Raw genomic sequence first — 144,179 nt, 5'->3', positions numbered from 1 at the left:
TGATGTTGCACAATGTGCACTCCCGGACTGATGTTGCACCAAGCGCACTCCCGCACTGATGTTGCACAAGTTTCACTCGTGGACTGATGTTGCACAAAGTGCCCTCTTGAACTGATGTTGCACAATGTTCACTCGTGGACTGATGTTGCATAAAGTGCCCTCTCGAATTGATGTTGCACAAAGTGCCTTCCTGACTGAAGTTGCACAAAGTGCACTCTTGGACTGATGTTGCACAAAGTGCACTCCCGGACAGATGTTGCACAAAGTGCCCTCCTGGACTGATGTTGCACAACGTTCACTCATGGACTGATGTTGTACAAGGATTGATGTTGCACAATGTTCACTCTCGGACTGATGTTGTACAAGGTTCATTCTCAGACTGATGTTGCACAAAGTGTATTCTTGGACTGATGTTGGACAAAGTGCACTCTCGGACTGATGTTGCACAAAGTGCCCTCTCGGACTGATGCTGCACAAAGTGCACTCTTGGACTGATGTTGCACAACGTTCACTCGTGGACTGATGTTACACAAAGTGTACTCCCAGTCAGATGTTGCACAAAGTGCCCTTCCGGACTGATGTTGCACAACATTCACTAGTGGACTGATGTTGCACAAGGTTCACTCTCAGACTGATGTTGCACAAAGTGTATTCTTGGACTGATGTTGGACAAAGTGCACTCTCGGACTGATGTTGCACAAAGTGCCCTCTCGGATTGATGTTACACAAAGTGCACTCCCGGACTGGTGTTGCATAAAGTGCACTCTTGGACTGGTGTTGCACAAAGTGCACTCTTGGACTGATGTTGCACAAAGTGCACTCCTGGTCTGATGTTGCACAACGTTCACTCGTGGACTGATGTAACACAAAGTGTACTCCCAGTCAGATGTTGCACAAAGTGCACTCCTAGACTGATGTTGCACAATGTTCACTTGCAGACTGATGTTGCACAAAGTGCCCTCCCAGACTGATGTTGCACAATGTTCACTCGTGGACTGATGTTGCACAAAGTGCACTCTCGGACTGATGTTGCACAATGTGCCCTCCGGGAATGATGTTGCACAATGTTCATTCTTGGACTGATGTTCCACAAAGTGCACTCCTGGACTGTTGTAGCACAAAATTCCCTCCCGGACTGATGTTGCACAACCTTTACTCGTGGACTGATGTTGCACAACGTGCCCTCCCGGACTGATGTTGCACAGTGTTCACTCATGGACTGATGTTGCACAATGTTCACTCGTGGACTAATGTTGCACAAAGTGCACTCCCGGACTGATGTTGCACAAGGTTCACTCGTGGACTGATGTTGCACAATGTTCACTCTCGGACTGATGTTGCACAAGGTGCACTCCCGGAATGATGTTGGACAAAGTGCCCTCTCGGACTGATGTGCACAAAGTGCCCTCCTGGACTGATGTTGCACAATATTCACTCGTGGACTGATGTTGCACAAGGTGCACTCCCGATCGAATGTTGCGCAAAGTGCACATCCGGACTGATGTTGCACAAGTTTCACTCGTGGACTGATGTTGCACAAAGTGCCCTCTTGAACTGATGTTGCACAATGTTCACTCGTGGACTGATGTTGCACAAAGTGCACTCCGGACTGATGTTGCACAAAGTGCACTCCTGGACTGAGGTTCCACTACGTTCACTCATGGACTGATGTTTCACAAACTGCACTCTTGGATTGATGTTGCACACAGTGCACTCCCAGTCTGATGTTGCACAAAGTGCCCACTCGGACTGATGTTGCACAACGTTCACTCGCAGACTGACGTTGCACAAAGTGCACTCTTGGATTGATGTTGCACAAAGTGCACTCCCGGTCTGATGTTGCACAATGTTCACTCGTGGACTGATCTTGTACCAAGTGCCTTCCGGAATGATGTTGCACAACATTCTCTCGTGGACTGATGTTGCACAAAGTGCTCTCCTGAACTGATGTTGCCCAATGTACCATCCCAATCTGATGTTACACAACGTGCACTCCCAGATTGATGTTCCACAAATGCACTCTCACACTGATGTTGCACAAAGTGCACTCCCACACTGATGTTGCACAAAGTTCACACTTGGACTGATGTTGCACAAAGTGCACTCTCGGACTGATGTTGCACAAAGTGCCTCCCGGACTGATGTTGCACAATGTTCACTCATGGACTAATGTTGCAAAAGGTTCACTCGTGGACTGATGTTGCACAAAGTGCTCTCTCGGACAGATGTTGCACAAGATTCACACTTGGACTGATGTTGCACAATGTTCACTCGTGGACTGATGTTGCACAAAGTGCACTCTCGGACTGATGTTGCACAATGTGCCCTCCGGGTCTGATGTTGCATAACGTTCACTCGTGGACTGATGTTGCACAATGTTCACTATCGGACTGATGTTGCACAAGGTGCACTCCCGGAATGATGTTCGACAAAGTGCCCTCTCGGACTGATATTGCACAAAGTGCCCTCTCGGATTGATGTTACACAAAGTGCCTTCCTGGACTGATGTTGCACAACATTCACTCGTGGACTGATGTTGCACAATGTGCACTCCCGGACTGATGTTGCACCAAGCGCACTCCCGGACTGATGTTGCACAAGTTTCACTCGTGGACTGATGTTGCACAAAGTGCCCTCTTGAACTGATGTTGCACAATGTTCACTCGTGGACTGATGTTGCATAAAGTGCCCTCTCGAATTGATGTTGCACAAAGTGCCTTCCTGACTGAAGTTGCACAAAGTGCACTCTTGGACTGATGTTGCACAAAGTGCACTCCCGGACAGATGTTGCACAAAGTGCCCTCCTGGACTGATGTTGCACAACGTTCACTCATGGACTGATGTTGCACAAAGTGCACTCTTGGATTGATGTTGCACAATGTTCACTCTTGGACTGATGTTGTACAAGGTTCATTCTCAGACTGATGTTGCACAAAGTGTATTCTTGGACTGATGTTGGACAAAGTGCACTCTCGGACTGATGTTACACAAAGTGTACTCCCAGTCAGATGTTGCACAAAGTGCCCTCCCGGACTGATGTTGCACAACATTCACTAGTGGACTGATGTTGCACAAGGTTCACTCTCAGACTGATGTTGCACAAAGTGTATTCTTGGACTGATGTTGGACAAAGTGCACTCTCGGACTGATGTTGCACAAAGTGCACTCCCGGACTGGTGTTGCATAAAGTGCACTCTTGGACTGGTGTTGCACAAAGTGCACTCTTGGACTGATGTTGCACAAAGTGCACTCCTGGTCTGATGTTGCACAACGTTCACTCGTGGACTGATGTAACACAAAGTGTACTCCCAGTCAGATGTTGCACAAAGTGCACTCCTAGACTGATGATGCACAACGTTCACTTGCAGACTGATGTTGCACAAAGTGCCCTCCCAGACTGATGTTGCACAATGTTCACTCGTGGACTGATGTTGCACAAAGTGCACTCTCGGACTGATGTTGCACAATGTGCCCTCCGGGAATGATGTTGCACAATGTTCATTCTTGGACTGATGTTCCACAAAGTGCACTCCTGGACTGTTGTAGCACAAAATTCCCTCCCGGACTGATGTTGCACAACCTTTACTCGTGGACTGATGTTGCACAACGTGCCCTCCCGGACTGATGTTGCACAGTGTTCACTCATGGACTGATGTTGCACAAAGTGCACTCTCGGACTGATGTTGCACAAGGTGCACTCCCTGACTGATGTTGCACAAGTTTCACTCGTGGACTGATGTTGCACAAAGTGCCCTCTTGAACTGATGTTGCCCAATGTTCACTCGTGGACTGTTGTTGCACAAAGTGCCCTCCTGGACTGATGTTGCACTACGTTCACTCATGGACTGATGTTGCACAAACTGCACTCTTGGATTGATGTTGCACACAGTCTGATGTTGCACAATGTTCACTCTCGGACTGATGTTGCACAACATTCACTCGTGGACTGATGTTGCACAAAGTTCACACTCGGACTGATGTTGCACAAAGTTCACACTCGGACTGATGTTGCACAATGTTCACTCGTGCACTGATGTTGCACAACATTCACTCTTGGACTGATGTTGCACAACGTGCACTCTCGGACTGTTGTAGCACAAAATGCCCTCCCGGACTGATGTTGCACAACCTTTACTCGTGGACTGATGTTGCACAAAGTGCCCTCCTGGACTGATGTTGCACAATGTTCATTCTTGGACTGATGTTCCACAACGTGCACTCCTGGACTGTTGTAGCACAAAATTCCCTCCCGGACTGATGTTGCACAACCTTTACTCGTGGACTGATGTTGCACAACGTGCCCTCCCGGACTGATGTTGCACAGTGTTCACTCATGGACTGATGTTGCACAAAGTGCACTCTCGGACTGATGTTGCACAAAGTGCCCTCTCGGATTGATGTTACACAAAGTGCACTCCCGGACTGATGCTGCACAAAATGTATTCTTGGACTGTTGTAGCACAAAATGCCCTCCCGGACTGATGTTGCACAACCTTTACTCGTGGACTGATGTTGCACAAAGTGCCCTCCTGGACTGATGTTGCACAATGTTCATTCTTGGGTTGATGTTCCACAACGTGCACTCCTGGACTATTGTAGCACAAAATTCCCTCCCGGACTGATGTTGCACAACCTTTACTCGTGGACTGATGTTGCACAAAGTGCCCTCCCGGACTGATGTTGCACAGTGTTCACTCATGGACTGGTGTTGCACAACATTCACACTCAGACTGATGTTGCACAAAAAGCACTCACAGACTGATGTTGCACAACATTCACTCGTGGACTGATGTTGCACAAAGTGCACTACCGGACTGATGTTGCACAAAGTGCACTCCCACACTGATGTTGCACAAAGTTCACACTCGGACTGATGTTGCACAAAGTGCACTCTCGGACTGATGGTGCACAAAGTGCCTCCCGGACCGATGTTGCACAATGTTCACTTGTGGACTAATTTTGCACAAGGTTCACTCGTGGACTGATGTTGCACCAAGCGCCCTCTTGAACTGATGTTGCACAACGGTCACTCGTGGACTGATGTTGCACAAAGTGCTCTCTCAGACAGATGTTGCACAACGTTCACTCGTGGACTGATGTTGCACAACATTCACTCTCGGACTGATGTTGCACAAGGTTCACTCTCAGACTGATGTTGCACAAAGTGTATTCTTGGACTGATGTTGGACAAAGTGCACTCTCGGACTGATGTTACACAAAGTGCACTCCCGGACTGATGCTGCATAAAGTGCACTCTTGGACTGGTGCTGCACAAAGTGCCCTCCTGGTCTGATGTTGCACAACGTTCACTCATGGACTGATGTTACACAAAGTGTACTCCCAGTCAGATGTTGCACAAAGTGCACTCCCAGACTGATGTTGCTCAATGTTCACTAGTGGACTGATGTTACATAAAGTGCAGTCCTAGACTGATGTTGCACAAAGTGCCCACTCGGACTGATGTTGCACAACGTTCACTCGCAGACTGATGTTGCAAAAAGTGCACTCTTGGATTGATGTTGCACAAAGTGCACTCCCGGTCTGATGTTGCACAACGTTCACTCTCAGACTGATGTTGCACAAAGTGCACTCCCAGACTGATGTTGCACAATGTTCACTCGTGGACTGATCTTGTACAAAGCGACTTCCGGAATGATGTTGCACAACATTCTCTCGTGGACTGATGTTGCACAAAGTGCACTCTCAGACTGATGTTGCACAAAGTGCTCTCCTGGACTGATGTTGCCCAATGTACCATCCCAATCTGATGTTACACAACGTGCACTCCCAGATTGATGTTCCACAAATGCACTCTCACACTGATGTTGCACAAAGTTCACACTTGGACTGATGTTGCACAAAGTGCACTCTCACACTGATGTTGCACAAAGTGCCTCCAGGACTGATGTTGCACAATGTTCACTCATGGACTAATGTTGCAAAAGGTTCACTCGTGGACTGATGTTGCACAAAGTGCGCTCTCGGACAGATGTTCCACAAGGTTCACTCGTGGACTGATGTTGCACAATGTTCACTCGTGGACTGATGTTGCACAAGGTGCACTCTCGGACTGATGTTGCACAATGTGCCCTCTGGGTCTGATGTTGCACAACGTTCACTCGTGGACTGATGTTGCACAATGTTCACTCTCGGACTGATGTTGCACAAGGTGCACTCCCGGAATGATGTTGGACAAAGTGCCCTCTCGGACTGATATTGCACAAGTTTCAGTAGTGGACTGATGTTGCACAACATTCACTCGTGGACTGATGTTGCACAATGTGCACTCCCGGACTGATGTTGCACCAAGCGCACTCCCGGACTGATGTTGCACAAGTTTCACTCGTGGATTGATGTTGCACAAAGTGCCCTCTTGAACTGATGTTGCACAATGTTCACTCGTGGACTGATGTTGCACAAAGTGCCCTCTCGAATTGATGCTGCACAAAGTGCCTTCATGACTGAAGTTGCACAAAGTGCACTCTTGGACTGATGTTGCACAAAGTGCACTCTCGGATTGATGTTGCACAAAGTGCCTTCCTGGACTGATGTTGCACAACGTTCACTCGTGGACTGATGTTGCACAAAGTGCACTCTTGGATTGATGTTGCACAACGTTCACTCTCGGACTGATGTTGTACAAGGTTCATTCTCAGACTGATATTGCACAAAGTGTATTCTTGGACTGATGTTGGACAAAGTGCACTCTCGGACTGATGTTGCACAAAGTGCCCTCTCGGACTGATGCTGCACAAAGTGCACTCTTGAACTGGTGTTGCACAAAGTGCACTCTTGGACTGATTTTGCACAAAATGCACTCCCGGTCTGATGTTGCACAACGTTCACTCGTGGACTGATGTTACACAAAGTGTACTCCCAGTCAGATGATGCACAAAGTGCACTCCCGGACTGATGTTGCTCAATGTTCACTTGTGGACTGATGTTGCATAAAGTGCACTCCTAGACTCATGTCGCACAAGGTGCCCACCCGGACTGATGTTGCACAACATTCACTAGTGGACTGATGTTGCACAAAGTGCACTCCTGGACTGATGTTGCACAAAGTGCCCACCCGGACTGATGTTGCACAACGTTCACTCTCAGACTGATGTTGCACAAAGTGCACTCTTGGATTGATATTGCACAAAGTGCCCACCGAGACTGATGTTGCACAACGTTCACTCGTGGTCTGATGTTGCACAAATGCCCTCTCGGAATGATGTTGTAAAAAGTGCCCTCCCGGACTGATGTTGCACAACGTTCACTCTCAAACTGATGTTGCACAAAGTGCCCTCTTGAACTGATGTTGCACAACGTTCACTCTCAAACTGATGTTGCACAAAGTGTACTCTTGGACTGATTTTCAACAAAGCCCACTCCCGCACTGATCTTGCACAAAATGCATCCTCGGACTGATGTTGGACAAAGTGCACTCCTGAACTGATGTTGCCCAATGTACCATCCCAATCTGATGTTGCACAAAGTGCACACTCACACTGATGTTGCACATAGTTCACACTCGGAATGATGTTGCACAAAGTGCACTCTCGGACTGATGATGCACAAAGTGCCTCCCGGACTGATGTTGCACAACGTTCACTCGTGGACTGATGTTGCACAAGGTTCACTCGTGGACTGATGTTGCTCAAAGTGCACTCCCGGACTGATGTTGCACAATGTTCACTCGTGGACTGATGCTGCACAAAGTGCATTCTCGGACTGATGTTGCACAAAGTTCACACTCGGACTGATGTTGCACAATGTTCACTCTCGGACTGATGTTGCACAAGGTGCACTCCCGGAATGATGTTGGACGAAGTGCCCTCTCGGACTGATATTGCACAAGTTTAACTAGTGGACTGATGTTGCACAACATTCACTCGTGGACTGATGTTGCACAATGTGCACTCCCGGACTGATGTTGCACCAAGTGCACTCCCGGACTGATGTTGCACAAGTTTCACTCGTGGACTGATGTTGCACAAAGTGCCCTCTTGAACTGATGTTGCACAATGTTCACTCGTGGACTGATGTTGCACAAAGTGCCCTCTCGAATTGATGTTGCACAAAGTGCACTCTTGGACTGATGTTGCACAAAGTGCACTCTCGGATTGATGTTGCACAAAGTGCCTTCCTGGACTGATGTTGCACAAAGTGCACTCTTGGATTGATGTTGCACAACGTTCACTCTCGGACTGATGTTGTACAAGGTTCATTCTCAGACTGATGTTGCACAAAGTGTATTCTTGGACTGATGTTGGACAAAGTGCACTCTCGGACTGATGTTGCACAAAGTGCCCTCTCAGACTGATGCTGCACAAAGTGCACTCTTGGACTGGTGTTGCACAAAGTGCACTCTTGGACTGATTTTGCACAAAATGCACTCCCGGTCTGATGTTGCACAACGTTCACTCGTGGACTGATGTTACACAAAGTGTACTCCCAGTCAGATGATGCACAAAGTGCACTCCCGGACTGATGTTGCTCAATGTTCACTTGTGGACTGATGTTGCATAAAGTGCACTCCTAGACTCATGTTGCACAAGGTGCCCACCCGGACTGATGTGGCACAACATTCACTCTCAAACTGATGTTGCACAAAGTGCCCTCTTGAACTGATGTTGCACAACGTTCACTCTCAAACTGATGTTGCAGAAAGTGTACTCTTGGACTGATTTTCAACAAAGCCCACTCCCGCACTGATTTTGCACAAAATGCATCCTAGGACTGATGTTGGACAAAGTGCACTTCTGAACTGATGTTGCCCAATGTACCATCCCAATCTGATGTTGCACAAAGTGCACTCTCACACTGATGTTGCACATAGTTCACACTCAGAATGATGTTGCACAAAGTGCACTCTCGGACTGATGATGCACAAAGTGCCTCCCGGACTGATGTTGCACAACGTTCACTCGTGGACTGATGTTGCACAAGGTTCACTCGTGGACTGATGTTGCTCAAAGTGCACTCCTGGACTGATGTTGCACAACGTTCACTCGTGGACTGATGCTGCACAAAGTGCATTCTCGGACTGATGTTGCACAAAGTTCACACTCGGACTGATGTTGCACAATGTTCACTCGTGCACTGATGTTGCACAACATTCACTCTTGGACTGATGTTGCACAACGTGCACTCCCGCACTGTTGTAGCACAAAATGCCCTCCCGGACTGATGTTGCACAACCTTTACTTGTGGACTGATGTTGCACAAAGTGCCCTCCTGGACTGATGTTGCACAACGTTCATTCTTGGACTGATGTTCCACAACGTGCACTCCTGGACTGTTGTAGCACAAAATCCCCTCCCGGACTGATGTTGCACAACCTTTACCCATGGTCTGATGTTGCACAAAGTGCCCTCTAGGAATGATGTTGTAAAAAGTGCCCTCCCGGACTGATGTTGCACAATGTTCACTCTCAAACTGATGTTGCACAAAGTGCCCTCTTGAACTGATGTTGCACAAAGTACACTCCCACACTGATATTGCACAAAGTTCACACTCGGACTGATGTTGCACAAAGTGCTCTCCCGGACTTATGTTGCGCAACATTCACTTGTGGATTGATGTTGCACAATGTTCACTCTCGGACTGATGTTGCACAACATTCACTCGTGGACTGATGTTGCACAAAGTTCACACTCGGACTGATGTTGCACAATGTTCACTCGTGCACTGATGTTGCACAACATTCACTCTTGGACTGAAGTTGCACAATGTGCACTCCCGGACTGTTGTAGCACAAAATGCCCTCCCGGACTGATGTTGCACAACCTTTACTCGTGGACTGATGTTGCACAACGTGCCCTCCCGGACTGATGTTGCACAGTGTTCAATCATGGACTGATGTTGCACAAAGTGCACTCTCGGACTGATGTTGCACAGTGTTCACTCATGGACTGATGTTGCACGAAGTGCACTCTCGGACTGATGTTGCACAAAGTGCCCTCTCGGATTGATGTTACACAAAGTGCACTCCCGGACTGACGCTGCACAAAATGTATTCTTGGACTGTTGTAGCACAAAATGTCCTCCCGGACTGATGTTGCACAACCTTTACTCGTGGACTGATGTTGCACAAAGTGCCCTCCTGGACTGATGTTGCAAAATGTTCATTCTTGGACTGATGTTCCACAACGTGCACTCCTGGACTGTTGTAGCACAAAATTCCCTCCCGGACTGATGTTGCACAACCTTTACTCGTGGACTGATGTTGCACAAAGTGCCCTCTCGGACTGATGTTGCACAGTGTTCACTCATGGACTGACGTTGCACAACATTCACACTCAGACTGATGTTGCACAAAAAGCACTCACAGACTGATATTGCACAACATTTACTCGTGGACTGATGTTGCACAAAGTGCACTACCGGACTGATGTTGCACAAAGTTCACACTCGGACTGATGTTGCACAAAGTGCACTCTCGGACTGATGTTGCACAAAGTTCACACTCGGACTGATGTTGCACAAAGTGCACTCTCGGACTGATGTTGCACAAAGTTCACACTCGGACTGATGTTGCACAAAGTGCACTCTCGGACTGATGTTGCACAAAGTGCCTCCCGGACTGATGTTGCACAATGTTCACTTGTGGACTAATTTTGCACAAGGTTCACTCGTGGACTGATGTTGCACAATGCGCCCTCTTGAACTGATGTTGCACAACGTTCACTCGTGGACTGATGTTGCACAAAGTGCACTCCCGGAATAATGTTGCACAACGTTCACTCGTGGACTGATGTTGCACAAAGTGCTCTCTCAGACAGATGTTGCACAAGGTTCACTCGTGGACTGATGTTGCACAACGTTCACTCGTGGACTGATGTTGCACAATGTTCACTCTCGGACTAATGTTGCACAAGGTGCACTCCCGGAATGGTGTTGCACAAAGTGCCCTCTCGGATTGATGTTACACAAAGTGCCCTCCTGGACTAATCTTGTACAATATTCACTCGTGGACTGATGTTGCACAATGTTCACTCTCGGACTGATGTTGCACAAGGTGCACTCCCGGAATGATGTTGGACAAAGTGCCCTCTCGGACTGATGTTGCACAAAGTGCACTCCCAGATTGATATTCCACAAATGCACTCTCACACTGATGTTGCACAAAGTGCACTCCCACACTGATGTTGCACAAAGTTCACACTTGGACTGATGTTGCACAAAGTGCACTCCCACACTGATGTTGCACAAAGTGCCTCTCGGACTGATGTTGCACAATGTTCACTCGTGGACTAATGTTGCAAAAGGTTCACTCGTGGACTGATGTTGCACAAAGTGCTCTCTCGGACAGATGTTGCACAAGGTTCACTTGTGGACTGATGTTGCACAACGTTCACTCGTGGACTGATGTTGCACAACGTTCACTCGTGGACTGATGCTGCACAAAGTGCACTCTCGGACTGATGTTGCACCATGTGCCCTCCGGGTCTGATGTTGCACAAAGTGCCCTCTCGGAGTGATGTTGCACAAAGTGCCCTCCCGGACTGATGTTGCACAAAGTGCCCTCCCGGACTGATGTTGCACGAAGTGCACTCTCGGATTGATATTGCACAAAGTGCACTCCCGGTCTGATGTTGCACAACGTTCATTCATGGACTGATGTTGCACAATGTTCACTCTCGGACTGATGTTGCACAAAGTGCACTCTTGGACTGATGATGCACAACATTCACCCGTGGACTGATGTTGCCCAAAGTGCACTCCTGGACTGATGTTGCCCAAAGTGCCCAACCGGACTGATGTTCCACAACATTCACTCGTGGACTGATGTTGCACAAAGTGCACTCCCGGACTGATGTTGCACAACGTTCACTCGTGGACTGATGTTGCACAAAGTGCACTCTCGGACTGATGTTGCACAAAGTGCACTCCTGGTCTGATATTGCACAAAGTGCACTCCCAGACTGATGTTGCACAAAGTGCCCTCCCGGACTGATGTTGCACAATGTTCACTTGTGGTCTGATGTTGCACGAAGTGCACTCTCGGATTGATATTACACAAATTGCACTCCCGGTCTGATGTTGCACAACGTTCATTCATGGACTGATGTTGCACAATGTTCACTCTCGGACTGATGTTGCACAAAGTGCACTCTTGGACTGATGATGCACAACATTCACCCGTGGACTGATGTTGCCCAAAGTGCACTCCTGGACTGATGTTGCCCAAAGTGCCCAACCGGACTGATGTTCCACAACATTCACTCGTGGACTGATGTTGCACAAAGTGCACTCCCGGACTGATGTTGCACAACGTTCACTCGTGGACTGATGTTGCACAAAGTGCACTCTCGGACTGATGTTGCACAAAGTGCACTCCTGGTCTGATATTGCACAAAGTGCACTCCCGGACTGATGTTGCACAAAGTGCCCTCCCGGACTGATGTTGCACAATGTTCACTTGTGGTCTGATGTTGCACGAAGTGCACTCTCGGATTGATATTGCACAAATTGCACTCCCGGTCTGATGTTGCACAACGTTCATTCATGGACTGATGTTGCACAAAGTGCACTCTTGGACTGATGATGCACAACGTTCACCCGTGGACTGATGTTGCCCAAAGTGCACTCTCGGATTGATGTTGCACAAAGTGCACTCCCGGTCTGATGTTGCACAACGTGCACTCATGGACTGATATTGCACAATGTTCACTCCCGCACTGATCTTGCACAAAATGCATCCTAGGACTGATGTTGGACAAAGTGCACTCCTGAACTGATGTTGCCCAATGTACCATCCCAATCTGATGTTACACCACGTGCACTCCCAGATTGATGTTCCACAAATGCACTCTCACACTGATGTTGCACAAGTTTCACTTGTGGACTGATGTTGCACGAAGTGCACTCTCGAATTGATATTGCACAAAGTGCACTCCCGGTCTGATGTTGCACAACGTTTATTCATGGACTGATGTTGCACAATGTTCACTCTCGGACTGATGTTGCACAAAGTGCACTCTTGGACTGACGATGCACAACGTTCACTCGTGGACTGATGTTGCACAACATTCACTCGTGGACTGATGTTGCCCAAAGTGCACTCTCGGATTGATGTTGCACAAAGTGCACTCCCGGTCTGATGTTGCACAACGTGCACTCATGGACTGATATTGCACAATGTTCACTGTCGGACTGATGTTGCACAAAGTGTACTCTTGGACTGATTTTGCACAAAGCCCACTCCTGCACTGATCTTGCACAAAATGCATCCTAGGACTGATGTTGGACAAAGTGCACTCCTGAACTGATGTTGCCCAATGTACCATCCCAATCTGATGTTCCACAAAGTGCACTCCCAGACTGATGTTCCACAAAGTGCACTCCCACACTGATGTTGCACAAAGTTCACACTCGGACTGATGTTGCACAAAGTGCTCTCCCGGACTGATGTTGCACAATGTTCACTTGTGGACTGATTTTGCACAAAGTGCACTCCTGGACTGATGTTGCACAACGCTCACTCGTAAACTGATGTTGCACAAAATGCCCTCTCGGATTGATGTTGCACAAAGTGCACTCCCGGACTGATGTTGCACAATGCTCACTCGTGGACTGATGTTGTACAAAATGCTCTCTCGGATTGATGTTGCACAAAGTGCCCTCCTGGACTGATGTTGCACAAAGTGCACACTTGGACTGATGTTGCAAAAAGTGCCCTCTCGGACTGATGTTGCACAAAGTGCCCGCCCGGACTGATGTTGCACAATGGTCACTCGTGGACTGATGTTGCACAAAGTGCCCTCTCGGACTGATGTTGCACAAAGTGCCCGCCCGGACTGATGTTGCACAACATTCACTCGTGGACGGATGTTGCACAAAGTGCACTCTCTGACTGATGTTGCACAAAGTGCACTCCTGGTCTGATATTACACAAAGTGCACTCCTGGTCTGATATTACACAAAGTGCACTCCCGGACTGATGTTGCACTATGTGCCCTCCGGGTCTTATGTTGCACAACGTTCACACGTGGACTGATGTTGCACCATGTTCACTCTCGGACTGATGTTGCACAAGGTGCACTCCCAGAATGATGTTGGACAAAGTGCACTCATGGACTGATGTTGCACAAAGTGCCCTCTCGGATTGATGTTACACAAAGTGCCTTCCTGTACTGATGTTCCACAGCATTCACTCGTGGACTGATGTTGCACAAAGTGCACTCTCGGATTGATGTTGCACAACGTTCACTCGTGGACAGATGTTGCACAAAGTGCCCTCTCGTATTGATGTTACACAAAGTGCCTTCCTGTACTGATGTTCCACAGCATTCACTCGTGGACTGATGTTGCACAAAGTGCACTCTCGGATGGATGTTCCACAACATTCACTCGTGGACTGATGTTGCACAAAGTGCACTCTCGGATTGATGTTGCACAAAGTGCATTCCCAGTCTGATGTTGCACAACGTTCACTCGTGGACTGATGTTGCACAACATTCACTCTCGGAGTGATGTTGCACAAAGTGCACTCTCAGACTAATGTTGCACAAAGTGCACTCCCGGACTGATGTTGCAAAAAGTGGCCACCCCGGCTGATGTTGCACAACTTTAACTCATGGACTGATGTTGCACAAAGTGCCCTCCCGGACTGATGTTGCACAAGTTTCACTCATGGACTGATGTTTGCACAAAGTGCACTCCCGGACTGATGTTGCACAAAGTGCACTCCCGGACTGATGATGCACAAGTTTCACTCGTGGACTGATATTGCACACCGTTCACTCGTGGACTGATGTTGCACACCGTTCACTCGTGGACTGATGTTGCACATCGTTCACTCTCGGACTGATGTTGCACAAAGTGTATTCTTGGACTGATATTGCACAAAGCCCACTCCCGCACTGATCTTGCACAAAATGCATCCAAGGACTGATGTTGGACAAAGTGCACTCCTGAACTGATGTTGCCCAATGTACCATCCCAATATGATGTTACACAAAGTGCACTCCCAGACTGATGTTCCACAAATGCACTCTCACACGGATGTTGCACAAAGTGCACTCCCAGTCGGATGTTGCACAACGTTCATTCTCGGACTGATGTTGCACAAAATGTACTCTTGGACTAATGTTGCACAGCATTCACTCTCGGACTGATGTTGCACAAAGTGCACTCCAGGACTGATGTTGCACAAAGTTCACACTCGGACTGATGTTGCAAAAGTGCCCTCTTGGACTGATGTTGCACAACGTTCACTCGTGGACTAACGTTGCACAAAGTGCCCGCTCGGATTGATGTTACACAAAGTGCACTCCCGGACCGATGTTGCACAACATTCACTCGTGGACTGATGTTGTACAAGGTTCACTCGTGGACTGATGTTGCACAAAGTGTACTCTTGGACTGATTTTGCACAATGCCCACTCCCGCACTGATCTTGCACAAAATGCATCCCACAACTGAAGTTGGACAAAGTGCACTCGTGAACTCATGTTGCCCAATGCACCATCCCAATCTGTTGTTACACAAAGTGCACTCCCAGATTGATGTTCCACAAATGCACTCTCACAGTGATGTTGCACAAAGTTCACACTCGAACTGCGGTTGCACAAAGTGCCTCCCGGACTTAAGTTGCAAAACGTTCACTCATGGACTGATGTTGCACAAAGTGCCCTCCCGGACTGCTGTTGCACAATGTTCACTCATGGACTGATGTTGCACAAAGTGCACTCCCAGACTAAATTTGCACAATGTTCACTTGTGGACTGATGTTGAACAAAGTGCCCTCCTGGACTGATGTTGCACAACGTTCACTCGTGGACTGATGTTGCACAAAGCGCCCACCCGGACTGATGTTCCACAACATTCACTCATGGACTGATGTTGCACAAAGAGCACTCTCGGATTGATGTTGCACAAAGTGCCCGCCCGGACTGATGTTGCATCACGTTCACTCGTGGACTGATGTTGCACAAAATGCCCTCTCGGATTGATGTTGCACAAACTGCCCTCCTGGACTGATGTTTCACAAAGTGCCCTCCTGGACTGATGTTACACAAAGTGCCCTCTCAGACTGATGTTGCACAAAGCGCACTCCTGGATGGATGCTGGAGAAAGTGCCCTCTCAGAATGATGTTGCACAACGTTCACTCATGGACTGATGTTGCACAAAGTGCACTTCCGGACTGATGTTGCACAAAGTGCATCCCGGGCTGATATTGCACAAAGTGCACTCTTGGACAGATGTTGCACAAAGTGCCTTCTCGGACTGATGTTGCACAAAGTGCACTCCCAGACTGATGTTGCACAACGTTCATTCATGGACTGATGTTGCACAAAGTGCACTTCCGGACTGAAGTTGCACAAAGTGCACTCCTGGATGGATGCTGGAGAAAGTGCCCTCTCAGACTGATGTTGCACAACGTTCACTCATGGACTGATGTTGCACAAAGTGCACTTCCGGACTGATGTTGCACAAAGTGCCCTCTCGGACTGATGTTGCACAAAGTGCCCTCTTGGACAGATGTTGCACAAAGTGCCCTCCCGGACTGATGTTGCACAACGTTCCCTCATGGACTGATGTTGCACAAGTTGCCCTCTCGGACTGATGATGCACAACGTTCACTCATGGACTGATGTTGCACAAAGTGCCCTCCCGGACTGATGGTGCACAAAGTGCATTCCCGGACTGATGTTGCACAAAGTGCCCTCTCGGACGGATGTTGCACAAAGTGCACTCTTGGACTGATGTTGCACAAAGTGCACTCTTGGACTGATGTTGCAGAAAGTGAACTCTCAGACTGATGTTGCACAAAGTGCCCTCCTGGACTGATGTTGCACAAACTGCACTCTTGCACTGATGTTTCACAAAGGGCCCTCTCGGACTGGTGTTGCATAACATTCACTCGTGGACTGATGTTGCACAAAATGCCCTCTTGGATTGATGTTGCACAAACTGCCCTCCTGGACTGATGTTACACAAAGTGCCCTCCTGGACTGATGTTGCACAATGTTCACTCATGGACTGATGTTGCACAAAGTGCACTTCCGGACTGATGTTGCACAAAGTGCACTCCCGGGCTGATATTGCACAAAGTGCGCTCTTGGACTGATGTTGCACAAACTGCCCTCTTGGACTGATGTTGCACAAAGTGCCATCTTCAACTGATGTTGCACAAAGTGCCCTCCTGAACTGATGTTGCACAAAGTTCACTCATGGACTGATGTTGCACAAAGTGCACTTCTGGACTGATGTTGCACAAAGTGCACTTCTGGACTGATGTTGCACAATGTTCACTCATGGACTGATGTTGCAGAAAGTGCACTCTTGGACTGATGTTTCACAAAGTGCCCTCTTGAACTGATGTTGCACAACGTTCACTCGTGGACTGATGTTGCACATCGTTCACTCTCGGACTGATGTTGCACAAAATATACTCTTGAACTGATGTTGCACATCGTTCACTCTTGAACTGATGTTGCACAAAGTGTACTCTTGGACTGACTTTGCACAAAGCCCACTCCCGCACTGATCTTGCACAAAATGTATCCAAGGACTGATGTTGGACAAAGTGCACTCCTGAACTGATGTTGCCCAATGTACCATCCCAATCTGATGTTGCACAAAGTGCACTCCTGAACTGATGTTGCCCAATGTACCATCCCAATATGATGTTACACAAAGTGCACTCCCAAACTGATGTTCCACAAATGCACTCTTACACGGATGTTGCACAAAGTGCACTCACTCCCATACTGATGTTGCACAAAGTTCACACTCGGAATGATCTTGCACAAAGTGCACTGTCGGACTGATGTTGCACAATGTTCAGTCGTGGACTAATTAGATTAGATTAGATTACAGTGTGGAAACAGGCCCTTCAGCCCAACAAAATCCACACCGACCCGCCGAAGCGCAATCCACCCATACCCCTACATTTACCCCTTACCTAACACTACGGGCAATTTAGCATGGCCAATTCACCTGACCTGCACATCTTTGGACTGTGGGAGGAAACCGGAGCACCCGGAGGAAACTCACGCAGACACAGGGAGAATGTACAAACTCCACACAGTCAGTCGCCTGAGGCGGGAATTGAACCCGGGTCTCTGGCGCTGTGAGGCAGCAGTGCTAACCACTGTGCCACCGTGCTGCCCACTAATGTTGCACAAAGTGCCCTCTTGGATTGATGTTACACAAAGTGCACTCCCGTACTGATGTTGCACAACATTCACTCGTGGACTGATGTTGTACAAGGTTCACTCGTGGACTGATGTTGCACAAAGTGTACTCTTGGACTGATTTTGCACAATGCCCACTCCCGCACTGATCTTGCACAAAATGCATCCCACAACTGAAGTTGCACAAAGTGCACTCCTGAACTGATGTTGCCCAATGTACCATCCCAATCTGATGTTACACAAAGTGCACTCCCAGATTGATGTTCCACAAATGCACTCTCACAGTGATGTTGCACAAAGTTCACACTCGAAATGATGTTGCACAAAGTGCACTCTCGGACTGATGTTGCACAAAGTGCCTCCCGGACTGAAGTTGCACAACGTTCACTCGTGGACTGATGTTGCACAAAGTGCACTCCCGGACTGATGTTGCACAATGTTCACTCATGGACTGATGTTGCAGAAAGTGCACTCTCGGATTGATGTTGCACAAAGTGCCCGCCCGGACTGATGTTGCATCACGTTCACTCGTGGACTGATGTTGCACAACGTTCACTCTTGGACTGATGTTGCACAAAATGCCCTCTCGGATTGATGTTGCACAAACTGCCCTCCTGGACTGATGTTGCACAAAGTGCCCTCTAAGACTGATGTTGCACAAAGTGCACTCCTGGATGGATGCTGGAGAAAGTGCCCTCTCAGAATGATGTTGCACAACGTTCACTCATGGACTGATGTTGCACAAAGTGCACTTCCGGACTGATGTTGCACAAAGTGCATCCCGGGCTGATATTGCACAAAGTGCACTCTTGGACTGATGTTGCACAAAGTGCCCTCTCGGACCGATGTTGCACAAAGTGCACTCCCGGACTGATGTTGCACAATGTTCATTCATGGACTGATGTTGCACAAAGTGCACTTCCGGACTGAAGTTGCACAAAGTGCACTCCTGGATGGATGCTGGAGAAAGTGCCCTCTCAGACTGATGTTGCACAACGTTCACTCATGGACTGATGTTGCACAAAGTGCACTTCCGGACTGATGTTGCACAAAGTGCCCTCTCGGACTGATGATGCACAACGTTCACTCATGGACTGATGTTGCACAAAGTGCCCTCCCGGACTGATGTTGCACAAAGTGTCCTCTCGGACGGATGTTGCACAAAGTGCACTCTCAGACTGATGTTGCACAAAGTGCACTCTTGGACTGATGTTGCAGAAAGTGAACTCTCAGACTGATGTTGCACAAACTGCCCTCCTGGACTGATGTTGCACAAACTGCACTCTTGGACTGATGTTTCACAAAGGGCCCTCTCGGACTGGTGCTGCACAACATTCACTCATGGACTGATGTTGCACAAAATACCCTCTTGGATTGATGTTGCACAAACTGCCCTCCTGGACTGATGTTACACAAAGTGCCCTCCTGGACTGATGTTGCACAATGTTCACTCATGGACTGATGTTGCACAAAGTGCGCTTCCGGACTGATGTTGCACAAAGTGCACTCCCGGGCTGATATTGCACAAAGTGCGCTCTTGGACTGATGTTGCACAAACTGCCCTCTCGGACTGATGTTGCACAAAGTGCCATCTTCAACTGATGTTGCACAAAGTGCCCTCCCGGACTGATGTTGCACAAAGTTCACTCATGGACTGATGTTGCACAAAGTGCACTTCTGGACTGATGTTGCACAAAGTGCACTTCTGGACTGATGTTGCACAATGTTCACTCATGGACTGATGTTGCAGAAAGTGCACTCTTGGACTGATGTTTCACAAAGTGCCCTCTTGAACTGATGTTGCACAACGTTCACTCGTGGACTGATGTTGCACATCGTTCACTCTCGGACTGATGTTGCACAAAATATACTCTTGAACTGATGTTGCACATCGTTCACTCTTGAACTGATGTTGCACAAAGTGTACTCTTGGACTGACTTTGCACAAAGCCCACTCCCGCACTGATCTTGCACAAAATGTATCCAAGGACTGATGTTGGACAAAGTGCACTCCTGAACTGATGTTGCCCAATGTACCATCCCAATCTGATGTTGCACAAAGTGCACTCCTGAACTGATGTTGCCCAATGTACCATCCCAATATGATGTTACACAAAGTGCACTCCCAAACTGATGTTCCACAAATGCACTCTTACACGGATGTTGCACAAAGTGCACTCACTCCCATACTGATGTTGCACAAAGTTCACACTCGGAATGATCTTGCACAAAGTGCACTGTCGGACTGATGTTGCACAACGTTCAGTCGTGGACTAATTAGATTAGATTAGATTACAGTGTGGAAACAGGCCCTTCAGCCCAACAAAATCCACACCGACCCGCCGAAGCGCAATCCACCCATACCCCTACATTTACCCCTTACCTAACACTACGGGCAATTTAGCATGGCCAATTCACCTGACCTGCACATCTTTGGACTGTGGGAGGAAACCGGAGCACCCGGAGGAAACTCACGCAGACACAGGGAGAATGTACAAACTCCACACAGTCAGTCGCCTGAGGCGGGAATTGAACCCGGGTCTCTGGCGCTGTGAGGCAGCAGTGCTAACCACTGTGCCACCGTGCTGCCCACTAATGTTGCACAAAGTGCCCTCTTGGATTGATGTTACACAAAGTGCACTCCCGTACTGATGTTGCACAACATTCACTCGTGGACTGATGTTGTACAAGGTTCACTCGTGGACTGATGTTGCACAAAGTGTACTCTTGGACTGATTTTGCACAATGCCCACTCCCGCACTGATCTTGCACAAAATGCATCCCACAACTGAAGTTGCACAAAGTGCACTCCTGAACTGATGTTGCCCAATGTACCATCCCAATCTGATGTTACACAAAGTGCACTCCCAGATTGATGTTCCACAAATGCACTCTCACAGTGATGTTGCACAAAGTTCACACTCGAAATGATGTTGCACAAAGTGCACTCTCGGACTGATGTTGCACAAAGTGCCTCCCGGACTGAAGTTGCACAACGTTCACTCGTGGACTGATGTTGCACAAAGTGCACTCCCGGACTGATGTTGCACAATGTTCACTCATGGACTGATGTTGCAGAAAGTGCACTCTCGGATTGATGTTGCACAAAGTGCCCGCCCGGACTGATGTTGCATCACGTTCACTCGTGGACTGATGTTGCACAACGTTCACTCTTGGACTGATGTTGCACAAAATGCCCTCTCGGATTGATGTTGCACAAACTGCCCTCCTGGACTGATGTTGCACAAAGTGCCCTCTAAGACTGATGTTGCACAAAGTGCACTCCTGGATGGATGCTGGAGAAAGTGCCCTCTCAGAATGATGTTGCACAACGTTCACTCATGGACTGATGTTGCACAAAGTGCACTTCCGGACTGATGTTGCACAAAGTGCATCCCGGGCTGATATTGCACAAAGTGCACTCTTGGACTGATGTTGCACAAAGTGCCCTCTCGGACCGATGTTGCACAAAGTGCACTCCCGGACTGATGTTGCACAATGTTCATTCATGGACTGATGTTGCACAAAGTGCACTTCCGGACTGAAGTTGCACAAAGTGCACTCCTGGATGGATGCTGGAGAAAGTGCCCTCTCAGACTGATGTTGCACAACGTTCACTCATGGACTGATGTTGCACAAAGTGCACTTCCGGACTGATGTTGCACAAAGTGCCCTCTCGGACTGATGATGCACAACGTTCACTCATGGACTGATGTTGCACAAAGTGCCCTCCCGGACTGATGTTGCACAAAGTGTCCTCTCGGACGGATGTTGCACAAAGTGCACTCTCAGACTGATGTTGCACAAAGTGCACTCTTGGACTGATGTTGCAGAAAGTGAACTCTCAGACTGATGTTGCACAAACTGCCCTCCTGGACTGATGTTGCACAAACTGCACTCTTGGACTGATGTTTCACAAAGGGCCCTCTCGGACTGGTGTTGCACAACATTCACTCATGGACTGATGTTGCACAAAATACCCTCTTGGATTGATGTTGCACAAACTGCCCTCCTGGACTGATGTTACACAAAGTGCCCTCCTGGACTGATGTTGCACAATGTTCACTCATGGACTGATGTTGCACAAAGTGCACTTCCGGACTGATGTTGCACAAAGTGCATCCTGGGCTGATATTGCACAAAGTGCACTCTTGGACTGATGTTGCACAAAGTGCCCTCTCGGACCGATGTTGCACAAAGTGCACTCCCGGACTGATGTTGCACAATGTTCATTCATGGACTGATGTTGCACAAAGTGCACTTCCGGACTGAAGTTGCACAAAGTGCACTCCTGGACTGATGTTGCACAAAGTGCACTTCCGGACTGATGTTGCACAAAGTGCCCTCTCGGTCTGATGTTGCACAAAGTGCCCTCTTGAACAGATGTTGCACAAAGTGCCCTCCCGGACTGATGTTGCACAAAGTTCCCTCATGGACTGATGTTGCACAAGTTGCCCTCTCGGACTGATGATGCACAACGTTCACTCATGGACTGATGTTGCACAAAGTGCCCTCCCGGACTGATGGTGCACAAAGTGCCCTCTCGGACGGATGTTGCACAAAGTGCACTCTCAGACTGATGTTGCACAAAGTGCACTCTTGGACTGATGTTGCAGAAAGTGAACTCTCAGACTGATGTTGCACAAACTGCCCTCCTGGACTGATGTTGCACAAACTGCACTCTTGGACTGATGTTTCACAAAGGGCCCTCTCGGACTGGTGTTGCACAACATTCACTCATGGACTGATGTTGCACAAAATACCCTCTTGGATTGATGTTGCACAAACTGCCCTCCTGGACTGATGTTACACAAAGTGCCCTCCTGGACTGATGTTGCACAATGTTCACTCATGGACTGATGTTGCACAAAGTGCACTTCCGGACTGATGTTGCACAAAGTGCACTCCCGGGCTGATATTTCACAAAGTGCGCTCTTGGACTGATGTTGCACAAACTGCCCTCTCGGACTGATGTTGCACAAAGTGCCATCTTCGACTGATGTTGCACAAAGTGCCCTCCCGGACTGATGTTGCACAAACTGCACTCTTGGACTGATGTTTCACAAAGGGCCCTCTCGGACTGGTGTTGCACAACATTCACTCATGGACTGATGTTGCACAAAATACCCTCTTGGATTGATGTTGCACAAACTGCCCTCCTGGACTGATGTTACACAAAGTGCCCTCCTGGACTGATGTTGCACAATGTTCACTCATGGACTGATGTTGCACAAAGTGCACTTCCGGACTGATGTTGCACAAAGTGCATCCTGGGCTGATATTGCACAAAGTGCACTCTTGGACTGATGTTGCACAAAGTGCCCTCTCGGACCGATGTTGCACAAAGTGCACTCCCGGACTGATGTTGCACAATGTTCATTCATGGACTGATGTTGCACAAAGTGCACTTCCGGACTGAAGTTGCACAAAGTGCACTCCTGGACTGATGCTGGAGAAAGTGCCCTCTCAGACTGATGTTGCACAATGTTCACTCATGGACTGATGTTGCACAAAGTGCACTTCCGGACTGATGTTGCACAAAGTGCCCTCTCGGTCTGATGTTGCACAAAGTGCCCTCTTGAACAGATGTTGCACAAAGTGCCCTCCCGGACTGATGTTGCACAAAGTTCCCTCATGGACTGATGTTGCACAAGTTGCCCTCTCGGACTGATGATGCACAACGTTCACTCATGGACTGATGTTGCACAAAGTGCCCTCCCGGACTGATGGTGCACAAAGTGCATTCCCGGACTGATGTTGCACAAAGTGCCCTCTCGGACTGATGTTGCACAAAGTTCCCTCATGGACTGATTTTGCACAAGTTGCCCTCTCGGACTGATGATGCACAACGTTCACTCATGGACTGATGTTGCACAAAGTGCCCTCCCGGACTGATGGTGCACAAAGTGCCCTCTCGGACGGATGTTGCACAAAGTGCACTCTCAGACTGATGTTGCACAAAGTGCACTCTTGGACTGATGTTGCAGAAAGTGAACTCTCAGACTGATGTTGCACAAACTGCCCTCCTGGACTGATGTTGCACAAACTGCACTCTTGGACTGATGTTTCACAAAGGGCCCTCTCGGACTGGTGTTGCACAACATTCACTCATGGACTGATGTTGCACAAAATACCCTCTTGGATTGATGTTGCACAAACTGCCCTCCTGGACTGATGTTACACAAAGTGCCCTCCTGGACTGATGTTGCACAATGTTCACTCATGGACTGATGTTGCACAAAGTGCACTTCCGGACTGATGTTGCACAAAGTGCACTCCCGGGCTGATATTTCACAAAGTGCGCTCTTGGACTGATGTTGCACAAACTGCCCTCTCGGACTGATGTTGCACAAAGTGCCATCTTCGACTGATGTTGCACAAAGTGCCCTCCCGGACTGATGTTGCACAAAGTTCACTCATGGACTGATGTTGCACAAAGTGCCCTCTCAGACTGATGTTGCACAAAGTGCACTCTTGGACTGATGTTGCAGAAAGTGAACTCTCAGACTGATGTTGCACAAACTGCCCTCCTGGATTGATGTTGCACAAACTGCACTCTTGGACTGATGTTTCACAAAGGGCCCTCTCGGACTGGTGTTGCACAACATTCACTCGTGGACTGATGTTGCACAAAATACCCTCTTGGATTGATGTTGCACAAACTGCCCTCCTGGACTGATGTTACACAAAGTGCTCTCCTGGACTGATGTTGCACAATGTTCACTCATGGACTGATGTTGCACAAAGTGCACTTCCGGACTGATGTTACACAAAGTGCACTCCCGGGCTGATACTGCACAAAGTGCACTCTTGGACTGATGTTGCACAAACTGCCCTCTCGGACTGATGTTGCACAAAGTGCCATCTTCAACTGATGTTGCACAAAGTGCCCTCCCGGACTGATGTTGCACAAAGTTCACTCATGGACTGATGTTGCACAAAGTGCACTTCTGGACTGATGTTGCACAAAGGTAAAAACAATGACTGCAGATGCTGGAAACCAGATTCTGGATCAGTGGTGCTGGAAGAGCACAGCAATTCAGGCAGCATCTGAGGACAGGCAAAATCGACGTTTCGGGCAAAAGCCCTTCATCAGGAATAAAGGCAGAGAGCCTGAAGCGTGGAGAGATAAGCTAGAGGAGGGTGGGGGTGGGAGAGAGTGGCATAGAGTACAATAGGTCAGTGGGGAAGGAGATGAAGGTGATAGGTCAGGGAGGAGAGGGTGGAGTGGATAGGTGGAAAAGGAGCTGGGCAGGTCGGACAAGTCCGGACAGGTCAGGGGATCGAGTTTCTGGAGGTTAGAAGCTAGGATGAGGTGGGGGAAGGGGAGATGAGGAAACTGTTAAAATCCACATTGATGCCCTGGGGTTGAAGTGTTCCGAGGCGGAAGATGAGGCGTTCTTCCTCCAGGCGTCTGGTGGTGAGGGAGCGGCGGTGGAGGAGGCCCAGCACCTCCATATCCTCGGCAGAGTGGGAGGGGGAGTTGAAATGTTGAGCCACTGGGCGATGTGGTTGATTGGTGCGGGTGTCTCGGAGATGTTCCCTAAAGCGCTCTGCTAGGAGGCGTCCAGTCTCCCCAATGTAGAGGAGACCGCATCGGGAGCAACGGATACAATAGATGATATTAGTGGATGTGCAGGTAAAACTTTGATGGATGTGGAAAGCTCCTTTGGGGCCTTGGATGGAGGTGAGAGAGGAGGTGTGGGCGCAGGTTTTACAGTTCCTGCGGTGGCAGGGGAAAGTGCCAGGATGGGAGGGTGGGTCGTAGGGGGGCGTGGACCTGACCAGGTAGTCACGGAGGGAACGGTCTTTGCGGAAGGCGGAGAGGGGTGGGGAGGGAAATATATCCCTGGTGGTGGGGTCTGTTTGGAGGTGGCGGAAATGTCGGCGGATGATTTGGTTTATGCGAAGGTTGGTAGGGTGGAAGGTGAGCACCAGGGGCGTTCTGTCCTTGTTGCGGTTGGAGGGGTTGGGTCTGAGGGCGGAGGTGCGGGATGTGGATGAGATGCGTTGGAGGGCATCTTTAACCACGTGGGAAGGGAAATTGCGGTCTCTAAAGAAGGAGGCCATCTGGTGTGTTCTATGGTGGAAACGCTCCTCCTGGGAGCAGATACGGCGGAGGCGAAGGAATTGGGAATACGGAATGGCATTTTTGCAAGAGGTAGGGTGGGAAGAGGTGTAATCCAGGTAGCTGTGGGAGTCGGTGGGTTTGTAGAAGATGTCAGTGTCAAGTCGGTCATCACTGATGGAGATGGAGAGGTCCAGGAAGGGGAGGGAGGTGTCAGAGATGGTCCAGGTAAATTTAAGGTCAGGGTGGAATGTGTTGGTGAAGTTGATGAATTGCTCAACCTCCTCGCGGGAGCACGAGGTGGCGCCAATGCAGTCATCAATGTAGCGGAGGAAGAGGTGGGGAGTGGTGCCGGTGTAATTACGGAAGATCAACTGCTCTACGTAACCAACAAAGAGACAGGCATAGCTGGGGCCCATACGTGTGCCCATGGCTACCCCTTTGGTCTGGAGGAAGTGGGAGGATTCAAAGGAGAAATTGTTAAGGGTGAGGACCAGTTCGGCCAAACGAATGAGAGTGTCGGTGGAGGGGTACTGTTGGGAATGTCTGGAGAGGAAAAAACGGAGGGCTTGGAGGCCCTGGTCATGGCGGATGGAGGTGTAGAGGGATTGGATATCCATGGTGAAGATGAGGTGTTGGAGGCCGGGGAAACGGAAGTCTTGGAGGAGGTGGAGGGCGTGGGTGGTGTCTCGAACGTATGTGGGGAGTTCCTGGACTAGGGGGGATAGGACAGTGTCGAGGTAGGTAGAGATGAGTTCAGTGGGGCAGGAGCATGCTGAGACAATGGGTCGGCCAGGGTGGTCAGGCTTGTGGATCTTGGGAAGGAAGTAGAACCGGGCAGTGCGGGGTTCCCGGACTATGAGGTTGGAAGCTGTGGGTGGGAGATCTCCTGAGGTGATGAGGTTCTGTATGGTCTGGGAGATGATGGTTTGGTGATGGGGGGTGGGGTCATGGTCAAGGGGGCGGTAGGAAGAGGTGTCCTCGAGTTGGCGTTTGGCTTCAGCGATGTAGAGGTCAGTGCGCCAGACTACCACTGCGCCCCCTTTGTCCGCTGGCTTGATGGTGAGGTCAGGATTGGAGCAGAGGGATTGGAGGGCTGCGCGTTGTGAGGGTGAGAGGTTGGAGTGGGGGAGGGGGGTCGACAGGTTGAGGCGGTTAATGTCCCGGCGGCAGTTGGAAATGAAGAGGTCGAGGGCAGGTAATAGGCCAGCGCGGGGTGTCCAGGTGGATGCAGTGTGTTGGAGGTGGGCGAAGGGGTCCTCGGAAGGTGGACGGGAGTCCTGATTGTGAAAGTAAGCTCGGAGGCGGAGGCGACGGAAGAATTGTTCGATGTCACGGCGTGTATTAAATTCATTGATGCGTGGACGGACGGGGACGAAGGTGAGTCCTTTGCTGAGGACTGATCGTTCGTCCTCAGTGAGGGGGAGGTCTGGGGGGATGGTGAAAACTCGGCAGGGCTGGGAGCTGGGAGCTGGTGTGGGTGTAGAGCTGGGAGTGGGGTCGGAGCCAGTACCTGGAGTGGGTGTGATGGTGGGGGGAATGGGGGTAGAGTCATGAGCAGGGGTAGTGTTCCCCTCGGGGTTCTGGGGGGTGGGGATAGTGACAGTGGGGTCTGTGGGGGGCGTGTCAGCAGAATGCAGGTGAGTGGCGCTGGTGGGGGCGGAAGTGGTGGCAGACACGGCAGTAGGGGTGGCGGAAGTCACTGAGCGTGTGGCATCGGCGATGATGTGAGGGCCAGAAGTGGCTGTGGGAGTGGCCATGATGGGGGCAGAAGTGACATCATCAATCAGCGTGGGGGTGGTAGCTGCATCAGCCGCATGGCTAATGGCGTTTCCGAGGCCAGGGGAATCTTCTGGAATGTTTAAGGAGCGCTGGTTATGGAGGTGGGTAGATAAAAGTTTGTTGTACTTACAGTTTTTGATGTTTGAGATGGAATTGAAATACTGTTTGTTGAGAGTATGAATTCTCCTGAGGATGGAGTACAGAGTGGGTCCTTTGCAATTCTGAGAGAGTGTGGCCCTCAGCTGAGGCAGGGCAGACTGTAGAGAGGTTAGGTACCGGCGCATTGCTGCAAGCGTGGAGCGGAGGATCTTGATGGAGAACCGTTGCTGGTGTTTTTGAATCTGTAATCTGTACTGTTTGTCCTGTTCGGGTCCGAACTCTGCTGGTTTAAAGGTGGTCCGGAGTCCGTGTGGGGTGAGTTGGTTACGGAGACAGGCACTGAGGAAGCAAATGTGGCTGTGATACCGAGTTTGTTTCAGGACATGGTTGAAGAGCTTCAGGGCTGAGGAAATGACCTGGGAGTTGCAATGAGAGAGAGACTCCCTGAGATTCTTGTAGAGAGAGGAGGAAAACTTCTTCAAGGCAGGCATCCTTGCAAGAGGATTCGCAGTAGGGCACAAAGTGCACTTCTGGACTGATGTTGCACAATGTTCACTCATGGACTGATGTTGCAGAAAGTGCACTCTTGGACTGATGTTTCACAAAGTGCCCTCTCGGACCGATGTTGCACAAAGTGCACTCCCGGACTGATGTTGCACAACGTTCGTTCATGGACTGATGTTGCACAAAGTGCACTTCCGGACTGAAGTTACACAAAGTGCACACTTGGACTGATGTTGCACAAAGTGCACTCTTGGACTGATGTTGCAGAAAGTGCCCTCTCAGACTGATGTTGCACAAACTGCCCTCCTGGACTGATGTTGCACAAACTGCACTCTTGGACTGATGTTTCACAAAGGGCCCTCTCGGACTGGTGTTGCACAACATTCACTCGTGGACTGATGTTGCACAAAATGCCCTCTTGGATTGATGTTGCACAAACTTCCCTCCTGGACTGATGTTACACAAAGTGCCCTCCTGGACTGATGTTGCACAAAGTGCACTCCCGGACTGATGTTGCACAAACTGCCCTCCTGGACTGATGTTACACAATGTGCCCTCTCGGACTGATGTTGCACAAAGTGCACTCATGGACTGATGTTGCACTTAGTGCCCTCTCGGACTGAAGTTGCACAATGTTCACTCGAGGACTGATGCTGCTCAAAGTGCACTCGCGGACTGACGTTGCATACCGTTCACTCGTGGACTGATGTTGCACAAAGTGCCCTCCCGGACTGATGTTGCATAACATTCACTCTCAGACTGATGTTGCACAAAGTGCAATCCCGGACTGATGTTGCACAATGTTCACTTGTGGACTGATGTTGCACAAAGTGCCCACTCAGACTGATGTTGCACAAAGTGCACTCCAGGACTGATGTTGCACAACGTTCACTCGTGGACTGATGTTGCACAACGTTCACTCGTGGACTGATGTTGCACAAAGTGCCCACTCGGATTGATGTTGCACAACGTTCGCTCTTGGACATGATGTTGCACAACGTTCACTCTTGGACTGATGTTGCACAAAGTGCGCTCCCGGACTGAAGTTGCACAAAGTGCACACTTGGACTGATGTTGCACGAGTGTCCTCTCGGACTGATGTTGCACAAAGTGCCCTCTCGGACTGATGTTGCACAAAGTGCCCTCTTGGACGGATGTTGCACAAAGTGCACTCCCGGACTGATGTTGCACAAAGTTCCCTCATGGACTGATGTTGCACAAGGTGCCCTCTCGGACTGATGTTGCACAACGTTCACTCATGGACTGATGTTGCACAAAGTGCCCTCCCGGACTGATGGTGCACAAAGTGCCCTCTCGGACGGATGTTGCACAAAGTGCCCTCTCGGACTGATGTTGCAGAAAGTGCCCTCCCAGACTGATGTTGCACAAAATGCCCTCTTGGATTGATGTTGCACAAACTGCCCTCCTGGATTGATGTTACACAAAGTGCCCTCCTGGACTGATGTTGCACAAAGTGCACTCCCGGACTGATGTTGCACAAAGTGCACTCCTGGATGGATGTTGCAGAAAGTGCCCTCTCAGACTGATGTTGCACAATGTTCACTCATAGACTGATGTTGCACAAAGTTCCCTCTCAGACTGATGTTGTACAAAGTGCAATCCCGGACTGATGTTGCACAAAGTGCACTCTTGGACTGATGTTGCACAAAGTGCACTCCCAGACTGAAGTTACACAATATTCACTCGTGGACTGATGTTGCACAAAGTGCACTCCCGGACTGAATTTGCACAACGTTCACTCGTGGACTGATGTTGCACAAAGTGCACTCCCGGACTGAATTTGCACAACGTTCACTCGTGGACTGATGTTGCACAAAGTGCCCACTCAGACTGATTTTGCACAAAGTGCACTCCTGAACTGATGTTGCACAAAGTGCCCTCTTGGACTGATGTTACACAAAGTGCCCTCTCAGACTGATGTTGCACAAAGTGCCCTCTCGGACTGATGTTGCACAAAGTGCACTCTTGGACAACTGTTGCAGAAAGTGCCCTCCCAGACTGAAGTTGCACAAACTGCCGTCCTGGACTGATGTTGCACAAAGTGCACACTTAGACTGATGATTCACAAAGGGCCCTCTCGGACTGATGTTGCACAATGTTCACTCGTGGAAGGATGTTGCACAAAATGCCCTCTCGGATTGATGTTGCACAAAGTGCACTCCCGGACTGATGTTGCACAATGTTCACTCATGGACTGATGTTGCACAAAGTGCACTCCCGGACTGATGTTGCACAAACTGCCCTCCTGGACTAATGTTACACAAAGTGCCCTGTCGGACTGATGTTGCACAAAGTGCACTCATGGACTGATGTTGCACTTAGTGCCCTCTCGGACTGATGTTGCACAATGTTCACTCGAGGACTGATGCTGCTCAAAGTGCCCTCGCGGACTGACGTTGCACAACGTTCACTCGTGGACTGATGTTGCACACAGTGCCCTCCCGGACTGATGTTGCATAACATTCACTCTCAGACTGATGTTGCACAAAGTGCACTCTTGGACTGATGTTACACAAAGTGCAATCCCGGACTGATGTTGCACAACTTTCACTCGTGGACTGATGTTGCACAAAGTGCACTCCTGGACTGAATTTGCACAACGTTCACTCGTGGACTGATGTTGCACAAAGTGCCCACTCAGACTGATGTTGCACAAAGTGCACTCCCAGACTGATGTTGCACAACGTTCACTCGTAGACTGATGTTGCACAAAGTGCACTCCCAGACTGATGTTGCACAACGTTCACTCGTAGACTGATGTTGCACTAAGTGCCCACTCGGATTGATGTTGCACAACGTTCACTCTTGGACATGATGTTGCACAACGTTCACTCTTGGACTGATGTATCACAAAGTGCCCTATCGGATTGATGTTGCTCAAAATGAAATCCCGGACTGATGTTGCACAATGTTCACTCGTGGACAGATGTTGAACAAAGTACATTCTCGAACTGATATTGCCCAACGTTCACTCTTGGACTGATGTTGCAGAAACTGCCCTGTCGGGCTGATGCTGCACACAGTTCTCTCCCGGACTGATGTTGCACAACGTTCACTCGTGGACTGATGTTGCACAAAGTGCCCTTGCGGACTGATGTTGCACAAAGTGCACTCCCGGACAGATGTTGCATAACATTCACTCTCAGACTGATGTTGCACAAAGTGCCCTCTCGGACAGATGTTGCACAATGTTCACTTGTGGACAGATGTTGCACAAAGTGCACTCCCAGACTGATGTTGCACAACGTTCACTCGTGGACTGATGTTGCAGAAAGTGCCCTCCCGGACTGATGTTGCACAAATTGCACTCTTGGACTGATGTTGCACAAATTGCACTACCGGACTGATGTTACACAAAGTGCACTCCCGGACTGATGTTGCACAACGTTCACTCTTGGACTGATGTTGCGCAATGTTCACTCGTGGACTGATGTTGCACAACGTTCACTCGTGGACTGATGTTGCACAAAGTGCACTCCCGGACTGATGTTGCACAATGTTCACTCTTGGACTGATGTTGCACAACGTTCACTCATGGACTGATGTATCACAAAGTGCCCTATCGGATTGATGTTGCTCAAAATGAACTCCCGGACCGATGTTGCACAATGTTCACTCGTGGACAGATTTTGAACAATGTACATTCTCGAACTGATATTGCCCAACGTTCACTCTTGGACTGATGTTGCAGAAACTGCCCTGTCGGACTGATGCTGCACAAAGTTCTCTCCCGGACTGATGTTGCACAACGTTCACTCGTGGACTGATGTTGCACAAAGTGCCCTTGCGGACTGATGTTGCACAAAGTGCACTCCCGGACAGATGTTGCATAACATTCACTCTCAGACTGATGTTGCACAAAGTGCCCTCTCAGACTGATGTTGCACAAATTGCACTACCGGACTGATGTTACACAAAGTGCAATCCCGGACTGATGTTGCACAACTTTCACTCGTGGACTGATGTTGCACAAAGTGCACTCCCAGACTGAAGTTGCACAATGTTCACTCATGGACTGATATTGCACAAAGTGCACTCCCAGACTGAATTTGCACAATGTTCACTCGTGGACTGATGTTGCACAAAGTGCCCACTCAGACTGATTTTGCACAAAGTGCACTCCCGGACTGATGTTGCACAACGTTCACTTGTGGACTGATGTTGCACAAAGTGCACTCCCAGACTGAAGTTGCACAATGTTCACTCATGGACTGATGTTGCACAAAGTGCACTCCCAGACTGAATTTGCACAATGTTCACTCGTGGACTGATGTTGCACAAAGTGCCCACTCAGACTGATTTTGCACAAAGTGCACTCCCGGACTGATGTTGCACAACGTTCACTTGTGGACTGATGTTGCACAAAGTGCACTCCCAGACCGATGTTGCACAACGTTCACTTGTGGACTGATGTTGAACAAAGTGCCCTCTTGGACTGATGTTGCACAACGTTCACTCTTGGACTGATGTTGCACAAAGTGCACTCCAGGACTGATATTGCACAACCCCGTTCACTCGTGGACTGATGTTGCACAACGTTCACTCGTGGACTGATGTTGCACAAAGTGCACTCCCAGACCGATGTTGCACAACGTTCACTTGTGGACTGATGTTGAACAAAGTGCCCTCTTGGACTGATGTTGCACAACGTTCACTCTTGGACTGATGTTGCACAAAGTGCACTCCAGGACTGATATTGCACAACCCCGTTCACTCTTGGACTCATGTTGCACAACGTTCACTCGTGGACTGATGTTGCACAAAGTGCACTCCAGGACTGATATTGCACAACCCCGTTCACTCGTGGACTGATGTTGCACAACGTTCACTCGTGGACGGATGTTGCACAACGTTCACTCGTGGACTGATGTTGCACAAAGTGCCCACTCGGACTGATGTTGCACAATGTTCACTCTTGGACTCATGTTGCACAAAGTGCACTCCAGGACTGATATTGCACTACGTTCACTCTTGAACTGATTTTGCACAAAGTGCCCTCTCGGATTGATGTTGCACAACGTTCACTCTTGGACTGATGTTGCACAAAGTGCACTCCAGGACTGATATTGCACTACGTTCACTCTTGGACTGATGTTGCAGAAAGTGCCCTCCCGGACTGATGTTGCACAACTTTCACTCGTGGACTGATGTTGCACAAAGTGCCCTCCCGGACTGATGTTGCACAATGTTCACACATGGACTGATGTTGCACAAAGTGCCCTCTCAGACTGATGTTGCACAAAGTGCACTCCCGGACTGATGTTGCACAACGTTCACTCTTGGACTGATGTTGCGCAACGTTCACTCGTGGACTGATGTTGCACAACGTTCACTCGTGGACTGATGTTGCACAAAGTGCCCACTCGGACTGATGTTGCACAATGTTCACTCTTGGACTCATGTTGCACAAAGTTCACTCCAGGACTGATATTGCACTACGTTCACTCTTGAACTGATTTTGCACAAAGTGCCCTCTCGGATTGATGTTGCAGAACGTTCACTCTTGGACTGATGTTGCACAAAGTGCACTCCAGGACTGATATTGCACTACGTTCACTCTTGGACTGATGTTGCAGAAAGTGCCCTCCCGGACTGATGTTGCACAACGTTCACTCGTGGACTGATGTTGCACAAAGTGCACTCCCAGACTAAAGTTGCACAAAGTGCACTACTGGACTGATGTTACACAAAGTGCAATCCCGGACTGATGTTGCACAACGTTCACTCTTGGACTGATGTTGCATAAAGTGCACTCCAGGACTGATGTTGCACAACGTTCACTCGTGGACTGATGTTGCACAAAGTGCACTCCCAGACTGATGTTGCACAACGTTCACTCGTGAACTGATGTTGCACAAAGTGCACTCTTGGACAGATGTTGCACAATGTTCACTCGTGGACAGATGTTGCACAAAGTGCACTCCCAGACTGATGTTGCACAACGTTCACTCGTGAACTGATGTTGCACAAAGTGCACTCTTGGACAGATGTTGCACAATGTTCACTCATGGACTGATGTTGCACAAAGTGCACTCCCAGACTGAATTTGCACAATGTTCACTCGTGGACTGATGTTGCACAAAGTGCCCACTCAGACTGATTTTGCACAAGGTGCTCTCCCGGACTGATGTTGCACAACGTTCACTCGTGGACTGATGTTGCACAAAGTGCACTCCCAGACTGATGTTGCACAACGTTCACTTGTGGACTGATGTTGAACAAAGTGCCCTCTTGGACTGATGTTGCACAACTTTCACTCTTGGACTGATGTTGCACAAAGTGCACTCGTGGACTGATATTGCACAACGTTCACTCGTGGACTGATGTTGCACAAAGTGCCCACTCGGACTGATGTTGCACAATGTTCACTCTTGGACTGATGTTGCACAACGTTCACTCATGGACTGATGTATCACAAAGTGCCCTATCGGATTGATGTTGCTCAAAATGAACTCCCGGACTGATGTTGCACAATGTTCACTCGTCGACAGATGTTGAACAAAGTACATTCTCGAACTGATATTGCCCAACGTTCACTCTTGGACTGATGTTGCAGAAACTGCCCTGTCGGGCTGATGCTGCACAAAGTTCTCTTCCGGACCGATGTTGCACAACGTTCACTCGTGGACTGATGTTGCACAAAGTGCCCTTGCGGACTGATGTTGCACAAAGTGCACTCTCGGACAGATGTTGCATAACATTCACTCTCAGACTGATGTCGCACAAAGTGCCCTCTCAGACTGATGTTGCACAAAGTGCACTCTCGGACTGATGTTGCACAAAGTGCACTCCCGGACTGATATTGCACTACGTTCACTCTTGGACTGATGTTGCAGAAAGTGCCCTCCCGGACTGATATTGCACTACGTTCACTCTTGGACTGATGTTGCAGAAAGTGCCCTCCCGGACTGATGTTGCACAACTTTCACTCGTGGACTGATGTTGCACAAAGTGCACTCCCGGACTGAGTTTGCACAACGTTCACTCGTGGACTGATGTTGCACAAAGTGCACTCCCAGACTAATGTTGCACAAAGTGCACTACTGGACTGATGTTACACAAAGTGCAATCCCGGACTGATGTTGCACAACGTTCACTCTTGGACTGATGTTGCATAAAGTGCACTCCAGGACTGATGTTGCACAACGTTCACTCGTGGACTGATGTTGCACAACGTTCACTCGTGAACTGATGTTGCACAAAGTGCTCTCTTGGACAGATGTTGCACAATGTTCACTCGTGGACAGATGTTGCACAAAGTGCACTCCCAGACTGATGTTGCACAACGTTCACTCGTGGACTGATATTGCACAAAGTGCCCACTCAGACTGATGTTGCACAACGTTCACGCGTGGACTGATGTTGCACAAAGTGCCCTCCCGGACTGATGTTGCACAACATTCACTTGTGGACTGATGTTGCCCAAAGTGCACACCCAGACTGATGTTGCACAACATTCACTGATGGACTGATGTTGCACAAAGTGCCCTCTCGGACTGATGTTGCACAAAGTGCCCTCTCGGACTGATGTTGCACAAAGTGCCCTCGCGGACTGACGTTGCACAACGTTCACTCGTGGACTGATGTTGCAGAAAGTGCCCTCCCGGACTGATGTTGCACAAATTACACTACCGGACTGATGTTACACAAAGTGCAATCCCGGACTGATGTTGCACAACTTTCACTCGTGGACTGATGTTGCACAAAGTGCACTCCCAGACTGAAGTTGCACAATGTTCACTCGTGGACTGATGTTGCACAAAGTGCCCACTCAGACTGATTTTGCACAAGGTGCTCTCCCGGACTGATGTTGCACAACGTTCACTCGTGGACTGATGTTGCACAAAGTGCACTCCCAGACTGATGTTGCACGACGTTCACTTGTGGACTGATGTTGAACAAAGTGCCCTCTTGGACTGATGTTGCACAACGTTCACTCTTGGACTGATGTTGCACAAAGTGCACTCGTGGACTGATATTGCACAACGTTCACTCGTGGACTGATGTTGCACAAAGTGCCCACTCGGACTGATGTTGCACAATGTTCACTCTTGGACTGATGTTGCACAACGTTCACTCATGGACTAATGTATCACAAAGTGCCCTATCGGATTGATGTTGCTCAAAATGAACTCCCGGACTGATGTTGCACAATGTTCACTCGTGGACAGATGTTGAACAAAGTACATTCTCGAACTGATATTGCCCAACGTTCACTCTTGGACTAATGTTGCAGAAACTGCCCTGTCGGGCTGATGCTGCACAAAGTTCTCTCCCGGACCGATGTTGCACAACGTTCACTCGTGGACTGATATTGCACAAAGTGCCCTTGCGGACTGATGTTGCACAAAGTGCACTCTCGGACAGATGTTGCATAACATTCACTCTCAGACTGATGTTGCACAAAGTGCCCTCTCAGACTGATGTTGCACAAAGTGCACTCTCGGACTGATGTTGCACAAAGTGCACTCCCGGACTGATGTTGCATAATATTCACTCTCAGACTGATGTTGCACAAAGTGCACTCTTGGACTGATGTTGCACAAAGTGCACTACAGGACTGATGTTACACAAAGTGCACTCTTGGACTGATGTTGCACAACTTTCACTCGTGGACTGATGTTGCACAAAGTGCACTCCCAGACTAATGTTGCACAACGTTCACTCGTGGACTGATGTTGACAAAGTGCCCACTCAGACTGATCTTGCTCAAAGTGCCATCCCGGACTGATTGTTGCACAATTTTCACTCGTGGACTGATGTTGCACAAAGTGCACTCCCAGACTGATGTTGCACTACGTTCACTCGTGGACTGATGTTGCACAAAGTGCCCTCTTAGACACATGTTGCACAATGTTCACTCGTGGACAGATGTTGCACAAAGTGCACTCCCAGACTGATGTTGCACAACGTTCACTCGTGGACTGATATTGCACAAAGTGCCTTCTTGGACTGATGTTGCACAACGTTCACTCGTGGACAGATGTTGCACAAAGTGCACTCCCAGACTGATGTTGCACAATGTTCACTCGTGGACTGGTAGTGCACAAAGTGCCTTCTTGGACTGATGTTGCACAACGTTCACTCATGGACTGATGTTGCACAAAGTGCCCTCCCGGACTGATGTTGCACAACATTCACTTGTGGACTGATGTTGCCCAAAGTGCACACCAAGACTGATGTTGCACAACATTCACTGATGGACTGATGTTGCACAAAGTGCCCTCTCGGACTGATGTTGCACAAAGTGCCCTCGCGGACTGACGTTGCACAACGTTCACTCGTGGACTGATGTTGCACAAAGTGCCCTCCCGGACTGATGTTGCACAACATTCACTTGTGGACAGATGTTGCACAAAGTGCACTCCCAGACTGATGTTGCACAATGTTCACTCGTGGACTGATATTGCACAAAGTGCCTTCTTGGACTGATGTTGCACAACGTTCACTCGTGGACTGATGTTGCACAAAGTGCCCTCCCGGACTGATGTTGCACAACATTCACTTGTGGACTGATGTTGCACAAAGTGCACACCCAGACTGATGTTGCACAACATTCACTGATGGACTGATGTTGCACAAAGTGCCCTCTCGGACTGATGTTGCACAAAGTGCCCTCGCGGACTGACGTTGCACAACGTTCACTCGTGGACTGATGTTGCACAAAGTGCCCTCCCGGACTGATGTTGCACAACATTCACTTTTGGACAGATGTTGCTAAAAGTGCACTCCCAGACTGATGTTGCACAATGTTCACTCGTGGACTGATATTGCACAAAGTGCCCTCCCGGACTGATGTTGCACAAATTGCACTACCGGACTGATGTTACACAAAGTGCAATCCCGGACTGATGTTGCACAACTTTCACTCGTGGACTGATGTTGCACAAAGTGCATTCCCAGACTGAAGTTGCACAATGTTCACTCATGGACTGATGTTGCACAAAGTGCACTCCCAGACTGAATTTGCACAATGTTCACTCGTGGACTGATGTTGCACAAAGTGCCCACTCAGACTGATTTTGCACAAAGTGCACTCCCGGACTGATGTTGCACAACGTTCACTTGTGGACTGATGTTGCACAAAGTGCACTCCCAGACAGATGTTGCACAACGTTCACTTGTGGACTGATGTTGAACAAAGTGCCCTCTTGGACTGATGTTGCACAACGTTCACTCTTGGACTGATGTTGCACAACGTTCACTTGTGGACTGATGTTGCACAAAGTGCCCTCTCAGACTGATGTTGCACAAAGTGCACTCCCAGACTGATGTTGCACAACTTTCACTCTTGGACTGATGTTGCGCAACGTTCACTCGTAGACTGATGTTACACAAAGTGCACTTTTGGACATAATGTTGCACAACGTTCACTCTTGGACTGATGTTGCACAACGTTCACTCATGGACTGATGTATCACAAAGTGCCCTATCGGATTGATGTTGCTCAAAATGAAATCCCGGACTGATGTTGCACAATGTTCACTCGTGGACAGATGTTGAACAAAGTACATTCTCGAACTGATATTGCCCAACGTTCACTCTTGGACTGATGTTGCAGAAACTGCCCTCTTGGACTGATGTTGCACAACGTTCACTCGTGGACTGATGTTGCACAAAGTGCCCACTCGGACTGATGTTGCACAATGTTCACTCTTGGACTCATGTTGCACAAAGTGCACTCCAGGACTGATATTGCACTACGTTCACTCTTGAACTGATTTTGCACAAAGTGCCCTCTCGGATTGATGTTGCACAACGTTCACTCTTGGACTGATGTTGCACAAAGTGCACTCCAGGACTGATATTGCACTACGTTCACTCTTGGACTGATGTTGCATAAAGTGCCCTCCCGGACTGATGTTGCACAACTTTCACTCGTGGACTGATGTTGCACAAAGTGCACTCCCGGACTGAGTTTGCACAACGTTCACTCGTGGACTGATGTTGCACAAAGTGCACTCCCAGACTAATGTTGCACAAAGTGCACTACTGGACTGATGTTACACAAAGTGCAATCCCGGACTGATGTTGCACAACGTTCACTCTTGGACTGATGTTGCATAAAGTGCACTCCAGGACTGATGTTGCACAACGTTCACTCGTGGACTGATGTTGCACAAAGTGCACTCCCAGACTGATGTTGCACAACGTTCACTCGTGAACTGATGTTGCACAAAGTGCTCTCTTGGACAGATGTTGCACAATGTTCACTCGTGGACAGATGTTGCACAAAGTGCACTCCCAGACTGATGTTGCACAACGTTCACTCGTGGACTGATATTGCACAAAGTGCCCACCCAGACTGATGTTGCACAACATTCACTGATGGACTGATGTTGCACAAAGTGCCCTCGCGGACTGACGTTGCACAACGTTCACTTGTGGACTGATGTTGCAGGAAGTGCCCTCCCGGACTGATGTTGCACAAATTGCACTCTTGGACTGATGTTGCACAAATTGCACTACCGGACTGATGTTACACAAAGTGCAATCCCGGACTGATGTTGCACAACTTTCACTCGTGGACTGATGTTGCACAAAGTGCACTCCCAGACTGAAGTTGCACAATGTTCACTCATGGACTGATGTTGCACAAAGTGCACTCCCAGACTGAATTTGCACAATGTTCACTCGTGGACTGATGTTGCACAAAGTGCCCACTCAGACTGATTTTGCACAAAGTGCACTCCCGGACTGATGTTGCACAAAGTGCCCTCGCGGACTGACGTTGCACAACGTTCACTCGTGGACTGATGTTGCACAAAGTGCACTCCCGGATTGATGTTGCACAAAGTGCCCTCGCGGACTGACGTTGCACAACTTTCACTCGTGGACTGATGTTGCACAAAGTGCCCTCTCAGACTGATGTTGCACAACGTCACTCGTGGACTGATGTTGCACAAAGTGCCCTCTTGGACTGATGTTGCACAACGTTCTCTCTTGGACTGATGTTGCACAAAGTGCACTCGTGGACTGATATTGCACAACGTTCACTCGTGGACTGATGTTGCACAACGTTCACTCGTGGACTGATGTTGCACAATGTTCACTCTTGGACTGATGTTGCACAACGTTCACTCATGGACTGATGTATCACAAAGTGCCCTATCGGATTGATGTTGCTCAAAATGAACTTCCGGACTGATGTTGCACAATGTTCACTCGTGGACAGATGTTGAACAAAGTACATTCTCGAACTGATATTGCCCAAGGTTCACTCGTGGACTGATGTTGCAGAAACTGCCCTGTCGGGCTGATGCTGCACAAAGTTCTCTCCCGGACCGATGTTGCACAACGTTGTTCACTTGTGGACTGATGTTGCACAAAGTGCACTCCCAGACTGATGTTGCACAACGTTCACTCTTGGACTGATGTTGCAGGAAGTGCCCTCCCTGACTGATGTTGCACAAAGTGCACTCCCGGACTGATGTTGCACAACTTTCACTTGTGGACTGATGTTGCACAAAGTGCACTCCCAGACTGAAGTTGCACAATGTTCACTCATGGACTGATGTTGCACAAAGTGCACTCCCAGACTGAATTTGCACAATGTTCACTCGTGGACTGATGTTGCACAAAGTGCCCACTCAGACTGATTTTGCACATAGTGCACTCCCGGAATGATGTTGCACAACGTTCACTTGTGGACTGATGTTGCACAAAGTGCCCTCTCGGACTGATGTTGCATAACATTCACTCTCAGACTGATGTTGCACAAAGTGCCCTCTCAGACTGATGTTGCACAAAGTGCACTCTCGGACTGATGTTGCACAAAGTGCACTCCCGGACTGATGTTGCATAACATTCACTCTCAGACTGATGTTGCACAAAGTGCCCTCTCGGACAGATGTTGCAAAATGTTCACTCTTGGACTGATGTTGCACAACGTTCACTCGTGGACTGATGTTGCACAAAGTGCCCTTGCGGACTGATGTTACACAAAGTGCACTCCCGGACAGATGTTGCATAACATTCACTCTCAGACTGATGTTGCACAAAGTGCCCTCTCGGACAGATGTTGCAAAATGTTCACTCTTGGACTGATGTTGCAGAAAGTGCCCTCCCAGACTGATGTTGCACAAAGTGCACTCCCGGACTGATGTTGCACAACTTTCACTCGTGGACTGATGTTGCACAAAGTGCACTCCCAGACTGAAGTTGCACAATGTTCACTCATGGACTGATGTTGCACAAAGTGCACTCCCAGACTGAATTTGCACAATGTTCACTCGTGGACTGATGTTGCACAAAGTGCCCACTCAGACTGATTTTGCACATAGTGCACTCCCGGAATGATGTTGCACAACGTTCACTTGTGGACTGATGTTGCACAAAGTGCCCTCTTGGACTGATGTTGCACAACGTTCACTCTTGGACTGATGTTGCACAAAGTGCACTCCAGGACTGATATTGCACAACCCCGTTCACTCGTGGACTGATGTTGCACAACGTTCACTCGTGGACTGATGTTGCACAAAGTGCCCACTCGGACTGATGTTGCACAATGTTCACTCTTGGACTCATGTTGCACAAAGTGCACTCCAGGACTGATATTGCACTACGTTCACTCTTGAACTGATTTTGCACAAAGTGCCCTCTCGGATTGATGTTGCACAACGTTCACTCTTGGACTGATGTTGCACAAAGTGCACTCCAGGACTGATATTGCACTACGTTCACTCTTGGACTGATGTTGCAGAAAGTGCCCTCCCGGACTGATGTTGCACAACTTTCACTCGTGGACTGATGTTGCAGAAAGTGCCCTCCCGGACTGATGTTGCACAAATTGCACTCTTGGACTGATGTTGCACAAATTGCACTACCGGACTGATGTTACACAAAGTGCAATCCCGGACTGATGTTGCACAACTTTCACTCGTGGACTGATGTTGCACAAAGTGCACTCCCAGACTGAAGTTGCACAATGTTCACTCATGGACTGATGTTGCTCAAAGTGCACTCCCAGACTGAATTTGCACAATGTTCACTCGTGGACTGATGTTGCACAAAGTGCCCGCTCAGACTGATTTTGCACAAAGTGCACTCCCGGACTGATGTTGCACAACGTTCACTTGTGGACTGATGTTGCACAAAGTGCACTTCCAGACTGATGTTGCACAACGTTCACTTGTGGACTGATGTTGAACAAAGTGCCCTCTTGGACTGATGTTGCACAACGTTCACTCTTGGACTGATGTTGCACAAAGTGCACTCCAGGACTGATATTGCACAACCCTGTTCACTCGTGGACTGATGTTGCACAACATTCACTCGTGGACTGATGTTGCACAATGTGCACTCCCAGACTGATGTTGCACAACGTTCACTTGTGGACTGATGTTGCACAAAGTGCCCTTTCGGACTGATGTTGCACAAAGTGCACTCCCGGACAGATGTTGCATAACATTCACTCTCAGACTGATGTTGCACAAAGTGCCCTCTCAGACTGATGTTGCACAACGTTCACTCGTGGACTGATGTTGCACAAAGTGCACTCCCAGACTGATGTTGCACAACGTTCACTCTTGGACTGATGTTGCAGAAAGTGCCCTCCCAGACTGATGTTGCACAAAGTGCACTCCCAGACTGAAGTTGCACAATGTTCACTCATGGACTGATGTTGCACAAAGTGCACTCCCAGACTGAATTTGCACAATGTTCACTCGTGGACTGATGTTGCACAAAGTGCCCACTCAGACTGATTTTGTACAAAGTGCACTCCCGGACTGATGTTGCACAACGTTCACTTGTGGACTGATGTTGCACAAAGTGCCCTCTTGGACTGATGTTGCACAACGTTCACTCTTGGACTGATGTTGCACAAAGTGCACTCCAGGACTGATATTGCACAACCCCGTTCACTCGTGGACTGATGTTGCACAACGTTCACTCGTGGACTGATGTTGCACAAAGTGCCCACTCGGACTGATGTTGCACAATGTTCACTCTTGGACTCCTGTTGCACAAAGTGCACTCCAGGACTGATATTGCACTACGTTCACTCTTGGACTGATTTTGCACAAAGTGCCCTCTCGGATTGATGTTGCACAACGTTCACTCTTGGACTGATGTTGCACTAAGTGCACTCCAGGACTGATATTGCACTACGTTCACTCTTGGACTGATGTTGCAGAAAGTGCCCTCCCGGACTGATGTTGCACATATTTCACTCGTGGACTGATGTTGCAGAAAGTGCCCTCCCGGACTGATGTTGCACAAATTGCACTCTTGGACTGATGTTGCACAAATTGCACTACCGGACTGATGTTACACAAAGTGCAATCCCGGACTGATGTTGCACAACTTTCACTCATGGACTGATGTTGCACAAAGTGCACTCCCAGACTGAATTTGCACAATGTTCACTCGTGGACTGATGTTGCACAAAGTGCCCACTCAGACTGATTTTGCACAAAGTGCACTCCCGGACTGATGTTGCACAACGTTCACTTGTGGACTGATGTTGCACAAAGAGCACTCCCAGACTGATATTGCACAATGTTCACTCGTGGACTGATGTTGCACAAAGTGCCCACTCAGACTGATTTTGCACAAAGTGCCCTCCCGGACTGATGTTGCACAACGTTCACTTGTGGACTGATGTTGAACAAAGTGCCCTCTTGGACTAATGTTGCACAACGTTCACTCTTGGACTGATGTTGCACAAAGTGCACTCCAGGACTGATATTGCACAACCCCGTTCACTCGTGGACTGATGTTGCACAACGTTCACTCGTGGACTGATGTTGCACAATGTGCACTCCCAGACTGATGTTGCACAACGTTCACTTGTGGACTGATGTTGCACAAAGTGCCCTCTTGGACTGATGTTGCACAACGTTCACTCGTGGACTGATGTTGCACAACGTTCACTCGTGGACTGATGTTGCACAAAGTGCCCACTCGGACTGATGTTGCACAATGTTCACTTTTGGACTCATGTTGCACAAAGTGCACTCCAGGACTGATATTGCCCAACGTTCACTCTTGAACTGATTTTGCACAAAGTGCCCTCTCGGATTGATGTTGCACAACGTTCACTCTTGGACTGATGTTGCACAAAGTGCACTCCAGGACTGATATTGCACTACGTTCACTCTTGGACTGATGTTGCAGAAAGTGCCCTCCCGGACTGATGTTGCACAACTTTCGCTCGTGGACTGATGTTGCACAAAGTGCACTCCCGGACTGAATTTGCACAACGTTCACTCGTGGACTGATGTTGCACAAAGTATACTCCCGGACTGAATTTTCACAACGTTCACTCGTGGACTGATGTTGCACAAAGTGCACTCCCAGACTAATGTTGCACAAAGTGCACTACTGGACTGATGTTACACAAAGTGCAATCCCGGACTGATGTTGCACAACGTTCACTCTTGGACTGATGTTGCACAAAGTGCACTCCCAGACTAATGTTGCACAAAGTGCACTACTGGACTGATGTTACACAAAGTGCAATCCCGGAATGATGTTGCACAACGTTCACTCTTGGACTGATGTTGCACAAAGTGCACTCCAGGACTGATGTTGCACAAAGTGCACTCCCAGACTGATGTTGCACAACGTTCACTCGTGAACTGATGTTGCACAAAGTGCTCTCTCGGATAGATGTTGCACAATGTTCACTCGTGGACAGATGTTGCACAAAGTGCACTCCCAGACTGATGTTGCACAACGTTCACTCGTGGACTGATATTGCACAAAGTGCCCTCTTGGACTGATGTTGCAAAACGTTCACTTGTGGACTGATGTTGCCCAAAGTGCACACCAAGACTGATGTTGCACAACATTCACTGATGGATTGATGTTGCACAAAGTGCCCTCTCGGACTGATGTTGCACTAAGTGCCCTCTCGGACTGATGTTGCACAACGTTCCCTCTTGGACATGATGTTGCACAACGTTCACTCTTGGACTGATGTTGCACTAAGTGCCCTCTCGGACTGATGTTGCACAACGTTCCCTCTTGGACATGATGTTGCACAACGTTCACTCTTGGACTGATGTTGCACAACGTTCACTCATGGACTGATGTATCACAAAGTGCCCTATCGGATTGATGTTGCTCAAAATGAACTCCCGGACTGATGTTGCACAATGTTCACTCGTGGACAGATGTTGAACAAAGTACATTCTCGAACTGATATTGCCCAACGTTCACTCTTGGACTGATGTTGCTGAAACTGCCCTGTCGGACTGATGCTGCACAAAGTGCTCTCCCGGACTGATGTTGCACAACGTTCACTCGTGGACTGATGTTGCACAAAGTGCCCTCTCGGACAGATGTTGCATAACATTCACTCTCAGACTGATGTTGCACAAAGTGCCCTCTCAGACTGATGTTGCACAACGTTCACTCGTGGACTGATGTTGCACAAAGTGCCCTCTCGGACAGATGTTGCACAATGTTCACTCGTGGACTGATGTTGCACAAAGTGCACTCCCAGCCTGATGTTGCACAACGTTCACTCGTGGACTGATATTGCACAAAGTGCCCTCTTGGACTGATGTTGCACAACGTTCACTCGTGGACTGATGTTGCACAAATTGCCCTCCCGGACTGATGTTGCACAACTTTGACTTGTGGACTGATATTGCACAAAGTGCCCTCTTGGACTGATGTTGCACAACGTTCACTCTTGGACTGATGTTGCATAAAGTGCACTCCAGGACTGATGTTGCACAACGTTCACTCGTGGACTGATGTTGCACAAAGTGCACTCCCAGACTGATGTTGCACAACGTTCACTCGTGAACTGATGTTGCACAAAGTGCTCTCTTGGACAGATGTTGCACAATGTTCACTCGTGGACAGATGTAGCACAAAGTGCACTCCCAGACTGATGTTGCACAACGTTCCCTCGTGTACTGATATTGCACAAAGTGCCCTCTTGGACAGATGTTGCACAATGTTCACTCGTGGACAGATGTAGCACAAAGTGCACTCCCAGACTGATGTTGCACAACGTTCCCTCGTGTACTGATATTGCACAAAGTGCCCTCCCGGACTGATGTTGCACAACTTTCACTTGTGGACTGATGTTGCCCAAAGTGCACACCCAGACTGATGTTGCACAACATTCACTGATGGACTGATGTTGCACAAAGTGCCCTCTCGGACTGATGTTGCACAAAGTGCCCTCTCGGACTGATGTTGCACAAAGTGCCCTTGCGGACTGACGTTGCACAACGTTCACTCGTGGACTGATGTTGCAGAAAGTGCCCTCCCGGACTGATGTTGCACAAATTGCACTACCGGACTGATGTTACACAAAGTGCAATCCCGGATTGATGTTGCACAACTTTTTCTCGTGGACTGATGTTGCACAAAGTGCACTCCCAGACTGAAATTGCACAATGTTCACTCATGGACTGATGTTGCACAAAGTGCACTCCCAGACTAAATTTGCACAATGTTCACTTGTGGACTGATGTTGAACAAAGTGCCCTCCTGGACTGATGTTGCACAACGTTCACTCTTGGACTGATGTTGCACAACGTTCACTCGTGGACTGATGTTGCACAAAGTGCACTCCCAGACTGATGTTGCACAACGTTCACTTGTGGACTGATGTTGCACAAAGTGCACTCCCAGACTGAAGTTGCACAATGTTCACTCATGGACTGATGTTGCACAAAGTGCACTCCCAGACGAAATTTGCACAATGTTCACTTGTGGACTGATGTTGAACAAAGTGCCCTCTTGGGCTGAATTTGCACAACGTTCACTCTTGGACTGATGTTGCACAAAGTGCACTCCAGGACTGATATTGCACAACCCCGTTCACTCGTGGACTGATGTTGCACAACGTTCACTCGTGGACTGATGTTGCACAAAGTGCACTCCCAGACTGATGTTGCACAACGTTCACTCGTGAACTGATGTTGCACAAAGTGCTCTCTCGGATAGATGTTGCACAATGTTCACTCGTGGACAGATGTTGCACAAAGTGCACTCCCAGATTGATGTTGCACAACGTTCACTCGTGGACTGATATTGCACAAAGTGCCCTCTTGGACTGATGTTGCAAAACGTTCACTTGTGGACTGATGTTGCCCAAAGTGCACACCAAGACTGATGTTGCACAACATTCACTGATGGATTGATGTTGCACAAAGTGCCCTCTCGGACTGATGTTGCACTAAGTGCCCTCTCGGACTGATGTTGCACAACGTTCCCTCTTGGACATGATGTTGCACAACGTTCACTCTTGGACTGATGTTGCACTAAGTGCCCTCTCGGACTGATGTTGCACAACGTTCCCTCTTGGACATGATGTTGCACAACGTTCACTCTTGGACTGATGTTGCACAACGTTCACTCATGGACTGATGTATCACAAAGTGCCCTATCGGATTGATGTTGCTCAAAATGAACTCCCGGACTGATGTTGCACAATGTTCACTCGTGGACAGATGTTGAACAAAGTACATTCTCGAACTGATATTGCCCAACGTTCACTCTTGGACTGATGTTGCTGAAACTGCCCTGTCGGACTGATGCTGCACAAAGTGCTCTCCCGGACTGATGTTGCACAACGTTCACTCGTGGACTGATGTTGCACAAAGTGCCCTCTCGGACAGATGTTGCATAACATTCACTCTCAGACTGATGTTGCACAAAGTGCCCTCTCAGACTGATGTTGCACAACGTTCACTCGTGGACTGATGTTGCACAAAGTGCCCTCTCGGACAGATGTTGCACAATGTTCACTCGTGGACTGATGTTGCACAAAGTGCACTCCCAGCCTGATGTTGCACAACGTTCACTCGTGGACTGATATTGCACAAAGTGCCCTCTTGGACTGATGTTGCACAACGTTCACTCGTGGACTGATGTTGCACAAATTGCCCTCCCGGACTGATGTTGCACAACTTTGACTTGTGGACTGATATTGCACAAAGTGCCCTCTTGGACTGATGTTGCACAACGTTCACTCTTGGACTGATGTTGCATAAAGTGCACTCCAGGACTGATGTTGCACAACGTTCACTCGTGGACTGATGTTGCACAAAGTGCACTCCCAGACTGATGTTGCACAACGTTCACTCGTGAACTGATGTTGCACAAAGTGCTCTCTTGGACAGATGTTGCACAATGTTCACTCGTGGACAGATGTAGCACAAAGTGCACTCCCAGACTGATGTTGCACAACGTTCCCTCGTGTACTGATATTGCACAAAGTGCCCTCTTGGACAGATGTTGCACAATGTTCACTCGTGGACAGATGTAGCACAAAGTGCACTCCCAGACTGATGTTGCACAACGTTCCCTCGTGTACTGATATTGCACAAAGTGCCCTCCCGGACTGATGTTGCACAACTTTCACTTGTGGACTGATGTTGCCCAAAGTGCACACCCAGACTGATGTTGCACAACATTCACTGATGGACTGATGTTGCACAAAGTGCCCTCTCGGACTGATGTTGCACAAAGTGCCCTTGCGGACTGACGTTGCACAACGTTCACTCGTGGACTGATGTTGCAGAAAGTGCCCTCCCGGACTGATGTTGCACAAATTGCACTACCGGACTGATGTTACACAAAGTGCAATCCCGGATTGATGTTGCACAACTTTTTCTCGTGGACTGATGTTGCACAAAGTGCACTCCCAGACTGAAGTTGCACAATGTTCACTCATGGACTGATGTTGCACAAAGTGCACTCCCAGACTAAATTTGCACAATGTTCACTTGTGGACTGATGTTGAACAAAGTGCCCTCCTGGACTGATGTTGCACAACGTTCACTCTTGGACTGATGTTGCACAACGTTCACTCGTGGACTGATGTTGCACAAAGTGCACTCCCAGACTGATGTTGCACAACGTTCACTTGTGGACTGATGTTGCACAAAGTGCACTCCCAGACTGAAGTTGCACAATGTTCACTCATGGACTGATGTTGCACAAAGTGCACTCCCAGACTAAATTTGCACAATGTTCACTTGTGGACTGATGTTGAACAAAGTGCCCTCTTGGGCTGAATTTGCACAACGTTCACTCTTGGACTGATGTTGCACAAAGTGCACTCCAGGACTGATATTGCACAACCCCGTTCACTCGTGGACTGATGTTGCACAACGTTCACTCGTGGACTGATGTTGCACAAAGTGCACTCCCAGACTGATGTTGCACAACGTTCACTTGTGGACTGATGTTGCACAAAGTGCCCTCTTGGACTGATGTTGCACAACTTTCACTCTTGGACTGATGTTGCACAAAGTGCACTCGTGGACTGATATTGCACAACTTTCACTCTTGGACTCATGTTGCACAAAGTGCACTCGTGGACTGATATTGCACAACATTCACTCTTGAACTGATGTTGCAGAAAGTGCCCTCCCGGACTGATGTTGCACAACTTTCACTCGTGGACTGATGTTGCGCAAAGTGCACTCCCAGACTGAATTTGCACAACGTTCACTCGTGGACTGATGTTGCACAAAGTGCACTCCCAGACTAATGTTGCACAAAGTGCACTACTGGACTGATGCTACACAAAGTGCCATCCCGGAATGATGTTGCACTACGTTCACTCTTGGACTGATGTTGCATAAAGTGCACTCCAGGACTGATGTTGCACAACGTTCACTCGTGGACTGATGTTGCACAAAGTGCTCTCTTGGACTGATGTTGCAAAACGTTCACTCGTGGTCTGATGTATCACAAAGTGCCCTATCGGATTGATGTTGCTCAAAGTGAACTCCCGGACTGATGTTGTACAATGTTCACTCGTGGACAGATGTTGCACAAAGTACATTCTCGAACTGATATTGCACTACGTTCACTCTTGGACTGATGTTGCAGAAAGTGCCCTCCCGGACTGATGTTGCACAAAGTGCACTACTGGACTGATGTTACACAAAGTGCAATCCCGGACTGATGTTGCACAACGTTCACTCTTGGACTGATGTTGCACAAAGTGCACTCCAGGACTGATGTTGCACAACGTTCACTCGTGGACTGATGTTGCACAACGTTCACTCTTGGACTGATGTTGCACAAAGTACATTCTCGAACTGATATTGCACAACATTCACTCGTGGACTGATGTTGCACAACATTCATTCTCGGACTGATGTTGCACAAAGTGCCCTCTTGGACTGATGTTGCACAATGTTCACTCATGGACTGATGTTGCACAAAGTGCCCACATGGACTGATGTTGCACAAAGTGCACTCTCGGACTGATGTTGCACAATGTTCACTCATGGACTGATGTTGCACAACGTTCACTCTTGGACTGATGTTGCACAAAGTGCACTCCAGGACTGATGTTGCACAACGTTCACTCGTGGACTGATGTTGCACAAAGTGCCCTCTTGGACTGATGTTGCACAAAGTACATTCTCGAACTGATATTGCACAACATTCACTCGTGGACTGATGTCGCACAACATTCATTCTCGGACTGATGTTGCACAAAGTGCCCTCTTGGACTGATGTTGCACAACATTCACTCATGGACTGATGTTGCACTAAGTGCCCACGTGGACTGATGTTGCACAAAGTGCACTCTTGGACTGATGTTGCACAATGTTCACTCATGGACTGATGTTGCACAACATCCACTCTCGGACTGATGTTGCAGAAAGTGGACTCCCGGACTTACGTTGTACAAAGTGCACTCTTGGACAGATGTTGCACAAAGTGCGCTCTTAGACTGATGTTGCACAACGTTCTCTTGTGGACTTATGTTGCACAAAGTGCACTCTCGGGCTGATATTTCACAACATTCACTCGTGGACTGATGTTGCACAAAGTGCCCACTCGTACTGATTTTGCACAAAGTGCACTCACGGACTGATGTTGCACAACGTTCACTCGTGGACTGATGTCGCACAAAGTGACCTCTTGGACTGTTGTTGCACAAAGTGCACTACTGGACTGATGTTACACAAAGTGCAATCGTGGACTGATGTTGCACAAAGTGCACTCCCAGACCGATGTTGCACAACGTTCACTTGTGGACTGATGTTGAACAAAGTGCCCTCTTGGACTGATGTTGCACAACGTTCACTCTTGGACTGATGTTGCACAATGTTCACTCGTGGACTGATGTTGCACAAAGTGCACTCCCAGACTGATGTTGCACAACGTTCACTCGTGGACTGATGTTGCACAAAGTGCACTCCCAGACTGATGTTGCACAACGTTCACTTGTGGACTGATGTTGCACAAAGTGCCCTCTTGGACTGATGTTGCACAACTTTCACTCTTGGACTGATGTTGCACAAAGTGCACTCGTGGACTGATATTGCACAACTTTCACTCTTGGACTCATGTTGCACAAAGTGCACTCGTGGACTGATATTGCACAACATTCACTCTTGAACTGATGTTGCAGAAAGTGCCCTCCCGGACTGATGTTGCACAACTTTCACTCGTGGACTGATGTTGCGCAAAGTGCACTCCCAGACTGAATTTGCACAACGTTCACTCGTGGACTGATGTTGCACAAAGTGCACTCCCAGACTAATGTTGCACAAAGTGCACTACTGGACTGATGCTACACAAAGTGCCATCCCGGAATGATGTTGCACAACGTTCACTCTTGGACTGATGTTGCAGAAAGTGCCCTCCCAGACTGATGTTGCACAAAGTGCACTCCCGGACTGATGTTGCACAACTTTCACTCGTGGACTGATGTTGCACAAAGTGCACTCCCAGACTGAAGTTGCACAATGTTCACTCATGGACTGATGTTGCACAAAGTGCACTCCCAGACTGAATTTGCACAATGTTCACTCGTGGACTGATGTTGCACAAAGTGCCCACTCAGACTGATTTTGCACAAAGTGCACTCCCGGATTGATGTTGCACAACGTTCACTTGTGGACTGATGTTGCACAAAGTGCACTCCCAGACTGATGTTGCACAACGTTCACTCTTGGACTGATGTTGCACAAAGTGCACTCCAGGACTGATATTGCACAACCCCGTTCACTCGTGGACTGATGTTGCACAACGTTCACTCGTGGACTGATGTTGCACAAAGTGCCCACTCGGACTGATGTTGCACAATGTTCACTCTTGGACTCCTGTTGCACAAAGTGCACTCCAGGACTGATATTGCACTACGTTCACTCTTGGACTGATTTTGCACAAAGTGCCCTCTCGGATTGATGTTGCACAACGTTCACTCTTGGACTGATGTTGCACTAAGTGCACTCCAGGACTGATATTGCACTACGTTCACTCTTGGACTGATGTTGCAGAAAGTGCCCTCCCGGACTGATGTTGCACATATTTCACTCGTGGACTGATGTTGCAGAAAGTGCCCTCCCGGACTGATGTTGCACAAATTGCACTCTTGGACTGATGTTGCACAAATTGCACTACCGGACTGATGTTACACAAAGTGCAATCCCGGACTGATGTTGCACAACTTTCACTCATGGACTGATGTTGCACAAAGTGCACTCCCAGACTGAATTTGCACAATGTTCACTCGTGGACTGATGTTGCACAAAGTGCCCACTCAGACTGATTTTGCACAAAGTGCACTCCCGGACTGATGTTGCACAACGTTCACTTGTGGACTGATGTTGCACAAAGAGCACTCCCAGACTGATATTGCACAATGTTCACTCGTGGACTGATGTTGCACAAAGTGCCCACTCAGACTGATTTTGCACAAAGTGCCCTCCCGGACTGATGTTGCACAACGTTCACTTGTGGACTGATGTTGAACAAAGTGCCCTCTTGGACTGATGTTGCACAACGTTCACTCTTGGACTGATGTTGCACAAAGTGCACTCCAGGACTGATATTGCACAACCCCGTTCACTCGTGGACTGATGTTGCACAACGTTCACTCGTGGACTGATGTTGCACAATGTGCACTCCCAGACTGATGTTGCACAACGTTCACTTGTGGACTGATGTTGCACAAAGTGCCCTCTTGGACTGATGTTGCACAACGTTCACTCGTGGACTGATGTTGCACAACGTTCACTCGTGGACTGATGTTGCACAAAGTGCCCACTCGGACTGATGTTGCACAATGTTCACTCTTGGACTCATGTTGCACAAAGTGCACTCCAGGACTGATATTGCCCAACGTTCACTCTTGAACTGATTTTGCACAAAGTGCCCTCTCGGATTGATGTTGCACAACGTTCACTCTTGGACTGATGTTGCACAAAGTGCACTCCAGGACTGATATTGCACTACGTTCACTCTTGGACTGATGTTGCAGAAAGTGCCCTCCCGGACTGATGTTGCACAACTTTCGCTCGTGGACTGATGTTGCACAAAGTGCACTCCCGGACTGAATTTGCACAACGTTCACTCGTGGACTGATGTTGCACAAAGTATACTCCCGGACTGAATTTGCACAACGTTCACTCGTGGACTGATGTTGCACAAAGTGCACTCCCAGACTAATGTTGCACAAAGTGCACTACTGGACTGATGTTACACAAAGTGCAATCCCGGACTGATGTTGCACAACGTTCACTCTTGGACTGATGTTGCACAAAGTGCACTCCCAGACTAATGTTGCACAAAGTGCACTACTGGACTGATGTTACACAAAGTGCAATCCCGGAATGATGTTGCACAACGTTCACTCTTGGACTGATGTTGCACAAAGTGCACTCCAGGACTGATGTTGCACAACGTTCACTCGTGGACTGATGTTGCACAAAGTGCACTCCCAGACTGATGTTGCACAACGTTCACTCGTGAACTGATGTTGCACAAAGTGCTCTCTCGGATAGATGTTGCACAATGTTCACTCGTGGACAGATGTTGCACAAAGTGCACTCCCAGACTGATGTTGCACAACGTTCACTCGTGGACTGATATTGCACAAAGTGCCCTCTTGGACTGATGTTGCAAAACGTTCACTTGTGGACTGATGTTGCCCAAAGTGCACACCAAGACTGATGTTGCACAACATTCACTGATGGACTGATGTTGCACAAAGTGCCCTCTCGGACTGATGTTGCACTAAGTGCCCTCTCGGACTGATGTTGCACAACGTTCCCTCTTGGACATGATGTTGCACAACGTTCACTCTTGGACTGATGTTGCACTAAGTGCCCTCTCGGACTGATGTTGCACAACGTTCCCTCTTGGACATGATGTTGCACAACGTTCACTCTTGGACTGATGTTGCACAACGTTCACTCATGGACTGATGTATCACAAAGTGCCCTATCGGATTGATGTTGCTCAAAATGAACTCCCGGACTGATGTTGCACAATGTTCACTCGTGGACAGATGTTGAACAAAGTACATTCTCGAACTGATATTGCCCAACGTTCACTCTTGGACTGATGTTGCTGAAACTGCCCTGTCGGACTGATACTGCACAAAGTGCTCTCCCGGACTGATGTTGCACAACGTTCACTCGTGGACTGATGTTGCACAAAGTGCCCTCTCGGACAGATGTTGCATAACATTCACTCTCAGACTGATGTTGCACAAAGTGCCCTCTCAGACTGATGTTGCACAACGTTCACTCGTGGACTGATGTTGCACAAAGTGCCCTCTCGGACAGATGTTGCACAATGTTCACTCGTGGACTGATGTTGCACAAAGTTAACTCCCAGCCTGATGTTGCACAACCTTCACTCGTGGACTGATATTGCACAAAGTGCCCTCTTGGACTGATGTTGCACAACGTTCACTCGTGGACTGATGTTGCACAAATTGCCCTCCCGGACTGATGTTGCACAACTTTCACTTGTGGACTGATATTGCACAAAGTGCCCTCTTGGACTGATGTTGCACAACGTTCACTCTTGGACTGATGTTGCATAAAGTGCACTCCAGGACTGATGTTGCACAACGTTCACTCGTGGACTGATGTTGCACAAAGTGCACTCCCAGACTGATGTTGCACAACGTTCACTCGTGAACTGATGTTGCACAAAGTGCTCTCTTGGACAGATGTTGCACAATGTTCACTCGTGGACAGATGTAGCACAAAGTGCACTCCCAGACTGATGTTGCACAACGTTCCCTCGTGTACTGATATTGCACAAAGTGCCCTCTTGGACTGATGTTGCACAACGTTCACTCGTGGACTGATGATGCACAAAGTGCCCTCCCGGACTGATGTTGCACAACTTTCACTTGTGGACTGATGTTGCCCAAAGTGCACACCCAGACTGATGTTGCACAACATTCACTGATGGACTGATGTTGCACAAAGTGCCCTCTCGGACTGATGTTGCACAAAGTGCCCTCTCGGACTGATGTTGCACAAAGTGCCCTCGCGGACTGACGTTGCACAACGTTCACTCGTGGACTGATGTTGCAGAAAGTGCCCTCCCGGACTGATGTTGCACAAATTGCACTACCGGACTGATGTTACACAAAGTGCAATCCCGGATTGATGTTGCACAACTTTTTCTCGTGGACTGATGTTGCACAAAGTGCACTCCCAGACTGAAGTTGCACAATGTTCACTCATGGACTGATGTTGCACAAAGTGCACTCCCAGACTAAATTTGCACAATGTTCACTTGTGGACTGATGTTGAACAAAGTGCCCTCCTGGACTGATGTTGCACAACGTTCACTCTTGGACTGATGTTGCACAACGTTCACTCGTGGACTGAGGTTGCACAAAGTGCGCTCTTAGACTGATGTTGCACAACGTTCTCTTGTGGACTTATGTTGCACAAAGTGCACTCTCGGGCTGATATTTCACAACATTCACTCGTGGCCTGATGTTGCACAAAGTGCCCACTCGTACTGATTTTGCACAAAGTGCACTCACGGACTGATGTTGCACAACGTTCACTCGTGGACTGATGTCGCACAAAGTGACCTCTTGGACTGTTGTTGCACAAAGTGCACTACTGGACTGATGTTACACAAAGTGCAATCGTGGACTGATGTTGCACAAAGTGCACTCCCAGACCGATGTTGCACAACGTTCACTTGTGGACTGATGTTGAACAAAGTGCCCTCTTGGACTGATGTTGCACAACGTTCACTCTTGGACTGATGTTGCACAACGTTCACTCGTGGACTGATGTTGCACAAAGTGCACTCCCAGACTGATGTTGCACAACGTTCACTTGTGGACTGATGTTGCACAAAGTGCACTCCCAGACTGAAGTTGCACAATATTCACTCATGGACTGATGTTGCACAAAGTGCACTCCCAGACTAAATTTGCACAATGTTCACTTGTGGACTGATGTTGAACAAAGTGCCCTCCTGGACTGATGTTGCACAACGTTCACTCTTGGACTGATGTTGCACAACGTTCACTCGTGGACTGATGTTGCACAAAGTGCGCTCTTAGACTGATGTTGCACAACGTTCTCTTGTGGACTTATGTTGCACAAAGTGCACTCTCGGGCTGATATTTCACAACATTCACTCGTGGACTGATGTTGCACAAAGTGCCCACTCGTACTGATTTTGCACAAAGTGCACTCACGGACTGATGTTGCACAACGTTCACTCGTGGACTGATGTCGCACAAAGTGACCTCTTGGACTGTTGTTGCACAAAGTGCACTACTGGACTGATGTCACACAAAGTGCAATCGTGGACTGATGTTGCACAAAGTGCACTCCCAGACCGATGTTGCACAACGTTCACTTGTGGACTGATGTTGAACAAAGTGCCCTCTTGGACTGATGTTGCACAACGTTCACTCTTGGACTGATGTTGCACAACGTTCACTCGTGGACTGATGTTGCACAAAGTGCACTCCCAGACTGATGTTGCACAACGTTCACTTGTGGACTGATGTTGCACAAAGTGCACTCCCAGACTGAAGTTGCACAATGTTCACTCATGGACTGATGTTGCACAAAGTGCACTCCCAGACTAAATTTGCACAATGTTCACTTGTGGACTGATGTTGAACAAAGTGCCCTCCTGGACTGATGTTGCACAACGTTCACTCTTGGACTGATGTTGCACAACGTTCACTCGTGGACTGATGTTGCACAAAGTGCACTCCCAGACTGATGTTGCACAACGTTCACTTGTGGACTGATGTTGCACAAAGTGCACTCCCAGACTGAAGTTGCACAATGTTCACTCATGGACTGATGTTGCACAAAGTGCCCTCTTGGACTGATGTTGCACAACTTTCACTCTTGGACTGATGTTGCACAAAGTGCACTCGTGGACTGATATTGCACAACTTTCACTCTTGGACTGATGTTGCACAAAGTGCACTCGTGGACTGATGTTGCACAACTTTCACTCTTGGACTCATGTTGCACAAAGTGCACTCGTGGACTGATATTGCACAACATTCACTCTTGAACTGATGTTGCAGAAAGTGCCCTCCCGGACTGATGTTGCACAACTTTCACTCGTGGACTGATGTTGCGCAAAGTGCACTCCCAGACTGAATTTGCACAACGTTCACTCGTGGACTGATGTTGCACAAAGTGCACTCCCAGACTAATGTTGCACAAAGTGCACTACTGGACTGATGCTACACAAAGTGCCATCCCGGAATGATGTTGCACTACGTTCACTCTTGGACTGATGTTGCATAAAGTGCACTCCAGGACTGATGTTGCACAACGTTCACTCGTGGACTGATGTTGCACAAAGTGCTCTCTTGGACTGATGTTGCAAAACGTTCACTCGTGGTCTGATGTATCACAAAGTGCCCTATCGGATTGATGTTGCTCAAAGTGAACTCCCGGACTGATGTTGTACAATGTTCACTCGTGGACAGATGTTGCACAAAGTACATTCTCGAACTGATATTGCACTACGTTCACTCTTGGACTGATGTTGCAGAAAGTGCCCTCCCGGACTGATGTTGCACAAAGTGCACTACTGGACTGATGTTACACAAAGTGCAATCCCGGACTGATATTGCACAACGTTCACTCTTGGACTGATGTTGCACAAAGTGCACTCCAGGACTGATGTTGCACAACGTTCACTCGTGGACTGATGTTGCACAACGTTCACTCTTGGACTGATGTTGCACAAAGTGCACTCCAGGACTGATGTTGCACAACGTTCACTCGTGGACTGATGTTGCACAACGTTCACTCTTGGACTGATGTTGCACAAAGTACATTCTCGAACTGATATTGCACAACATTCACTCGTGGACTGATGTTGCACAACATTCATTCTCGGACTGATGTTGCACAAAGTGCCCTCTTGGACTGATGTTGCACAATGTTCACTCATGGACTGATGTTGCACAAAGTGCCCACATGGACTGATGTTGCACAAAGTGCACTCTCGGACTGATGTTGCACAATGTTCACTCATGGACTGATGTTGCACAACGTTCACTCTTGGACTGATGTTGCACAAAGTGCACTCCAGGACTGATGTTGCACAACGTTCACTCGTGGACTGATGTTGCACAAAGTGCACTCCCAGACTGATGTTGCACAACGTTCACTTGTGGACTGATGTTGCACAAAGTGCACTCCCAGACTGAAGTTGCACAATATTCACTCATGGACTGATGTTGCACAAAGTGCACTCCCAGACTAAATTTGCACAATGTTCACTTGTGGACTGATGTTGAACAAAGTGCCCTCCTGGACTGATGTTGCACAACGTTCACTCTTGGACTGATGTTGCACAACGTTCACTCGTGGACTGATGTTGCACAAAGTGCGCTCTTAGACTGATGTTGCACAACGTTCTCTTGTGGACTTATGTTGCACAAAGTGCACTCTCGGGCTGATATTTCACAACATTCACTCGTGGACTGATGTTGCACAAAGTGCCCACTCGTACTGATTTTGCACAAAGTGCACTCACGGACTGATGTTGCACAACGTTCACTCGTGGACTGATGTCGCACAAAGTGACCTCTTGGACTGTTGTTGCACAAAGTGCACTACTGGACTGATGTCACACAAAGTGCAATCGTGGACTGATGTTGCACAAAGTGCACTCCCAGACCGATGTTGCACAACGTTCACTTGTGGACTGATGTTGAACAAAGTGCCCTCTTGGACTGATGTTGCACAACGTTCACTCTTGGACTGATGTTGCACAACGTTCACTCGTGGACTGATGTTGCACAAAGTGCACTCCCAGACTGATGTTGCACAACGTTCACTTGTGGACTGATGTTGCACAAAGTGCACTCCCAGACTGAAGTTGCACAATGTTCACTCATGGACTGATGTTGCACAAAGTGCACTCCCAGACTAAATTTGCACAATGTTCACTTGTGGACTGATGTTGAACAAAGTGCCCTCTTGGGCTGAATTTGCACAACGTTCACTCTTGGACTGATGTTGCACAAAGTGCACTCCAGGACTGATATTGCACAACCCCGTTCACTCGTGGACTGATGTTGCACAACGTTCACTCGTGAACTGATGTTGCACAAAGTGCACTCCCAGACTGATGTTGCACAACGTTCACTTGTGGACTGATGTTGCACAAAGTGCCCTCTTGGACTGATGTTGCACAACTTTCACTCTTGGACTGATGTTGCACAAAGTGCACTCGTGGACTGATATTGCACAACTTTCACTCTTGGACTGATGTTGCACAAAGTGCACTCGTGGACTGATGTTGCACAACTTTCACTCTTGGACTCATGTTGCACAAAGTGCACTCGTGGACTGATATTGCACAACATTCACTCTTGAACTGATGTTGCAGAAAGTGCCCTCCCGGACTGATGTTGCACAACTTTCACTCGTGGACTGATGTTGCGCAAAGTGCACTCCCAGACTGAATTTGCACAACGTTCACTCGTGGACTGATGTTGCACAAAGTGCACTCCCAGACTAATGTTGCACAAAGTGCACTACTGGACTGATGCTACACAAAGTGCCATCCCGGAATGATGTTGCACTACGTTCACTCTTGGACTGATGTTGCATAAAGTGCACTCCAGGACTGATGTTGCACAACGTTCACTCGTGGACTGATGTTGCACAAAGTGCTCTCTTGGACTGATGTTGCAAAACGTTCACTCGTGGTCTGATGTATCACAAAGTGCCCTATCGGATTGATGTTGCTCAAAGTGAACTCCCGGACTGATGTTGTACAATGTTCACTCGTGGACAGATGTTGCACAAAGTACATTCTCGAACTGATATTGCACTACGTTCACTCTTGGACTGATGTTGCAGAAAGTGCCCTCCCGGACTGATGTTGCACAAAGTGCACTACTGGACTGATGTTACACAAAGTGCAATCCCGGACTGATATTGCACAACGTTCACTCTTGGACTGATGTTGCACAAAGTGCACTCCAGGACTGATGTTGCACAACGTTCACTCGTGGACTGATGTTGCACAACGTTCACTCTTGGACTGATGTTGCACAAAGTGCACTCCAGGACTGATGTTGCACAACGTTCACTCGTGGACTGATGTTGCACAACGTTCACTCTTGGACTGATGTTGCACAAAGTACATTCTCGAACTGATATTGCACAACATTCACTCGTGGACTGATGTTGCACAACATTCATTCTCGGACTGATGTTGCACAAAGTGCCCTCTTGGACTGATGTTGCACAATGTTCACTCATGGACTGATGTTGCACAAAGTGCCCACATGGACTGATGTTGCACAAAGTGCACTCTCGGACTGATGTTGCACAATGTTCACTCATGGACTGATGTTGCACAACGTTCACTCTTGGACTGATGTTGCACAAAGTGCACTCCAGGACTGATGTTGCACAACGTTCACTCGTGGACTGATGTTGCACAAAGTGCCCTCTTGGACTGATGTTGCACAAAGTACATTCTCGAACTGATATTGCACAACATTCACTCGTGGACTGATGTCGCACAACATTCATTCTCGGACTGATGTTGCACAAAGTGCCCTCTTGGACTGATGTTGCACGACATTCACTCATGGACTGATGTTGCACTAAGTGCCCACGTGGACTGATGTTGCACAAAGTGCACTCTCGGACTGATGTTGCACAATGTTCACTCATGGACTGATGTTGCACAACATCCACTCTCGGACTGATGTTGCAGAAAGTGGACTCCCGGACTTACGTTGTACAAAGTGCACTCTTGGACAGATGTTGCACAAAGTGCGCTCTTAGACTGATGTTGCACAACGTTCTCTTGTGGACTTATGTTGCACAAAGTGCACTCTCGGGCTGATATTTCACAACATTCACTCGTGGACTGATGTTGCACAAAGTGCCCACTCGTACTGATTTTGCACAAAGTGCACTCACGGACTGATGTTGCACAACGTTCACTCGTGGACTGATGTCGCACAAAGTGACCTCTTGGACTGTTGTTGCACAAAGTGCACTACTGGACTGATGTCACACAAAGTGCAATCGTGGACTGATGTTGCACAAAGTGCACTCCCAGACCGATGTTGCACAACGTTCACTTGTGGACTGATGTTGAACAAAGTGCCCTCTTGGACTGATGTTGCACAACGTTCACTCTTGGACTGATGTTGCACAACGTTCACTCGTGGACTGATGTTGCACAAAGTGCACTCCCAGACTGATGTTGCACAACGTTCACTTGTGGACTGATGTTGCACAAAGTGCACTCCCAGACTGAAGTTGCACAATGTTCACTCATGGACTGATGTTGCACAAAGTGCACTCCCAGACTAAATTTGCACAATGTTCACTTGTGGACTGATGTTGAACAAAGTGCCCTCTTGGGCTGAATTTGCACAACGTTCACTCTTGGACTGATGTTGCACAAAGTGCACTCCAGGACTGATATTGCACAACCCCATTCACTCGTGGACTGATGTTGCACAACGTTCACTCGTGGACGGATGTTGCACAAAGTGCACTCCCAGACTGATGTTGCACAACGTTCACTTGTGGACTGATGTTGCACAAAGTGCCCTCTTGGACTGATGTTGCACAACTTTCACTCTTGGACTGATGTTGCACAAAGTGCACTCGTGGACTGATATTGCACAACTTTCACTCTTGGACTCATGTTGCACAAAGTGCACTCGTGGACTGATATTGCACAACATTCACTCTTGAACTGATGTTGCAGAAAGTGCCCACTCGTACTGATTTTGCACAAAGTGCACTCACGGACTGATGTTGCACAAAGTGCCCACATGGACTGATGTTGCACAAAGTGCACTCCCAGACTGAATTTGCACAACGTTCACTCGTGGACTGATGTTGCACAAAGTGCACTCCCAGACTAATGTTGCACAAAGTGCACTACTGGACTGATGCTACACAAAGTGCCATCCCGGAATGATGTTGCACTACGTTCACTCTTGGACTGATGTTGCATAAAGTGCACTCCAGGACTGATGTTGCACAACGTTCACTCGTGGACTGATGTTGCACAAAGTGCTCTCTTGGACTGATGTTGCAAAACGTTCACTCGTGGTCTGATGTATCACAAAGTGCCCTATCGGATTGATGTTGCTCAAAGTGAACTCCCGGACTGATGTTGTACAATGTTCACTCATGGACAGATGTTGCACAAAGTACATTCTCGAACTGATATTGCACTACGTTCACTCTTGGACTGATGTTGCAGAAAGTGCCCTCCCGGACTGATGTTGCACAAAGTGCACTACTGGACTGATGTTACACAAAGTGCAATCCCGGACTGATATTGCACAACGTTCACTCTTGGACTGATGTTGCACAAAGTGCACTCCAGGACTGATGTTGCACAACGTTCACTCGTGGACTGATGTTGCACAACGTTCACTCTTGGACTGATGTTGCACAAAGTGCACTCCAGGACTGATGTTGCACAACGTTCACTCGTGGACTGATGTTGCACAACGTTCACTCTTGGACTGATGTTGCACAAAGTACATTCTCGAACTGATATTGCACAACATTCACTCGTGGACTGATGTTGCACAACATTCATTCTCGGACTGATGTTGCACAAAGTGCCCTCTTGGACTGATGTTGCACAATGTTCACTCATGGACTGATGTTGCACAAAGTGCCCACATGGACTGATGTTGCACAAAGTGCACTCTCGGACTGATGTTGCACAATGTTCACTCATGGACTGATGTTGCACAACGTTCACTCTTGGACTGATGTTGCACAAAGTGCACTCCAGGACTGATGTTGCACAACGTTCACTCGTGGACTGATGTTGCACAAAGTGCCCTCTTGGACTGATGTTGCACAAAGTACATTCTCGAACTGATATTTCACAACATTCACTCGTGGACTGATGTCGCACAACATTCATTCTCGGACTGATGTTGCACAAAGTGCCCTCTTGGACTGATGTTGCACAACATTCACTCATGGACTGATGTTGCACTAAGTGCCCACGTGGACTGATGTTGCACAAAGTGCACTCTCGGACTGATGTTGCACAATGTTCACTCATGGACTGATGTTGCACAACATCCACTCTCGGACTGATGTTGCAGAAAGTGGACTCCCGGACTTACGTTGTACAAAGTGCACTCTTGGACAGATGTTGCACAAAGTGCGCTCTTAGACTGATGTTGCACAACGTTCTCTTGTGGACTTATGTTGCACAAAGTGCACTCTCGGGCTGATATTTCACAACATTCACTCGTGGACTGATGTTGCACAAAGTGCCCACTCGTACTGATTTTGCACAAAGTGCACTCACGGACTGATGTTGCACAACGTTCACTCGTGGACTGATGTCGCACAAAGTGACCTCTTGGACTGTTGTTGCACAAAGTGCACTACTGGACTGATGTTACACAAAGTGCAATCGTGGACTGATGTTGCACAAAGTGCACTCCCAGACTAATGTTGCACAATGTTCACTCGTGAACTGACGTTGCACAATGTTCACTTGTGGACTGATGTTGCACAAAGTGCACTCCCGGACTGATGTTGCACAATGTTCACTCCTGGACTGATGTTGCAGAACATTCACGCATGGACTGATGTTGCACAAAGTGCCCTCTCAGATTGATGTTGCACAAAGTGCCCTCTTGGACTGATGTTGCACAAAGTGCCCTCCCAGACTGATGTTGCACAATGTTCACTCATGGACTGATGTTGCACAAAGTGCACTCTTGGACTGATGTTGCACAAAGTGCACTCTCGGACTGATGTTGCACAAAGTGCACTCTTGGACTGATGTTGTAGAAGGTGCCCTCTTGGACTGATGTTGCACAAAATGCACTCCCGGACTGATGTTGCACAATGTTCACTCATGGACTGATGTTGCACAAAGTGCACTCTCGGACTGATGTTGCACAAAGTGCTCTCTCGGACTGATGTTGCACAACATTCACTCATGGACTGATGTTGCACAAAGTGCCCTCTCGGATTGATGTTGCACAAAGTGCCCTCTCGGACTGATGTTGCACAAAGTGCCCTCCCGGACTGATATTGCACAACATTCACTTGTGGACTGATGTTGCACAAAGTGCCCTCCCGGACTGATGTTGCACAACATTCACTCATGGACTGATGTTGCACTAAGTGCCCACGTGGACTGATGTTGCACAAAGTGCCCTCTCGGACTGATGTTGCACAATGTTCACTCGTGGACAGATGTTGCACAAAGTACATTCTCGAACTGATATTGCACAACGTTCACTCGTGGACTGATGTTGCACAACATTCACTCTCGGACTGATGTTGCACAAAGTGCACTCTCGGACTGACGTTGCACAAAGTGCCCTCCCGGACTTATGTTGCACACATGCCGTCCCGGACTAATGTTGCAAAACATTCACTCTCAGATTGATGTTGCACAAAATGCACTTTTGGACTGATGTTGCACAAAGTGCACTCACAGACTGATGTTGCACAATGTTCACTCGTGGACTGATGTTGCACTACGTTCACTCGTGGACTGATGTTGCACAAAGTGCACTCCCAGACTGATGTTGCACTACGTTCACTCGTGGACTGATGTTGCACAAAGTGCACTCCTAGACTGATGTTGCAAAATGGTTCAATCGTGGATTGATGTTGCACAAAGTGCCCTCTCGGACTGTTGTTGCACAACGTTCACTCTTGGACTGATGTTGCACAAAGTGCACTCCAGGACTGATGTTGTATAACGTTCACTCGTGGACTGATGTTGCACAAAGTGCCCTTTCGGACTGATGTTGCACAAAGTGCCCTTTCGGACTGATGTTGCGGAACGTTCACTCATGGACCGATGTTGCACAAAGTGCACTCCCGGACTGATGTTGCACAATGTACACTCCCACTCTGATGTTGCACAACGTTCACTCACGGACTGAACTCACACAAAATGCATTCAAGGACTGATCTTGCACAACATTCACTTGTGGACTGATGTTGCACAACATTCACTCTTGGACTGATGTTGCACAAAGTGCACTCCCAGACTGATGTTGCACAACGTGCCCTCCCGGACTGATGTTGCACAACATTCACTTGTGGACTGATGTTGCACAAAGTGCCCTCTCGGACTGATGTTGCACAATGTTCACTCGTGGACAGATGTTCCACAAAGTGCACTCCCGGACTGAATTTGCACAACGTTCACTCGTGGACAGATGTTGCACAAAGTACATTCTCGGACTGATATTGCACTACATTCACTCGTGGACTGATGTTGCACAACATTCACTCTCGGACTGATGTTGCACAAAGTGCCCTCTCGGATTGATGTTGCACAAAGTGCCCTCTTGGACTGATGTTGCACAAAGTGCCCTCCCAGACTGATGTTGCACAATGTTCACTCATGGACTGATGTTGCATTAAGTGCACTCTTGGACCGATGTTGCAGAAGGTGCCCTCTCGGACTGATGTTGCACAAAATGCATTCCCGGACTGATGTTGCACAACGTTCACCCATGGACTGATGTTGCACAAAGTGCCCTTGCGGACTGATGTTGCACAAAGTGCTCTTTCGGACTGATGTTGCACAAAGTGCACACCCGGACTGATGATGCACAATGTTCACTCATGGACTGATGTTGCACAAACTGCCCACGTGGACTGATGTTGCACAAAGTGCCCTCCCGGACTGATGTTGCACAACATTCACTTGTGGACTGATGTTGCACAAAGTGCCCTCCCGGACTGATGTTGCACAACATTCACTCATGGACTGATGTTGCACTAAGTGCCCACGTGGACTGATGTTGCACAAAGTGCCCTCTTGAACTGATGTTGCACAATGTTCACTCGTGGACAGATTGTGCACAATGTTCACTCGTGGACTGATGTTGCACAAAGTGCCCTCTCGGATTGATGTTGCACAAAGTGCCCTTTCGGACTGATGTTGCACAAAGTGCCCTCCCGGACTGATGTTGCACAACATTCACTTGTGGACTGATGTTGCACAAAGTGCACTCCCGGACTGCTGTTGCACAACATTCTCTCATGGACTGATGTTGCACTAAGTGCCCACGTGGACTGATGTTGCACAAAGTGCCCTCTCGGACTGATGTTGCACAACATTCTCTCATGGACTGATGTTGCACTAAGTGCCCACGTGGACTGATGTTGCACAAAGTGCCCTCCCGGACTGATGTTGCACAACATTCACTCATGGACTGATGTTGCACTAAGTGCCCACGTGGACTGATGTTGCACAAAGTGCCCTCTCGGACTGATGTTGCACAATGTTCACTCGTGGACAGATTGTGCACAATGTTCACTCGTGGACAGATGTTGCACAAAGTACATTCTCGAACTGATCTTGCACAACGTTCACTCGTGGACTGATGTTGCACAACATTCACTCTCGGACTGATGTTGCACAACGTTCACTCTTGGACTGATGTTGCACAAAGTGCCCTCCCGGACTGATGTTGCACAAAGTGCCCTCCCGGACTGATGTTGCAAAACATTCACTCTCAGACTGATGTTGCACAAAGTGCATTCTTGGACTGATGTTGCACAATGTTCACTCCTGGACCGATGTTGCACAATGTTCACTTGTGGACTGATGTTGCACAAAGTGCCCTTTCGGACTGATGTTGCACAAAGTGCACTCCCGGACTGATGTTGCACAATGTTCACTCCTGGACTGATGTTGCAGAACATTCACGCATGGACTGATGTTGCACAAAGTGCCCTCTCAGATTGATGTTGCACAAAGTGCCCTCTTGGACTGATGTTGCACAAAGTGCCCTCCCAGACTGATGTTGCACAATGTTCACTCATGGACTGATGTTGCACAAAGTGCACTCTCGGACTGATGTTGCACAAAGTGCACTCTTGGACTGATGTTGTAGAAGGTGCCCTCTTGGACTGATGTTGCACAAAATGCACTCCCGGACTGATGTTGCACAATGTTCACTCATGGACTGATGTTGCACAAAGTGCACTCTCGGACTGATGTTGCACAAAGTGCTCTCTCGGACTGATGTTGCACAAAGTGCACTCCCGGACTGATGATGCACAACATTCACTCATGGACTGATGTTGCACAAAGTGCCCTCTCAGATTGATGTTGCACAAAGTGCCCTCTCGGACTGATGTTGCACAACGTTCACTCTTGGACTGATGTTGCACAAAGTGCACTCCAGGACTGATGTTGTATAACGTTCACTCGTGGACTGATGTTGCACAAAGTGCCCTTTCGGACTGATGTTGCGGAACGTTCACTCATGGACCGATGTTGCACAAAGTGCACTCCCGGACTGATGTTGCACAATGTACACTCCCACTCTGATGTTGCACAACGTTCACTCACGGACTGAACTCACACAAAATGCATTCAAGGACTGATCTTGCACAACATTCACTTGTGGACTGATGTTGCACAAAGTGCCCACTCGGACTGATTTTGCACAAAGTGCTCTCCCGGACTGATGTTGCACAACGTTCACTCCAGGACTGATGTTGCTCAATGTTCACTCTTGGACTGATGTTGCACAATGTTCACTCTTGGACTGATGTTGCACAAAGTGCCCTCTCGGACACATGTTGCACAAAGTGCACTCATGGACTGATGCTGCACAAAGTGCATTCCCGGACTGATGTTGCACAATGTTCACTTGTGGACCGATGTTGCAAAATATGCACTCTCAGACTGATGTTGCTCAAAGTGCCCTCCCTCACTGATGTTGCACAAAGTTTACTCATGGACTGATGTTGCACAAAGTGCCCTCCCGGACTGATGTTGCACAAAGTGCCCTCTCGGACAGATGTTGCACAAACTGCACTCTTGGACTTATGTTGCACAAAGTACCCTCTTGGACTGATGTTGCACAAAGTGCACTCCCGGACTGATGTTGCACAACGTTCACTTGTGGACTGATGTTGCACAACGTTCACTCCAGGACTGATGCTGCACAAAGTGCATTCCCGGACTGATGTTGCACAATGTTCACTTGTGGACCGATGTTGCAAAATGTGCACTCTCAGACTGATGTTGCTCAAAGTGCCCTCCTGCATTGATGTTGCACAAAGTGCACTCCTGGACTGATGTTGCACAAAGTTCACTCATGGACTGATGTTGCACAAAGTGTCCTCCCGGACTGATGTTGCACAATGTTCACTCCTGTACTGATGTTGCACAAAGTTCACTCATGCACTGATGTTGCACAAAGTGCCCTCCCGGATTGATGTTGCACAAAGTGCCCTCTCGGACAGATGTTGCATAAACTGCACTCTTGGACTTATGTTGCACAAAGTACCCTCTCGGACTGATGTTGCACAAAGTGCACTCCCGGACTGATGTTGCACAACGTTCACTCATGGACTGATGTTGCAAAAAGTGCATTCCCGGACTGATGTTGCACAACGTTCACTTGTGGACTGATGTTGCAAAATGTGCACTCTCAGACTGATGTTGCTCAATGTGCCCTCCCGGACTGATGTTGCTCTAAGTGCCCTCCTGGACTGATGTGGCACAAAATGCATTCCCGGACTGATGTTGCACAAAGTGCACTCTTGGACTGATGTTGTGCAAAGTGCACTCCCAGACTGATGTTGCACAACGTTCACTCATGGTCTGTTGTTGCACAAAGTGCCCTCCCGGACTGATGTTGCACAAAGTGCACTCTCGGACTGATGTTGTGCAAAGTGCATTCCCAGACTGATGTTGCACAACGTTCACTCGTGGACTGATGTTGCAAAAAGTGCACTCCTGGACAGATGTTGCACAAAATGCACTCCCGGACTGATGTTGCACAAAGTGCCCTCCCCGTCTGATGTTGCACAACATTCACTCGTGGACTGATGTTGCACAAAGTGCCCTCTCGGACTGTTGTTGCACAACGTTCACTCTTGGACTGATGTTGCACAAAGTGCACTCCAGGACTGATGTTGTATAACGTTCACTCTTGGACTGATGTTGCACAAATTGCACTCCAGGACTGATGTTGTATAACGTTCACTCGTGGACAGATTGTGCACAATGTTCACTCGTGGACAGATGTTGCACAAAGTACATTCTCGAACTGATCTTGCACAACGTTCACTCGTGGACTGATGTTGCACAACATTCACTCTCGGACTGATGTTGCACAACGTTCACTCTTGGACTGATGTTGCACAAAGTGCCCTCCCGGACTGATGTTGCACAAAGTGCCCTCCCGGACTGATGTTGCAAAACATTCACTCTCAGACTGATGTTGCACAAAGTGCATTCTTGGACTGATGTTGCACAATGTTCACTCCTGGACCGATGTTGCACAATGTTCACTTGTGGACTGATGTTGCACAAAGTGCCCTTTCGGACTGATGTTGCACAAAGTGCACTCCCGGACTGATGTTGCACAATGTTCACTCCTGGACTGATGTTGCAGAACATTCACGCATGGACTGATGTTGCACAAAGTGCCCTCTCAGATTGATGTTGCACAAAGTGCCCTCTTGGACTGATGTTGCACAAAGTGCCCTCCCAGACTGATGTTGCACAATGTTCACTCATGGACTGATGTTGCACAAAGTGCACTCTCGGACTGATGTTGCACAAAGTGCACTCTTGGACTGATGTTGTAGAAGGTGCCCTCTTGGACTGATGTTGCACAAAATGCACTCCCGGACTGATGTTGCACAATGTTCACTCATGGACTGATGTTGCACAAAGTGCACTCTCGGACTGATGTTGCACAAAGTGCTCTCTCGGACTGATGTTGCACAAAGTGCACTCCCGGACTGATGATGCACAACATTCACTCATGGACTGATGTTGCACAAAGTGCCCTCTCAGATTGATGTTGCACAAAGTGCCCTCTCGGACTGATGTTGCACAACGTTCACTCTTGGACTGATGTTGCACAAAGTGCACTCCAGGACTGATGTTGTATAACGTTCACTCGTGGACTGATGTTGCACAAAGTGCCCTTTCGGACTGATGTTGCGGAACGTTCACTCATGGACCGATGTTGCACAAAGTGCACTCCCGGACTGATGTTGCACAATGTACACTCCCACTCTGATGTTGCACAACGTTCACTCACGGACTGAACTCACACAAAATGCATTCAAGGACTGATCTTGCACAACATTCACTTGTGGACTGATGTTGCACAAAGTGCCCACTCGGACTGATTTTGCACAAAGTGCTCTCCCGGACTGATGTTGCACAACGTTCACTCCAGGACTGATGTTGCTCAATGTTCACTCTTGGACTGATGTTGCACAATGTTCACTCTTGGACTGATGTTGCACAAAGTGCCCTCTCGGACACATGTTGCACAAAGTGCACTCATGGACTGATGCTGCACAAAGTGCATTCCCGGACTGATGTTGCACAATGTTCACTTGTGGACCGATGTTGCAAAATATGCACTCTCAGACTGATGTTGCTCAAAGTGCCCTCCCTCACTGATGTTGCACAAAGTTTACTCATGGACTGATGTTGCACAAAGTGCCCTCCCGGACTGATGTTGCACAAAGTGCCCTCTCGGACAGATGTTGCACAAACTGCACTCTTGGACTTATGTTGCACAAAGTACCCTCTTGGACTGATGTTGCACAAAGTGCACTCCCGGACTGATGTTGCACAACGTTCACTTGTGGACTGATGTTGCACAACGTTCACTCCAGGACTGATGCTGCACAAAGTGCATTCCCGGACTGATGTTGCACAATGTTCACTTGTGGACCGATGTTGCAAAATGTGCACTCTCAGACTGATGTTGCTCAAAGTGCCCTCCTGCATTGATGTTGCACAAAGTGCACTCCTGGACTGATGTTGCACAAAGTTCACTCATGGACTGATGTTGCACAAAGTGTCCTCCCGGACTGATGTTGCACAATGTTCACTCCTGTACTGATGTTGCACAAAGTTCACTCATGCACTGATGTTGCACAAAGTGCCCTCCCGGATTGATGTTGCACAAAGTGCCCTCTCGGACAGATGTTGCATAAACTGCACTCTTGGACTTATGTTGCACAAAGTACCCTCTCGGACTGATGTTGCACAAAGTGCACTCCCGGACTGATGTTGCACAACGTTCACTCATGGACTGATGTTGCAAAAAGTGCATTCCCGGACTGATGTTGCACAACGTTCACTTGTGGACTGATGTTGCAAAATGTGCACTCTCAGACTGATGTTGCTCAATGTGCCCTCCCGGACTGATGTTGCTCTAAGTGCCCTCCTGGACTGATGTGGCACAAAATGCATTCCCGGACTGATGTTGCACAAAGTGCACTCTTGGACTGATGTTGTGCAAAGTGCACTCCCAGACTGATGTTGCACAACGTTCACTCATGGTCTGTTGTTGCACAAAGTGCCCTCCCGGACTGATGTTGCACAAAGTGCACTCTCGGACTGATGTTGTGCAAAGTGCATTCCCAGACTGATGTTGCACAACGTTCACTCGTGGACTGATGTTGCAAAAAGTGCACTCCTGGACAGATGTTGCACAAAATGCACTCCCGGACTGATGTTGCACAAAGTGCCCTCCCCGTCTGATGTTGCACAACATTCACTCGTGGACTGATGTTGCACAAAGTGCCCTCTCGGACTGTTGTTGCACAACGTTCACTCTTGGACTGATGTTGCACAAAGTGCACTCCAGGACTGATGTTGTATAACGTTCACTCTTGGACTGATGTTGCACAAATTGCACTCCAGGACTGATGTTGTATAACGTTCACTCGTGGACAGATTGTGCACAATGTTCACTCGTGGACAGATGTTGCACAAAGTACATTCTCGAACTGATCTTGCACAACGTTCACTCGTGGACTGATGTTGCACAACATTCACTCTCGGACTGATGTTGCACAACGTTCACTCTTGGACTGATGTTGCACAAAGTGCCCTCCCGGACTGATGTTGCACAAAGTGCCCTCCCGGACTGATGTTGCAAAACATTCACTCTCAGACTGATGTTGCACAAAGTGCATTCTTGGACTGATGTTGCACAATGTTCACTCCTGGACCGATGTTGCACAATGTTCACTTGTGGACTGATGTTGCACAAAGTGCCCTTTCGGACTGATGTTGCACAAAGTGCACTCCCGGACTGATGTTGCACAATGTTCACTCCTGGACTGATGTTGCAGAACATTCACGCATGGACTGATGTTGCACAAAGTGCCCTCTCAGATTGATGTTGCACAAAGTGCCCTCTTGGACTGATGTTGCACAAAGTGCCCTCCCAGACTGATGTTGCACAATGTTCACTCATGGACTGATGTTGCACAAAGTGCACTCTCGGACTGATGTTGCACAAAGTGCACTCTTGGACTGATGTTGTAGAAGGTGCCCTCTTGGACTGATGTTGCACAAAATGCACTCCCGGACTGATGTTGCACAATGTTCACTCATGGACTGATGTTGCACAAAGTGCACTCTCGGACTGATGTTGCACAAAGTGCTCTCTCGGACTGATGTTGCACAAAGTGCACTCCCGGACTGATGATGCACAACATTCACTCATGGACTGATGTTGCACAAAGTGCCCTCTCAGATTGATGTTGCACAAAGTGCCCTCTCGGACTGATGTTGCACAACGTTCACTCTTGGACTGATGTTGCACAAAGTGCACTCCAGGACTGATGTTGTATAACGTTCACTCGTGGACTGATGTTGCACAAAGTGCCCTTTCGGACTGATGTTGCGGAACGTTCACTCATGGACCGATGTTGCACAAAGTGCACTCCCGGACTGATGTTGCACAATGTACACTCCCACTCTGATGTTGCACAACGTTCACTCACGGACTGAACTCACACAAAATGCATTCAAGGACTGATCTTGCACAACATTCACTTGTGGACTGATGTTGCACAAAGTGCCCACTCGGACTGATTTTGCACAAAGTGCTCTCCCGGACTGATGTTGCACAACGTTCACTCCAGGACTGATGTTGCTCAATGTTCACTCTTGGACTGATGTTGCACAATGTTCACTCTTGGACTGATGTTGCACAAAGTGCCCTCTCGGACACATGTTGCACAAAGTGCACTCATGGACTGATGCTGCACAAAGTGCATTCCCGGACTGATGTTGCACAATGTTCACTTGTGGACCGATGTTGCAAAATATGCACTCTCAGACTGATGTTGCTCAAAGTGCCCTCCCTCACTGATGTTGCACAAAGTTTACTCATGGACTGATGTTGCACAAAGTGCCCTCCCGGACTGATGTTGCACAAAGTGCCCTCTCGGACAGATGTTGCACAAACTGCACTCTTGGACTTATGTTGCACAAAGTACCCTCTTGGACTGATGTTGCACAAAGTGCACTCCCGGACTGATGTTGCACAACGTTCACTTGTGGACTGATGTTGCACAACGTTCACTCCAGGACTGATGCTGCACAAAGTGCATTCCCGGACTGATGTTGCACAATGTTCACTTGTGGACCGATGTTGCAAAATGTGCACTCTCAGACTGATGTTGCTCAAAGTGCCCTCCTGCATTGATGTTGCACAAAGTGCACTCCTGGACTGATGTTGCACAAAGTTCACTCATGGACTGATGTTGCACAAAGTGTCCTCCCGGACTGATGTTGCACAATGTTCACTCCTGTACTGATGTTGCACAAAGTTCACTCATGCACTGATGTTGCACAAAGTGCCCTCCCGGATTGATGTTGCACAAAGTGCCCTCTCGGACAGATGTTGCATAAACTGCACTCTTGGACTTATGTTGCACAAAGTACCCTCTCGGACTGATGTTGCACAAAGTGCACTCCCGGACTGATGTTGCACAACGTTCACTCATGGACTGATGTTGCAAAAAGTGCATTCCCGGACTGATGTTGCACAACGTTCACTTGTGGACTGATGTTGCAAAATGTGCACTCTCAGACTGATGTTGCTCAATGTGCCCTCCCGGACTGATGTTGCTCTAAGTGCCCTCCTGGACTGATGTGGCACAAAATGCATTCCCGGACTGATGTTGCACAAAGTGCACTCTTGGACTGATGTTGTGCAAAGTGCACTCCCAGACTGATGTTGCACAACGTTCACTCATGGTCTGTTGTTGCACAAAGTGCCCTCCCGGACTGATGTTGCACAAAGTGCACTCTCGGACTGATGTTGTGCAAAGTGCATTCCCAGACTGATGTTGCACAACGTTCACTCGTGGACTGATGTTGCAAAAAGTGCACTCCTGGACAGATGTTGCACAAAATGCACTCCCGGACTGATGTTGCACAAAGTGCCCTCCCCGTCTGATGTTGCACAACATTCACTCGTGGACTGATGTTGCACAAAGTGCCCTCTCGGACTGTTGTTGCACAACGTTCACTCTTGGACTGATGTTGCACAAAGTGCACTCCAGGACTGATGTTGTATAACGTTCACTCTTGGACTGATGTTGCACAAATTGCACTCCAGGACTGATGTTGTATAACGTTCACTCGTGGACAGATTGTGCACAATGTTCACTCGTGGACAGATGTTGCACAAAGTACATTCTCGAACTGATCTTGCACAACGTTCACTCGTGGACTGATGTTGCACAACATTCACTCTCGGACTGATGTTGCACAACGTTCACTCTTGGACTGATGTTGCACAAAGTGCCCTCCCGGACTGATGTTGCACAAAGTGCCCTCCCGGACTGATGTTGCAAAACATTCACTCTCAGACTGATGTTGCACAAAGTGCATTCTTGGACTGATGTTGCACAATGTTCACTCCTGGACCGATGTTGCACAATGTTCACTTGTGGACTGATGTTGCACAAAGTGCCCTTTCGGACTGATGTTGCACAAAGTGCACTCCCGGACTGATGTTGCACAATGTTCACTCCTGGACTGATGTTGCAGAACATTCACGCATGGACTGATGTTGCACAAAGTGCCCTCTCAGATTGATGTTGCACAAAGTGCCCTCTTGGACTGATGTTGCACAAAGTGCCCTCCCAGACTGATGTTGCACAATGTTCACTCATGGACTGATGTTGCACAAAGTGCACTCTCGGACTGATGTTGCACAAAGTGCACTCTTGGACTGATGTTGTAGAAGGTGCCCTCTTGGACTGATGTTGCACAAAATGCACTCCCGGACTGATGTTGCACAATGTTCACTCATGGACTGATGTTGCACAAAGTGCACTCTCGGACTGATGTTGCACAAAGTGCTCTCTCGGACTGATGTTGCACAAAGTGCACTCCCGGACTGATGATGCACAACATTCACTCATGGACTGATGTTGCACAAAGTGCCCTCTCAGATTGATGTTGCACAAAGTGCCCTCTCGGACTGATGTTGCACAACGTTCACTCTTGGACTGATGTTGCACAAAGTGCACTCCAGGACTGATGTTGTATAACGTTCACTCGTGGACTGATGTTGCACAAAGTGCCCTTTCGGACTGATGTTGCGGAACGTTCACTCATGGACCGATGTTGCACAAAGTGCACTCCCGGACTGATGTTGCACAATGTACACTCCCACTCTGATGTTGCACAACGTTCACTCACGGACTGAACTCACACAAAATGCATTCAAGGACTGATCTTGCACAACATTCACTTGTGGACTGATGTTGCACAAAGTGCCCACTCGGACTGATTTTGCACAAAGTGCTCTCCCGGACTGATGTTGCACAACGTTCACTCCAGGACTGATGTTGCTCAATGTTCACTCTTGGACTGATGTTGCACAATGTTCACTCTTGGACTGATGTTGCACAAAGTGCCCTCTCGGACACATGTTGCACAAAGTGCACTCATGGACTGATGCTGCACAAAGTGCATTCCCGGACTGATGTTGCACAATGTTCACTTGTGGACCGATGTTGCAAAATATGCACTCTCAGACTGATGTTGCTCAAAGTGCCCTCCCTCACTGATGTTGCACAAAGTTTACTCATGGACTGATGTTGCACAAAGTGCCCTCCCGGACTGATGTTGCACAAAGTGCCCTCTCGGACAGATGTTGCACAAACTGCACTCTTGGACTTATGTTGCACAAAGTACCCTCTTGGACTGATGTTGCACAAAGTGCACTCCCGGACTGATGTTGCACAACGTTCACTTGTGGACTGATGTTGCACAACGTTCACTCCAGGACTGATGCTGCACAAAGTGCATTCCCGGACTGATGTTGCACAATGTTCACTTGTGGACCGATGTTGCAAAATGTGCACTCTCAGACTGATGTTGCTCAAAGTGCCCTCCTGCATTGATGTTGCACAAAGTGCACTCCTGGACTGATGTTGCACAAAGTTCACTCCCAGACTGATGTTGCACAACGTGCCCTCCCAGACTGATGTTGCACAATGTTCACTCCTGGACTGATGCTGAACAAATTGCACTGTCGGACAGATGTTGCACAAAGTGCACTCTCGGATTGATGTTGCACAAAGTGCACTTCTGGACAATGTTCACTCACGGTCTGAACTCACACAAAATGCATTCAAGGACTGATCTTGCACAACATTCACTTGTGGACTGATGTTGCACAAAATGCCCACTCGGACTGATTTTGCACAAAGTGCTCTCCCGGACTGATTGTTGCACAACGTTCACTCGTGGACTGATGTTGCACAACGTTCGCTCCAGGACTGATGTTGCACAATGTTCACTCTTGGACTGATGTTGCACAATGTTCACTCTTGGACTGATGTTGCACAAAGTGCCCTCTCGGACACATGTTGCACGAAGTGCACTCTTGGACTGATGTTGCACAACGTTCACTCATGGACTGATGCTGCAAAATGTGCACTCTCAGACTGATGTTGCTCAAAGTGCCCTCCCGCACTGATGTTGCACAAAGTGCACTCCTGTACTGATGTTGCACAAAGTTCACTCATGGACTGATGTAGCACAAAGTGCTCTCCCGGATTGATGTTGCACAAAGTGCCATCTCGGACAGATGTTGTACAAACTGCACTCTTGGACTTATGTTGCACAAAGTACCCTCTCGGACTGATGTTGCACAAAGTGCACTCCCGGACTGATGTTGCACAACGTTCACTCATGGACTGATGTTGCAAAAAGTGCATTCCCCGACTGATGTTGCACAATGTTCACTTGTGGACTGATGTTGCACAACGTTCACTCCAGGACTGATGTTGCACAATGTTCACTCCTGGACTGATGTTGCACAAAGTTCATTCATGGACTGATGTTGCACAAAGTGCCCTCCCGGATTGTTGTTGCACAAAGTGCCCTCTCGGACAGATGTTGCACAAACTGCACTCTTGGACTTATGTTGCACAAAGTACCCTCCCGGACTGATGTTGCACAACATTCACTCATGGACTGATGTTGCAAAAAGTGCATTCCCGGACTGATGTTGCACAACGTTCACTTGTGGACCGATGTTGCAAAATGTGCACTCTCAGACTGATTTTGCTCAATGTGCCCACCCGGACTGATGTTGCTCAAAGTGCCCTCCTGGACTGATGTGGCACAAAATGCATTCCCGGACTGATGTTGCACAAAGTGCACTCCCGGACTGATGTTGCACAATGTTCGCTCGTGGACTGATGCTACAGAAAGTGCACTCTCGGACTGATAATTGCACAAAGTGCACTCTCGGACTCGATGGTACACAAAGTGCATTCCTGGACTGATGTTGTACAATGTTTACTCGTGGACTGATGTTGCACAAAGCGCACTCCTGGACTGATGTTGTATAATGTTCACTCGTGGACAGATGTTGCACAAAGTGCACTCCCGGACTGATGTTGCACAAAGTGCCCTCCTGGACTGATGTTGCACAAAGTGCATTCCCAGACTGATCTTGCAGAAAATGCATTCAATGAGTGATGTTGTACACAACTGCATTCCTGGACTGATATTGCACAAAGATCATTCATGGACTGATGTCCCCTCCCGACTGAACCCACACAAAATGCATTGAAGGACTGAACTTGCACAAATTTCACTCTTGGACTGATATTGCACAAAGCCCATTCCCGCAGTGATCTTGCACAAAATGCATTCTAGAACTGATGTTGGACATAGTGCTCTCCTGGACTGATGTTGCCCAATGTACCATCCCAGTCTGATGTTGCACAAAGTGCACTCCCAGACTGATGTTGCACAACGTGCCCTCCCAGACTGATGTTGCACAATGTTCACTCCTGGACTGATGCTGAACAAATTGCACTGTCGGACAGATGTTGCACAAAGTGCACTCTCGGATTGATGTTGCACAAAGTGCACTTCTGGACTGATGTTGCACAACGTTCACTCTTGGACTGATGTTGCACAAAGTTCACTCCTAGACTGATGTTGCTCAAAATGCATTCAATGACTGACGTTGTACAAAATTGCATCCCTGGACTGATATTACACGAAGATCACGCTTGAACTGATGTTGCACAAAGTCCACTCCCAGACTGATGTTGCACAAAGTGCCCTCCAGTCTGATGTTGCACAACGTCCACTTCCAGACTGAACTCACACAAAATGCATTCAAGGACTGATCTTGTACAAATTTCACTCTTGGACTGATATTGCACAAAGCCCACTCCCGCAATGATCTTGCACAAAATGCATTCCAGGACTGATGTTGGACAAAGTGCACTCCTGGACAGATGTTGCCCAATGTACCATCCCAATCTGATGTTACACAAAGTGCACTCTCAGACTGATGTTCCACAAATGCACTCTCACACTGATGTTGTACAAAGTGCACTCCCACACTGATGTTGCATAAAGTTCACTCTTGGACTGATGATTGCATAAAATGCACTCGCGGACCGATGTTGCACAAAGTGCACTCTCGTACTGATGTTGCACAAAGTGCACTCTCGGACTGATGTTGCACAAAGTGCACTCTCGGACTGATGTTGCACAAAGTGCCCTCTCGGACTGATGTTGCACAATGTCCACTCATGGACTGATGTTGCACAAAGTGCCCTCTCGGACTGTTGTTGCACAACATTCACTCGTGGACTGATGTTGCACAAAGTGCCCTCCCGGACTGATGTTGCACAATGTCCAGTCGTGGACTGATGTTGCAATGGTCACTCTTGGACTGATGTTGCACAAAGTGCACTCTTAGATTGATGTTGCATAAAGTTCACTCGTGGACTGATCTTGCACATAATGCATTCAATGACTGATGTTGTACAAAACTGCATTCCTGGACTGATATTTCACAAAGATCACTCTTGGACTGATGTTGTACAACATTCACTCGTGGACTGATGTTGCTCAAAGTGCACTTCCGGACTGATGTTGCACAACATTCACTCGTGGACTGATGTTGCTCAAAGTGCACTTTCGGACTGATGTTGCACAACATTCACTCGTGGACTGATGTTGCTCAAAGTGCACTTTCGGACTGATGTTGCACAACATTCACTCCTGAACTGATGTTTCCCAAAGTACCCTCCCAATCTGATGTTACACAAAATGCACTCTCACACTGATGTTGCACAAAGTTAACTCTTGGATTGATCTTGCACAAAGTGCACTCCTGGAGTGATTTTGCACATAGTTCACTTCCGGACTGATGTTGTAAAATGTTCACTCATGGACTGATGTTTCAAAAAGTGCTCTCCTGGATGCATGTTGCGCACAGTGCACTCATGGACTGATGCTGCTCAAAATACTTTGCCGGACTAATGTTGCACAAAGTGCACTCTTGGACTGACATTGCGTAAAGTTCACTTCCTGGACTGACATTGCACAACGTGCATTCCTGGACTGGTGCTTCACAAAGTGCACTCCCGGACTGATGTTGCACAACGTTCACTAGCGGACTGATGTCGCACAAATTGCTCTCTTGGACTGATGTTGCACAAAGCGGATTCCTGGACTCATGTTGGACCAAGTTCATTCTCGGTCTCAAGTTGGACAAAGTACAGCCCTAGACTAACGTTGGACAAAGTTCACTCTTGGATGCTGTTGCACCAAGTGCTTTCTTGGACTGATGTTGGACAAAGTTCACTCTCTGTCTAAAGTTGCACAAATGCATTCCTGGACTGATGTTGCATAAAGTGCACTCTCACATTGATGTTGCACAAAGTTCACTCTTGGACTGATGTTACACAAAGTTCACTCTCGGACTGATATTGCACAAATTGCACTCCTGGACTGATCCTGCACAAAGGACTGATGTTGCTCAACGTTCATTTGTGGACTGATGTTGCACCAAGTGCATTCCTGGACTGATGTTGGACAAATTTCACTCTCTGTCTAAAGTTGCACAACGTGCATTCCCGGACTGATGTTGCACAAAGTGCACTCTTAGACTGACATTGGACGAAGTCCACCCCCGGACTGATTTTGCACAAAGAGCATTGTCCTTTAGTGTTGCATAAAGTGCATTCACGGAAAGGTGTTGCACAAAGTGCTCTCCTGAACTGATGTTTCCCAAAGTATCTTCCCAATCTGATGCTACACAAAGTGCACTCCCAGACTGATGTTCCACAAATTGCGCTCTCACACTGATGTTGGACAAATTTCACTCTTAAACTGATATTGCACAAAGTTAACTCTTGGACTGACATTGCACAAAGTTCACTTCCGGACTGATGGTGCACAAAGTTCACTCCCGGACTGATGTTGCACAATGTACACTCCTGGACTGATGTTGCACAATGTACACTCCCGAACTGATGTTGCACAAAGTGCATTCTCAGACTGATGTCGCACAAATTGCCTCCTTGGACTGATGTTGCAGAAAGTATATTCCTGGACTGATGTTGGACCAAGTTCATTCTCGGTCTCAAGTTGGACAAAGTGCAGTCCTAGCCTAATGTTGCACAAAGTGCACTCTTGGACTGCTGTTGCACCAAGTGCGTTCCTGGACTGATGTTGGACAAAGTTCACTCTCTGTCTAAAGTTGCACAAAGTGCATTCCCGGACTGATGTTGCACAAAGTGCACTCTCACATTGATGTTGACAAATTTCACACTAGAACTGATGATTGCACAAAGTGCATTCTCGGATTGATGTTGTACAATGTTCACTCATGGACTGATGTTGTACAAAGTACACTCTTGGACTGACATTGCACAAAGTTCACTTCCGGACTGATGGTGCACAAAGTGCACTCCTGAACTGATGTTGGACAAAGTTCACTCTCGGTCTCAAGTCTGCAAAGTGCAGTCCTGAACTGATGTAGGACAAAGTTCACTCTCTGTATAAAGTTGCACAAAGTGCACTCCCGGACTGATGTTGCACTACATTCACTCATGGACTGATGTTGCAAAAAGTTCACTTCCGGACTGATGTTGGACAAACGCCACTCTCGGGCTGAAGTTGCACAAAGTTCACTCCTGGACTGATGCTGCACAAAATGCTCTCCCAGATGGATGTTGACAAGACTGCATTCCGGAACTGATGTTGCAAAGAGTTCACTTTTGGACTGATGGTGTACAAAGTGCTCTCCCAGACTGATCTTGCACAAAATGCACTCCCAGACTGCAGTTGCACAATGTCCACTCCTGCACTGATCTTGCACAAAATGCATTCAAGGACTGATGTTGCACAAAGTGCTCTCCTGAACTGATCTTGCACAAGGTTCACTCTTGGTCTAATGTTGCACAAGGTCCACTCCCGAACTGGTGTTGCACAAAGTTCACTCCCGGACTGATCTTGCACAAAATGCACTCCCAGACAGATGTTGCACAATGTGTCCTCCTGGATTGGTGTTGTACAAAGTGCACTCCTGGACTGATGTTGGACAAAGTGCACTCCCGGACTGATCTTGCACAAAATGCACTCACGGACTGAAGTTGCACAATGTGTCCTCCTGGACTGATATTGTACAAAGTGCAGTCCTGGACTGATATTGTACAAAGTGCAGTCCTGGACTGATGTTGCACAAAGTGCACTCCAGGACTGATGTTGTACAAAGTGCACTGCTGGACTGATGTTGCACAAAGTCCACTCCTGAACTTATGTTGCACAAAGTGCATTCTTGGACTGATGTTGCACTAACTGCACTCTTGGACTGATTGGACAAAGTACACTCCCAGACTGATGTTGCACAAAGTGCATTCCTGGACTGATGTTGCACAGATTGCATTCCGGGACAGATTTTGCACAAAGTGCACTCTTGGTCAGACATTGCACAAAGTTCACTCTTAGACTGATGTTGCGGAAAGTTCACTCCTGGATGCATGTTGCATTAAGTGCAATCTTGGACTGACATTGGACAAAGTGCACTCCTGGACTGACGTTGCCCAAAGTGCACTCCCAAACTGACATTCCACAAATTGCATTCCTGGACTGATGTTGGACAAAATGCACTCCTGGACTGATCTTGCACAAATTGCACTCTTGAAATGATGTTGCACAAAGGTAACTCCTGGACTGATATTGTACAAAGTTCACTCGTGGACTCAATTTGCACAAAATGCAATCTCGGACTGATGTTGGACAAAGCTCACACTCGGACCAATGTTGCACGAAGTGCATCCTGGGAATGATGTTACACAAAGTGCACTCCCAGACTGATGTTGCACAACGTTCACTCCTGGACTAATGTTGCACAAAGTGCATTCCTGGACTGATGTTGCACAAAGTGCATCCCGGTCTGATGTTGCACAACGTTCACTCCTGGGCTGATGTTGCACAAAGTGCATTCCTGGACTGATGCTGGAAAAAGTTCACTCTCTGATGAACGTTGCACAAACTGTATTCCTGGAATGATGTTGCAGAAAGTGCACTCCCGGACTGATGTTGGACAAAGTTCACTCTCGGACCGATATTGCACAACGTACACTCCTGGACTGATGTTGGATAAAGCCTGTGACCATGAATGATCCAAGTGGATGTGAACATGGCCAAGCTTTGTGGCTGTGTGCCCATGACTGATGGTGGAAGGACCCACTGAGAACCTGCATCAATGTAGCAGAACTGATAGCCTCTGACTCTGGCTGAAGCACCAGTGTTTTAACATGACAAGGCAAAGCATGGCTGCTGCAAGCATGCAGCTACGCACTCAGAGAGCAAGCAAGCAAGCCTAATCTGCAGCCTGCTCCAATCCGCAAGCCAGGTACCTGTTGCTACACACTTCTTACCAAAGCCTTCCAGTGGCTTGCTGCTAGTGTCCTCTGCAGTGCAGCTCCATGCTTCCAAACCGTCCTGCAAGTTGGTCAGAGAGATGGCATAGTGCTCATGAAGGGACAGGGTTGGCAAATGCCAGCTTCCAATGGCTGTTGACCAGGGCTATTTTATGCTGATCCCCATAATGCTTCCTCACAGCCAGCTGTGAGCTTAACCCCCTATCTAATTCCCACATCGGGAATTCTCACTGTCATGTTTCTTCAGCATGATTGGTAAATACAGAAAGCTAAACATTCATTAGATGTGTCGTGACACTGATTTTTGCTATCAAGACCTGGCGTTGGGTTTGAATCCAGAACACTCTGACTGTGTGAACAGCCATACTGAGAGGTCTCCCACCTGCCTGTTGGGTGGTCTTCAACACCAGGCTGTATCCAGGACAAGGAGCAAGGGGAATGTCAGTGATTGTGGGAAAGGTGTATTAATGGAATAGCAATGAGACCTTGCAGTTGGAAGAGGGAACATTCACTTGGAGTGGGGGTGGGGGTGGGGTTGGTGACTGAGGGGATCAAGGGGATGAGAGGATTGAAGATCTAAAGAAGGGGGCGGAGGACTGGAGAAGGAGGGTGTAAGAGCTTTGCATGACCCACTAAGCACTGGTTCTGGTGGGTTTAGGTCAGGATGAGATTTCTTGAAGTGGACGCAACTGGATTGTGTTTACTGGGGATCCTGATCAGGAGGGAGGCTTCTTAATTCTTTTAGATACACACGTCTCACACAATTACCACTGCCATCCTTTATAGTTACCCTCCCCTCCCCTGCATGTCATATATTGGTCACAGGGAGTGATTCACTCATAAATACTGGAGTCCCTAAATTCAAAACTAAACTTTCCTGTGCCTTTACAGTCATAGAAATCCAAGGGCGTTTCAAAGGAGTGTTTTTAGACATACATGTCTCATAACAATTTCAATGTTCAGCTACTACAAATAGCGAGTTAAGGCTAATGTCAGAGAGTTTTTACACTAAGGACATTAAACGCCCATTCAGAAAGGCCAGTGAAAACAAAATAATAATCTGCATTTATATGACACATTCGGCAACATTCGCAGAAGTACATTCATCCTGCGTTTGACACCAAATCTTGTCAGGAGCCATTTGTAAGAGTGACCAAAGACATGGTTAAAGAGGGAATTGTCAAGGAACATATTTAAAGAGAGAGGGAGTGGGGTTTAAGAAAGGAATTTGAGAGCTTGCAGTCCAGACAGTTGAAGACAGCCTCCAGTGGTGGAATACTTAAAATCGGAAGCGTGCAAAGGACTGGAGTTGAAAGACTGCTCTGAGTTTAGAGTTTTGGAGGTCTGGAAGAGATTAGAGAGATGGGAAAGGGGAACGATTCAAACAGGAGGGTGAGATTGTAAATGTGAGGCATTGCTGCACCAGGACACAAAGTAGTTCAGTGAGCATAGGGGTGATGGGTGAGTGAGAGCTGCAAATGGGCGGCAAACCTTTTTAATAAAAAAGGCCCTGAGGCTATTTCTGACCGTCTGCTTTTTTTCATCTGTACCTGTCTTGTGATCACACGTCACCCTGGAAGCTCTCAACAAAATTCTGCTGCAATATAACCATTTAAAAATAAGATGAAAATGTGATGAGATTAGTCTGAACTGTCAACATTTATCAGCAGAGAGCTGTCTTCCGACATCATCATAATTTACACTGTTTTAATATCTTACTGACTGTACATTATAGCAGACTTGCAAACTTATGACAATTTTCTAGGGATTATACAGTTAAAAATAAGATGCATTTAGATCACTGGCCCATTTGGGAATGTTTGATGGATGGAGTTGTTCAGTTTTGGAGCTATGATGCTTTACTTGCTGGCAAGAAAACCAGTTATTTTGTTCACTAAGCCTTTTTTCAAAAAGAAAGCTACAGTTAACATCTTTAATGTAACTGTTCTCGTGCTACCCACAATCAAGGGAATAGAAGTTGTAAGGTAGAAATCAACAGTACTAATGCTCAAACCAGTTTACAGTGTATTGCCCAGTTTACAGTGTATCATTCAGTTTACAGTGTATCACTCAGTTTACAAACAAATTTGAGCAGGTTCATTGATTGGGGTAAAATAAAATCCCACACAAATGTGATAGACTACCAGACAAGGCAATAAACACAAGTCAATTGGAAGTTGATAAATATTCATTGCATTGAGGTATGGAGGGTCACAAGTACTCACAGCACTGTCTAATTGTTCTTTTTGGAGAAGTTCATTAAAAAGTGATGTTCTGAGAATGCAGCTGAAAATGAAAAGTCATGGTTGTGTACATGTACCTGAGATATATCCCCCAGGAACTTGGTTACCAATAGAAAGCCAGTTTGTGGAATCAGCTCTTCAATTCTGGTTAAAAATGGAGCATCAGTGATGACTGTGGGAAGGAAATCCACTAATAAAACAATTCCTAATGGATGCCTCATTGTAGAAGCTAAACCAACTTTTACTTGCCCTGAATTATGTGGTTAATGGTTACTGGGCAGGAGAGGGTTGTGGATAAGAACAAATAACAAAAAAAAAATTACAGCCCAGGAACAGGCCCTTCGGCCCTCCAAACCTGATCCAATCCAAATCCACTGTCTAAACCTATCGCCCAATCCCTAAGGATCTGTATCCCTCTGCTCCCCACCTACTCATGCATCTGTCCAGACACACCTTAAATGAATCTACCGTGCCTGCCTCTACTACCTCTGCTGGCAACGCATTCCAGGCACCTACCACCCTCTGTGTAAAGTACTTGCTGCGTGTATCCCCCTTAAACTTTTCACCTCTCACCTCGAAAGCGTGACTTTTCGTTATTGAATCCTTCAACCTGGGAAAAAGCTTATCTCTATCTACCCTGTCTATACCCTTCATGATTTTGCAAACCTCAATCAGGTCCCCCCTCAATCTCCTTTTTTTCTATTGTAAACAATCCTAACCTACTCAACATCTCTTCATAGCTAGCACCTTCCATACCAGGCAACATCCTTGCAAACCTTCTCTGTACCCTCTCCAAAGCATCCACATCCTTTCGGTAATGTGACTGAACCAAAGTCTTGTACAATTTTAACATGACCTGCCAGCTCTTATACTCAATACCCTGTCTGATGAAGGCAAGCATACTATATGCTTTCTTGACCACCCCATCCACCTGTGCAGCAACCTTCAGGGTGCAATGGACCTGAGCTCCCAGATCTCTCTGCTCATCAACTTTTCCCAAGGCTCTTCCATTTACTGTATAATTCGCTCAATAATTAGACTTCCCAAAACGCATCACCTCACATTTGCCTGGATTGAACTCCATCTGTCACTTCTCCTCCCACCTTGCCAATCTATCTATATTCCGCTGTATTCTTTGACAGTCCTCTATGCTTTCTGCTACTCCACCAATCTTCATGTCATCTGCAAACTTGCTGATCATACCAACAGTGCCCTCTTCCAGATCATTTATGTTTATCACAAATGACAGTGACCCCAGCACTGACCCCTGTGGAACACCACTGGTCACCTTTCTCCATTTCGAGAAACTCCCTTCAACTACTACTCTCTGTCTCCGGTTGCTCAACCAGTTCTTAATCCACCTAACTAGAACAGCCTGCACACCATTAGGGCTATTCTTTGAATCTGTGATTCAGACCAAAAACTTCAACCATTGACGGTCAAACTCAGAAAAATCAGGCCTGGCAGTAAGTTGTATTGAAGTAATACCCTTCACTCAATTGAATGTATTCAACCATATGGCAGACCTGAAAGCCGCTCTACAAGAAATGTTGCCAGGGAACTTATCACCATCACATTCACTAAATTTGATGGGAATATTCTTGTTTTTAAAAAATATGCAGCAAGTGAAAAACAGTGTGATTGCAAAATTCTACACGTCAGCCCATGTAACATACCACAGAAAAGTGTGTTTTCTTAGAGACAGGTATCGGGAAGTTTATTAACAACAAACCATGCACATGCGTGAATTTCAGTATCATGTGTACAGTTTGGGTTATAGATTTTTTTAATTAACCTGTTTAGGGATGTTATGAACATCTCTGGAGCAAGTGGGACTTGAACCCAGGCCTCCATCTCAGAAGTAGGGACACTACCACTATTCCACAAGAGCCCTCAAGTTTGAAATATGCACTCAAATGTGATAGGAGTGAAACTACAGCCTTCTAATTCCTAATCAGATGTGTTATATACTGTGCCATTGGAACAACTCAGTTTGAGTGAACTGCTTACTTAGATCACTACTGTATTACATATATAGTTGACTAGCTCATTAACTGACTGACAAGCAGAATAACTGACTTATTTCCAACTGAGTGGACAGAGAGAAAGATGGAGACATATTTTATCAGAGCATTACTTGCCATGTCATTTGGCTTTCTTAAAGGTATAGTGTATTTCAGGGATCTGTACAACAATGCAACATTCCCCCCCTCCCCCCTGTTGAATATGATTTTTTCTGATAAATGTATATGAAGATGCACATGCATATACTGTATTTAAACTTTCATGTAACACTTTGGCAGACATACAACATAGCCAGATATGGTCCAGAGGCAATTATCACAATTCAGTTGTACAGCTTCACTCAGTGGTGTGCTGTCTGTTGTTATGGATGTATGAGTATCGTGTATCATGGATAATCTGCTTATTGTCAGGTGTGATACATTCAGTAACAGACTCTTCATCTTGTATGAAAGACCGTTGGTCATATACAACTCAGATTGTTTTTGTTTCGTTGTAGGATTTGATAATTGCAATTGATAATCCTATATGAACTGGGCTGGGCTCAATATTGCAGTTTCTTTTCACAAACCCAAGTATTCAAATGGAAATCTCAAACTCGGACACAATGTTTGTTCAGGTTCAAGCTTGGATAACTGAGTGCATGTTTGTTGATCAAGCCAGGGTGCTATTTTCTTCCTTTAATCCAACAAGACAACATGTACCTGTGTTTGGATGGTAATGGATTGTGTCAGAAATTGGTGTGGATGGCTTTTTTAATCACATCAGCTGCTGATAAGGGTAAACCATTACTTAGAGGAGTAGCATAGATTAACTGAAAATCTTAGCAAGTGGTTTTGTACTTATTGATGTCAACAAATAGTGACATGGACATCACTATATAAACAGCGCATTCTGCAAAACCATTAGATTGTGGATTGTGAGGAGAGGATACACTCTTCCTCCATCTCTTGCAAAGGTGCACTGCTGTACGGTGGACCATTATCGCACACAATTTGTTGAGGAAAGTCAAAATGGTGAAAATGGTGGCCATTGTTTCAATAGCTGTCACATTGGTGGAATTTTTGACCTACATCACAAAAAGGAAATTCCCTGAACTAGTCAATCACCAGTAACTTGCATCATGGCACAGAAAATAATCTTGTGGGGAATGACGAGTGCTCTCAATGGTTGAAGTTGAAGGAATTGGCACGTTTCTCGCAATTTAATCAACATCCTGATTGATGTCAGGCCAATAGGTAGATAAACATAGCCACCTCTTGGTTTTTTCCTGCATCCATGTGACCTAGATATATTCACAAATCACGATGGACAGCTTCTGGCATAATCACTTGTCTGCCTTTGAAATGACATCCCTAAGGAGTCCTATTTCAACTCTGAATGACCAAAAAAAGAAAGTACTTGCTCGGGGTCCTGTTAAATGTATTCAGGGTATCTACTGCTGACAGGTTTTTTTTGAGCTGTTGTAATTGAACCTCATGTGATGTAGCTTGCTGAATGTTTTCTCCTTGACTATGATCAAAATGAACAGGATCGATGTGGAGACTAGGGGCTAAATTAAAAAGCAGAACAATAAAGGTAACAATCTCAGTATTACTCCTACCCAAGCCATAAGCAAATCGGCACAGGGTCAACAAGATGAAAGAGGTAAACGCATGGCTCAGGGATCGAGGTGGGAGAGACAGATTCAAATTCATGATACATTGGCACCTGTACCATGGAAATAAGGGATGGGCTTCACCTGAATCATGGCTGGGACTAGAGTTCGGGCAAATTGCATAACTAGGGCTTTAGATAGGGCTTTAATCTAAATGGGAGGGGGAGGAGTTCAGCTGGATGGAACACCATAGAAAAAGTGAAAGTAGTAGGGCCCGAGCAGAGGGCTGCCCTGTTAGTATGAAATTGAATCAAATCAATAGCAAGCAGTAATATACAGTCGGAAAGCAAAGAATTTGTGTGGGTAGAGTTGAGGAACCACAAGGAAAAAGAAAGAGCCTGATGGGAGTTGTGTACAGGCCGTCTAGCAATGCTCAGGATGTGGGGCAGAAACTAAAAAAGGCATGTAAGAAAGGCACTATTACACTAATCATGGAGGACTTCAATATGATGAGGATTTATTGTCGGATATACTCTACAGTGAACAACACAGTAAAATACAGTGAAAAGCTTCAACTGCTGCCATAATCTGGTGCCATTTGAATATTTTAAAAATAAAAAAATTAAACTATAGAACTAGAGGGCATAGGTTTAGGATGAGAGGGGAAAGATATAAAAGAGACCTAAGGGGCAACCTTTTCACACAGAGGGTGGTACGTGTATGGAATGAGCTGCCAGAGGAAGTGGTGAAGGCTGGTACAATTTAAAAGGCATCTAGATGAGTATGTGAATAGGAAGCGTTTGGCCGGGTGCTGGCAGGTGGGACTAGATTGGGTTGGGATATCTGGTCGGCATGGATGAGTTGGACGAAGGGTCTGTTTCTTTGCTATCTCTATGACTCTATGACTTTATGACCTCTAACATGACACCGGAGTCGACTCACCCAATGACACCTGCACTGCCACCTGCTCAGGACCCATCAATGCTGAGAAGATTCCTGAAGAAGGGCTCATGCCCGAAACATCGATTCTCCTGCTCCTTGGATGCTGCCTGGCCTGCTGTGCTTTTCCAGCAACACATTTTCAGCTCTGATCTCCAGCATCTACAGTCCTCACTTTCTCCTCCAGGACCCATCAATGTCAGGGTCACCAGTCTTCAGGAGCCATCTCTTCATAGCTGGGCCCACCTTGCTGATGGGCCGCTGATGCCAGGTGCTGTGGTGGACCCGCACGTGCCCAGGAACTTCCTGCTCTGTTGCTGCTGCCGCTGCCTCACCAATAACTAGAAATCCTGATGGACTGGGTAAAGAGGGTGGCAGGACATCTCAAGGAAAGGGGTCGTGGAATTTCTACTAGGTGGTTTTTTTGTACCAACTGTTGGTAGAGTCCACTTGCGAATAGGCAATTCGGGATTTGGTGATGTGTAATGAGGCAGATTTGATTAAGGAGCTTGAAGTCAAGGAACCTCGAGGGAGCATTGACCATAATATCATACAATTCACTCTGCAATTTGCGAGGGAGAAGCTGGAATCAGATGTAACAGTATTTCAACTGAGTAAATATAACAACAAAGACATGTAAAAGGAGCTGGCCATAGTTGATTGGAAGGGCAGCCCAGTAGATGTGACAATGCTGTCACTTTATAAAGGTTATTTTGTCCATGGAGGCTTTTTCTCAGAGAGGTCGTAAAGACAGAAGTGCCAAAACGCCTGGGAAAGAGCTTAGTTTAACAATGGCAGGGGAGTGGCCAGTTCTCCCAGTTCAGGTTATTTCATAGTTTCTTTTAGTTGCAACAATGAGAAGCTGCTGCAGTGCAGGGAAAGGTTCCAAGCTTCAGCAGATGATTCTTTACTGCTCTCTCTCTGTCTGAAATCTGTGGTGCTGGAAAAGTGCAGCAGGTCAGGTAGCATCCGAGGAGCAGGAAAAACGATGTTTCGGGCATAAGCCCTTCATCAGGAACAGGATTCCTGATGAAGGGCTTATACCTGAAACCTCGATTCTCCTGCTCCTCGGATGCTACCTGACCTGCTGTGCTTTTCCAGTACCACACTCTCAACTCTGATCTTCAGCATCTGCAGTCCTCACTTTCTCTCTGAAGTCTCTCCTGCCTATAAGAACCTGCATTTGACGTTACCTTTTGCCAAGGGGTGTGTTTCTGGGATGTTACAGGAATTGGAACAACTCCTTGGTTAAGTTGTGTTCTCGAGTTGGCTAAGTTTTCAATTAGTTGTTACTCTAAATTCTGTTTTCTTTTGTTTGTGTTTCATCTGTAGTGTTTAAATAAATTCTGTTTTGCTTAAAGCCAAGTGGTTTAATCAGCTACGTCACACCTGGAATTTCCACTTCATATCTGCCTTTAAAATAAGAGAAAAGTTAGGGTCTAGGCTACCTTGTTAACATATTTTGAGGGACTCTGGCCTGATCCATAACACAGGGAAGACAGTGGAGCAGTAATGGCAGGAGTTTCTGGAGATAATTTGGGTAGCACAGCAGAAGTCTGTCCCAAGGAAGAAGAAACATACTAAGGGGAGGGTGAGACAACCATGGGTGACAAGGGACGTCAAAGACAGCGTAAAAACAAAAGAAAAAGCATACAATGTGGTGAAGATTAGTGGGAAGCCAGAGGACTGGGGAGTCTTTAAAAACCAGTAGAGGAGAACTGAAAAAAAGCAAGAAGTGGGGAGAAGGTGAAATGTGAGAGAAAGCTAACAAGTAATATAAAAGAAGATTACAAGAGTTTTGTTTAGATATCTGAAAGGCAAGAAAGAGGCTAGAGTGGAGATTAGACCGCTGGAAAATGAGACTGGGTGCTGTTATGGGGACCAAAGAAATAGTGAGGTGTTGAATAGATAACTTTGCATCCGTTTTTTTTTACAGCAGAAGACATCAGTAGCAGCCCAGAACTTCAGTCGAGTGAGGGAGCAGTGGTGAGTGTAGTGGCCATCACTATCGAGAAGGTGTAGGGAAGTTGAAAAGTCTGAAGGTGGATAAATCACCCAGACCAGATGGACTACAGCCAAGAGTTCTGAAGGAGCCAGCTGTGGAGATTGTGGAAGCATTGGTGGTGATCTTTCAGGAATCACTGGAGTCAGGGAAGGTCCCAAAGGACTGGAAAATGGCTCATGTAATACCCTATTTAAGAGGGGAGGGAGGCAGAAGACAGGAAATTACGGGAATACTGAGAGGCTTGGATAGAGTTAATGTGCAGAAGTCTCACCATTAGGAGAAACTTGGACTCTGGGCAAAGCCTCAGAGACAAGGGATACTTTTTACAGCAGATTTCAGGAGGAATTTCTTCAGCCAGAGGGTGGATAATCTGTGGAACCCATCATCTCACAGGGCTGTGGCGGCTAAGTCATTGAGTGTATTTAAGACATAGGTATGTTCTTGATTATTAAAGGGATCAAAGGGTAAGGGGAGAAGGTAGGAGAATGAGTTTGAGAAACATATCAGCCATGATCAAATGCTGAAGTAGAGCCGATGGGCCAAATGGCCAAATTCTGCTCCAATAGCTTAAGGTCTTGGATAAAAGAGGTTCAAAACTGGTCACAGTATTCCAGCTGTGGTCTGACTCATGTCTATTATTAATTTTAGCAAGACTTTCCTATTTTTATACTCCATTTATTTTAAAATGAACAGTTAATTTGCCTTCCTGGTTAGTCATTAAACTTGGATGCTAGTTTTTTATGATTTATGGACAATAAATCCATCTAATCCATCTGTGCTGTAGTTTTCTGCAATCTTTTCCGATTTAAATAATATTTACCTTCTCCATTCTTACGGCCAAAATGCATAATTTCATATTTTCCCACTTTATATTGTATCTGACAAGTTTTTACCTATTAATTTAACCTGCCGATATCCCACTTTGCTGCTATCCTCACCTGCTCTCAGTCCTTTCTGACCCATGCATGTACAATGTGGTTGATATTTTCTCATTAACCTTCAGAGATGTTCCTACACACCTTGTTAAGAAAGCATATGGTGTTGTGGTTTTCATTAACGGGAGAATCGAGTTTAAGAGCTGCGAGGTTTTACTGCAGCTCTACAAGTCCCTGGTGAGACTACACTTGGAATACTGTGACCAGTTCTGGTTGCCCTATTATAGGAAAGATATGGAGACTTTGGAGAGGCTGCAAAGAAGGACGCTGCCTGGACTGGAGGGCTTATCTTAGAGAGATTGACTAAGCTTGGACTTTTCTTTCTGGAGAGAAGGAGGAAGAGAAGTGACCTGATCAAGGTATACAAGGTAATGAGAGTCAATAGCCAGCGACTTTTCCCCAGGGCAGGATTGACTGGCACGAGGGGTTATAGTTTTAACATATTAGGAGGAAGGTATAGAGGAGACTTCAGAGGTAGGTTCTTTACGCAGAGAGTTATGAAGGCATGGAATGCGTTGCCAGCGGTGGTGGTGGAAGCAGAGTCATTAGGGACATTTAAGTGACTGTTGGACATGCACATGGACAGCAATGAATTGAGGGGTGCGGAGGTTAAGTTATTTTCTTTTAGATTAGGAATAATCCTCGGCACAACATCGTGGGCCGAAGGGCCTGTTCTGTTCTGTACTTTTCTATGTTCTATGTTCTAATACAATAAAAGACTCAATGTTGACTCAAATATAAAATTAATGATCCTGGAATGAAACTTTGGACGTAACTATTTCAAGGAGATTACATAATTATGTGTGAGGGAAGATACAGGATGGTTAATGTGGGTAGGTAGTCATGAAACTCCAGTTATCCTGGTGTTTGGACCAACTAATCTCCTCCTGACCCTCAACTGTGCATTTGATGGCTAATTTGACAAAGTGGCTTTAAAGCACAGGCAGATAAACATAGTTGCTCCTTAGCAGTAAAATAATACATTGTGCACTATAATATCCAGTTCTTATAAAGCTCTGTGTTCCCAAGCTTGCTACAAGAAACACTAGAGAGAGTCAGCTAATATAATCACAAAAAAAATCCATACGGTTAGTTCAAATCCATGATCGATTTTTTTTCTGTCATGCTATAATCTAAAAATGGATGTGCAATAAAGGAAAGAACGTGGCTTTAACTACTTACCACAATGCAGGCCAAGCAGTTATCTGTGTTAGAACTGCTGAGGCGTCCTCCAGATTTCTAAGTGTTTATCTCTTTGTTTGGCTTCCAGTGTCAAGCTGTACCATGAGATCGTATTTGCAGATCAGAAAGAAGGGGATTCCATATGAATCCTGTTTGCACTTACAGGCGATGTAAAAGATCTGCGTGTGATTTCAAATTCAGAGAGCACTGAGAATGTGGAACTTTTTTCTGCAAGAAATGGTGAATAGCCTTTGTGAATTTCAGGTGAAGCTAGATAAATCCAAAGAAATAAATGAAGGAAGATGGAGTGGAGCATAATACTTGGCCAAGCAGCCTGGCTGTATGATGTAGATATCATGCATTTCTATATAAATCTGACCTTTCTGGTTAACTCTTGCCCACAGTCAACACACTAATGTGAAGACATTGTTTCCTTCATAATTTTACATAGAGTGCATCAAGGAAACAAATATCAGGTGAACTTCATAATGTATGAACAACATGATTCTATGTTTCTAACAATTCTAGCAGATTGTCACTCATATAACCTCCTCTAAATACCTCTCAGGTCCTCATTCAGTCACCTTGTTGCATGATTAAAAAGCCCACATTCGATAAGTTCTGCCTTAGTTTGTTAATGCTAGAGCTCAGCATTATCCATCCTGTGTGCACAACTTACACCTTTGGCATCTCAATGAGTGAAATTGGAAACAGACCTCTAGGTATAGTGACTTTAGAGTGAAAATGAAATGGAGGGCGTTGGCTGTATTATAAATTAATTGAGTTATACTGGTGGGTACTGGTTAACCTTGAATAACTACTTACTGTATAATCAATTTCTTTTAAATGCATATTCAGTTTTCCAGCAGCCAAACTTTGTGGCGATCAGAAATTTCTTTTCAGAGAAATAATTTATAAATTGACGCAAGCACAGCTACATAATACACCCACACACACATATAAATCCATACACACACATTCTCCGGCATGGATTAGGAGTGGAAACTTTCTCTATTTTCTCTTTGCTGGTTCAGGGTTGCAGTGTCAATTATAATGGCACCTTATTACCATCCTGAAGGAGATCAGCTAAATCAGTCTACACTAGGGATCAAAAGTGGGACCTTCCAGGCTGACACAACTTAATTTCTATCCAGGGCAGTGCAGTTACCTAATTAGTCAACAAGGGAGCTTTAAAGAAAGGTTTGTATTTTTTTTTAATTGTCATTAACCATGTTTCAGAGTTGATTTATATTAACTTTGATACTTAGACAGTATAATTTAATTGGTATTATTTGTTGAATTTAATTAAAATTCATTAATTCAATTCATTTGATCCTGCTTGTAATTATTTATTCAAGTGTTTTGCAAATGATTCTCAGCTCTGAGTTAATGTGGCATATGCCTGGTTTGAAACCTCTGCTTTTTCAGAAAAAAATTATCACCCTCTCATTTGCAGAGAGAGAAAATAGAATATTGAGTGAACAAGACAAAGGGCAGTCAGAGCTTGGGGTCAGTAGGGTAGGATTGACATGTCGTGTTTGATTAATTTTTCATGTTTCTGAAGGAGCTGAAAACTTGCCAATACCCTAAGCGAGATAAAATGGCTTCACACCTTCTCTGTTATGTCTGCTTTATTCCAGTAGCATGTTCCATGGCTAATGAAATAGTGGCCTTTTAAAGAGGATACATCTTCAAATGGCCTCTTGGCTTGAGGCCAGCAGCGATTATATAAAATCTTTTAATCAATTGAGAATGCAGCCATTGTGAGTCTTTCTGTACAGTGACAGCCACTACAGGTCTTACAGAAAAAGTACTGGGACTTGTACACAAATTAGGTATTTTAAAGAAACAAATTGAATTTCAATAAATGAGTAGAGCACCATACTGATATTGGGAGGCGTCAGAATTTTTTTAATCTGCCTCCTAATAATGAAGTAAGCAATAAGCAGACCACAGAAACTGAAATAAACCACAGTATGTTACATTGTTAGAACTGTATTCTTTAGAGAGTTAGGCTGACTCTCATTTCCATCAATATTTTGCAACACTTTTTGTGCCATTTGCAAGAAAATAGGAAGGTAGTGCTTTTATTATCTTCAGTATTCTCCCTCCTTTAATGATTTTTTCCTGAAGTTCTGGATGGCAATTTGCTCCTTCCACTCGTCAATCTCAACAGGGAAGATCTAATTTTCCTCTCTAAGTTGCCTGGAGCGCTCTCGAGTCTCACGGAGCAGAAAGGAGTTTAAACTGCCTGAAAGTGCAGAAACAGCAGATTCCACAGCAACTTTCAAAAGGGAATTAGTTGTATAGTTGAAAAGGACAAAATGTGGGATTGCAGTGAAGGTGCAAGGGAGTGAAAGTAATTGGAAGCTCTTTCAATGAGACAGCACAGACACTGTGGGCTGAACGACTTCCAACGACATTTTGTGATATCTCTCTCGAAGTTGTTCTGCAGAACTTGTGCACTCTTTCCTTTGTCCCCTGGAATTTACTACTCTCCTCCTATCCTACACGGTTCTTGCTCTTAAGAGTTAACAATTGCTTCCTGACCTTTGGTCCGAATATTGATTTTTTAATTTGTCCCTTTTTCATTCAGAGAGAAAAAGCTCAGCAGTGAAAACAAACAATAATATTGACTGATAACAATTTGGCATTTACAATAAGAGTTTCCAAAACTGGAAAGCAGCTATTTTAGTTTTCAGGAGGCAAACATGCCATCTGTCATCCTCTGTTTTAGTCTATTTTCTTTCCATTTTAACCTCCTGTACCTTCAATGCATCCAACAGTCAGATAATGGAATAGCTCATGTGCTGCACTTTGACTGGGGCTCAAGAAGAATAAATATTGAGTATTGATTTCATTTGGTGAACAAGATGGATGATTGAATTACTACAAAGTAGGAAGTACTCTCCCTTACAAAGAATCATGGAAATCTGGAACTCTCTTCCCAAAAAGATAAGCTTTGGCAGTTAGGGGTCAATTGGAGGTCTCCAGACTGAGATTAGTAGGTCCTCCTGGGTCAACAGATTAACAGGAATGTAAGAAAGGTAGACCAATGATGCTGAGATGATCTAATTCAATGTTGGAGCAGGCTCAAGGCTGACTTAAGACCAGTGCCCCAGTGCATCAGACATCAGTTAGACAGCCAATTGAATGGCAAGTTTATGCTGTCATCTGCACCATTCGGGAACTGTGCTGACATTGCTTACTGCCATTTCCTGATGAAGGGCTTTTGCCCGAAACTTTGATTTTCCTGCTCCTCGGATGCTGCCTTACCTGCTGTGCTTTTCCAAGCACTACTCTAATCTTGACTCTAAATGCCATTTCAAACTTGACCGAGAATCCTGGGGTAGTGAGACCACCATTCTTTAATGTGTGGGCTGCTTTGGACAGTGATAATAACAGTACTTTATCCCACTTTGGCACCCTCTCAGCAATCTTTCTCATTGGTAATCTTTAAATGAGTTGGCGATTCATTTAACTGGGGCCATTGAGCTGTGAAAATCAGTATGTGAACATGACCCACCAGAAGACATGACCTACTTTTCAAATAATGAACCTCAGGTAGCTCATATCAAAAAATTGATTACAAAAGCCAACATTATTCTTAATGAGACAGAGACTTTTAATTGGATTCAAAACAAAGGTACATGGAATCCTCTTTACTTTATCAATATCAATATTGCATTGATCTGTACGAACATAATTACATTGAATATGTAGCAAAGCAACAGGCCATTTAGCCCAATTTGTTCCAGTTGAGGTGCATCCTATCATTCCACATAGAAGGCTATTAAGTTTCAATTGCCTTCTCCCACATATGTCTCTCTATTATCCCCCGAAATACAAGTTCATCTCAAATTAGCAATTCTTTTACAGATAAACTAAATTATTGTTTCCTGAATTGTACTGTTGACTACAACTCACGTTTTTATTGGCAGAAATACCAGGAATGATTGACATGTCATTGCCACTCATCTGTCAGGTCTTTAAGGAGGCAAAAATGTAAGAAATATCCGCTGCTCACTTGGTCCACCAAGCATCCCAATTCAGGTGCCCTTCTGAAACTTATGATGTGTTGCAGTGGCAATAGCAACAATCACTTTCTTCTGCATGAAAGTTGCAGTTCGGAGCTATGGATAGTGATGGTAGACGCACCAACTGTTTTTTATCATCACTTGGCTGACCAGGAGACCCTCCTATTGAAACTGGTGGGAGCTGCATCCATACTTGGAAACAGGGGTTCCCTCAATCATGGGAAGATCCCTAGGACATTTTTTATCCTCTAGCATTGGAATCAGTTATAGTTCTGCGTATGATACTCATTGTAATCAGTCATAGCTCTGTGTATGATACACATTGCCTCTTAACAAGAAGATTACGGTCTCAAGTCTCACTACAGAAACTTGAAAACAAAATTCAGGCCATAGCTTCCAGCAGAGTTCTGCAATGTCAGGGGTAATGGCAGTGTTAAGCTATGTGTAGATAAAGAGTCAGTGGCAATATTTTCAAAGAAGATTGGGGAAGATGTAATGTCTCAAACAACTTCTTATTTTGGCATCTTTCATTTCCTGTCATTCATCCCACTGCATTTAACTCTCTCATCAATACAACTTTTTTATCTGAACTTTAGGTTTTCTGCTTTCCATTTTTCCCGGTATGTCCAGCTGTCTCACCTACCTCACCAAATATGCTCCATCTCTCTATAACACATGGTCACATCTTGACTTGATCGCTTTCTTTGATGTTTCCAGAATCGTTATTGATCCCCAGATTTACAAGTTCCTGACCATGTCCTTTATCATAAATCCAGATATCCATCTCAGTGCCTGTATCTCATCTCATCATTGACTCTCTCTTTTTGATGTTGCCTAAGTTTCTGTACAATGTAGCAAGGCTTGTCTATAATTGAGTTATAGATTCTCCCTTTCATTTTCAGTGCTGCTTTGATTTCACATAACATTCTACCGCATTTCTTACCATTACTGCAACCAGAACTAATTCTTTGCTAAATTTCCTTTTCCATACATTTATCTTCTACTGCTACTGATCTCAGGTACTTGAAATGACTCCCGTCTCCAATTCTTCAGCTATAATCTTTATATTTACACTCCAATCCTTCCTCCAGTGCTTTTCTCCAGTTCTCCAGATATTGGGTCATGTTTCCATACAGCTCAATATCATTTGTGAACATCATGTTCAAATGACCACAGCACTTCTTGTCTCACTTGCTCACTGAGAATGCCTGTGACAAAGGAGAGGGCTCAGTGACGATCCTTGGTAAAATCCAAGTTGGATTCAAAACTCTTAGAAACACTTCTTCTTAATATCATCTGGCATTCCTTGTGCGTGTTCTGTCAGTGAGAGGTATCTCTCATGACTCATCCTTGACTAACATCACTATCATTATCTCACTACGCATTATGGAATTTTACTGTACACAAGTTCATAGAATCCCTACAGTGTGGAACAGGCCATTTGACCCATCAAATCCACACTGACCTTTTGGGCGGCATCTCATCCAGAACAGTCCCCCTACTCTATTCCATGTAACCCTGCATGTCTCGTGGTTAATCCACCTAACCTGCACATCTTTGGACTATGAGAGGAAACCGGAGCACCTGGAGGAAACACACACAGACAAAGGGAGAAGGTGCAAACTCCACCTGGACAGTCGCCTGCAGCTGGAATCGAACCCGGTCCCTGGCTTTGTGATGCAGCAGTGCTAACCGCCGAGCCACCATGCTGCCCCTATTGGCTGCTTTGTTTCCCATATTACAACATTTACTACACTTTAAAAAGTACTTAGCTGGCTGAAAGACACTTTGGTAGCTCATGTGGTTCAATTGGAAGGCACAATATTGAAATACCCATTCTTCCCTGCTCTGAGTCGAGGATGGACCAACTATTGGTCCTTCACGACTTTGAATGAGATGTTAAACCAAACTCCCATCTGCTGTATTGGGTGGACATTAAAGAAAAAAAAACATGGCTCCATTTCAAAGAAGAACAAAGAAGTTCTCTCAATACAAAAACAAAACACAGAAATTGCTGGAGAAACTCAGCAAGTGTGGGAACACCTGTGGAGAGAAACCAGAGTTAATGTTTTGAGTCCAGTGACCCTTCTTCCGAAAAGTTACTATGAGTTCTGAAGAAGGTTCACTCAAAACTCATAGATCACTGGATCCAAAACATTAACTCTGCTTTCTCTCCACAGATACTGCCAGACTTGCTGAGTTTCTCCAGCAATTTCGGTCTTTGTTTCAGATTTCCAACATCTGCATTTCTTTGTTTTTAGGTCCCCCCAGTATCTTGGTCAATATTTACACTTCAACCAATATCCCTAAAACAGGTTTCTTTATTCATTCACAGGATGAGGGTGTCACTGGCTAGGCCAGCATTTATTGCCCATCCCTACTAATCCAGAGGGTAGTTAAGAGTCAACTGCACTGCTGTGAGTCTGGAGTCACATGTAGGCCAGACCAGGTAAGGACAGCAGTTTTATTCCCTAAAGGACATTATTAACTTTAGGGAAGGAAACATGATTAGATTATCTAGTCATGTTCACATTGTAACCTTGTTGTAGCAGTCAGACTACATTTCCTACAATACTGACTACCATTAGTCAATACCTCACTGTGAGAAACCGGAGATGCTCCACTACTTCACAGTCAATGAAGCCCATATTTTGAGGACCATGTGCAGTTTGGTTGTCTTGTTATATAAAGGCTGTTAAATCCATATAAGTTAAATAGTCACCTGGGAGAAATTTGAGATAATAGGGCAGCTTGCATTGCTCCAAAGACAGCTGCAAAGAATCTAATTGCATGTTTGATAATGATAAAGGGAGAATAGGGAAAGTCTCTTCCAACTAGTTTGGAGTCAACAACAAGGTCTGTCACTTTAAAGGCATTCCTAAGGCAGCGAGGATAGGCGTTAGGAGAGGTTAGCAGAGATTCTATCTTTCTTCATCGAGAGGGCTGTAGAAGCATGGAATGGTTTGTCACAGAAAACAGTTGAGACAAAAGAATCTTTTAAAGAGAAATTGAGAAAAAATTTGAAGCCGAGGATAATACTGAGGTGGGAGGGTGGAGATAGCAATATGAGTTTGGATTGCTGAGACATGGGATCTACTCGCTGCTCTCCAGGCTACAATTTATTCTTGCTTTCTTGAGCTAGATCACCTGTTCTTCCTTTCGAATCATAGAATCCCTACAGTGTGGAAGCAGGACATTTGGCCCATCGAGTGCACACCTACCCACTGAAGATCATCCCATCCAGACCCAACACCTATCCTATCCCTGTTATCCTACATTTCCTGCACCTAATCCACCTTGCCCACACATCCCTGGACACTATGGGCAATTTCTCATGGCCAATCCATCTAACCTCGACATCTTTGGACTGTGGGAGGAAACCGGAGCACCCGGAGGAAACCCATACAGACACAGGGAGAATGTGCAAATTCCACACAGACAGTTACCCGAGGCTGAAATCGAACCTGGGGCCCTGGCGCTGTGAGGAAACAGTGCTAACCACTGTTAGTTGCCTCACTCTAGTTATCTCAGTATGTCTCCCTCCATTTTTCAAATCATTCCCTCCTGTTCATTCACTTCTTTCAATGTTACATGAAGGACGCGAGGAAAGCAATGGAAAGCTCAATTTAGTTTGTTTCCTTCCACCAATTTGTTTTGATGATCTTTCCCTCATCTTTCTGTTGAGCATTGAAGTGATCAATCCTCAGTTTAGTTATGATTACACTGTATGAGGTACTTAAGGACAAATAAAACATACCCATAGGACAAGAAGCAGATTACCTGATTTTGAAAAAAAGTGTCTTCCTGTGTTTATTAAGGCTATATATAGATACATAAACCACAGGTCAACCAATAAAAAGAGGCAGTAGGTAATTGACCAGATTGTTGACAGTGTTTTAAGTGCACTGTATTAACCAGAATGAGGCAAGTTAGTCCTTTTCCTGTGTGTGTTTAATAGGGTCCTAATCTGTCAGCTCATGACAATGAACTTTGCTATTGTTTTTTTGTTAATGGCATTGCTGCCAAATTCAGGGGTCACCTCATAAAACCACTTTCTTTTCCACTGCCCATCCTGAAATCCTCCTTTTCAAATTGCACTGTTATGAAAAGTAGACTGAATGACATTTTCATTTGAAAAGACAGCTGTTCAATTGTGACAACTGATTTTGCAAAGAACGTCTCCATGGAAACTTTCACAAAAGCTCTTGAATGCTGAAAATGCGAGTGAAATTAAATAAACTCCAAGTTTTTCCATTAGGAGCCTATGTATAAATGTATAGAGTAACTGCAGTGTTGAAATAATTGCCTAAAATAATTCTTGAAGTATAGGGATTAACTCATCAGATTATATGCACACTTCAGAAACTTTCTGAAAATAAAAGGTTCCTGTAAGTTACTATATGAATGTTCAAACACACGAATGCTGAGCAGAGGTATGCTAGTGTTCCATGAACCAGGCTTCGCCATTCATTAACACCTTAATTGATCTGCTTGTGTTACAAATTCCACATTCCCATCTATCCCCAATAACCTTTGACTCCTTCACCCAACAAGAATTTATCTACCTCCTTCTTGAAAATATTTAATGACCCCACCTTCAGGACCTTCTGAGGCAGTGAGTTCTGTCCTAAAAGGGTCACCTGTAATTTTAAAAGCGTCACTTTTTTCTGGACACACCCACAAGAATAAACTGCCTTTCCATGCCACCTTGTCAAGACCACTCAGGATCTTATAATCTTGCAATAAGTCATCCCTTGCTCTTATGACGTCTAGTGAAAACAAGCCTAACCTGCTCAATCTTTCCTTATAAGACAACCCAGGTGTCAATCTAAATAACGTCCTTTGATTTACCTCCAATGCATTTACGGCCTTCCTCAAATAAGGAGACTGAAACTGTGCACAGTATTAGAGATATGCTCTCATCAATTCTATGTACATCCTGCTTTTATGTTCAATTCCTGTTGTAATAAAGACTAGCATCTCAGTGTAATTTCCCATTAAATGTTATACCTGCCAAACTACCCTTTTGTGACTCATGCACTAGAAAACTCAAATCTTTCTATAGTTGTTCACCATCAAAGTAATTCTCCACATTTTTCTTTTTCCTGCCAAAGTGAACTTTATATTCTCCCACAGTATACCTCATCTGCCAGATTTCTGCCCACTCACCTAACAGTATTTGTCTGCATCCTGGCTATGTTGTCTTCACAATATACTTTTCTACATATCTTTGTGCTAGCTGGAAATGTAGCCACTGTGGCTTTAATCCCATTGTCTAAATTGTTGATATAAATTATAAAAGGTTGGTATCCCAGCACACATCTGTGCGAGATGCTATTTATCACATATTGACAATGTTGTGGTTCTGTTCGCCGAGCTGGAAGTTTTTGTTGCAAACGTTTCGTCCCCTGGCTAGGCGACATCATCAGTGCTTGGGAGTCTCCTGCGAAGCGCTTCTTTGATGTTTCCTCCGGTGTTTATAGTGGTCTGTCCCTGCCGCTTCCGGTTGTCAGTTTCAGCCGTCCGCTGTAGTGGTTGGTATATTGGGTCCAGGTCGATGTGTTTGTTGATGGAGTTTGTGGATGAATGCCATGCCTTTAGGAATTCCCTGGCTGTTCTATGTCTGGCTTGCCCTATGATAGTAGTGTTGTCCCAGTCGAATTCATGTTGCTTGTTGTCTGCGTGTGTGGCTACTAAGGATAGCTGGTCGTGTCGTTTCATGGCTAGTTGATGTTCATGTATGCGGATTGTTAGTTGTCTTCCTGTTTGTTATATATAGTGTTTAGTGCAGTCCTTGCATGGTATTTTGTACCATGGGATCACCAATCTCGGGACTCATAGCAGAGGCAGTTATGCAAAGGTTAGAACAAACAGTCCTACCACAAATTCAACCCAAACTCTGGGTCAGTATGTCGATGACACGTTTGTAATAATTAAAAACACGGAAATAGAAAAAACACACCGGATCATCAATTCCACACTCACAGGAATCCGATTCACGAGAGAAGAAGAAAAGAATAGCCAACTCCCATTCCTAGACGTGATGGTACAGAGAACACCGAACAGAGAATTCACTACAAGGGTATACAGGAAAGCCACACACACAGACTAAGTCCTAAACTATGAAAGTAACCACCCCAACACACACAAACGAAGCTGCATCAGGACACTATTCAAAAGGGCCACAACACACTGCAGTACACCAGAACTGCAAAAAGAAGAAGAGGAACACCTATACAAGGTATTCGCCAAAAATGGATACCCGCGCAACTTCATCAACAGATGCCTAAGAGAAAGACCACGGAACGAGGACATACCACAACCAAAAGGACTAGCCACACTACCATACATCAGGAGCATCTCGGAACTGACTGCCAGACTACTGCGACCCCTAGGACTCATAACGGCACACAAACCAACAGCCACGCTCAGACAACAACTCACCAGAACGAAGGACCCGATACCCAACATGAGCAAGACGAATGTAGTGTACAAAATACCATGCAAGGACTGCACTAAACACTATATAGGACAAACAGGAAGACAGCTAACAATCCGCATACATGAACATCAACTAGCCACGAAACGACACGACCAGCTATCCTTAGTAGCCACACACGCAGACAACAAGCAACATGAATTCGACTGGGACAACACTACTATCATAGGGCAAGCCAGACATAGAACAGCCAGGGAATTCCTAGAGACATGGCATTCATCCACAAACTCCATCAACAAACACATCGACCTGGACTTAATATACCAACCACTACAGCGGATGGCTGAAACTGACAACCGGAAGCGGCAGGGACAGACCATTATAAACACCGGAGGAAACATCAAAGAAGCACTTCGCAGGAGGCTCCCAAGCACTGATGATGTCGCCTAGCCAAGGGACGAAACGTTTGCAACAAAAACTTCCAGCTCGGCGAACAGAACCACAACAACGAGCACCCGAGCTACAAATCTTCGCACAAACTTTGAATATTGACAATCCGAAATACGCCCATTTGTCCAGTCTTTCTTTTCTGCCAGCCAGCCAATCTATTCATCGAGTACACATCATGAGCAAAACTCTTTTGTTAAATGCCTTCTGGAAATCTAAGCACAGTACATCTACAGGCTGCCCTTAATTGAAAAGCTGCATTGATATAGCACCTTTCATAATGTCAAGATATCCCAAATCTGTCAATGAAGTGCTATTGAGGTGCAGTCACTTTACAGTGTAGGAAGCACAAGACTTAAGTTGCATTTGGCAAGATCCAAGCAATGTGATAAGTTGATCTGTTTTAGTGATGTTGATTGTGGGATAAATTTTAGCCAGGGCATCACGACACCAGGGGCATTTTTTTAAAGGAATTGTGTAAGACATGCTATGCCGAATGAAAAGGCAAACAAAGTTTATGTTTATAGTTTGCAGGTACAGAACATAAGAAGGCTAATGGGCTGCTATCCTTTATGACAACAGGAATTGAACAAGGAAGTAATTTTTTGTCAGATCAAAACTCTATCAATACTACTCAGGAGACACAAGTAGGTCATTGTCCTCAAGCTTTTGGGTAGGATGGAAGTCATAACCTTGTGACTCAAACAAAACATACTTATAAAAACAACCCATTTTGGTGAAATTACATCTCATTTAAGAAGAGTGCTTACCCAAGTCAACTCTATTTACATTTAATCTCACCAAAGTGATAGGTTATTTCTTCCATTGAGAAAGTGGAAGGCCTCTGTCAGTGACCACTTATGCACACTTTCACTAAGAGTTGCCTGACAGTGATGAAGAAGGTTACTTTGTCTCCACAGACCACGCCTAACATCCCACTCACTCCCAGAATGTGAGCAGCCAAACCTAGTTTGAACCTGGCATTCATGACTCAGCTAGATCATTGAAGCTTTATGAAGATTTGTGTCTGGTCGTGCCCTGAAATCATTATTTCTGTTCAATGTCAAGAGTTAAGCACAATGGGTTAAACCTGAAGCAAACCACATGTGGAGAGATTTACTTTGTGCACTTGCTGCGGTGAAATTGGAAACATGCTCTTCAGAACATTTTCACAATTTAGGTGCTGCTGATCAGAAAAGTACCACACTTCTCTCTGCTGGGAAAAGATAACTATTAACAGTTCAACCCCTTTCTAACCTAAACAATTATGAATTACAACACTGAAAGGCCATTAATTCCTGGGACAGCTTCCCCTTGTTTACGTATCTGTGAGATCTTTCAGAAACAAGCCATTTTCATGACAGATAAGGGAATAGCACTAATAGTCATTTTCACTGTATTTGTTATGCTCTTTTAAATAGGATAGGAGTGGGAGTCGGTGTTTTGGAATTGAATTTAATTTTTTTTACATTTGCTAATTTGAGTTTCTGCAAAAATAAGTCACTGTTCTTGAAGCATTGATGAATTCTTGTTCAGGGAATTTGTGAAAGAATTAGCCATTAGCTTCATTCGCTGAGCTGAGCTCCATATTAAACTCTAGTTATCAAATTTAAACCCAAATGGAATGCCTCTGGACATGAATTGGGAAATTTAATTCAACCTATTATTAAGCTAATAGTTTTATTAAAACCTACCATAAAAGTACAAATTACCTCAGTCATTTCAATGTTGTAAAACATTTGGGTTTTCAGTTCACTGGTCAATGTGTTTGTGTTAAATTCCCTTCCATGCTGTTTAGCAATGTCACTCACCTTAAGTCAAAACTGTGGACCATGGGATTTTTAAATTTGAAACCCTGATGCTCAGGAATATACTAAAGTACCATGTGATTATGTGAGAGTTTTGCAATTCCAGATAACAACTTTAGATTCATGTAAGTATGCATGTAGTGCACAATAGGTTTGTGTTCCTCTGAGTGAAGAAGATTAAGGGATGATCTAATTGAAGGGTTTACACTGATTAAGGGAGTTGATATAACCAATAGAAACTATTTCCATTTGCAGGGAAAGCTCAGAACAAGGAAAATTAACCTTAGAATTAGAATTAAACCATTCAGGGATGGATTTTAACTAATAATTCTTTACAGAAATCTTCATAGAAGCGTAATACTCACTGCCCAAAAAGCTTGAGATTTATCGAAAATTTTAAAACGTGAAATTGACAATGTTTTACATGGTTAGGGTGTTAAGGAATATGGAACCAAAACAATGCAATTCAGAATTCCGATAACGATCAATATGATGTAAATTAAATGGTAGAACGGAGTCAGGGGCTAAATAGCCTTCACCTCCCTCTGAATAACTCATCAACATGACCTTATCTGTTCCTCATGTGGCAGCATCTGCTAATCACCTCCCTGCATTTATTCGCAACTCAGAAGTCATCAAACCCAGAGTGAAATCAGATTATCCTCAATCCTGAGGGACTGTCTAAGATGAAGAAGAAGAAGAAGCCTGTCCCTATAATCCTAATCGAAAAATGTTTTCTGCACCGATTGACTTATTAAGACAGAGGGCCCTTAGAAATGTGCTAGTATCTCTGGGAACCTGTCAATAGTTGCAAGGGGTCCCCAGAAATGGATTAAAATCAGTAAAGGATTGTGGAAATTGTGTTAACGACTGCAGGGGGAAGGGCACATTGAAAACAGTTCCCATAAAATGATTAACAACTGCAATATAACCATTGTGGCAAGGGGGATTCTTCGATAAATAGTTCTTTCTATGAGCAAAATACAGACTGCTTGGCACAAGATAACAGTGCCCTGAGGGCACATCTGATCTCCCACACCTTACTGAGTCAGTCGCAGCATTAGAAGCTTGTGTGCTGCACAGTAGAATGAGCTTCCCTTTGCAGTTTTGAGTTCATTAAGTATGTGTTTAACAGCTTAGCAAGAGGATCAGGGGCTGCATTATAGGTTATAGGTTGGCTATTTAGTTCAGTATTACTCATAATGCACCAAATTCAACACAAGGCAGAGTTGGATTGCAGAGTTTCGATTTGTATAGTCCACCATAGCTCAGTCTTTGCATTCTGTGAGTGATTGCAGTCCTATCAGCGTGCTGCTCTGGTAGGGGTCATGCAGTTGAAGCACAACAAAAAGAAATGTGGGTCATGCGTAATTTCAGAGTGAAAGGTTCAGGAGGGTTCAGATGACACTATGGCTTAAATAAAGCAGATTTGAATGCTTCATGACTTCCTGAAATTATTGTCATGAATGAATCCAACTTTTCCCTATAGAATTATGAAGGCAGCAATTTTATTCTGCTTCCATTCCTTCTTTTAGTGCCAGTGATGTCAGAAAGGAAATCGACAGCATAGAACTAAAGCATGTTGCAAACTGAATGATTAACAATTGGCGAGTAATTTTTATATATTCCTTTATTATCAATCCTAAATGCCCTGGAGACAGTATTGATGAGCCACCTTCTTAAACCAATGCAATCCATTTAGTGTAGATAGATCCACAATACTGGTAGACCCACAATGCAGTCCATTTGGTGTAGATAGATCCACAATGCTGTTAAACCCACAATGCTGTTAAACCCACAATGCAGAGTTGACAATATGTTGCTGGAAAAGCACAGCAGGTCAGGCAGCATCCAAGGAGCAGGAGAATTGACATTTCGGGAATTGCCCGATTCTCCTGCTCCTTGGATGCTGTCTGACCTGCTGTGCTTTTCCAGCAATGCACTCTCGACTCTGATCTCCAGCATCTGCAGTCCTCACTTTCTCCTAAACCCACAATGCAGTCCATTTAATGTAGATAAGATCCACAACTCTGTTAGGAAAGGTATCCAGGTATTAGACGCAGTGACATTGAGTGGAAAGGCACTATGATTTCAAGTTAGGATGGTAGAGGGCAACCTGAAAGTAATGATACTCCCATGCTTTGGCTGTCCATCTCCTTCTAGATGGCAGACGTCTCAAGTTAAGAGATGCTGTCAGAAAAGCCTTAGTGAGTTGCTGCAATGCACCTCATAAACGTTGGACACACTGTTACCGTACTAGGCATCAATGCTTTACAGAGTGAGCATTTAAGGTGATGGATGGTCTACTTTTTACTGGTTGGTGTCAAGCTTCTTGAGTATAGGTAGATCTGAACTTATCCAGGCAAGTGGAGAATATTGCATCACATTCCTGACTTGTGCCTTGAAGATGATGAACTAGATTTGGGGAATCAGGAGGTGAGTTACTTGTTGTGGGATTCCTAGCCTCTGATTTGGTCTTCATATGTATATAGTGGGTCCAGTTAAGTTTCTGGCTAATGGTAAACTGAAGGATGGTGACAGTGGAAGATTCAGCAATGGTAATACCCTTGAAGGTCAAGAGGAGATGGTTAGGCTCTGTCTCATTGAAGAGGATCTTTGCCTGGTTTTCCCTTGAACCCCACCCCTCCAATCACACCCTTGAACCCCTCCCCTCCAATCGCATTCACTTGGACCATGTCGGACACCTCTCTCTCCTTCCTGGACCTCTCTAGGACCAACTCAACACGGACATCTACTTTAAAGCTACCTGGACTACACCTCCTCCCACCCTAACTCTTGTAAAAATGCTATCCCTTATTCTCAATTCCTCAGCCTCTGCAGCATCTGCTCCCAGGAGGACCAATTCCACCGTACAACATCTCAGATGGCCCCTTTCTTCAAAGACTGCAATTTCCCCTCCCACATGGTCAACAATGCCCTCCAGTATAGCTCCTCCACTTCCCGCACCTCCGCCCTTGAACCCGCCCCTTCAATAGCAAAAAGGACAGAACCCCCAACCCCATCCTCATCTTCCACCCACCAACCTCCGGATACATCGCATCCTCCGTCATTTCTGCCACCTACAAATAGACCCCATCACTCCTATCTGTGCTCTGGAGAGACTATTCCTTCCATGACTCCCTTGTTAGGTCTACAGCCCCCAGCAACCCACCCTCCACACCTGGCACCTTCCTTTGCCACTGCAAGAAATGTAAAATCTTTACCCACACCTCCCCCCTCACCTCCATCCAAGGCACCAAAGAATCCTTCCGCATCTGACTCAGATTTACCTATATTTCCACACACATCATCTACTGTGTCCATTGCTCCCAATGTGGTCTCCTCTATACAGGGGAGACAGGACGCCAACTTGTGGAATGTTTCAGAGAACATCTCTGGGACACGCGCATTAAATAATCCCACTGCCCGGTGGCCTACTACTTCAACTCCCTCTCCCACTCCGCCAAGGACATGCAAGTCCTGGGCCTCCTCTACCGCCAAACCCTAACCACTTGATGCCTGGAGGAAGAACGCCTCATCTTCCACCTTGAGACCCTCTAACCACACAGGATCAATGTGGATTTCACCAGTTTCCTCATTTCCACCCCCTTCCCCCACGTTATCTCAGATCCAATCTTCCAACTCGGCATCACCCTCTTGACCTGTCCTACCTGTCCATCTTCCTTCTCACCTATCTGCTCCACCCTCCTATCCGACATATCACCTTCACCCCACCACCATCTACCTATCGCCTTCCCAGTTACCTCCCCCCAGCCTCACCTCCCTCCCATTTATCTCTCAGCCCCCTTGGACCACCCCTCCTTCCTGATGAAGACTTTATACTTGAAATGTCAACTCTCCTGCTCCTCTGATGCTGCCTGACCAGCTGTGCTTTTCCAGCACCACATTCTTCAACTCTGGCATTGATGTGGTGTCAATGTTACTTGCCAGTTCAGTGTGTATGTTATCCTGGTCTTACTGCATACAGGTATGGACAGTTCAGTGTCTAAGGAATTTTAAATGATATTGAACATTATGCAATCATCAACAAACATCTCTGTTGCTGGCCTCATGACTAGGCTTGTTCATTGATGAACCAGTTCAAGATTGGACTTGAGACTTCCCCTGAGGAATCTCTGCTGTGATGTTGGTCCACATATTTTGGGTATTATCTGCACTTGCAACAGACTGAAAGACAGATACTTCCTGCATCAAACACATTTGCACCTTGTCACATTTCTCCTGACACACTTTTTTGGAGAACTTATAAAATAACATGTCCATCGATTCACAGTGAAGCAGGGATTCTGTTAGTTCACAACTTAAATTGGTTGCAGGAAAGCTTTTAAATCTTTTTTAAAAGGAGTAACTGAATGGTCCTGCATTCCCAGAGGATGTCTATATTTAAAGGTTGTGCAAGTCAGAGCAGTAGAACGATAGTGGCTGTACAGTATCTAGGGCTGATATATCCTTTGAGGTCAATTCCCTACTGGAAGTGCAGACACAATTAATTAACCCTATAGTTCACATGTTAGAAGCAGATAATTTCAGACATTCATACAAGGTAGAAATTCACAGGTTCTTGAACTGGAGTAGATGCCTCATCCATTTCATATCATGCTCCATTTCATATAGAACATAGATCATAGAACATTACAGTGCGGTACAGGCCCTTTGGCCCTCAATGTTGTGCCGACCTGTGGAACCAATCTGAAGCCCATCTATCCTATACTATTCCATTTTCATCCATATGCCTATCCAATGACAATTTAAATGCCCTTAAAATTGGCGAGTCTACCAATGTTGCAGGCAGGGCGTTCCACACCCCTATTACTCTCTGAGTAAAGAAACTACCTCTGACATCTGTCCTATATCTATCACTCCTCAATTTAAAACAGGTCCCCTCATGCTAGCCATCACCATCTGAGGAAAAAGGCTCTCACTATCCTCCCTATCTAATCCTCTGATTATCTTATATGTCTCTATTAAGTCACCTCTCAACCTTCTTATCTCTAACAAAAACAGCCTCAAGTCCCTCAGCCTTTCCTCATAAGACCTTCTCTCCATATCAGGCAATATTCTAGTAAATTTCCTTTCCACCCTTTCCAAAGCTTCCACATCTTTGCTATAATGCGTTGACCAGAACAGTATGCAATACTTTAAGTGCAGCCACACCAGCATTTTGTACAGCTGCAACATATAGTGATTTAAACTGTGACTCAATGGTAGCATTCATACCTTTGACTCATAACATTGTGGGTTCAAATTCACACTAGATAATTTAGCATAACATCTCGTCAAGTAATCCACTGCAGCTGAGGGAATGTTGCATTGTTGTTCATATGGAATGTTATGTTGATCCTCGCGTCAAAATTTTCCTCCTGGTTGTTTCTATTTTGGTTTTGTCGGCACTACAGACTAACATCTGTAGTCTGGCGACTATTTCAAACCTGATTAACAATGTGATAATGACCAGATAACTGCTTTGGTGATGTTGATTGAGGGACAGATATTGGTGAGGACACTGGAGATAACGTCCGTAATTCCTCTTCAAATAGGACCATAGGGTCACTTACACCTACCTGAAAAGATAGATGTGATCTTCATTCTTAATGCCTCATCCAAAAAAACAGCAACTTTGACAGTGCAGTGGTCTCTATGCATAACTGCCTTAACTTTTCTCAAGCACACAAGCCCTGGAGTAAGACATGAATCCAGAATCTTATAATTCAGAGGCACTGAGCCACAGCTGATTCTGGATTTGGGAAAATACATTTTCAAACAGTTTTCCAAATTGGAAAAGTATTCAAATGAATGTGAACCAATACACAAGGCCAGTCAATGTAAGAATCAATTTACCTTTAAAGTGCAGATCCCTTTGATGAATCATTGTATTAACAACATATTATTCTTACAAATTGGGTAAATTACAGCCCAAACAGTGACATTGGAACATGCAAAACACTTCACTCTTCCTTTTAGAATATTTCAGACTCCTCAGCAGACTTTCCATTTCTATGTGAACTCACAAACCTGGTGTACTTTCAGTGGGCTTCCAAAATCCCCCACCACTGGTCAAAATGGTGCGAGAGAGGAAATCAGGAGCCTGACTTCAGAAGGGGCAGATGCGTGTTTTATACACTAGGCAGTCCTGACCCATCAAATGGGGTCAGAAAGATAGGGTAGGGTCAGGAATGTGGAGGAAGGTTGGATTTCCTTTAAAATAAACTAATTTGCAATTTGTGCACCAAAATCCGCCTCCACATCCTGAGAAAAATTCAACCTCCTCTTTGTTCTCTCAAGTGGATATAAAAGATGCCATGGCAATATTTCAAAGGAAAGCAGAGTTTTCCCAGATGTCCTGACCAATAATTATCCCTTAACCCAACATTGCTTAAAAAGAATCTTGTCTGGTCATTATTTCTGGGACATTGCTTGATGCAAATTATATTTAGTATAGAGTCATAGAGATGTATAGCACAGAAACAGACCTTTCAGTCCAACTCATCCATGCCGACCGGATATCCTTGATAAATCTAGTCGAATTTGCCAGCATTTGGCCCATATCCTTCTAAACCTTTTCTATTCATCTACCCATCCAGATGCCTTTTAAAGGTTGTAATTGTACCAGCCTCCACCATTTCCTCTGGCAGCTTATTCCATACACACGCCACCCTCTGTGTGAAAACGTTGCCCCTTTGGTTCTTTTTATATCTTTTCCTTCTCACCCTAAACCTATGCTTTCTAGTTCTGGACTCCGACAACCCAGGGAAAAAAACTTGTCTATTGCCTCTGTCCATGTCTCTCGTGATTTTATAAACCTTTATGAGGTCACCCGTCAGCCTTCGACACTCCAGGGAAAACAGCCCCAGCATATTCAGCCTCTCCTTGCAGTTCAAACCCTCCGACCCTAGCAACATCCTTATAAATCTTTTCTGAACCCTTTCAAGTTTCATAACATCCTTCCTATAGGAGGGAGACCAGAATTACACATAATGTCCCAAAAGTGGCCGAACCAATATCCTGTATATTTCCTGCATTACACCAGTGATCACATTTCATAAGTACTTAATTGGCTGGAAAGAGTATTTCCTTCTTCACATTGTTCACCAGTGTGTTTGAGTGGATGTGGCTTAACCTACAAGATCAGCCTGTCAATGAATTGTGTCAGAGAGTAATTACAGTGAATGAAGACAAATAAGACTGATTAGAAAGTCTGTGATTTATGAGAGTAACTTTCAGACCAGTGCATGATTCCTTCAGGATACGTAATGACATCCTTAGCTGTGCACTATCTGAGAATATAATTAGCGCTTCAGTGTTTTGTTACAAATATAACTGTGTGAAAACTGTTAAAAGGATCTCATTGCCTGGCAGATGGCAGATTATGGATGGGAAACCAATACCATTGGCTAAGATTAAGCTAATAGACCAAACATTGCTTAATATCAAGTTCACAAATCATTTCCTTTTACTGATTGAATCAAGGGAGGAAATGCTTTTAGTTTCATTAATATTACATTGTTTGAGAGAGTATTTGAGAGTGTATTCTGTCTGGACAGTCCAGTGAAATGAGAATTTTCTGAGAAAGGAATCAACTCTGACATCTTTACCAAAACTAAATCCCATAAATACAAATGTTATTGATTCATTAACAGCAGTTAATGTTAACAATGCACCACTAGTGACCCATTGGCATTGGATCACCTGGTAAGCCGAAAAGCAGTGACAAAGGGTACAGCAGAAAAAAGAATAAAGTGGGAAGTGACAGAGTAGAGTCATCAAGTTGTATCACACAGAAACAGGCCATTCTGTCCAACGCATCCATGCCCTCCAGATGTCCTATGTTAATCTAGTCGCATTTGCCAGCACCTGGCCCATATCTTTCTAAACCCTTCTTATTCATACACCAATCCGGATGCCTTTTAAATGCTGTAATTGTACCAGCCTCCTCCACTTCTTCTGGCAGCTCATTCCCTACATGCATCACCCTCTGTTTGAAAAAGTTGCTCCTTAGGTCCCTTTTAAATCTTTCCCCTCTCACCTTAAACCTATGCCCTCTAGTTCTGGGCTCTCCCACCCCTGAGAAAAGACCTTGGCTATTCACCCTATCGATGCCTCTCATGATTTTATAAACCTCTAAAAGGTCACCCCTCAGCCTCTGACGCTCCAGAGAAAATAGCCAGTCTATTAAGCCTCTCCCTATAGCTCAAACTCTCCAACCCTGGCAGCCCCCTTGCAAATCTTTTTTAAACCCTTTCAAGTTTCACACATCCTTCCTATAGCAGGGAGACCAGAATTGAATTCAATATTCCAAAAGTGGCTGACCCAATGTCCTGTACAGCTATAACATGTCCTCCCAATACTCAATGCATGACCAATAAAGGCAAGTTTACCTAATGCCTTCTTCATCACCCTGTCTACCTGTGACTCCACTTTCAAGGAACTTTATACCTGCACCAATATCTCTTTGTTCAGCAACACTTAAGGTGGAGACAGCTGCCAGTCATTACTATGCAATTTTTTTATGGGCTTATTTGAAAATTTCTCCCTGTCTTTTGAACAGAGAAATGTGAAATGAGTTCAAGCATTACTGGGATGACATTAATTACAGTACTTGCTTTCCTATAAGAAATGAGAGAGTTAAGATGTCAGGAATTAACCAGAGACTTCAGTGGGGAAAGAATAATTTATTTGCTATGTGAATGTAAACAAGGTAATAATCTTTTTACTTATACCCTCAGAGATGTCACCCCTTCTTAAAGGCAGAAACCGAAATCAATATCCGAAGAAATCGTGATAAGATAAAAATCAACAGACTTGCGTTTTTGTAATGTCTTTGATGACCTCAGAATGTCCCAAATATTTTTACAACCTACAATATACTTTGAAAAGTAGTGACTGCCTGGAATAATCTCCCATCATCAACATGGAAGTAAATGGTTAGGTCATTGATATTAGGTATTGCAGACAGATAAAAGTTGATCAGGTATTGGATCTTAAAGAAGATCACTTTATTGACTTGTCAATATAGGAATTTACATGTGATGTTTTTGATTTCTTCATGAAGAATGGGTAGTGTTCAGATGAAGAGTCATCTAAATCAGATCACTTCAAAGAAAGAATCAGCTTACGTTGGTATAACACCATTCACATATGCAAATGCAGCAGCTCATTCATACACAGGAAGCTCCCACAAAAGCACAGAGAGCTAGGGCACCAAAGATCCAGGTTCGATTGCAGCCTCGGGTGACTGTCTGGGTGGAGTTAACACATTCTCACTGTGTCTGTGTGGGTTTCTTCTGGGTGCTCAGTTTCCTTGCACAGTGGAGGTGGATTGGCCATGCTAAATTGCCCACAGTACTGAGGGATGTGTAGGTAATGTAGCTTGGCCATGGGAAATGCAGGGATTGGATAGATATCTGGGTGGGATGCTCTTCAGAGCGTCATGTGGACACAATAGGCCGAATGGCCTGCTTCCACACTGTAGGGATTCAATGATTCAATAAATGTTGGGATCCCGGAGAGAACTCCTTCACTCCCCATCATTGACAAATATTAGGCCAACAGAGATGACAGGCAGGATCTCAGAGTAGCACAGTATGTAAAACCTGACATGGCTGACAGTGCAGCACTCCTTCGGCTCTACACCAAAGCAACAGCATTGATAACGTGCTCAACCCTAGGGAGTTGGATGATAAATCTACCTCTGACTCTGAGGTATGAGTGCTACCAATTGAGATAAATCAGGCAAGCTGACTCTTCAAGTGATCAAAAGGTATCTTAGGCATAAAAATCTGAGCTCATTTCACTTTTTCTCCGAATGATTGACATAACCTTGTTACTTCAGTTGGAACCATTGTTATGCCATATTAAAATGGCCAGAATTAAGCAGTAACACATTATGGTTGTATTATGCTACCTGTCTTTAACTTGTTGTAATAATCAGTTTTGTCCTCTCTGCTACTAACACTGTGACAATTTATCATTGCAGCAGAGCCTACACTAAGCTTGGGAAAGTCTGAACTAATTAGAGATTGTGGCTCACAATACTGCTAATGATTTATTGATTTTTCATTGTCATTTTCATGCACTTGATTTACAGGAACTATAGGAGGCTGAAATGGCTCTGCCTCCCAGTCTATGAATTACAAATAGTGATTAAAATACTGGTGCAAATTTAAGTAATCATCAAGAGAACCACAGGTACTTGGCAAACGTGAGAATGTGCCATGTCTACCTTATCCTTCACCTTTAATTATTTACTCAAGTCCTAGATATGTCAAGCATCACTCACTGTCTTTTAGATTTCCCCAGTTGTAAGGATTGTCCGTGTCCAGCTGACTTCCTTTCCCAGAATACAGGAGGAGTTGTGCTGGAATTAAAGCAAAGTTGCTCTTTTGCTTTGTGGTCAGGCCCACTAGTTGTGCCAGTTGGGAAGTTACAAGTTACTTGATCAGTCTAAATGTTTTATGGGCAGGTGCAGTGATCGTCAATTTAGTTCCAAACTGTGACTAAATTAAATGAGTTATGAGAAGAGGCAAGAAAAGGCTGTGATCATTCTCTTAGAACAGAGAAAGTTAGCAGGAGATTTAATACTGCTGTTCAAAATTATGAGGATTTTGATGGAAAGTAGATGGAAAATTGATTTCCATTGCCAGCAGCAGGTTTAGTAACTAAGATAGCAACAGAACCAGAGCAAAACTGAGGAAACATTTCTTTTAACGTGGTGTTGTGATAATTTGGAATGCATTGGCTGACTGGTAAAAGCAGAATTAATTCTAAATTCCAAAAGGGAATTGAATAAATACTCGAGGAAGAAAATTTGGTAAAGCAATGGGAATAAATGTAAGGGGTAGGTACAAATGTAATAGGCAAAATGGCCGCCTCCTGTGCTTTGTGCCTCTCTCCTTCTTTGGGACTAACTTTAAAATCTAGCATGTTAACCAAGTTTTCAGTTACCTGTCATAGTATCTCATGTGCCTTAGTATCAAAATTGGTTTAATATGAATTGACTTTGGATGCTTTACAATGTTCAAGGTAATATATAAATGCAAATTATTGTTTGATTCAATGATTCTATAAATAAAACAAGTAATACCTTGGAATTAGGAGGTGGGACCATTTTATTGAGATTCTTTCAAAATTGATGAAACAAAATCAGTGTTAGTAGCAGAGAGGACAAAATTGATTATTACAATCTTTAATCACAGAATTTGACTAGCACATAGTTGTAAGCATATTAGAATTCTCTTGGTTATAAGGAGAACTTTCCAGTCACACATTTCACTATCCAGTATAAAAAAAGTCTTGACACATGTCCTGGTCAATCTACCTTTTTAGTCACTTGTTAATGACTTTTTGACCTCTTCAGTTCTGAAAGACTTGTTCAGTTTCAGAGTTTCCACATCATTTCTCATGTAATGTCCATAAGAAGCATTTTGAATAAGTTCCCAATGAATGTTTTGATGTCAGGCTGGAGATGAGTCAGAAAATATATTTCAAATATCATCATCATAGTTGTCGCTGAAATTCAAAGCACAAACTATCCCAGTGCATGGAGTGACGGGTGTACCCAATCATGAGGATGTCCACAGGTTCTCCATAAAATTCCATGTAAATCCTGCATGAAGTTAATGGGTTTGCAACAGTTTGGTGTTAGCTCTAGGTAAAGGTGGTGCATTGTTATCAACGCAAATGCATTTGGTAGTGAAGACTCCAATTAAAGCTGGATGCCAGATATCCTTAAGGGTTGAAAATAATTGTCTTTCTTGGTAATTTTACCACACACTTCATTGGACAGCACAATAGCAAGCTGTGAAGAGGACTTTATTCCTATAAATGAGCCTTCCTTATAAATAATTTGCCCTACCCATCTCTGTTCTGTCTACGGCTGTCAGTCAGCTTCTTCCTGCTTTCATTATTATCTGTTTTACTATCTCAACTCTTACAATGTCTTTTGGTTTCGGATCAATTCTTTCAAATGTTACAGCCACAAAGAACTAGTTTTTGGATTTTCTTAGCAAATGTGTTAAGGATCTTGGAAGCAAACTGGTCAGATGGAGTTACATTACAGCTCAGCCATGTATAATTCACTTGTGGAATGGATTAGATTGGACCTTCCACGCCTTTGTGTATTCCACACATATGACTACCATCAGATTCTACAAGATAATGATGGCATCATGTATCCATGGGCGGCACGGTGGCACAGTGGTTAGCACTGCTGCCTCGCAGCGCCAGAGATCCGGGTTCAATTCCCGCCTCAGGCGACTGACTGTGTGGAGTTTGCACGTTCTCCCCGTGTCTGCGTGGGTTTCCTCCGGGTGCTCCGGTTTCCTCCCACAGTCCAAAGATGTGCAGGTCAGGTGAATTGGCCATGCTAAATTGCCCGTAGTGTTGGGTAAGGGGTAAATGTAGGGGTATGGGTGGGTTACGCTTCGGCGGGTCAGTGTGGACTTGTTGGGCCGAAGGGCCTGTTTCCACACTGTAAAGTAATCTAATCTAATCTAATCTAATCTAATCTAATGACATGTTCAATGGAGCCTCTTCGTGAAGTAAATGATTCTTCGTTGTGCCACACATTTATTAAAGGGAGGATAACATCTTCCCAGTAGCTTCATGAGATGGTGATGCCTTTTATATAATACATAGTCCAGGAAAAGTACTCAAATTTGGAACAGTTGAGATGTACAGTGTGTTACATAGACATTACATCTGATTATACAGAGTGTCTGTCAAGCACACTTCAGAACTCACCTCTTGATATATTTTGTAATGCTTGGAATTTCAAACCTTGCCTTGCAGATCTGCAATATACAAAATTACAGTCACAACATTTGTACGACTCAGTGACCACTTTTTGTAGTCATTGCACTTTAAAGTGAGGATTTTATATATATATATATATATATATATATAGCTCCCTTTCTCTACAAGCTTCAATAACCCTACAACTATTTAAGATCACTGTGCATTTTCAATTCTGGTCCTTTACCTATCCCTGTTTTGTTTGCTCTACCATTGATTGCCATGCCTTCCATTGCCTCAGCCTCCACTTTAGAATTCCTTCCTAAAAAATTATCAATCTCTCGCTCACTCCTTAAAACCTGTCTCTTGATCAAGCAAATTGGCCATCTGAACTATTTTCTCCTCATGTGGCTTGTGTTGAGTTTTGCTGGATAATTCATCTCTGAAGTGAGCTGGGATATTTTATGCCATTAGATATGCTGTATAAATGGAGGGACGCTGTGTCACATGATGGCTCTAAGTCTTTGCAGTTGGGACCTACGATCATTGAACAACACAACACTGAAAACCTCAGCCCAACATGCTTGTGCAGAGAAACTCACAATTGCTTTTATTTGTCCATGTGCATTTCTCATTGATGAGTTTGCTCTGCCTGAATCTGACAAGCCAGAAGGATCAGAAAGAATTATTGGCATTGCTATAATTGCAATTGTGGCTTTAAACTTTGCAGATGGCCCTTGAGGCTTTTTGGTGCACATCTAGGCAGTCAGCAAAGACAAATGGCTGAGACACGCATCCCTTAAAGAATGACATGCCCTTCAGAAGCAGCAGTGATAACAGAGTCTGTGCCCAATGACATAGCAGTGAGGAGGAATGGCTATGTAATACACAGACAGGTGGCAGTGACTGGAGGGACTTCTTTGATTCAGTCCTGCTGGGATTTATAATGGAAAAAGGTTGACTGAGTATCTTTCAAGTAACAATGTACACATAAAGCACACCTAATTGCTGATATTGGCAGCATGGAAATCACCAGCATGCTTCATATTTAGAGAACAGTTGGTATAAGACATGAGAAAACAAAAACAAAGGTTTTATTCTGTTTCAAACAAGAACCTTAAATACAATGCTGGAATGCTTCCACATTTAAAAACACCAGAAAATTCTAATCTTGAAATATGCAGACTCTTATTTTGTCTATATCTTATTCTATCTCTCCTATTTGTTTTCCCTGCATATCCATGACTCTCATGTTCTATGTCTCAGTTTAATGGCTGTTTAATCTTCTCTGTTTAATGTCTATGTTACTAATACAGCTTTGCCATTCTCAGTCCATATCGGCTACTCTCAGACTCCAATTCTGTTCTCAGCTTTTTCAATGTGTAAACTGGTTCAATAAATGGCCAACAAGGAGGCAAATAAAATATATGAAAATCTGAAGGCGAGAGGTTAATCACTTGTTAGCAAGAATGGAGAAGCAGAATCTTTCTTACAAGATGTGAAATTTGTAAATGTCCGTGCTTAGAGGAACTTGGATATACTTGTTCAAAGAATGTAGAAAGTTGATAAGTAAAGTCAGCAAGCAATTAGGAAAGCAAATAGCATCTTTTATTATTTAGAGATTTTTGGAGTCTCAGAATAAATAAATCATGCTACTGTTGTCCAAAGATTAAGTGAGACCACACCATAAGACCATAAGACATAAGAACAGAATTTAGGCATTCAGCCCATTGACTCTGCTCTGCTGTTCAATCATGGCTGATACATTTCTCAACCCCATTGTCCCATTTTTCCTGATAACCATTAATCCTCTTGATACTCAAGAACCTATCAATCTCAGTACTCAATGACCTGACCTCCACAGCCTTCTGTGGCAGTGGATTCCATAGATTCACCACTCTTTGGCTGAAGACGTTCCTCCTTATCTCCATTATAAAGTGTCTTTTCTTTACTCTAAAGCTGTGTCCACAGGTTCTAGTCCCTCAGTATTCTATAAATTTCAATTACATCCCTCTTATCCTTCTAAACTCCATTGAGTATAGACCCAGAGACCCCAAATATTCCTCACATGTTAAGCTTTTCATCCCTGAGACCATTCTTATGAACTTCCCATGAACATGCTTTAGTACGAGTATATCCTTCCTGAGATATGGGGCCCAAATCAGCACACAATGCTCCAAATATAGTCTGACTAGACACTTATAGAGCCTCAGAAGTACATCCCTGCTTTTATATTCAAGTCTGCTCAAAATAAATGCCATCATTGCATTTGCCTTCCTAATTACTGGCTCAACCTGCAAGTTTCCCTTGCGAGAATCCTGGACTAGGACTCTTAACTCCCTTTGAACTTCAGAATTATGAATGTTCTCCCCATTTAGAAAACAGTCCATGCCTCTATTCTTCCTACCAAAGTGCATGACCTCACACTTTCCAACTTATACTCCACCTGTCACTTCTTTGCCCACTCTCCTAATCTGTCCAAATCCTTCTGCAGCCTCCCTGCCTCCTCAGTGCTACTTGTCCCTCTATCTATCTTTGTACTTTCTGCAAATGTGGCCAGAATGCCCTCAGTTCCTTCATATAGATCGTTAATGTATAAAGTGAAAAGTTGTGGTCCCAACACACTTGTAGTATTTAATATTCCTGGTGTTGTTGTACTGCTAAAAGAATATTTACAGAGTCTGCTGAGGTAAGGAAAGCATTAACGTTTACATAACAGCGAACTTACTATAATTTTTCTTTGTCATGAGGGCTGCAAAAAATTCATGTGACATTGCGTCTCTTCCTGTAATGAAGTATACCATCTCATGAGCAAATCACAGTCAGCCTTAACCCTTTTTACCACAGAGTGCTGTGTGGAGCTTTAGTCGTCAAATTTAAGGAAGGACGTATTTGCCTCAGCTTAGTCTCTGGAATGAGGAAGCTGTCCTATAATGAAAGTGAATTGGGCCGACAATCTCTGGAGTCCTGAAGAATGAGGAGGCGATTTCATTGTAACATACAAAAGAGAGCAGACACAGAGGTTTAGGGAATCTAAAACACAGCAACGCAGTCTCAGGATAAGATGCTGATCAGTTAGAACTGAGACAGGGGGTAATTTCATCGCCTAGAGCATTGTGATTCTTTGGAATTGTCTTCCCCAGAGGATTGTGGATGAATATATTTAAGGCTGGGATGGACTGATGTTTGACCTCTCAGAGATCAAGGGAAGAGCTTGGAAAGTGGAGTTGGAGCCTAAGACCAACCAAGGAATTGTAACGGGGTCTGAGGTATACAGGCTGTGGTGAGATCTGTGGCAGAATTGGGACTGAAGTCAAGCAAGGTCTATTTGACACTGGGGGGCATCTTGTTTTTTTTTAGATCAGCCTGTTAAGGGATGTTACTACACACGTCTGAAGCAGGGTGGGACTAGAAGCAGAGTCTTCTGCCCAGAGGGAGGGACACGACGACAGCTTTCGAGAAATGTTGCGGTGAATTTCACACCCAGCAGCAGCAAGTTTCCAAGTAAGGGAGATTAATGATCTTTGAAAGTCTTGTAAATAGCCCAACTCATTTCAACATTATCCAGCTTCCTACCTTACCACACGAGCCAGACGCTGAAATGGAAATCATGGTAGGTTCCCAGTGGGTTCAGCTCACTACTTACTCTGAAGCACCTCCATATTGTATACGACCAAACGGCAGCTCGGGGCATGATCCACAAGCACCAATCTCACTCATCCTGGTACCAAACTGGCACCTCTCAGATATACTGGCAGAGCCCTTAGACTTGCATTGCAGGGTGCACCTTGCATTGAAAGGCTGCTGCAGGAACACTAAGCACAGGGACAGATGCCCAGCTCACAGCTGGGACCAGGCTGCCTCATAGTGCTGCTTGCTGGCTCTCTTAGTGTTCACTCACTTGGCACCTACCTGCGTGCTCACAGCATCCATGCCCTGCCTTTCATCGTCTCTTAGGCCAGTTACACATCCGGGCAGCTTGCTTTCCCTGTCAGCAGTGCTCAGTCTAGACAGCAGCCATCTTGCTGGATGGCAGTGAGATACATCAATCTCTTAACTTCAGGAGAGAGTCCAGAGAACATTCACTCGACTGATGCCAATTATGGGAGAATTGTCTTGTGTGTAGAGTCATAGAGATGTACAGCATGAAAACAGACCCTTTTCATCAATGCTGACCAGATATCCTAAATACATCTAGTCCCATTTGCCAGCATTTGGCCCATATCCCTCTAAACCCTTCCTACCAATAGATCCATCCAGGTGCCTTTTAAAATGTGATTAGACCAATCTCCACCACTTCCTCTGGCAATTCATTCCATACACACACTACCCTCTGAGTTAAAAAGCTGCCCGTTAGGTCCCTTTTAAAACTTTCCTCTCTCACCTTAAACCTATGCCCTCTAGTTTTGGATTCCCCCACTTTGGGAAAAGATCTTGACTATTCACCCTATCCATGCCCCTCATAACGTCGCCCCTCAACCTCCAATGCTTCAAGAAAAATAGTCCATTCAGCCTCTCCCTATGGTTCAAACCCTCCGACCCTGGCAGCATCTTTGTAAATCCTTTCTGCACCCTTTCAAGTTTAACAACATCCTTCCTATTGTGGGGAGACCCAAACTGGGTTGAGTAGGTTTGGTCTATTTTCATTGGAATTTAGAGGAAAGAAATTCAACTTTATTGAAACATGCAAGATTCGTCAAGGTCCTGACAGGGTAGATGTGGAAAGATTGGTTCCCCCTTGCGGATAACCTGGGATCAAAGGGAATAATCTCAAAACAAGGGGTCTCACAATTAACACTGTGATGAGGAGGGTTATCTTCCTTTGGAGGGTAGTGAATCTGTGGAATTCTTTATCACAGAGAGCCATTGAAACTGGATTGCTGAGTGCAATCAAGGCTGAGATGTTTAATCAGTAAGGGAATCAAGGGCTGCAGGAAAAAGGAAAGAGGGGTGAATCTATGCCATTCATTGCCACAGAAGGCTGTGGAGGTCAGGTCAGTGAATAAATTTAAGACAGAAATAGATAGGTTCTTGAGTATCAAGGGGATCAAGTGTTACGGGGAGAAAGCGAGAGAATGGGGTTGAGAAACTTATCAGCCCTGTGGAGCAGACTCGATGGGCTGAGTGGCCTAATTTCTGCCCCATGTCTTATGGTCTTATGGAAAGTGAAATTGAGATTATCAGATAAACCATGATCTCATTGCACAGTGGAGCAGACTCAATGGGCTGAAAGGCTTACTTTCTGCTCCCACATCATATGGTTTAATGTATCCAAATGTGCCAATATGATTTATTGCGCGCCAGATTCCCCATTCCCCATCACGTGCCTTTAGTCCTGAGGACTGTTGACTGGGGAGACGGAGTACAGGTGGGTGAGTCTCTCCAGCAGACCTTAAGGGAGATGGGCCTGCCTCTCCGGAACAGCTGCCAGTCTGCCCATAGGGAGGGGGGGAGGTAGCTGCCAGTCTGTCCATGGGGAGGGTTAGCTGCCAGTCTGTCCATGGGGGGGGTTAGCTGCCAGTCTGTCCATGGGGACAGCTGCCAGTCTGCATGATCTGCTGCGTTGCTGCAGTTTCTTGTCAGTAAGGGGCTTTGCGTACCTCTCTGCTGCACTGCTCTGTGCAATTGGACAAATGCTGACACTGCCTGGAGTCTGATCTCTGACAGCCCAGCATGCGCCAACAGCCTCGGGCATTTATTCCTGTCACTGCGGAGCTGCCACGGTGAGATGCTCATCAGATTCTCCTCCCACATTTTCCAGCGGGCACGTCCGTAGCTGAGTTGGTGCCAGACTTGCCATCAGAGGTCAATAGCTTCTGGAGGAGCCTGGGCGTTTCGCTGCCGAGATGGTGAACATGCTGCAAGATTAAGGAGAGAGAAGGCTTCACGGTGAATGGTTTGAAGTGGTGTACACTGAGTGAGACTGACAATGGGGGTTAATGCCAGGAATGTGGTGGAATGAGGAGTGCTTACTCACTCGGTTGGTGGGACAGAGGTTTTTCTGCATTCCCACAGGAGCAGTCCCAGTCTTCTCCAGCAAGGGCCGGGATTCCCCCTCATAGAGAGGGAGGTCCTGGAGGTCAGGTACCTGTCTATCCCCATAAAAGCTCTTTCTGCTCTTGTTCTGTGCTGTGAAAAAGAGGGGGTTTGAGTGATATGAAAGTGGGTGGAACAGCTAATGCTCCAGGTGTAAGTGGGTGAAAGATGGTGAGGTGTTCCGAGGGAGTGGGGAGGCAGTGCAGAGGCCACAGTGAGTGGTGTGGGGGGGGTGGGGATGAGAATGAGTTGGGACAATGTTGCAGGCAGTCCGCAGAGTGGCAGAGTGTCAGCCTCGTTGGGAGGTGGGTGTAGAGACAGAATGAGCGTAAGGCAGCAGAGAGTGAGTGTGGCATTATCCTGGTGCATCAGAAAGTCATTGACCTGCTCTGGACTGTGGACACAGCAGTGGCCTTGGCAGCAACCTCAGACCAGGCTCATACCAACTATCTGCCAGTCCTCAGGGAAGAGGATACTTCCCCTCTGCTTAAACAGACAATTGTTCGCAGCAAACTATCCAGCCTTCATGACAACAGTGACCACAATGTCACCTGACCCTGCCAGATGGGTCAGATCATCAACATGGATACTATCATCCCACATGGGAACACCACACACACGGCAGGTACTCATGTGACTCAGCCAGAACACTGTGCAACAATTGCCAGACAGGGATGTTCCCTCCCAGTCAGGGAACACTTTAGCAGTCAAGGACATTCAGCCTCTGATCTTTGGGTAAGCATCCTCCAAGGCAGCCTTCGAGACACACAAGAACGCAGAATCACCACAGAAACTGAGAGCCAAATTCTGTACCTATGAAGACAGCCTCAGCTATGATCTTAGGTTTATGTCACACTATATGTAACCGCAACACACTGTTCTGTATCTGTAAAATCTTCCTTAGTGGTGTTTTGACACCATCACAGTGTTAAGTTGTTATGGTCTCTCTACCTTATTTAGTTTGTACAGTTTTGGATTACTTGTTACTTTGGTTAGATCTCAGCAAGTGACTCTGATTCCTACCATGTTATTGTAGCCCCATCTTATTTTAAATTTTTTGGAATTATCTTTCTGCCTCAATTAATCGGATTACAGTTTATTCAGATGTTGGCACTTTACTCACATAGTCTGACACTTCTGATCAACTGTTGGACTATAACCTGGTGCTGTGTGGCTTTTAACCGTATCCACACCAGTCCAACACTGGCATCTCCACATCAGATAAATTCTGTGTCTGTGTGCTTCCCTTCATTTTGCTTGATGAATGAAAAGTGCTCCGAAAGCTTGCGATTTCAAATAAACCTGTTAGATATAACCTGGTGTCGTGCAACTTCTGAGATTTTCCACTGGGAGGGAGTACCTTATAATGAGGAGGTGGCGACCCAGTCAGAAAATGTATCCAAGCCAGGACTCCCTCACATCATAAGCAGGCATGACCAATTTTGATAGAGTCAGTGAACCTGCTTCCTTTTTCATTCTCTCCTTCTCACTTACAAGTAACAAACCAGTAAGAAAGTATAGCATTCACAGATGCATATTTCAGTGTCTTTAGCCTGAGACACCATTCATTAGAGCTTAGCTGCATGTTCTTCTGCTCACAGTCATTAAGCCATAGGTAATTGATTGTAACTTGCTCATTGGCAGCAAAACGTGTGTAAGTCATTCAATTGATTGCTTGCAGCATCTCCGACCAGATCTATAATTGAAAAATGCCAATAATAGAACTAAGAAAAGCAATCAGAAAGCTAGGGCATTTTCATTCAATTTTCAGATCTCAGTTTGTAAAAGTGCTTTCACTGACTGTATTTTGCAGTCATGTACATGTCATACTGCTGGGTGTTCTATTGATTAGCAGTCTAATGATGGTTAGACAATGAAGACTAGCTCATAGCTTTGCTAATAGGGAAATTCAGTACACATGGGATCAATTGTCGGATGCTGTATCTCCCATTCATTAATTAGCTGCATCTTTTATGTGTGTACCTGTATAGATACAAGTCAGCCTTAGGCTTGAATTTCTGCTATGGTTTTAAAAACTCAAGCATTGTGATCACTTAAGTGGCACAGTCAGCTGGCACATGGCACTTTCATCTTTGAAACAAGTAAGGTGAAAAGGTTCTCTCTCTGCCAGCTGTAGGAAAGAAATTTGAGTCATCTGAAACTCAAAATCTAATGGCTGGAATTGATGACATAAAGTTATGTTGCACTTTATATGCAGAAATAGGCCATTCGGGCCAGCGAGTCTGTGCTTGTATTTAGGCTGGCACCTCGTCCCACTCAGCTTATCCTTTTTACTTATTAGCCTATTTTTCTAATCAACCTGTTCAGGGATTTATTACACCTCGAGACCAGGTATAGCTTCCAGTCCACGGGTAGGGACACTACCACTGCACCACAAGAGGACCCCATCTTAGCCTGTTATTCTGCTAATCCTTTCCACCCGATGGTTTGACCTAGCTTCCACGTAAGAAGTGTCCCTAACATACTAACAACTGAGCATGTCAGAAATTCAACAGAACATCAGGTTCTTATGGACTTTCCAGCTGCTTCCAGTGTTTTATTTGCGATTGCAGTTCCAGCTCGTTCTCTCTTTTGAATGAGGCAATACATCGTGGACTCATCTTCCCAAGTGAGGCCGAAAAGATCCCAGGACTCTATTCTGAAGTAGAGCAGAGGAGTTATCCCTGTGTCCCAGCCAATATTGCTCCCTCAGTCAACATCGCAAAAACAGATCATTATCGCACTGCAGTTTGCGCATTTGCTACATGCAAACAGGCTGTTGTGTTTCCTACATTACATTTGTGAGTACAATTCAAAATTGCTTTACTGACTTACGCACTGGGGATGGCCAGTGGTTATGGCACATAAATTCAAGTCTTTGTTTTGGATCTTGGATGCCAGAATAGAAATATCAGTAATTACAATTAAAATCAAAAAGGAAAAGGATAATAATTCCTTGTAATTGCAGCTGTCGTTGTCCTGCTTATATCTTCCCAATATAATAACCAAGCTTCAAGGTCTGCCCCAGTAAGCCTTCAAAATAGAGTCTCCGAACCCATCTGTTAGGAGACTCAAAATGTTAATTCTGCTTTCTCTCCACAGATGCTGCCAGATCTGCTGAATTTCTCCAGTAATTTGTTGCAGACTTCCAACATCGGCAGTTCTTTGTTTATTGAAATATCTAGCTGTACTATGCCATGCAATGGAAGAAAACTCATTGACGATAGTTTGCAGAGTTTTAACAGTCCACAGTTATTACAGAATTCTGGGTCAATGCGGAGCACCAAAAACACACCATTCACAACTTCAGGATGCCACAGAGGGCTTTCAAAGTCAATACAATGGAGCACATTGAAGTATTGTCACTGTCGTAATGTGTGAAATTCAGTTTTGACAGTCAGTAATCCCATTTCTTTCAATCAATGTGAAACTGAACCAGTCAAAACCAGGAAGGTTCCAGGTTCAGCCAGGTAGAACTGACCTCAAAACTCTTTAGCTTAGTAAAAGAAAAAATGGGGTCTCTGAGCTACCTTGGTTGTAAAATGCACAAAATAGAGCTCACTTTGACTCATCATCTATAAATAGACCAGATAGAAAAGCAAACAGCAACAGATGCTGGAAACCTGAAAGAGAAACATACAATACTCAGCATTTGGGGAGTGAGGAAATAATGTTAAGTTACCAACTCAATGATCATTTTATGCACCTAACCTATTGGGTATTTCCAAACCTGTCTGGTTTTATTCAAAAAAAGAGATCACTTGAGTGGTGTATTGAAGGTACAGGTGGGAGGCAGGCAGCTGATGTTTCTTCAGAAGATTCAGCTGCCACAGTATTCAATTATGTCTGGTAATCAAGGTTGATTTAGATAGAATGTTCACTCGAAGACAAAATATCTCCAGTGAACTTCAGACTGGATAAATAATGATATCAATAGAAACTGCAGAACAAACCAGAAATACAGAGGAAACGAATTACTTCCACCACTCTTTTCCAACAATGTCTCAGATCCTGGGAATGGAATAATTACAATGGGCTTGTGCCTAGCAATGGATTGACTTACACTGACCAGTCTGTCTGGTGCTTAGAGAGGACAGACACTGGTGCTGGGAGCACAGTCTTCCTGGTGCTGGGGGCACAGACACTGACCAGTCTTCCTGGTGCTGGGGGCACAGACACTGACCAGTCTTCCTGGTACTGGGGGGATAGACACTGACTGGTCTGTCTGGTGCTGGGGGGACAAAGACACTGATCAGTCTTCCTGGTGCTGGGGGGATAGACACTGACTGGTCTGTCTGGTGCTAGGGGGACAGACATTGACCAGTCTGTTTGGTGGTAGGGGGACAGACACTGACCAGTCTTCCTGGTGCTGGGGGGACAGACACTGATCAGTCTTCCTGGTGCTGGGGGCACAGACACTGACCAGTCTGTCTGGTGCTGGGGGGACAAAGACACTGATCAGTCTTCCTGGTGCTGGGGGGATAGACACTGACTGGTCTGTCTGGTGCTGGGGGGACAGACACTGACCAGTCTTCCTGGTGCTGGGGGTACAGACACTGACCAGTCATCCTGGTGCTGGGGGGACAGGCACTGACCAGTCATCCTGGTGCTGGGGGGACAGGCACTGACCAGTCATCCTGGTGCTGGGGGGACAGGCATTGACCAGTCATCCTGGTGCTGGGGGAACGACACTGACCAGTCTGTCTGGTGTTGGGGGGGCAGACACTGATCAGTCTGTCTGGTGCTGGGGGGATGACACTGACCAGTCTGTCTGGTGTTGGGGGGGCAGACACTGATCAATCTGTCTTGTGCTGGGGGGATGACACTGACCAGTCTGTCTGGTGTTGGGGAGACAGACACTGACCAGTCATCCTGGTGCTGGGGGGACAGGCACTGACCAGTCATCCTGGTGCTGGGGGAATGACACTGACCGGTCTGTCTGGTGCTGGGGCGACAGACACTGACCAGTCTGTCTGGTGCTGGGGGGATGACACTGACCAGTCTTCCTGGTGGTGGGGGGACAGACACTGACCAGTCTTCCTGGTGCTGGGGAGACAGACACTGACCAGTCTTCCTGGTGGTGGGGGGACAGACACTGACCAGTCTGTCTGGTCCTGGGGGGACAGACACTGACCAGTCTGTCTGGTGCTGGGGAGACAGACACTGACCAGTCTTCCTGGTGGTGGGGGGACAGACACTGACCAGTCTGTCTGGTCCTGGGGGGACAGACACTGACCAGTCTGTCTGGTGCTGGGGGGACAGACACTGACCGGTCTGTCTGGTGCTGGGGGGACAGACACTGACCAGGCTGTCTGGTGCTGGGGAGACAGACACTGACCAGTCTTCCTGGTGCTGGGGAGATGATACTGACCAGTCTTCCTGGTGCTGGGGGGACAGACACTGACCAGTCTTCCTGGTGCTGGGGGGATGATACTGACCAGTCTTCCTGGTGCTGGGGGGATGATACTGACCAGTCTTCCTGGTGCTGGGGGGACAGACACTGACCAGTCTTCCTGGTGCTGGGGGGATGATACTGACCAGTCTTCCTGGTGCTGGGGGGATGATACTGACCAGTCTTCCTGGTGCTGGGGGGACAGACACTGACCTGTCTGTCTAGTGCTGGGGGGACAGACACTGACCGGTCTGTCTGGTGCTGAGGAGACAGACACTGATCAGTGTGTCTCGTGCTGAGGGGACAGACACTGACCAGTCTTCCTGGTGCTGGGGGGATGACACTGACCAGTCTGTCTGGTGCTGAGGAGACAGACACTGATCAGTCTGTTTGGTGCTGAGGAGACAGACACTTATCAGTGTGTCTAGTGCTGGGGGGACAGACACTGACCGGTCTGTCTGGTGCTGAGGAGACAGACACTGATCAGTCTTCCTGGTGCTGAGGAGACAGACACTGATCAGTGTGTCTCGTGCTGAGGGGACAGACACTGACCAGTCTTCCTGGTGCTGGGGGGATGACACTGACCAGTCTGTCTGGTGCTGGGGGGATGACACTGACCAGTCTTCCTGGTGCTGGGGGGATAGACACTGACCAGTCTGTCTGGTGCTGGGGATACAGGCACTGACCGGTCAGTCTGGTGCTGGGGGGACAGACACTGACCAGTCTGTCTGGTGCTGGGGGGACAGACACAGACCAGTCTTTCTGGTATTAGAGAGACAGACACTGACCGGTCTATCTTGGGATAGATGCACAGACGCTGACCGGTCTGTCTGGGGCTAGAGGGACAGACACTGACCGGTCTTTTTGGTATTAGAGGGACAGACACTGACCAGTCTGTCTGGGGATAGAGGGACAGACACTGACCGGTCTTTTTGGTATTAGAGGGACAGACACTGACCAGTCTGTCTGGGGATAGAGGGACAGACACTTACCGGTCTGTCTGGTTTTAGATGCACAGACACTGACCAGTCTGTCTGGGGATAGAGGGACAGACACTGGCCAGTCTCTCTGGGGATGGCAAACAGACACTGACCAGTCTGTGGAGATGGATGGATAGACACTGACCAGTCTGTCTGGAGATGGATGGATAGACACTGACCAGTCTGTCTGGGGATAGAGGGACAGACACTGACCGGTCTGTCTGGGGAATGGGGGACCTACTGTGACTAAGTTAAATAACTGTGTCAGTGCTGTTTGGAAGGTGTATTGGCTCTGCAGGGATGCAAGGATTTATGAGGGATATCTTAGGGGAGAGTGTTTATGTCCAATGTAAGAGATATTTCCTGGGAATGCCTTGGCATAGCCTAACAAGGACCTTCTTGGGTGTCAGCCATGGCTCCCTGGACAGGATATGCCTCTGAACTTTGGGCTAAAATCCAGGACTGAAACACAAAATTCAAACCAGGGCAGTACTGATGGAATGCTGACCTGCCTGAAGTCCCGTCTTTTGGTTTAGGTGTTAAACCGAGTCCCCATCTACCTTTCAGTGGAATGTCAAAGAACATGTGGAACTATTTCAAAGAATTATCTCTCATAATCTGTCCAATAGTTATGACAGCATCAATGTCACAACACAATATCCAGTTAGTAGCGTGTTACTGTCTGTGGGATCTTGCTGTTCACTACTTGGTGACAGAGTTTCCCATAACGCACGAGCAACTATAATTCAAAAGTACTGTACTGATGTAAGGCAGTTTGGGATGTCTAGTGGTCATGCTATATGAATGCAAGTCTTTACTTATGTATGGCATTCTTCTGTTGAAGACAGAAAGATCCAGGTGCTAGAGTCAAAACGCTCATACAAAGTGTGTTTTTACAATCAAACCCTCAGATGAAGCTTAACCAGTTAACTCATGTCATCTGGAACCCTCCTCCGATGGATTGAACTGAGTCTTCTGACTCTGTGTGCTGGTATTATTTAGTTTAAAATAAACTGTGTAGGGGTGAAAATTACCCAGTGTCACAGTTAACACACAGTGTAGTGTGCATCAACATAAAGTAATTTAAGGCATCATTGTTAACAGACAATTAGTATACTTTTTTGCCTGAGTTTAATCTGAAGTAATGTACAGAGTAAGCACTAATAGCATTTTGCGCTGTTAGTATCTCACTTAAAGAGGTACTGCCGAAGTCTCATACAGCCAGCCTCAAAGCAAGTGTGAAATGCACTGACTGAATTGAATTGAGTTTATTGTCATGTGTACCGAGGCACAGTGAAAAGCTTTGTCTTGCCAGCAATACAGGCAGATCACAGAGTTAAGTAGCATAGATAAGTAAATAATAGGTAAACAGCAGCAAAAACACAGGTACAGGTAGGGTAGAAACTGTTACAAAACCGGCTGGTGCATGTGTTCAGGCTTCTGTACCTTCTCCCTGATGGTAGAGGTTGTAGAAAAATATTGCCAGGGTGGGGTGGATCCTTAAGAATGCTGGCAGCCTTTCCTTGACAGCGGGCCTATCATGTCTGTGTGTGTCTCTCTGTTGGAGAGTCTATGTAATGCTGGTGAATAGTGATGCCAACTATAAATGCAGCATTCAGTGTTAAGATGTGCACCCTGGGACAACATGGTGGCTCAGTGTCTAGCACTGCTGCCACACGTCACCAGGGACCCGGATTCGATTCCACCCTCAGGTGACTGTCTGTGTGGAGTTTGTACATTCTCCATGTATCTGTGTAGGTTCCTTCCCACAGTCCAAAGATGTGAAAGCTAGGTGGATTGGCCATGCTAAATTGCCCACAGGGTACAGAGATAGGTGGGGTAGCCATGGGAAATGCAAGGTTGTTGGGGATGGAGGTTTGAGTGTGGGATATGAGTCTGGGTGGTATGCTCTTTGGAGGGTCAGTATGGACTCACGGTCTGCTTCCACACTGTCGAGAATCTATATCCTAATGAGCCACAGTATGCAAGTTTGTTATTGGAGGGCTGGAAAAGTAATTCACAACCATGAGAAGAGGCAGTGTGTGGAAACACTTTGCATCACTGTGGATGAAAACTTTCAGCTTTACTTTTTTCCTTGCATTCTTAACAGCAGGAGAATGGTCAGTCTTGCCTAATCAAGTGACAGACTCCCTGCATGACACACATGACACTTAGGGGAGTCTGAGAAATTGTTTGAACAATCTCCAGGGTACAAAGGACTATTCTGATGTGGAAAAGGCTTATGTGAAGATCACAATGCAACGAACAACCCAACATTATTCATGTGATTATCTAATACATCTCTATCTATGGGAGGGTGTAGGATCACAGTTCCCTCCTCGAATCCTGGTTAAAGCTAGATGGGTTAGGATCGCTGGACTAACAGCTCAAATCATGCCCGTGAAATGCAATGCTTTAGGGATATAGGAACAGCAAGACACTGCTCAAGCCTGTTCCACCACTCAGTAGATCTATATCTTAACTTTATCCACCCACTTCGATTTCATTTCCTTTAATACCTTTAGCTAGTAAAAATATATTTCCCTCAGATTTAAAATGGTTAATTGAGCTAGCATCCACTGCTTTTTGTGAAAAAGTTCTACATTTCTCTCATCTCCACGCATCCATTGTCAACTGTCAGAAATACTCACCTTGATCACTAATGTCCTTGAGGGAAAGAAACTGCCATCTTTACCTGCTCTGACCTACATGGTTGACTCTTAACTGCCCTCTGGGCAATTAGGGATGGGCAATAAATGCTGGCATGAATTAATTTTAAAAAAAACATACCCCCAACTTCCTCAATGCTTACAACACATCAGTTTCAGTCCGAAATATAACAAACACCTGACCATCTGCAGTCCTCTGAGATAGGGAATTCCAAACTCATCTTAGTTCTCAATGTTCAAATCCTTATCCTGAGACTTTGCTCATTTCTGAGCATTTCGTTTCTTGCCAAGAAGGGTAGCTTAAGTCATGACATTTCCCAGTTTGATAGACCTACCACAGCTCAAAGGGTTGGTCATGTGTAATTATCGCTTGGGGTGAGAGGGTGAGAGAGATAGATTTCATCAGGCCTGTCAATCCTGATGGAAAATTGTAGGTGGCAGCAGGGGTAGGAAGGCAGTGAGGCAGGCTGCTTTGAAGATCTGCTTTGGCTCTCTGGAACTTTTCAGAAGGCCCTCTACTTGTCACTTCTTGCACAATATCAGCTCCCACTGACACCCATGTCTCCTCATGTGAACCTATCCCTTCCCACCAATCCGGTCTGCATGTAACCTGTGTCCTCACTCATCAATGCCATATTCTCTTGATGCCTCCCTGTGTCCTCCATGGCTCCTTTCTGCCTTTCATGCCACTTCCATCAGCATTCCTGAATATCTACTACGGTTAGATCTCTAGACTCATGTTAGGGATGAGAATAAACTCTAGATTAGATTCCTTACAGTGTAGAAACAGGCCCTTCAGCCTAACAAGTCTACACCGACCCTCTGAAGAGTAACCCACCCAGACCCATTTCCCTCTGACGAATGCATCTATCACTGTGGGCAATTTAGAACGGCCAATCCACATGACCTGCACATCTTTGGATTGTGGGAGGAAACCGGAGCACCCGGAGGAAACCCACGCAGACAAGGGAGAATGTGCAAACTCCTCACAGACAGTCTGTCCGAGGCTGGATTTGAACCTGGGTCCTTGGTGCTGTGAGGCAGAGTGCTAACCACTGAGCCACTGTGCCGCCCCCTCTAAGAGTTTAATGGAGCTCTCTAACATGTAGATTAAAAAAATATGAAACCCATTTAAAGATATTAATTTAAGTGTTTAATGTATAATAAAAACTAATTTCTTTTCAGTAACAACAGCAAAAGCACAATCCTTTGATAGCCTCTTTAAACTGTCAATCAAAATGTAAACTCAGCACTCTCCCTGCACCACTGCTGAGATAAGTGCTATCTCAGCTTTCACTACTCAGCAGAGTATTCCTAGTTACCGCAGCTACAATTAGCACCCTTCAGCAATGTTAACAATATGCTCTGATGAAATAGAAGGAATAGATCATAATGACTTTTCTCATCTGTACCAGAAGGCTTGTTGATTAGAGCAGTTAAGGAGTATTGTTTAAAACTCAAATGACGGCTTCAGTCTGTTTTCCACCCTCTTTTAAAGACATCTAAATAACTTCAGATTATGACACATAAACATTATTTACTCTTCAAGAGTACTTATGTGGACTTCATAAATTTATTGTACCTACACAATGACTAAGGTCCTTGGAACAGCACTCATTATCAAATGCGCTGCTTTGAGTTACCACCTCTATGATTTATGTCCCATCCACTTCCTTTGCTGGTGAAATAGGGATCTGTCAGAAACAAGGGGAGGCCCTGTGAATCGCACCCACCATTTTTAACGTTCTCCAAAGCTAGTCTGACTCTGTAATAATCCAACTCTATGGTAATAAATTTTAAACTTTCCTGCCAGGGGACATCTGCTCAGCATGCAGCCTCTCAAGCACTCTCAGAAATCACACATTAACAAGAGCAAGAACTCCATAAGCTCCTCAATCCTTTTTTGTAAAATATTCTTCTCATCTTAGAAATCAAAGCAGTGAACCTCTATTATATCACATTCCAATGATCCATCCTTCTGTTAGGAGATTAAGACTACACATGGTACTAGGTAATAAGTGTGGTATCACCTAAGCCCTACATAATTGCAAAATAAATTCCTTACTCTTTTGCTCCCTTGTAACAGAGACATATGTACAAATTGTCTTCCAAATTGCTTGCTGCAATTTACATTTTAGGACCCCTGTGTTGAGCAAACAGCTAAAAAAACACACATTTTTGAGGCAAGAATATCATTAAGTGTGACCAAATAATGCTTCTGATGCATGGAGCTCATCTAGTGCAGGTTCGACCATTTTGTCCAAACATTATCTTGGTGCTGCAGCCAGCTAGCCTTCAAAGGAAGTGTATTCTTTTCCCTCAACATGCCATGACACTGAAGCAGCAGCACCAAGAAGGAACTGGCAAGAGTTAAGCAACCACTGCTTGAACTTGCCTGAATTCAAAAGAAGCTGATGGAGTTCTCTCCCAGTGGGACTGTCTTCAGTGCAGTGCTGTTTATGAAAGCCATTGATTTCTGAATGCAAGTAATGACCACACAATGAAGATGTGCCTTTGCTACAGTGATGACGTTACAGTGTATATTTAGCATGATGCACTGCCAAATCTGTTCATAACATTGCATACAATTTATTACGTATCAACAGGCTATTTGATCTAATAAGTTCTATGTTTATGTGAGCTTGTTTTAGCCCTATTTCATGTAACCCTATCAGCATAAAGTCGACTGCTTTCACTCTCCTATGTTTATTGTGCTTTCCCCTTTAACTTATTCTTTTAACCCGCAGTTGTTGTCACGGTTTTACTATCCCCACAAGAAAGTTAATGAGGTAATGCGATTCAAGCATGAGATTGGAACTATGGAATGGGAGGGCAGAAAATCATGCTATCATCTGTGTGACTCCTACCAAATGGCAGAAGTGTTGCCAGACCTACTTGTGGTACAGGAACTAATGCAGCGTGTTATTACTGCACGAGTACTCCTTTGACATTACAGTACTGGGCTTCCTGAGAGGTGCACTGCAGACCTGCTTGTGATTCATCTGGACACATTTCCCAGACCCAGATGGTCATGTCTTGTCTGCCAGGAATAGCCTACCTGTCCTGTTGATAGGAGCTGTCTTTTGGGAATTTCTCTTCGAAACAGACACTGCTGTAGTAAGGATATTTGGCCCATTATATCTGTTCCATGAAAATGCTATCCAATAAGTCCCACTCTCCCCTGCTCATTCCCTGAAATTCTGAAAAGTTTTATCTTTTAAAATATTTACCTGACTCCCTTTTGAAAATCTGCTTCCTCCTCTCTGTACACCAGACCATAATTATGTCAAGAAAATTGCCATCATTTCTATCGCCTGACTATTACCGTGGACCTTTTTCACCTGATTACTGATCCTCTTGCTAGTGGAAAGACTTTGTCTCTCTGCACTCCACCAAAACCCATCATAATTTTGTAACAACTTTACTCAGCAATAGCCATTCATATTTGCCTTTGACTCTGGCACTAGATCCGTGGGAACTGATTTATTCTCAACTTTCTCTGACAGTATGAAGATTTCAGTGACAGCACAAAGGGAGAATCTGTGGATCTCGCGTCCATTAAACATGTCGCCCATTGGACATTCAACCGTTAAGACACACCATCTATTCGACCTTCCATGCATTAGAAACCCCATCAACTAGATTCTTGGCTAGTTAGACAGCCAGTCATTGTTCAATTGTTTGTGGTCTCCAGAGGACTGTGTGGTAATAAAATCTCTCCCAGTGTACTCTATTATTGTTTCCCAAATTCACTTAGGGTCAGCCAGGCAGTGCAATGTGTGAGGTGTCACATCTAATGCCACAGATCAAACCAGGTACTGTACTAATGTTCAGCCTTGCAAAATGTCTTCTTATATCAGCCACTGTTAACCAATGGACTAGACTGAGGGCTGCTCGCCCTCCAGATTTTGAAATTGTATCACACAAATGCCAGTCAACAACCATCTCCAACAAGAAAGAATCAAAGCATTTCCCCTCGATATTTAACTGGAGCCCCACTTTCAGTATCCTAGGGTTACTATTAACTGAACTGGAACAGCTTAACAAAATCTGTGGTTACAAGAGCAGGTGAGAGGCTGTGAATTCTGCAGCAACCAACTCATCTCTTGACTTCCCAATGCCCTGTCAACCCTCTACAAGGCCTAAATCAGGAATATGATGGATCACTAAGCACTTGCGTGGATGAGTACGACTCCAAAAACACTCAAGAAGATTGACACCATCCAGGACAAAGCAGTGCGCTTGATTGGCACCACATCCACCACCTTCAACATTTAATCCTCTTCCACTTACACACAATGTCAACACTATCTACAAGGTGCACTGCAGTATCTCAGTATAGTATTCTTATAGCACCTTCCAAACTTGTTACCTCTACCGCTTAGAAGGACAAGACCAAATGCATGGCAACAACACCACCTACAAGGTCATTCCTCATCCTAACTTGGAAATATATCACCATTCTCTAAGTATTGTTGGGTCAAAATCCTGGAACACAGCATTATGAGCCAACAGCTCACACAATCTTCTCCAGGGTGATTAGAGATGGGCAATAAATGCTGGCACAGCCAGTGAGATTTATATCAGATTAAAGAATTTTAAAAAAGAATTGGTGTGGAGACTCCGTGAATAAAAAATGAATTTCCTGGATACAGCCATGAACAATCCAGGCAATAATTCACAGTCCTTGGATCAGACTGACATCCCATGTCCTGTGTGTGAGAAAATATTCCTCCTGGAGATCAGGCAATTGTACTAAATCAAGGGACCATCGTAGGCTGTCACCATCGGCAACAATTATTATTGTTGAAGCTTTGTATTACCAACAGCACTGATTCCTTTAGGATTTTCCAATGGTAATACAAGGATACAGCAAGCAACTGCACATAGCCAATGTAGCTCAGCTGTGGAGAGAATGCAAGTTGAAAAGTTGCTATTTATGATACTGGGGCACAGGCACTTGGTGTGTCTGTGGATGAAATTCCCGCAGCCAATCTGATGTTAACTGAGATGTCAGCCAGTTTATCTTAATTGAAAAAGCAGCTTTAGGAAGCAGTGGCCGAGCAGTACAAACACAAGGCCTTTGTGCAATAAAATCACAAGTTATGTGTCTCCAGTTTTTAGGAACTGTACAGTCTCCCACTGCAATATGCACTGCAGTATCAACAGACTTTGTACATGCCTCTGCCCTTTAGCAGTGAGGCAGGTGAAGTCTCAGTCTTAGCAAAGTTTGAAATTCACATCAAAAGCAATTTCTGGTAACTTCACCAAGCCTATAGTTTGATCAAGGAATTAAATATTCGCCACCTGCTGGGATCTAACCACATTACAATTTAAAGCTCTGTGGTAGTAAATAGAAACAACTTGCATTTCAGTGGTGTTTTTCAGTCTCAGGCTATTCGGCCACCTTTTATAGACTACATGGTAGTCTAGAAGTGAAGGCACCATTGTCAGGTAGGAAATGCAGCAGTAAAAATGCACTCAGCAAGCCCACAGAAACAGCAATGCTTCTAAGTTCTGAAAAGTCTGTGATATGTTCTTTTAATTCAAATGGTACCTTTAGGTTTCTGGTGATATTGTATAATAGCAAATACGAACAGCAGACCAAACTGCAACGGATGCTCATGTATCAGATTAACATAGTAATATGACACATGGTACTTTGCTGTGAAAAGGTCAAGGTGAAATAGCCTTGCCAACCTTCCAGGATTGTCCTGCATTCTCCAGAAATTAAAGGTTATGCTTCAAGACTCTGCCACAAGCAATTCTAGAGAGTAAAATCATGGAGGTATTAACAAGTATATTTTTAAAATGTACTTTCTGAACGTCTTTGTTTACCCATGATTAACATGCTGAAGATAGAGTCAAAAATGACTGTTTGACAGCATGAGCAGGTTGGAGGTGGGATGTCATAGCAACCTAAGAACAGGTCTTTCAGTCTCTCAAGCCCATTCTGCTATTCAATCAGATGTTATCTGTATTTTAACCAGATCCACCAACCTTAGCTAACAATAATCTATTAGTACAGATTTTAAATTATCGATTGATCTAGCCTGTACTACTTGTCAGTGGGAAAGACATTCTAACTTCCAGTATCAACTTGTATGAAGCAATGCCTCCTCCCTTTCCTCCTGGGCAGCCCTTCCCTGATTTTAGTGGAAAAAAACTTTCTAACTATCCTTTAAAATTGCTGAAGACCACAATAAAATTGCCACTAAGCTTCCATGCTCCAGGGTATATATGTTTAGTTTTTGCAATGTCCCGCATAATCTAACCCCTTGATGCCTGGTTACATGACAATACCTCCAGGAATGTACCAAACCAGAACTGGAAACCATAAAGTAGACAGGCATTAATCACTGATTGAAGGACAAGACCTGTTGACTCTGAGAGGGCAAAAGTGAAAATTCAGTGGAGATTAGGAAAATGGTAACAGATTAGACCCAATTATGAAACAAAAAAATGCACCAAGTGCTATATGGTGGAATGCTAACGTTGGGAACTATGTAAGTAGTACCATGATAAACAAGATAATAGTGGTGTAATTTAACAGTGATGCAAAAGGCACACATTAGGGATAAAAAGGAATGAGACTTGCACTTAAGAATGTATGAGTCATGTCAAATTAAACTTCTTTTTGATTTAAACCTAACTCAGAAAAACATTTTTATATAATGTACATTGAAGATCATGACTTTGTTAAATGTGCTGTGTGTGTGGTTAAGTCTTTGACTTGAGTCCTGCCTTGTGGTGAATGTGTGTGTGATACTAACCCTCCATGAGTCACCATCTTTACATGGTGGGGAAGCTTGGATGTTCCAACAGTGCCTTTAGAGGTGCTAGTAGAAACCCCCTGCTCTTGGTAAAGCCCCCACCCCAGCAGCCAGGGTAGAGGAAAAAGTGCTAGACAAGGCGTGGTCCAAAATGTCTTCAACAGCAGAACATGTGAAGGAAATCTATGCATCTCATTGGCCATTAAGGCAGAAAAGGCTGCAGTGGCAAGGGTTGTTCTGGTTATCAAAGTTCAATATGTCACCAAAATATAATCACCAAATTGTCAAGGTCATGTGGACAATGATGGTGTGCCAAGGTCTCTATGTTAAAGAAAGTCATAGGCAGATCTGTACCAAAGACCATTTGCCAAGCAGTGTTGTGATAGAGGATTTGTGATAGGGGCAGAGCTGTGGTTCTGGGAGTCCCTGCTGACAGGGAGGTCATTGAGAGCCTACATTGAGATAAAGTTGGCTTGGGGAGCAGCATCTGTGCCTGAACAGTCTTCTTCAGGATTCCCTCTGCTTCCTCCAAAGATGGCCCTAAAAATGGATTATCCTTCTTTCTCCTGGCTTGGAAAGCACACCTTGTTGGATCACCATCTTTGAGGTCAATGAAAGAAAACATCATGGTTTTGCAGCTCGGAGTTTTGTAACACTCATGAATAACCTCAGGAGTGACCATCCGAAAGATGAGCTGCAATTCTATCGTGTCAACTAATAAGCCTGTAAAGTGACATTCTAACTTCAACAGCACCTTCTCTCCTGGAGAGACTGACAAAAGGAATAACTGAGGGACATACCTTTGAGGGGAAAGCAAGGGCTAACAGTGACCATGCCCAGAGAAATGTTTTTAGCATCGGGAACAGGATCTTGGATCCACCGTCAGAGCTTCCTAATTGTTTAAATTAAAGACTCGTGTAACCAATATGCTACCATTGTCAGTATGAATCCCTAGACACTTGAACCTGCTAAACATGTAAAGCAGAATTTATATTCTGACTGTGATGAAGTTCTTCACTGCCTTTCCAAAAGAAAAAAATATCATTATTTGGGGGATTTCAGTGTTACAGTCTGCTATGATCCCAATGCCTAGAGTGAAGTATTGGGGAAAATAGGTTGGGAAAAGCCAAGGGAAATGGAATTCTCCTGCCAACAAAGTGTGCTGAGCATGGCCTCATTATGACAAGCAACCTCCTCTGCCAGAAGAGCAAGTATAAAACTACCTGAATCGAAATACTGTCATCTCTTGGATGATTGAATTGTTCAGGTCAGGAAACTAAATGATGTTTATATCAATCGATTGATTTGGAGGGGGCTGATGCTTGTTGAGCAGATCACTGATGTGTTCAATCAGTGAAGTATATTCACCCAGCACCAAGGCCAGTGCTCCAAAAAGAAGAAAATTCATGTCTCAGCCCAAAACAGCCTGCCAGAAGAGAAAATATTGTGTAACTCATGACCAATTTATGAAATCTTCACAGATTCAACTTAATTCTGGAACAATGAGTTTGAAAGGTGTTGTATAAGGATGATTGGTGAATTTCTACAGTGCATTAAGTATAGTACATACTGCTGCTACTGAGCATCAGTGGTCAGTGGCTGTTTTGTCCTGGATGGTGTCAAGCTTCTTGAGTGTTGTCAGAGCTGCACCCATCCAGGCAAGTGGAGAGTATTCTGTCACACTCCTGACTTGTATGTTGTTGATTTGGGGAGGTTCTGGGGAGTCAGGAGGTGAGTTACTCCCAGCCTCTGACCTGCTCTTGTACCACAGTATTTATATGGCAATGAAGGGATAGATGATGGCAGTGAGATAATATACCATGAGCAACATCAACAGGCCATTATGGTATGCACTTAAAATGTGTTGTTTATCATTTTTACATTAGGTCCTACCAAGAAAAGAGAAATGTCAATGAAGTATGCCCTCACCTTGTTAGTAAGAGCCACAACTTTTCAATGGTACATTTTCTTACCTTACAGCCACTAAATGGTTTTATAGAAAGGTATGAGGTTTGGAATTATACTTATGCACCACATACATTGGTATGTCATTGTTAAAAGAAAAAAAGTACATTTATAAAGCACATTTC

Source organism: Chiloscyllium plagiosum, unplaced genomic scaffold (assembly GCF_037043375.1).
Source record: "Chiloscyllium plagiosum isolate Xiang-an unplaced genomic scaffold, Cpla_swu_hap1 HiC_scaffold_20, whole genome shotgun sequence".
Lineage (NCBI taxonomy): Eukaryota > Metazoa > Chordata > Chondrichthyes > Orectolobiformes > Hemiscylliidae > Chiloscyllium > Chiloscyllium plagiosum.
This window is presented reverse-complemented; position numbering follows the sequence as displayed.